General features: G+C 39.2%; 1 protein-coding gene across 1 annotated transcript; it reads left to right on the forward strand.

Moving 5' to 3' along the window:
• The first annotated feature begins 9,556 nt into the window (after positions 1 to 9,556).
• Positions 9,557 to 79,128, forward strand: LOC149181371 (uncharacterized). The gene is made up of 4 exons (XM_089414172.1): positions 9,557 to 9,737; positions 74,480 to 76,090; positions 76,289 to 78,740; positions 78,855 to 79,128. Exons 1-4 carry the CDS (start codon positions 9,557 to 9,559, stop codon positions 79,126 to 79,128), a joined length of 4,518 nt encoding a protein of 1,505 aa, XP_089270298.1.
• Positions 79,129 to 144,179: the final 65,051 nt, after the last annotated feature.

Genomic DNA, 144,179 nt, shown 5'->3' on the forward strand with positions numbered 1-144,179 from the left:
CGTTCAACCTGTTGTGCCAGCGCTCGTCCTCCTCATCTGAATCAGAAGTGCAAGATTCTCCATCACCCTGTGATATTCTTCTATCCTCCGTTGTCTTGATCCATCCTCACTCTTGGGCAGACATTCTGTAGCTACAATCTATGTCGTCGTCGCGTTCTCTACCGCGAGTAGGTTCAATGTAGCATGGTCCTTCAGCCAGATCTAGCGGAATGACTACGCATAGCGACTTTGTTTCAAATATCATTGTCCGCTTCTTTAGATTAATAACCTCGTTCATGTCGGTGGCCCAATCTATTCCTAACAACGCAGGATAGGGCTTACTTTCATCCACGAGCTCAATGACTTCAAAGTCCGTTCAGGTACTTTTGCCGTCAAGGTATACCGTAACTCCTTGCAGCCTTCCCATGGGCAGCACCTTCTATTGATTAGCCGTCCATAATTGGATAGGGTACCATTGTAGTGTAGGCTTACCCATGCGCTCCCAAGTCTATTTCGGCAGTACGTTGACATCTAAGCCTACATCCAAAATGACCTGCTCCATCTCGTAATTTCTGATCTGCGTTGTTAACCGCATTTCCCTTCCGGTTCTTGATGCATGTCTTCCCAACTTTCGAACAACGCGAGGTTCACTCCATCCTGCACATCCATTTATCAACTCCTGTAAGCCTTTAATCGCCCTGTTTTCGCGAAGCAATTTTATACATGTCTCTAAAGAGGTAGTTATCATCGAGGGATCCTTGTCCGACTTAGGCTGATCCCTACTACCTGGGGTAGAGACCTCCGCGAAGCTCTCCCGAGCTTCCAGATATGTCTCCTTACCACCCCCTAAGTTCCTTCCATCCCCTCTTGTGGCTGTGCCACTCCTCATCACCATGTTGACCTTGGGATCTTCCTCGCGGGGTTCGGACCTCGTCATCTACAAATTCTGGGTCGTTGCTGGTTGCGCTGCCTTTTTTTCACAAATTTGCGCTATCATTGTAGGACAATCTATTAGCTCATGATCGAATTTCTCACAATAACTGCACGAAATTCTATTTGGGTTGGTACACTCCTGCGTGTAATGTCCTGGTCCTCTGTAGTTGTAACAGATTAGCTGCCCGTGACCCCTTCCTGGCCTATTCCCCCCGTCCTCGTCCATGGCCCTGGAACCCACTGCGCGCAATCGTCGCGGCTGGATCCTGACCTCGCGCCTTAGTCTGCATTCTGTAAGCAGGTGACTGGTCCATTAATAATTGGTAGCTACGACAGTCTCTTTCCTCGTGGCCCACCGACCTGCAAAAGTTGCAAAATAGTTGTTGGGGGGTCTAGTTGTATTTTGGTAATAGATGACAGTTATCAGTGTTGTTCTTTCCTCCCACCTAACAGATTATGCACCAGAGCGGGGTTGTGGTGCTCGGTCCTGCCTGTGCCTCTAGTCGCAATAGCATTGGTCCCCCCGTTGCCACAAAATTCACTAAGACCGGGCAGTGATCTTTATCGTGCCCCTAGCTTCTGCACTTTATACACCATACTTCCTCCCGAAATTTTGATCGCGGTATCTGTTCTTGTTTTAGCTTCTTCATTTCCAAACACAAATTTTGAATCTGCGCTTGGTTTTGTTGAACTCCCAACCCTAGGTCTTGCAACAGAATTTTGTGTAACCTCATCACTGTCTCTAGCGCTTCGGCCTGGGTTGAGATCTTCTGTTGCGATAGAGCCGCCCTCAGATGTGGCGTTAAGGATGCCATAAACCAAGCGTAGTGTTGCGCATCCGTCAATGTCATGTTAGCCTCGCAAATAACACTTTTCAGTCTCTGGTACAAATCCCACGATGTTTCTCCAGGCATCATCGCGATCTCTTTGAACCCTATAATCAATTGTGTTTCTGACTTCGGCCGGCTAAACTCCTCCTTTAATTCGGTCTGAATTTCTATTGTCCCTGTCGTTGGGTGATTGCTTGAGTACTTTATGTACCATGTCAGCACTCGATCCTGCAGCGCACTGACTAAGGTAGCCTTTCTGATCTTATCATCCGCAATTCGATGCGCGTTCCATACTGATGTTAGCATGAACCCGAATTGTTCCATGTCTTCGCCTCCAGCTCCTTTGAATACCGGTAACTGAATCGTGCTCGTCATTGTTACCCTTGAACTATTACTGTTCCTAATCCCTTCGATCCTTGAACTTTCTTCTCTATAGAGTCCCCGCGTTTCACACCAGACACCCCTTAGGCAGATCCCAGTCCCGGCAATGGAACCATTTGTTGGCTTATATGGGCCTGACCCAGGTTCGGAAGAATTATTTAGCTAAGCAAATCCCGCAGCTACCAGCCTTTCGGCAACAGCCAGCAAAGCGCGAACTGAGGTCTCACCCTAGGTAGCAGGGGAGGGTGCTAGAACTAGGTTTCCACACCCTTGGGATGTCTTGATGTGGTGTGGAAGTTTTGCACCCGTTCTACAGCTTCGCGCTACTCTTTATTCGTGCAGATCCGGAATACCTCTTACTGTTTATTAGCGCGCAGTCTACATATCTAATCTATTAGATGAAGTATTGCAAATCAAATCTACTTAGACGGGCCTTTGAGCTAACATTTATCAGATTTATTCAGTTCACGTATTAAGATTAAACCCAAATTCACAAGTATTCAAGAAGCAAGCATATGCGCATAGATTAAAACAATCTTATTAACCATACAAATGGGAAGATTCACGATAATTCAGATTTAACATAGAATTCTCAGAAGAAACTTATCTTTATTTCCACTGTATCCCCAATACATCCAGATCCACCGTGCACACGCAGCTGCAAGGGTCCGCGCACACAGCTGCGGACTCTTCAGGCCTCTACGCACCCCGCTGCAGAGCCTCTATCCCCTACCCGACTTGGACTTATAGATGCTTTCAGACTCCTCTTCTCAAGAACCCATTACAATTCAGATCCCAGATCATAACCAAGAGAACTCCCCCTTCCCTCGTAGATTCGCGCTCTATTTATACCTTCCTATGGTCCGCGGACCAACTTACTTCCTATTATTTTATATTATTTTTCGGGCGGACAACCCTTTGACTCGATTTTTTACATTTCGCGCTCCGCATATTTCGGAGTTTTACAATATTTTTAGCCTAATTTCTAGGCTATTAGACCCAAAACTGTTACGCGCCACCTCTGCTACCCAATAGGCAGGCAGATCGATGATTTCCTATAATTTGAGAGAATCATTACAAGTTCCATGTTTTGAAATAACAAAACCAAGAAGTCAACCAGAACTAACGCAGAACACACATATGTGTGGATTTAGTCAAACATTATAGTGTCTACACCATAAGAAAATGGCCCTAAGAATCATCAAGTGATCAACCCAATACTTAGAATGACCAGGTATATCATCCAAATAAAGTTGCACGATGTGTTTATTGTCATGAAAAGTGTAATCCATTGCCCATTGAAACATGGACCCAACATTCTTTAAACCAAATGGGAGTTTCAGGTAAGAAAATGTACCCCGGGAACAGATAAATGCAGTTTTAGGTTGATCCAATGGGAGAATGCTGATCTGATTATATCCGAAGAAACCATCAATGAACAAATAGATTTTTTAGTTGACTCAGTCATCAACAATCTAGTTGATGAACGAGGTCGGGTAATGTCCTTTAGACAAGTGCGATTTACATCCTGATAATAAATGCATACACAGATTGTCCCTTCTTTCTTCATGATAAAGACAATATTTGAAACCCAATCGGCCAAAGGAACGGGATAGATGAAACCATCACGAAGGAGTTTTTCAACTTCACTCTTTATCACGACATCCTTCTGTGGATGGACCGGAGGGAGGCGTTGCTAGACTGGTTTAGCATCAAGATACGTTTTAATCTCATACACCACTATATTTGGGTCGATGTATGCAATTTCCTCATAACTCCAAGCAAAGACATCACGAAACTCATGAAATAGGGCTTTATAGGTCTCAATATTAGATGGAGATCAAGACGCGCCAATGTGTAGATTTTCAACAATACCAGGTTTAATAGAGATATCAATGTGTATTGTATTCTTGATATTCAAGAGATTTTTTTTTTTCGGAATCGACTTCGTGAATAAAAACGAAATAAGTAAAAGACACGACGATATTGGGTAAATACACATCACTGAGATTATCCTCAATGGAATATGGTAAGGAGGAATGATGGTGATGATCATCCCACAACGCGTCCTCTGGCATTGTGATCTCCATGATGCTCTCATCGGTAGAGAATATACAAGAGAATGGATCAAAAGATGTGCCATAATCCAGTGATTGATCGAAGAGAAGGTGTGAGCCGCGCAAGCCGAATAGATGGCTTCCTAATCAAGCTCAATGGAGCTAAGCGACATTTGGTCGCCAAAACTATGGATGTTAGTTTCATCTGGTACAATCCATGGATCAGTCGGGATAGTAGAAGATGATATCATATTGATATAAGCAACCAATGATGAGTTGTCGGGAAGTGGAGGAGGAGGAAGTGAAAAGGTTCCCATGAGCGAGGAATCCTTTAACAGTCCATCCTCGACATGCTAATAAGACTGTAGAGTTTCCCCTACAAGCAAGACACTTCCAGTAACATGAGAATCAAAGGCGAAAAAGGTGATTTGGTCAATGGCCACAATCCTTCCCTTGTGAGGAAAGGCGATCATACGGAAATAATTTGAATGACCGCGGCCATGGCGTAAACCCACGTGCGACCCAATAGAAGATTATAATCAATAGGTCCATCAATAACTTCCACTTCTATGGATACAATTTCCCCCCCAATTATACTTGTAAGGAGTTTAGAATACCACAAGGTTTATACGTTCTCCCATAAAAACATTTCAATGTGGTAGGTGACTAACTCAGTTGACAAGAACCAATCGCGTTCCAGTAAGACATAGACATGATATAGGTCGAGGCTCGCTCATCCACAATAGAATGATGAATGTTTTTACCATGGACGATGACCTGAATGATAAAGCCCAATTGAGCTAGAAGGCGAGGGGTATAATTTTCATGACTGAAAACAACTAGGTTGGAATCTGAAGGATCCACACATTCGATAACTAAAAGCAAAGCCTTCTTATGGGTGGGGAAGTTTTTCAACACCTCGAGGGTCAACATAGATGATGGAAACTAAGCCAAGTCTTTAACTACGTTATAATTTTCAGCAGCCCTGGCACGAGGGTTGAAAGCAAATTTATGAATAATGCCCTTCAGAGGCTTAATAGTTAATTCCATATTAATCATGGGCAGAGAAGGATCAGATGGAGTTGATGCCGAACTGGTAGTTTGATCAGTAGCCTGACCATTCAGAGGATTATTGTTACCATAGTCCTTATTCCGACTAGCCACCATAACATTAGATTTATGTTTCGTGGAGGAAAGCATTAAAATAGTGTTAGAGGATGAAGGGTCCCGAGCAACCATGTGGGTCTCCTAATTAGGAAACAGGTCGGTCAACATAGAAATAGAAATGGAGGATTTCATAAACTAGTTCACTTCCGCATAGTGAGGAAAGTCACGAGTAAAGTGCTCCTCATTGCAAATCAAGCATGGGTAGAGAGGCTTTCGTTTCTCATTAGAGGACTAATTTGTTTATTTATCTTGTAGTGAAGAATATTTATCCTTTTTGCATTTTCTTTTCTTCTTGATTCCTGGTTGCTATTGAGATCTACCTTTATCAAATGAAACGACATTTATCTTGGAAAAAGAAGCCACAGGAGGATTGGATAAAGACTTTTGGGCAAATGAAGTGAGAGTAGCACCAGATGGTTTACTCACTGTCTGTGAATAGGTAGAACCAATGATGCCATCAGTAGCATGAGATTCTTTACCAAGAGTTGGAGGAACAACATTAAAAGATCTCGGAGCATCTAGTATATTTTCATAGAGCATGCCAGATTGGGGATAGATGAGGTCCAAATACTGAACACGAGCAATTACTTGCTCTACAGTCATGACCCCACCTTTAGCTACATCCTATGTGATAGATGGCAATAGGATTTAATGAACCATTCTGCTAATAATTGATATGGAGCATAGGTCTTAACCAACTGACGACAATGACGCCACTTATGAATGTGATAAAATATGTGAGTATCTTTAGTTTGTTTAAAGTTTGTCAAAAATTTTGTTCCAGTTTCATATCGGATGTGTAACTGGAAATGTGTGAGGAAGGTGGCAAATAAGGAACTAAAATCGTGAAACGAATCTCTAGGTAACTCAATGTACCATTTAGATGCAGTACATGTAAGAGTACGTTGGAAAAGACGTAATCATATGGAATCATCACTGAGGGAGTTCGAAGAACACCATAGATGATACATCATGACATGGGTCGACTCGTCTTCTCTAGGATTCCCATTGAATTTTGGGATATCATAAGGCAATTTGGTAGGAATTATCAGCCACCAAGGTGAATGAGCAATAGGATCATTGGTGAGCCAAGTCAAGTCTGGAAATTCGAGAGTCACCACAAAAGGTAACTTCCAGTTAAAATCTAGTGGAGGATAACCTGGATAAGAAGGAATAACCTAAGCAATAGGTACTTACGTTCTCAGATAAGGAGGGTTATGATAAAGAGGAAAATGGGCACCAGAATAAGGAGGATTTTGGTAAGAAGCATACGCATAACCTTATTAGTGAGCTCTAGGATAACCTTCTAAAGGTTGTAACAACTTGGTTTGGATATGTTTCCCTTGAAAAAGAACTTAAGGAACACCCTAATAAGGTCTATACTATTTCCTCGCGGGATTTCGCATCACCCCAGCATAAGGTGTGTTCGATTGAGGTTGTGCCATGTTATACACAGTCTGTCCTACTTGAATTTGAGGAGTACCTTTCCCAAGCTGTTGAAATTGTAAGGTAACTTATAAAGGTTGGGTAAGTGGAACATGAGGGGTCCCACATACCACCGGAATAGGTTGATCTGGAATAGAAACCTGTAAAGGTTGACAACATGTATTTGATCTTGTTGGGGTACAGATTGATGGGCAGGAATTTGAGATGAAGACGACACATGTTGAGGATTCAAGAATCGATCCCAAAACGAACTAGGTTGAACAAGAAAAGTAGGTTGCCAATGGTGAGCTCCAGTATTGTAGCAATAATGCTACAACTCCTGGGGCTTCCTGTCTCTCATTTTATCAACCCAGTAGTTCATACAAACTTGGAAGCGACGATGCTATATGCACAAGTACTAGCTCTTGTCGCAGCTGTCACTTGGTCAGCTGGCACAAGTCCGCTAGGGCTCAAGCCAACTTCTATAGGCTCTCAGAAGAAGCTTGCTAATTGATGGACGAAAGCTATTCTCAAAGGAAAACTACTCTACTTGACAAAATGGACTGAAAGCAAATCAAAGCATGTAAACCTAGGAAACCCTAATTTAACTAGTCTAACCTCTATAATGCAAAGAATGTGAATGAAACCTCTACCAATGCTGCTGTTACCTCTAATAAGTGGAAATGCATGGATCTAAGCTACTTGCATCATAAAAGACATGTTTTTGTATTTTTCCCTTAAGTGAATGGAATGATTGTGATTTTGTGCTAACTAGGGTTTGGTTGTGCAGATGGGATGGAGAAGGAAGGAAAGCGTGGGACAGGTTGGGGAGGCTAGGAGAGGTCCCTAGGGATCCTTAGCATCCGGAGGTTCCTCGCATTCAGATGCTCAGCAACTGAGTGAGTGGCCTCCTACAGGATGTCTGCAGGGGATCCTACAGGATACGCAGAGATTTCTACAGGATGTCTACAAATTGCTACAGGATGACCTACCATGAGTGTTTGAAGTGATGGAGGAGTGATGGAATGGTAGGGGGGGATGTGTAAGGTAGGAATAAGGCTGGTGATGGCTCAGAAGCGGAAGAATAGGATAGGGAGTGAGTGTAGGGAGTAGGTTAGAAGATAGAGGACTAGGTCAACGAAAAGGGCTAGAGAATGAAGCTATGTGAGGAGTGAAAGACTTTGGGAGATAACAGAGCGGAGCAGGGGTCAAAGATGTGTTTGCATGCGTGATCAAGATGGAGAATGAGGTAATGGAACGAGGGAGAGCAGTGTAAGTGAAACAAATGCTTATGACTGTCACCAAACCGAAAATGCATCAACCTAAACTACCTGTGCGTATAAATTCAATGAACAGCAATCCAAAACGCGAAGGAGAATGTGCATGAAGCTGTGATGAGGGCGTGTGTGCAGGTGTGAATCATGTGGAAAGATCTATCATAATGAGACTATGTTGCAGCATGTATGAAGTGAAGAACTGCGTGTTTTTGTGGCTGGTATAGGCTGCACTCCAATCTCCAAACGGAGATGGCAGTGGAGACTTCCTCAACCTTTTTTGCTAGAGCTCCAATGTATTATCAACCTGCTAATCTAACTAAACAACCGAAAGCAATTCAACCATAAACTAGTCCTATCTATGCTCATGAAAAAGACTAATTCAACAACCTGTAATTCAAATTGCATGTGAAAATGAAAACTCAGAGTGCTGAAACGAAATGCAAACAACACTACAGCAGAGGGGATCTATGGCTCTCAGGTTGGGCCCTAACCTGAGAGCTATAGTCTCCTTAAGAAAACTTAGAGCTAGATCAAAATCTGCCTTCTTTATTCATAATCTGATGTTATGCCAAAACTGGCTTACAACAAGAACTAACACCGAGCTGTGCTCCAAAATTATAATAGTAATGCGAAAGTTTCAACAACCTATCAAAGGCTACGGCCTCTATACTTATGCAAAACAGTGATCCAACAAGTGTCCTTGATTTTAGGAGCTCGACTGTCCAACTAGAGTTTAACTGCTGATCCTGTAGGACAGTCATAAGTGTTGTTCCTGTAGAACAGTTGTAACTGCTGTTCCTGTAGAACAGCTGGCTGCTTCTAAGCTCGGAGGGGAGATGGATTGGAGCTCGGAGTTCTTGGTGGGAAACACGAGGAAGGTCCCAAGACTGTGGACATCCTCTCCTAAAAACCAGCAGTGCCACCTCCTTGTCTCCTTGTCTCCTTTTCACGTGGTCTTTTCTCCCTTTTAATGCAAAAACCTGAAATCATAATGCATTAGTCACGTAGATAAAGTGTCTACCCTTCTTCCTGCAAACAACACGAATAAACTAAGAAATGCATGCATAAGCAATAAAATATGAATGGTTTGAGCAAGTATAATAGGCCAAAATGAGCCCAAATTGTACCAAAATTGGGGCTCATCAGCCAAACACTGGAAACCATCCGAGGATAAGGAGGATTATAATCAGGTTTATTATCAATTTGAGGTATACCAACAAGAGGTTGCCCCCATGCCATAGGAGGAGAAGATGATGGAGGCAACTACAACCCAGATGGAGGGCACCCAACATAAGGAGATCTAGGTTGTTGAAGATAACCTTGACCACTAACATAAGGGACAACATGTTGTTCAACCATAGGTGTAGGCGAGGGAGAAGGAGTAGGCTCAGTGACGTTCATAAGGGAAGTGCTAGACGGAATTCCAGAAACGAATGACATGGGAGAGGTCCAAGGACTGGAAGTTGCACCAGAGAAGGTACCAGATAAAGACTGATAGTCGGGTGGGATGGACGGGCCACCATACATATGTGCCTCTTGTAATGTTGTAAACATTGATGAGGAAGCAACATTTGATGTCTCAACCATAGTGGTGGACAAGGGTTGGGAAGTCAAATTGGATCTAGTCATGGTTAACAATCCCAATGAAGATTGTTGCGAGAAATCCGGGGGCGAGTCAAAAGAATCAGGTAAAGAAGTTTGTGTTGGAGTCTAAAGAGGAGGAAAAGGATCAGTCTGATAAACATGACGTCCACTTCAATAAACAGGAGTTGAAGGATAGGACTTTTCTTGCAGGATATCTTCAATACTCACAAGGGAAAGGTCCTAAAGTAAGAGGTGAAGATGGTTGAGGTTCCTTAGGTTCAACGACCTCAGGACAGAAAGTTTCTAACTTAGGAAAGTCAAGTTCAATAACCTCAAGCAATAAGGTTTTAGGGATTTTTGTTTCGAGTGTGTTAGATTCACCAGCAAAAGTAGAGGTGATCTCGGGCTTAATACTCAAAGAGAGATGATTCTAGTTGATGATATTTAGGAGGACCAGAAGTAGTTCCTGGATTCCTGATTCGGTAGTTTGGGTCTTCTTGTGCTTCCGACGATGACCAGGAGTAGCCTCTAATGGAAGAGGAGGCTTATTTTTCATTATACGCAAAATATTGAGTGGGGGATTTTGTTCTTCCACGTTGCATAATAAATTTTCAAATTAACGCAAAAATAAATAAAAAAGAGGGTAATCTAGGCATAAAGGATTACCAAGCAACCATGAATTGCAATATATGCCTTGGCGAACCAAGGACTTAACATATGTGCAGACAATCTCCCCGAATTTTGTGTTCGGTGTATCATGGTACACAAGGTGGATGACTCAGTTACCTATGGTGAGGATAACAACCTATAGGGGACTTCCAAAATAGACCTAATGGTATGTGGAAGTGCAATCTATAGTAGTGTTGTCTAAAGTGTAACCGTATGATGAGAGTGTTCCCATATACTTTGTGTGCATGGAGCGTCGTCTAATATACCCAAAGGTACATGGAGAAAGATCCTATACACTTATGTACATGGAAACATATTTCACCCTTGAGATATAACACTGAAAAACAATGACAACTCCTACGTTTAATGACGCCATAACACATCTTTAGCCTAGACCTATAAATGTTTGTGTTAATGTTACAAATGCTTTTTAGGTTGCTTCAATAAATTTTAATGTTTATCTTCAATTAAATTTTAGTTTTTGGGCTCACCATGAATGTCACTTGAATATCCTAAAATGCAAACTAGCGTGAGGAAATGAAATCTTTATCATTCAATGAAAATCTATCTAAGGAAGGGAAGAGACAAAGACTATGCAACAAGCAATGTGAAAAATGCAATTCCCTTTTAAATGCAACTATTCCAATGTTGATGCACACACAAAGACCTAAATTCCAATGCAAATAATTTTCTTTTCAAGTCACTTAATTTTTTAAAATGAAGAAAACTAAGATGCAAAGTATAATCACTGATTCAAACAAACTTTTGAGGACGATGACTAGAACACCAAGTCATCTAAGCACTCAATGATCAAACAAAATTAGTTTTCAAATGACCTATTGATAAGAACAAAGGGAAATTTAAACAAATCCTTACCAAAGGCACTAAAAACGAAAGAAAACCAAAATGGAGGCTTCAGAGAGACCACAAGACACTCAAAGACTCAAGGAAGAGCAGCTAGAACAAGGTTGATCAGAGAGAAAATCAAGACAAAATCAAACTTGTGCATGAACAGGGGCCAATGCAGGTGCAAAGGAGGCACCAATGTTATGCAACGCAGGCACAAAGAAGTCTCGGCTAGGGTGCAACGCTCTGTCACAAGACCATAGGGTGCGTTGGTCTACGGATGCAAAGTTCTGACACAAGGATTGCAATTGAGACTCAATGAAAGGTCTTCCTAGCTTTGTTCTTGATTGAATAAGATAGTAAAGGTTTGAATAAGAGACAAGGAAAGCACAATGGAGAAAGAAACCACCAAGGGAATACAATGCTCCCTAGTATCGTCACCAATTTGTTATGCGGAATCTACGACTACATATATAAGTATCTTCCCTAGGCCTAGTGGACTAACCTAGAAGAATAGAAATATAAGGAGACTAATGTTTTCCTTAAAGTAAATAGTTAACGGGATGAAGCCTACCTGGAATTTGACGTATGCTTCGCTCCTTTCTTCTGATCCCTATAATTAGAACCCGCACAGTCAGATAACATAAGCCAACAATCTATGAAATCTATATAGCATCATCTAATTACTTTATTCAATTGATCAACATGGTATTGAAATATATGAAACCATAACATCATATATAGGAAAACAAAGAACTCTTTGCATTAATATAAATGGAGTGAGTTACAACCAAAAATAGGTGTTGATCTTGTAGAAGAGCTCCTCCAAGTTGACTTGTCCTTTACTTGTCACAAATTGCACCTCTAATAACCCTAATACATGGAATGATATCTATCACATTAGCAGCATAAGGGTAGAATCACTCTCCAAAAGGCAACCCCTTGCCTATGGATGGCAGTAAATATATAGGTGAAGGATGTAGTTCATGAATTCTTATCCTTTTACCAATCTGAGCTTGAGATCCAATCTTGATGGGAGGATGACCTTATGGGATAAGGGATTAAAACTCCAAGGTAGGATAGGATAGGATTCAAGAATTTTATCTGAGGTAAATAGTTACAATAGATCTTGGAAGCTTCGGGCTTCTTTTTTGTTTTCTGGAATTTCTAGAATCAACGCATGCCCAACACTGAGCAACATGTTGGTGATAAGTGCAGGTGGATAGTAGGGAAACCTGGTAGCCGATGATGGCTAGTAAGGGGCCAGAGTGCGTTGGTCCTTAAAATGACTAACACAAGGTGCTTTATGGCATAAATTTAGGGTTTAGACATAGTCATGTTTAGGGATTTGTGTAGGGAAGATGAGAAAGTGTTCAAATGATATGAATGATCATGTTTGAATGCCTATTGACCAGATGTGACAAAATGGTGATCCGAATTTAACTAGGAAGGCAACAAATTACAGATATAACCATAAATATAGAGATGCAACAAAAATAACACTTCCTTTGATTAATATCAAATAATGAAATATGCTTACAAACAGTATGGAAATGAGATTAGCTCGGTGATGGTAGCTTATCTCTGAGAAGAGATGTGGTGGCTACATGCCTTTGAACTGTGTTATAATGAAGCTTGAGGGCCTTTTTATTATTGAACAACAAGATTAAACCCTAAACAACCAAAACCCTGACCTGAGGAGATGTAACACCAAGAGTTTATGGGTCCCGTTGGGGTTAGTTGGGCAGCCAACTTCTCGGGGTCGTGACTTGGTCATATTATCTCTGTTTGATGCACATGATATCCCGTTCGAAATATCTCTTCGAGGAATATGACAAAAAAAATGAATTAACAAGAGTCGTTGGCGGTAGATTGCCAAAAAAACGTCGTTTAGGGCCTCAAAACGGCTCCGGAAGTTTAGGACCCAAAAAACTACTAAAAATAGTAAACCATGCTACAATTAAGGAAACTGAAAAACTGAAAGAAACAATGTTGGGGGTCCAAGTGGAATTGGCGGGTGGCCACCACTATCCACCTAGATCAAATGGCCTATAACACATGCTAAAGTAATAATGTCACCTTCCTTTATCAATGTTATTTTACACATTGACGCTTTTCCCTTCGAGTTATCGAGAAGTGATACACCAGTTTGGGTGGAACCTTGCCTTCTCTTTATTATATAACAACCTCATTGCACAAGAATTTATAGTCCCCTGAGGCACTTGCAAGTTTCTCTTCTATGTTTTGATATTTTACCATTTGCACTACCTACGAGTAGTTATATCACTTTGGGCTTTGAAAAAATGGTACCTTGACTTGTTATACTACTTAACGACTTCATCAATATATATATTGATATTTCCCTCTTGAAATTGCAACAACCAAGCCTCACCAACTTACATGCTTGTAGTGCTTTTATTTCAAAGATTCTAAAAGACTCCAACATATTAATCCAATTGAATATGCACATGTCAGTGATGATGGAAGAAATCATTAACATGCTTTTTAAAGGCATAAGAGGAAGTCTCAAAAAAAAAAATTATTTCTTTTTTTGCAACAAATACTATTCTTACTGATAGTGGGATGAGGCAAGACAGTGAAACAAGTATCTAATTCTCCCTCACAACTTCACATTTTAAGTTGCAAAATGGAATATTCAACTACATATTATCATTTAAGTAACTATTCAATTGCATATGGGCATGCATAGTACACTAGAATTGTGGCAAGTTTATCAATTTCCAATATTGTCCTCTTGATGCTTATCTCTAGCTTCTCCTCCTCCATGCGAGGCACAGTTTTTATGGCAATAACCTCTATTTTTCATGCACATTGAATGTCTTCATCCTCTTTTCACATTATGAATATGCATAACCTTAATTTTGGTCAAATTTGCTCAATTTTTTTTTTGTAATCCATCTACTCGAATATACTTTTTTTGAATAAAAAAATGTACAAGTATTTTTTTATATAAAAGGTTGTAGGTGAGGCTAAACAACAAAGTTACAAAACTTGATGGCCTTAACTTTCAGATAAAAATCCAACTCGTTATCTTCTACATTTATAAACTTCTTTAGGAATTACATCCTAGATATTGTCACTGGTAAATTTTATCAAAAAACTCCTAGTATAAAAACTACTTTGCAATATATAATATTTTCATGAGAAAAATGATAATTTTACGCCTCTTCCAACCTTAAATTAGTTGTTTTTGATTCCTAGTTGCCAATGTAGATGTCATCCAGCATATGGTATATATTGTTATTCTCTTGGTATATAGATGTATAGAATTGGTGAACATCTTCAAATTTGAGGTCGTTGATTGATTACTTTTGCTCAAATTGTGGACCAAGTTGTTGAACATCGTACACTGTACGTCAAGAAGTTGATTTGCAGTTTATGTTGTGCCAAGGTTGTCATAATTATGAATTCTAAGTTGAACACTAATGTTCATTCTCATGAAGCTTTGTTAAGATTGAGAAAATGAAGGTCTTGTTACAATGGATCGACTCTTTGTCCCCGTGAAGTGCTCTCCAAATGTCTTAGGCCTCCCTATAATCAATAATACTAGTAAATGTGTGGGCTTGCTAAATTTTCTTTGAAAAGCAATTAGACTGAGACACATGAAACACCATGTTGCTTGCCCAATCAACTAAGGGAAAACCTATACTAAAGGACCTAAAGAAAAATAGGGGCGCTAGAACATCCAAAAAATAAATATCACTTACAAATAAGAAAATCATCCACATTATTGATGACACATGAATAGAGTGGACCTTTAACCTCAAAGATGCAATAAACTCTCATAATCCAGTAAGAGAATTCAACACACAAGAGCTAATATCCAATAACCAAAACATGTAACCCTGAGTTTGAATCCTCTCAGCGTAAGTTCCAAAGAATATCCATCAAGCTCAAAGGTAGTTGAGAGTTAATATCATGCATGTGAAAGTGTTATACACAAGTCTTATTCAATCCCTTCACCTCAAATTCAACCCATCTATATTGATTGTGCATCGAGTGGTTACTTAATGTGAGGGTACCAATCATGATTTCATAATGAGATGGACTAAGGGATGGGGTGATAATATAACATCCCTCTTTTCTTTAGCGCCCTTTCTCAAAATTGTGAGGCCTGATTAGCTTGATTATCTACTTAACAAATTCTGATCTCAAGGAACTTAAAAGAATGGGATCTCTTTGAGATGATTATCTTCCTCACAAGATCAAGCTATAATGGAGACAATCTTGTTACTATAAGGGACAAATTTCAAAACCATTGTATGATTATTAAACTTGTATCCTAGATAACTATTAAAAAAATTCCCAATTCAGATGCAAGAAGTAGGCCCTAAAGAAGAGTGCAAACTTTAGTTTGTTATTTGAAGATTCCCTAAGACCGCATGCAAAGTTTGTTTCTTGGTTTCCTCTAACATCAAGAATGATCCCTCTTACATCTATGACCCCCTCATCTCTTAGTATGGTTAATGACCTATGTACAAGCATTTTGTCAAGTGTTAAGATCTAATGAATAAGCCATATGTGCCTTGATATTTTGAAATCAAGACTAAAGAGAAAGCATATATTGTAGTAAGTCCATTTGTTGTTTAAGGATTATCAAAGATTTTGTAAAAGTAAGTTAGTCTTATAGGGAAGAGACTATTTCTTACAATAAGTTTGATAGGAATTGTGTTGGATTGGTCACCTTTCACATTTATCGATGTTGTAAATATTTTGAAAGAAAAACATAGACACATGGACAAGGCAAAGTGACAATTGGTTTCAGGCTTGGGAAGATTTTTCTACATGAACATATTTTGTTTTTTGTAGCACAGGTCTTGGAGGCTAACAAATGGAAGGCTAGGGGACAAAAAGTCTAAGTGGAATTAAGTTGATCACCCTACACGGCTGGGTTGGTAGACACAAAAACCAACCAGTGATGACCTAGCCAATCACCACAAAAATCTAGAGACATAGGATAAATGGGACGCGTTTGATCAGTCCATAGGGTCTAGGTCAGATTGGGAACTAACTACCAAGATGCAGAATTCATACATGAGAAATTGGGGGAATCAGGGAATGATCATTAAAGGAGGAGGGTCAAAATATACGGGTTATGGAGTTTGTAGGGTGGGGATTTAATCAAGATATTGACCTTGTACATTAGGAGGAGGAGCACAAATGTGCCTAGAAACAAGAATAAAATCGTGGCAAAGAGAATCTGGCAAGCAAAGCTGAGGTATAGTTGTAGCATCAATGAAGACTTATACAATGAATAAGATTTCCTAGCTGAAAGGGTATGAGCGCAAGGTAATCCAAGAATGCAACAAGAATCGTACATGTAGAGTTGAGGTGTAGTTGTAGCACTAGTGCAACCTTATACAATGATTGGAGACTTCCTTGCTGATAATCACAGAGTAATCCAAGAGGCTAACTTACTAACACAAGAGATGGACTCTATCATCAAAAGCACTCGTTAGTGATTGGTGGATTAGACAGTTGATGCCCAAGAAGTTAGTGTCCAACTCTTAATAACTAGTAGAAATAGGTTATGGAACATCAAGGTTAGTGAAATCATCTACTTATTGTGAACTAATATAAAAACAAATTGGGATGGAGGTTAAATCTTTTTAAGTCCATGGATTGTTTGAAGGTGGAGGACATTACCTTTGGAGTCCCTCATAAGCTAGTGGGTAGAGGTAGCATAACTTTGGAGCCTTAGACTAGTATGTGCTTAATCATTCTTATTCCTAAAGGATGGAGGTATATTAGACCTCTGGATTCCTTCATTGGCTGGCGGGTGGAGGTAGCATACCTTTGGAGCCTTAGACTAGCCTATGCTTGAGCGTTCTTATACCTGAAGGATGGAGGTACATTATACCCCTCGTTCCTTCATTGGTTGGCGGGTGGAGGTAGCATACCTTTGGACCCCTGAATTAGCTTATGCTTGAGCATTCTTATGCCTAAAGGATGGAGGTAGATTAGACCTTTGGACTCCTTCATTGGCTCGTGGGCGAAGGTAACATACCTTTGGAGCCCTGGAATAGCCTGCACTTGAGAATTATTATGCCTACAAGGTGGAGGTAGACTAGACCTCTAGAATCCTTGGTTTATTTGGCAGCTTGGTCCTTGAACAATATTTTCAAGCTTGGAATCAAGTTCAAGGGTGACAACTACATAAGAAACTAAGTTGGAACAAGTTTATAGCTTGGAGGTGAGTTATGTCCCAAACAGAATTACCTAATCTACGTTTGTGACAATGTGTACAGTAAGTTTCCTTGCTAAATGAAATCACCTTGGTCCATTATGAATAATGGGTTTCTCATGTTGTATGTGTGTCATGGTCATATGTAACTATGATATATCATGTTTGTTATGCATACTTGGAATGTGGTTACTGGGTTAAGTGATGTTATCTTGAAATAACATGGTGCATACGTTATAATGTTTTGTATGTAGTTTATGCTACGTCCATGAAACCATGTATGATATGTGTTATGGATTATGGTGAAGAATATGATTCAGAAATAAGCTTGTGGGTCTAGTCCTGCCTTGAGGGAGTAACACATTCCTAAGTTAAGGATATGGAACTTACGACGTTAGGGCACAACTCATAAGGTAGTTGTTTGTACCCTCTTTGTTATAGGGAAAAATTTGTAAAAAACAAAGTCCGGTAAGGCAACTGTACCATCCTATGTACACTTTCAGTTCTTCATTTACTTAATGAAATGAAATTCCTCAGGGAACATGAATAACCTCATAATGGTGTATCCCAGGCCCAACACTCTCTTCTGGTGGACATATATCCCTAGATCCACACTATATAAAATGGTGCAATTTTTTGCAACATAATGTGTTGAAAATAACAATAAGAAATGTTAAAAATAGCATCAAGAAAAATCCTAATTTAACTTGTCCTTGAATTAATTTGGGAATAAAATGTAATTCCACATCTCACGACAACTTGTAGTAGTTAACTAAGTTAATTTGATTTAGTTGGCTCAGTTAATTTGAGTTGAGGGTCCAACTAGAGTCACGTAGAGTGTCTCCTACAATTAGGAGCCCTAGTTGAGTTTATTTTGAGTTGTAATTAATTAATCCAGTCTAACTGAGTTAAAGTCAATTAAACTAGTTCCAATTGTTGGAGGAACTAGTGGGAGGTCTAGTAGTGTGGTGTTGCCTGCAGTCCAGTGTGGTGCTGCTTGCAGTAATCAACCAGTAAATTGAAGATTCCCTCGTAATTAAATCATGCATGTCAGATTTGAGAAAGAACCAGTTGAGATTGGAGTTAAGGGACAATGTAGTATCAGTTGTATACTCATCCAAATTGTACAGATGGTGCATGCAGTTAGAGGAAGATCCTAAAGGAACTGCACAATCCAACGAAGGAAAATTCCTATTAAATATGGGCCTAATTCCTCGTTGAAAAGTGCAAGGAAATAGGGTTGGGCAAGCAAGAGTTTGGCTAAGTATTAGCTTGAGCTTGTCTTGGAAGCAGTGAGATAGTGCAGAGGTTGCTCAGGCTTGAGAAAAGCATTGTAATATTCTCAAATTTTATGATTAATGAAATATAAAAATAGCGGGGGTTTTTATCTGTGACTTTCCCCAAAAAATCATTGTATAATGTGTGATTGAATTCTTTCTCTTATATGCTTTCTGATTTCATCGAGCGTTTATTGTTTTTGCTTATGAGTAGAGTATATTAAAGTCAATTGTTTTAGTATCTTACAATCTGCAGTTTGAATCTACAAGGAATTTCTACATGGTATCAAAGTAGAAATCACTCTAGAAGAGAAGAATTCGGGGTTGTCCTTCCAAATTGATGGAACTATAGTTCAGGGTGATCCAGAAGACCCTGTGTGCATACTTCTTAATGGAGCAAGAAGGTTACTAGTGGGAAGATCAATGAGCCAATGTTTAGTGACAAAAAAATGAGTTTTGATCATTAATATTGGCAGAATGAGAAGTAGAGAGAGTTCCCACAGGGAGATCGAGACTCATAGGGAGTATAATTTTAGAGGGATCAACCCTATGGAAGCTAGTACTTCAGGATCTGGGAAGATCAGACTCATTATTGCAGTAGTTGCAGCAATACTGTGGAAGCAGTAGCAACAACGGTATGAGTAGATCAGATTTAGCTCATGCATGCAAAGCCTTGAGGAGTAAGGAAAATGTTAGAGACTTGGTGGTTGAGAGGGAGCATGAATTACATCTCAACATGCAACCTCAGGAAGTTGTGGAGCAACCACAATTGAAGAAGCAAAGAGGAGGCCCAGTGGAGACATCCACTCAAGAAAGACCTCTAGTACGGGAAAATTTCAAGCCAAGTGGGTAGAGGGGTTACATGCAGCCATACCTCTAGGCGAGAGGTGGGGCGATATGAAACCTTAGTCCAAGAGTTTCAGAAATTAGGCAGGATCCATTAAGGAGTTTTTTGTCTCATGGATCATTAACTTGCTATGGGGGGGCCACATTATTGAGTAGCAAGAGGATTAATGTCAGTCAGATATTGAGAAGTGCAAAGCAATGTTGACAAAAAAGTAGGAGGATCAGTAGCAGAGTCAATAGTAGCACAATTTTCCTAGTAGATAGTTGTAGACATAGTTTATTTTGTTTGTATGCTTTTTGGTTGCAAATGTTGCAATAGCAACAACAACAGTGAAAAGATTTGCATGCAGAACATTCCAAAGGTATTGGATTGGGATCGATGTGAATTCCTTTATTGTTGAGAGGAAGTGTTGAAAATAACAACAAGAAATGTTAAAAATAACATCAAGAAAAATCCTAATTTAATTTGTCCTTGAATTAAATTGGGAATAAAATTGTAATTCCACATCTCATTACAACTTGTAATAGTTAACTAAGTTAATTTGACTTAGTTGGCTCAGTTAAATCGAGTTGAGGTTCTAATTAGAGTCATGTAGAGTTTTTGCTACAATTAGGATCCCTGGTTGAGTTTATTTTGAATTGTAATTAATTATTTCAATCTTGCCGAGTTAAAGTTAGTTAAACTAGTTCCAATTGTTGGACGAACTAGTGGGAGGTCTAGTAGTGTGGTGTTGCCTGCAGTCCAATGTGGTGTTGCCTAAAGTGCAATGTGGTGTTGCTTTAAGTGCAGTGTGGCGCTCCCTGCAGTGCAATGTGGTCTTGTCTAAAGTGATCAACCAATAAACTGAAGATTCACTCATAATTAACTCATGCATGACATATATGAGAAAGACCCAGTTGAGATTAGAGTTTAGGGATAATGTATTATCAGTTGTATAATCATCCAAATTGTACATATGGTGCATGCAGTAAGAACTATGCAATCCAATGGAGGAAAATTCCTATTAAATATGGGCTTAATTCCTCATTGGACATTGCAAGGAAATAGAGACTTGGGGAAGAAAGAATTTGGCTAAGTATTGGCTTGAGCTTTTCTGGGCAGTAGTGAGACAGATAGAGATAGTGTAGAGGTTGCTCGGGCTTAAGCAAAACATTGTAATCTTCTCATATTTTTTTATTAATGTAATATATAGATAGCAGGGGATTTTAGTCGTGGTTTTCCCCAGAAAATCATTGTGTAATATGTGACTAAATTATTTCTCTTATATATTTTGTGATTTCATTGATCATTTATTGTTTCCGCTAATTAGTAGAGTAGATTAGAGTCAATTGTTTTAGCATATTACAATCTTCAGTTTGAATTTCTACAAGGATTATGGTGAAGAATATGAGTCAGAAATAAGCTTGTGGGCGTAGTCCTGTGTAATGTCCCCAATTAATAATTTTGCTAAGGGAGTCCTCATTTTTGCAATTTTTGGCAGTTAATGTATATTTGGCATATAAACTTAGGAAAGGTGGGTGAAAAAGGAAAATTTATAAAGGTACCACCACCAAATATTACAAAAGCCAAGAAATTCGATGAGAAGTGGAGAGTGGGGGCCACTCCAAGGGAATATGCTCTCCTTGGAGGAATTCAAATTGGGTGAGAGAGGGAATTTGGTGGGTGGAGCCCACAAGGAGCATGAGGGATGACTAGCTATAAATTGGAGGTGAGGCTCTCATTTTAGGGACTTTTTGACATTTTATTGTCCATTGTTACTCTAGTTGTTCAATTGAGTTACAAGTGTTGCTTAGCACAATAGCTTCCCAAGGAGTGAAGCTCAACCTTCTCTTTGGTGGACCTTGAGTGCCACTCTAGGAAGGATTTCTATCTTATTTGGATGTTGGGAAAGAGGCATCTGATCAGGTGCTCAAAAAATAGCTCAAAATTCAAATTTGTTGGATCGGTTTTGAACCTGAATGATCGCGTAGTGTTCGTTATACTGAATCTAGCGCAACTCGTTTCATGTGAAACAAACTCCGAATGCTCCGAGAAACATGTTATGTTCACTTTCGCAAATAAGCGAATTTTTGCAAAATGTGCCCAGTTAGCAGTCCATACTGATGACGTGGTGTTGAATTTGAAGGCTGATGTGGTAGGTTTGACTGGTCAATGGGCTCCTTCGGTGAATGGCGTGCTGACACGTGGTGGGTACCTAGGTTTTGATTTGGACGAATTTGGTTGGTTGGAAGGTGGCAAACGACACGCTAACACTTGGCCTAGCCAAATGCTGCCATGTGGCATCCCAGGGGCCACCAAAACTTTGGTTTAAGGTCCAAGCAATAGCAGCAGAGGTCGAACCTTTGACCTCCAAGCACAAGTCCAAAGCTCCTACCAACACACCACATGAATGGTTCTTAACAAACTATGCGTTCGACATTTATTTGAAGACTTCGTTCGTGCCATTTTGAGGAAAGGGCTAGCCACGGGGGCCAGCTCTTGGGCACGCACCACCCACAGGACCACCATCAGAGAACAGTGGGGGCCCGACTAGTGAGGGCAGGCCATTGTCCTTAGCCTTGGGTAGGTGGCCCCCCACATGTCCATAAAATTCGAATTTAAGGCCTTATAGGATGTTTAACGCATCCAACAATTTCGCCCAGATTTCGGCGAAATCGGCACTCCATTAGCACAATTTGGGGCGAATTTGTAGAATGGTGTCGAGTTTGGGGAGTTTGTAAAGCGAATATTAGAAATACTTGGGGAAGCCATAACTTCTTAAGTTTTTTACCAAATCATGAGCAGAAAGAGGCTAGAGAGGCATTTTTGGGCATTCTGGAGCCATTGGATCAAGTTTCAAAGTTATCTAAGCATTGTAAACTAATGTATTCACACTTTTGAGCATAATAGATAAGGCCAAGCCATTGGAAGCTAGACCAAGGAGATGTAGCCTAGGTGGGGTGAACTCCTTCATCATGGGTTGCTCCTGATTGCTTGCGATCTTCATCTCATGTCAGTTCACCCATCGATATACTTTCCATTAAATACAGGGACATGTGTAATCAAAAGTGTCATGTAAATTAAATTCACCAAGTTCCCTTTAAATAGTATTTGAAAAATTTTTGGATGCATCTAACGGGATAACAATGTGAAGCAGATTTAATATTTGCGGACAAAGCACATTATTATATTCTTTTGGAGGAGAATTTGTTCTACGTTGAACGTGATATGACTTCATTCATAATGGTTTGTCTAAAAGCATTTATTTATTACCAAACCGTAGGCAGTAGTAACCCAATCAATTTTGCCTTATTTTTAATTAGTTCTCACTGTTGACCAAAAATTAAACCATATTTTATAAAGTTAACATTAGTGTATTTAATTTTATTTTTGTTTATTACTAATTTAATTTATTTATTTACATTTCTATTGGTCTAGAGTAATAAGGCCTTATTATGTAATTATTGTACTTTGCACTAGTGTCAGTATGTAATTATTGTACTTTGCAATATCCAAGTCAGTGTTAGTAAATTCAATGGAGACGCATTTGGGGTCAGAGGCTCATCGTGATTTGTGAATAATGGTGGGATATAACTTAGCACCAGCACTTTATTTTATTTTATTTTATTTGTCAGAAATTAGAAAACATACAATAAGTAAATTGCAAGATGTTTAGTTAGATTCTTTGATAAATATTATATTCTCAGGAACAGGTGCTAAACCACAAATGCATTGAAACTGAGACAAAGATAAGGGCAATGACTATTATAGAAGGAGGAGAAGATTCAAATACTATTTATCTTGCATCATCTGGGAAATTTATTGATGTGTAGGAAATTTAATTGACAATTGATTGACGGTTCTAAATTCATTTATATAGTTTAAAAACATAAGATTTGTTGGAGTAAGAAATGGCATATAATAAGCTTAACCCTATAATGTAAGAGTTAAAAATACTAACGAGTAACAACTAAATCAATATATACCACATATCTACAGCTAAATCTTGAATACACTGAATGTAAAGACTTTTCATTGTTGTACCTATAAAAACGAGGGACAGGGCAAGGGCATATATGGCTAAAATGTACGCAACAAGAACTAGAGGACATGTATGGCGACAATTCTTTGTAGGCAGCAAGAACCAGAATCAAGTACGCAACAACATGCAGATGACAAAACAAAGTCGAGTTCAAATCTTGCAACACTAAATTCTCCAACCTAAAAATTGTTGAAGCATTCTAGTATATATAAGCAACTCAAATTACAAAACCATCTTGCTCTTGATTGCTTGCGATCTTCATCTCTTGTTAGTTCACCCATCGATATACTTTCCATTAAATACAGGGGCAGGTGTAATCAAAAGTTTCATGTAAATTAAATTCACCGAGTTCCCCTTAAATAGTATTTGAAATTTTTTTGGATGCATCTAGCAGGATAACAATGTGAAGAAAATTTAATATTTGTGGACAAAGCACATTATTATATTTTTTTTGGAGGAAAAGTTGTTCTACATTGAACGTGATATGACTTCATTCATAATGGTTTGTTTGAAGAATTCATTTATTAAGATACAATGACTGATGACTCATGAATATAAATTAAAGTCATCGAGCAACCACAACTAGATTTGATTTAACTCTTCCCAAGTTCAAGATGGGTTGCATATGATGTGACAGATAGAATTTGGAATTCGCTTTAAAGTTTCAACTATCAATTTGAAGTTGTCACCATAAACCTGAAGTGAGTGCCATGATTTGACCTATTTTCTAGACTCATAGTTAATGATTTCAAATCCAATGGCCATTATTGTACTATTTGGAGAATTTTAAATTTGCAACCCAACTTAAATAGAATGAGTTGAAAGAAATTGGAAAGTTTGGAAACCAAAAATATAGATCTAGTGGAGTAGGAGTGCACTTTTAGCGAGGTGGGGTGAGTTCCCTATTGTGCGCTAACTTTCTCGAATATTCATCCCGTCACACAAATATTGGGTGTCATGTACATCCATCCAATAATTCAAACGCAGGTAATCATATGATGTTACATACAATATCTCTGTGATGCTACGACTGCACATGTTTTCTAGCCATTATTCCATCACTAGAACTGACTTTTCAAGAGAAATATGTCATGGAGAACGCTAACCTTTATGCAAAAGGATTGACATTTTATTCAGAGCATGTTCCTTTCTATACAAATTATTTAATATTTCTTTGGAATTTTGTTTTTCTCTCTATGATTGTGATTGTTCATTGAAATGGAAATGAAAAAGATACATTAGGGTGTTAGAGATCATACTGGGAAGTTTATCCAACTGTAGAAATTTGGTGATAGAATTGCAACTGCTCAAGAAATTTAATCTAAATCAAGAGACACAATTCTACTCTATTGCTCTGCGGAAATTAATTCACAATTTAGAACAACATGTGCAAACATGCATCATCAAATACATAGGTACACAGATGTTTCTAGGGGAAAGCAACTACTAAAAATCCCTTAAGCCTTTTTTCATTAATCAGTTGAATAGAGAAACTATAACAATTGCATGCTCCAGCTTTGAGCACCACCTACAAAGGTAAAATTGTTCTCCCTACTGATCGAGGACCTCTAACCAACACTTGGCCAATTTATTCCTCATCCAACCTCATGAGACTTCTCTAAAAAATATTGAGCTTGCACTCACTCCACCTGCACTCACTCTACCTGCACTCGCGTGCCCGCACTTGTATTTCCCACACTCGCCCTATCTGCACTCACACTACCTGCACTCATGTTTCCTTCACTTGCACAATTCTCAAGGATTGATCACTTGACCAATACTCTAAATTGTACACTCAATACTAGTTTATAACTGATGTTACACTACCTTGGAATCTCCACCACAACTGAGCAATTCAAATTCCTTGCATGCATGAGTTATTTTGGTCGATTGATCAGTTAACTGGATGATCTCTGAGTTAGACTGTTGTCCCACTGCATAGCTGACCTCAAACTAGTTCTATTAACTGTTAGAACTAGTTTAACTTCCTTGCGCAATTCTCAAGGATTGATCACTTGACCAATACTCTAAATTGTACACTCAACACTAGTTTATAATTGATGTTACACTCCCTTGGAATCTCCACCACAACTGAGCAATTCAAATTCCTTGTACGCATGAGTTATTTTTGGTTGATTGATCAATTAACTGGATGATCTCTGAGTTAGACTATTGTCCCACTGCACAACTGACCTCCAACTAGTTATATTAACCATTCGAACTAGTTTAATTGAGTACAAATGGAAATAAATGAATTTTATTGTTAGAAATCACACATGCATAATTGAAATCTAAGCCCTCTAACTCAAATTTAGTGTTATAACTGAGTGATAAGAGCCATGTAACCTCAGTTAAATATTTGTCCTACTGATGTGGGAATTCGATTTACTCAATTTGACTAAGGCAAAGTAAAATTGAGCCTTTCTTTCTACACTTCTCAACACTCCCTCTTAGCAAGAAATGGATTATCAACCACCCCTATCCAACACCTATGGAATGTACTATATCACTACCTCTCACTGTTGTTATTACTACTACAACAACCACAACTGAGAAGCATCCAAAAGAAACAATGAATCAACTGTGTTTACAATTGTCTACTGGGAAAATTGTGTTGTTGATGAGTCTACTATTGAGCCTCTTGCTCTCCTATCAACACTGCTCTGCACTCCTTAGTATATGATTGACATTGATCCTCTTACTACTAAATACTATGGGCCCCTGTAGCAAGGTAATGATCCATGAGGAGAATGCCTCAATGGACCTTGCCCAAAGTTCTGCAACTCTGGGACTAAGGATCTACATCGCCCCACCTCATTCCAGGAGGTATAGCTCCATGCATGGAAAAATCAAATCTACTCATATTGCTATTTTTATTTCTCTATTGTTGCTTCTACACTACTACCATAACTACAATAATGACTATGATCTCCGTAGATCCTGAAGTACTAGCTTCCATAAAATTTCTCCCTCTGATTCTCGATCTTCCTCTGTGAAATCTCTTTGCTCCTTAATATGCCAATATAAATGATCAAAACTCATTTTTGTGTCACTAAAAATTGGCTCACTGATTTTCCCACTAGCATTGTTCTAGCTCCATTAAGAAGTTTGCACATAGGGTCTTTTGGATCTGCCCTGAACTAGGGCTCCATAACTCTGCCTCCTAATAGTCCATGCTTCCTTTCATGCATATTGTACTTGATATCTTCAAGTTATTTCATATGAGATATGAAAGTCACTGTTCACAACTGTGTTTGTGAATATTTCTTAACCTTCTAGATATGCCCTATCTCTGTGACATATCATTGCTATTGTCACTCTTCTTAGGGATTTTAGATCTTCCCACATACAATCACTCCTTGAATGATCTACAACTTTTGTATCGATCCCTTTTATCTCTGATTTTTCAAACACAAAACTAGTGAACTAGGGCAGCAAAACCATCCCACTTGACTACTCTTGGCTGCTTCAAAAGTTAATCCTTATGGTATCAAAATACAAACCACTTGTAGTGACAAGTTTTCCAATTTTCCACAACACTAAGGGAAACTAAACAACCACTAACAAACATCCAACATGTATTGCGTAGGCTGAATACTTGTTATGATGTGAATCATGCTCTGATACCATGTAGAAATTTGGTGATAGAATTGCAACTACTCAAGAAATTTAATCTAAATCAAGAGACACAATTCTACTCTACCGCTCTATGGAAATTAATTCATAATTTAGAACAGCATGTGCAAACATGCATCATCAAATACACAAGTACACAAATGTTTATAGGGGAAAGAAACTGCTAAAAACCCTTTAAGCCTTTTTGCATTAATCTGTTGAATAGAGAAACTATTACAATTGCATGCTCTAGTGCTTAGCACCACCTGCAAAGGTAAAAATTTTCTCCCTACTGACCAAGGACCTTTGACCAACACTTGGCCAACTTATGCCTCCTAAGACTACTCTAGAAAATATTGATCATGTACTTTCTCTTCTTACACTCACGTACCCTCACTCACGCTTCCTTCACTCACACTGCCTACGCTTGTGCTGCCTGCACTCGCTCTTATTTCCTTGCATAAATCTCAAGGATTGAAAACCTGACCAATACTCTAAATTGTACACTCAACACTAGTTTACACTAGTACACTATACCCTCATGATGAGTTTAAGATCTTAAAACAGGCTATAGATAGAGCAATCAATGTATGATTAAATCAACTTTAATAAAAATACAAGTGAACAAAATGGTTACCGTGTCGAAGTGGGGCATTTGTAAATATATCCTTGACATAATTTTAATTCGTTTGTGAAGGTAGAAGCTAGTTGTAAATGTTATGCCTTTAATCATCAGGTTTTTAAATTTCAATTTGGTATTATAATTGTCATCACCAATAAATTTATAAAACACAAAGATTGATTTGTGCATTGCTAATATATTAAGATGTCAATTTTGTATATCTTTCAAACTTTACTTTCTCAATATTAAAATTTAGCATAGAATTTACTGTTCCATCTAGTAAGATGGCCAATTGTTATTATTATCTTGAATCAAATTATAGAATATATGGATGTTTTTAATGCTCTAGCTCACCTGCAGGTGCACGCTCTTATTATTTTCAGTGAGTCCTTTTCTATAAAAAAACATAAAAATTAGATATACACCAACTGTTGATGCTAATTTTGAAACTTTAACTTCCTATAACAATGATCACTTACAACTTGGTTATGTGAATGATTTCTTGTCAATGAAAATGCAAGCATTTAGGTTTAAATTTGATGGTGTACTCGTTTAGAAGATCAATGTAAAGATTGAATTTGTTTGGCTATTTTGAATGGGAAGGGCATCATATCATTAAAATTGAGTCAAGTATGTAGTCTCCTCATTTAAAGTTTCAATGGGTTTAGTTCTTGAAATTGTACAAACATGATACAAAATATTTGTTTGATAAAGAATTATAATCAATTTGTTAATTCTGGAAATTTCCATAGATTTAAGAAAATATACAATTACTTAGGAAAATGAAACCAGCTAAAGATCACCCTTGCACTTGCAATTGTTACAAACCTTAGAAGCAACCACAAGAATTTCATTTCTAGTTAAGGAGATGTGTTTCAAGCATCCTATAATTAACTGAATGGGGAGGATAAAGGCTTGAGTTTCGTGGCCATTATGTGGGATAAAGGCAGAGGAGTTTTCTAAGACAAATGGCTCAATGAAATTGGTCTTGGTTTGGTCCACGAGAACTTGGATAGTGATCCAAGATTGTGACACTCAGGATGGGCTATGGATATGGTCAATAGAATATTTGCATTTTCTTTTATATGATATTTCATTCCAGCGTCCTAACCAACAAAAGCTACAGAGTGGACAGATTTGTAACAGTCTTTTTTATACCCTCGGCTAAGGACACATTAAAGCCAATGTGGTAACCAACTGAAGCTACGAGGTGGATAGAGCTGAAACAGTGTTTGTTATACCCTCAACTAAGGATGCATTAAATGAATGCCATAAATTGGCATATTTAAACAGGAGACTGATTAAAATACAAGTGAATTAAATGACAGACAGAGAGCTCTCAATTTATATGGAAAAATGACAGATGGCGAGCTTTGAATGGCTATTAACATACAACAAAACTATGCTGAGAACTGCTCCCTTAAAAAACACCTTTGGCATAATCTTCTGCAACGAATTTCCCCAGTCAAATTCGTGAAGCAACATCTTGGTTTTGTGTACCTGGGGAAGAAAATCATAGCCCAATTGTCTCTTCATATGTCCTATAGCTATTCAAACTACAACCATACATCACATCGATATATTGAGCAAACTAGAAAATTGACAAGGTAGCCTTTCCCTCCTTCAAAGCTCATCCTCACATTTACAATAATTCACTCTGTTGTAGTGATTTATTTCAATTCAGACAAATATATTTCTGGGCAATATCTGCATTGTCACTTGCTTTATTTCTTCACTGTCTCCATCACATCAGCAGGAAGTCATGTTAATGTTGGTAACCTGATTTTGGAGCAAAGAAATGTTGTAATAAAACCTATGCATAGGTGTATATATTACATCCACCTATTTTATTAGTGTAATGGTTAGGAATTTTTGTTCCTTATAATAGGTGGATGTAATAGGTGTATATGCATAGGTGTATATAAGAGAAATGTTTTCTCTTAGATGGCACCTTGCAGCCACCAGATAGCTTGATGTGCCATTATCTCTTCCACCTGAGCCAGCCATGTGGTCCCTCATCCACTTGTTATGATTGTAAGTTTGAAGGTGGGCCTCCCAACCCCGAACGTATGGATTTTCATTGGTATAGTTGAGTAATTTTCCTTACTTTTCATGGGAAATTTTGGGCATGGATTGGTGGGGGTATTCCATGGAAAGAGTGGTCTAGGTCTGTACTATTGTCTACACTGCCCGATTTCATGGTTAGCCTTGTATCCTAATCCCGTGGGATCCCCTTTACTAGCCACTAGCTTAAGGGTTGGCACAACTTGAGAAATCTCAACTTTGGTTGCATGGAATCACTTCCCAACACTACATACATCATCCCCTTCCACGAAATTTATCCCTATTCATCTATTTTCCCATCTAGGTCCACATATGTCCACATATGTCCACTGGATCCTGTTGTAGTACTCAACAACCCCACATTTAATTTTATTTTAGTTATATAATAAATAATGGGGACCCTTCTTTAATTTTAAGAAAACTCTTTAGTTTTTAATAAAGATAAGGAAATTTTGAATTTATAATAAAATACTCTCTCACATGAAAATTTCTATCATCGGAACCCAAACATCAGATGTCCAAACTTACAAATGTTATGATTAATGAAAAACTTGATATGCCTTTTGCTATTTAAATAATGCATTGTCTACTGATTTCTATCAGATCATTATAATATCGTAACTTTCCTTATGGGAAAGTTATGATAAGATCGTTCTCCGATCAAACAATTCCTTTGTGTAAAACACAAAGTTAATCGGGCACTTCCTTTTAAATTAAATACTTAAAAGAACTATCGGCCCCGCAAACTACCACTTGGCATATCAGAATCCCAAAACATCGTAATTTTTTAACTGCACCATCTCAAACTCCTGATATCTCAAACCTTTGATAATCAGTGCTTTCGCTATACCTAACTCTCGATATCACAATATTTTGATGCCTCCCACTTCTAATATCCGACATGTCTGATGCAACTCTCCTCCGATATCTCAAATCTCTGATATTCCTGTCTTTACCCATATCGAGACTTTTCATATCTAATGTTCACTCTTTATATCCCCAATATTCCATTTGTCGATATAAAATGTTTGATATGTCATCCCACCTCCACTTATAGTTGTTATGTCTTTAAACATCAATTATCACAAGTCTCCAATATCGTAACTTTTAGTGTGCGTCCAAGAGATTTCTCTGACAAAATTCTTCCGATATGTTGATGTGTGCAAGACCCATGTGAATTCATGCTTTTCATTTAATATATGAAAGTGGTGAATTTATGGTTTTTGAAATTCTAAACAACCTTACTCATTGCAACTTGATTTTATTATGATTTTCCATTTAAGACAAAAATCGTTATTTGCGCTAAAGTCTTTCTGGTGAATAAATTATCATTTAGTCTTGTGTTTTTCCATTGCAGGCAAGTCCTGATAAGCACAATTAAGAAGAAATGTCGAAGGTAGCTAAAGAAAAGAAGAAACCAGTTACTCAGTAGCAGTCAGTTCCTCCGTCAAGTGAAAATATCAATACGCCAGGGTTGTTTTCAGACACGGTTTATTCTATAGATGTTGGGAGTGCCTCCTGGGAATCTATCTATCGGATATTTGAAGAGGAAGGACCAAGGGTCACTGAAAGACTAGTTATAGTTGAGGATTCTACTCTAGTTTCTAATACTACCCATAGTGATGTCGCAAATTCATTTTTACACAAAATTGTCACTCTACCCAAGATCCTACCCTATACAGATATGATTCAGTGGATTGTGGAAAACTTGAACATTGCAGATAGGAAATTCATGACAAAGAATGATACAGTCATCGACTCTTTCAATGGCAGTGATTTTAGTACAATGTACCATTTTCCACCACCTCAGTGCAAATATGACAAACAGTATGTGGAGAAATTCATGAGCAACATTGATCATGCATTAGAACCCATCAAGGAATGGAGGAGAGACCCCAACAAGCATAAGCATGAGTAAAAGGGAATATATGAAGAAGACTCTCTTGTTGGTCCTTATTTTCAAGTTGTTGCCATGGTATGTAGACTCTTTTCTTATCCTAATACTTAAAAATTCTCGGATCAATGGACTCCACTAATTGATGCTGCCTCAGAAGGATATATATTAGACCAGGGAAATATATTATCTGATAACTTAGCCACTCACATTCTGAATTTTAGGAAGAAGCATACAGTTTCAAAAAATATAATTCATTCTTTATATATGAGTTCTTATGTAATGGACACCCTATGCTTCACTACAGATTTCACCTCCATGGGATGGAAATGGACCTTAGAGGACCTAACTCCTATTCATATATACCATTATATCCTTTGGGACTCCATGTATCATCCTCATTTTCATAAAATCTGCCAAGGTGTCATGCTTCCTATTTATCAAATTATCTTTAATAAGAGAAATCCTAGGGTTTCCACGGAAGCCGAGACAGACTTGATCCAAGTTGGGAACTGGTTTAGTGAGGAGCTATTCACCTACATTTGGGTCTTTGGTAGTACTTCTAATCCCCATTTCTTTCCCCTGTATGTCCCTGACAAACTATTGGCTCGAGAGATAGCATACCAAACCATAGGTAATGGAATTTCTAAAGTGTTGAAAGAATCTAATAAGAAAGTATGGCCTACCTTTCCTTTTCATTGTGGTATGTATACATTAGATTATTTCAAACATGCATCTAGTGAGATTAATTCTATTAGAGTTTAATTTTACTACTATCCCTAACAGGCACTACTATCCTCATGGAACTGTCAAGAAGGTTATTGCACAGTCAAGCATCAAGCAATTCTCTCATGAACCAGATTAGTTTGACAAGTCCTCTGGAAAATATTCCACCTATTCAATGGTTTCCAAATAGATTGCAGAGCATCTAACACCACAGGAAATCACTCAATTTTCCCAATACAGGGAAGCAAGGCAATCATGTTTACCTTTAGACTCATTAAATTTTCCTCAGGAAAGCATAGCTCAAGAAAAGGTTACAGTTGCTCCTTCTACACGAGTTACTGATACCCCTGAACCAAAAGAGGCAAGGTGTTCTTCTTCTACTCAGACTGAAGGTCATTTTCCAATTTCTAATCTTGAATAGATATGGGGACAATGTAGCCAAGTTTTAAAGGGAAAGAAACCCGAGGTTTTGAAGACTCCCTCACAAGATAAGGTCTTAGACACTTATGAAACTTTAGAGAAGACTCTGATTACAATAAAGCCTTGTGATAAGCCTATGGAGACTGAAGACATGGAAATTATACCAGAATTCCCAACCTCTGAGGTCATATTAAGTGTTGAAGAGATTCCTTCCCTTGACATATTATACAGTCCTGAACATAAGGCTATTGTTAAAAGGAAAAGAAAGAAAGAAAGATTGGCTAGTCCCAGGCCTTAGTCCCTGGAAACACCTCTTTTGAAGTAGTATGGAAGGGTTCATTGTCCACTCTTGCAGAGAAACTTGGAAAACTCACTCAGTTCACAGGAGCGTATGCTTCCATGACTATGGACAAAGCCACTTAGATACAACAACTTCTAAAGGAAAAGGAGGACATAATTATACAGTTGGAACAGAGCCTTGAAAGTGAGAAGAAAAATATTGCTAATCAATGGCAAGGACATCTTGTTGAGTTCCAAAACAGTTTCAACGCCCTTAAAGTTCAACATGATTTTTATTTTCAGGTCTGAGATGCTCAAATTCGGGAATTACAGAATAATTTTGAACAACTGAAAGTCAATCTAGAATTAGTAGAGTTCAAAAAGGAAGCAGGAGAATTAAATACTCTCCTTACTCAACAATAAGTCATATTCTATTAGAAGTTAGCCATTATTCATGATTTATGTCACACAACTAGTTCCTTAGTGAACCAATTATCTGACCTGAAAACATACTTCAATTATATTGAAAAAAATATTGCAGGTTTCATAATGTGGCAAGAAAACGCTAAAGGGAGATTAGTTGATCTCCCCATGATAGAGGAATCACACAAAGAAATAGTCTTCAGGGAGTGGGAGATTTGCCTTAAGCATGTAGAGACAACAATATTCAATGCAAGGGGTATCTCCAATGACCTCACTAAAACCATCAACAATAATTTGTTTCTGGCGAATCTTATTTCAAACTACCTTGATGGAACTCTACCAAATATCAAACTGCTAATCATAACGTGGCAGGAATTGTCCAAGAAAAGGGTCGAAATAATTGAGAAGTTATCTAAAATCGACTTAGAATTCCATTGGCTTTTCCTAGTCAAGCCTCACAACCAATGGCTAATGCTCACATTCCTATCAAACACAACCACTCACATGGTGCCAGCATTAAGGGATCCCATATTTACTAGTCAAATGCAGATTCAGCCAAAGTCTCCACCTGAATTGAAGCCCATGAAAGATATTTAAGAATTGTTGTAGTGTATGGGATGGTAGTTCTCTTCACAGACTTAGCCAAGTTGTTACAACAAATTCTAAAATAGTCTTGTTGTTTTATTTTAAACGTTGTTTGTTAAAATTGCTTCATTCTTTTACTCTACTTTTCTATATTTGTATTTTATTTTGAAACTATAAAACCCCTTCATTTGTTATGAGAAGGGGTTCTGAATTTTGGAAAGAATCTTTTCCTTGCACCATTGTGACTCAATTTATCTTAATATAAATACGAACCACTACACTTTTCTCATGAGCACAGTTACGATATATCAGGTACTAATAGTTGTCTATTATTCTTTTCTTAAAGAGTTAAATGGTTATTTGATTACATTTATCATATACGTGTTGTAAGCAATCGTACATTTTTCACTATTGATATGTGTGATTGAAATCATATATTATTTTCCTAAACAATGAAATCTTGTATGTGTAACAAATTTAATTAAATTAGTTATCATTATCTACTTTAACCTCATAATAACTTGATAATCTATATTTTCATGCTACTTATGAGATCTTTTTAAATCACATATATAGATCAACTTTCCCGGGATAGATATTTAAATACTCTTTATTTTCATTTTTAATTACATCATAGCCTTACACCCATATAATCCATCCATTTTCATAATTTATTAATGGAAATTCATCCCATAATTCCTAGTCGGAGCCACCATTCCAAACGGAAAAGGATCTGCTCTAAGGTCCTGATCGAGTGGTCTTCCCTGATGTTGAGGCAGACTTCCCATTGTTCGCACCTTGGTTTAGGCCTAAAATAATGCTAAAAAGAAAGGAAAAAAACATAATTTGGCCACTATTAATAGGAAATGTACCACAAAATGAAAAATATGGTCGAGACATACAAATTTAGCACGTGGGAAAAATTCAAACATGAGATCTACCCCTTATACATGGTTATACCCCTAGTTCCTATGGGCCCTAGATGGGCCCCCTCCATCATTAAGGAACCCATGATTGTCCCAACCCCTAGTGGGAGATGAACCACCCCACCTTAAGGGGGTATCCACTGTTATATACTACACATCATGCTCTCATCTAGAGCCCCGCACAATTATGAAGAAAATTTAATAAAAGGAAAAACGGCATATGAAGAAGGGTGGAAAACAAAGGTCAAGGTAACTCATGTACCACGATTTTCTCCCTCCTACACTGATATACCAAGGTGTGGGCTTCCCCTATTATAGTTACCCTTGTACCATGGCATGTGGTCTGGATGATTCCCCTGATCCCCACTCCATATCATTACTATATCATTTTCCACCTACCACTTGATGGATGTACCATGGACATGTCACCCCCTTTAAAGGTTGAAACCACCTAATATGGTCCTTGATTAATGCCCTATTGAGCTTCGAGACACTTGTACATCCCAAAGCCCACTTTGTAAGGGCATGCCACCATGAAGTGCCTCGTTGATTCCATGACTTGTAAGCTCTTTTACTTGATTATTCTAATGATTTTTTTTGTATTGGATGGCAAGGGAATGCATTGGATCTTATGCAAGATTGCAGGTGAGTCTACATTTGGGGCTTGGTTTCCCTATACCGGGTCCTAGCCCTCCAGAGGGCCACATTTTCACAAGTAGGGTGAGCGTTGAGAGCCATGAGCCTCCACCATAGTAGATAGTACTTCATGGATATCCAACACCACTCATTTATTTCTCGTGTTCCACCTTTTGGATGAGGATGATTCACTTGGTTCAACATGCCCAGACAACTCCACACTTGCATCACACACTTGGAAAATGATTTGGGGTCCATATGAGGTCTTATGTCATCATCCTATCCATTATAGATTGTTTATGAGCACTTTCGATACACTTGGATACCCATGAGGATGTCCTTATGCCCTTCACACCCACTTGGGGGCACCACAGGGATTTTCTTGGAAAACAAGGGGCCAACCCTTCGTCCACTATGTTTGAGGTCCATTCTTTCATCATGGCACACTTAGGACTTCATTAGGCCTCCTCAAATTCCCAATGACTCACTTTATTGATCATTTGACCCTCTTGAGAGGATTCTTATTATGTTATTGAGCTATCTTGGTGGGCTTGTCACCAAGAGATCTTATTATTTCCCATTATTTTATTGTTTGGGGCTCAATTAGGCCAAAGTAGGCAAATCAAACTCATTAGTGATTGTATAAATAGAAGTGAGATTATTCATTTTCATAGTAATCACTTGGATTGGGATTTGGTATCTCTTTAGAATTATGCATTCCCTTTTTGAGGACGACTTTGGATGTTATGGATGAATTTTGATGTTTAGAGCTATCATCCTTGTCTTGGAGCTTCATTATTGGCATAATACGATGATTGGATATACTATTTTGTACATGTAAGTAATATTTTCATGCTTATTCTTGTTATTTACTTTTTCACATGAATGTTGTTGGGATTTTCGCTATACAAGTCTGAAATTTATTGCTTTCCTATGCAAAATTGTGGAAATTTAAATCTTTTATAGCATTGCATCATTGCATGGGCCATGTATGAATAGGTGAATGTTCCTAAATATTATTTTTATTAAAATACATATTGAAAAGTCATCAATTATTGCATATCGAAGTATAAAGATCTCAAATAGTTGCTCTTATTCCCTAATGTCATGCGAAGTTGCTTGAAGACCTCCTTGATTGGGTAAACCTCTTCCAAACCATAAATTATCCTTACTCCATCTCTCCCAAAGGATAAGGCACTGGTACTTCCATAGGTGGTCACTTTAAACATATATTTCTCTCACCTCTCCTTCTCTCTCTTGGCCTAGTCTCGATAGGTCATCTAGGTCATCACTTATATCATGTTATAGCCATCAAAAGACTTTTATTTCTTGTCTGTTACTAAGCTAGGGTAGAGGCCCTCCAAATTTCATGAAATTCTGATGGTGAGATCTCAAGATATCGCAATCCCTAGCCCAAGGATCATTTCTTGCCCTATGTTTCCCTTGGCTAGCAACCTCATTTGGATAATTGTATTTTATTCTAAGAATACGTTTCCATTTATCCTCTTCCCTTCCACAATTAAGTGAAGTGCCTCCTTGATTGATCAATTCCACTTCCTTGACCTAATTCTGGGTCCACTTGATCGCGTGTGGTCCCACAAATTTACAACCCCTTCTCCGCAAAGTTCACATAAATACAAAGACTCCATAAGGATTTCTATGCCTAGGAATCACCTTTAAAAGATATATTCTGAAACCCTAGCCTTTAGAATCCTCTTAACCCTTCCTAGAGAGCATATCGCCTTGCTTCCCAAGCAAGAAAGCCATATAATTAAGTCTCTCTTATGAATTTTCCTTAGCAATCACTCACTATCCTCTTATTGATATATTTATATGATTCCCCTTATACTGGGTCTCCTCCCATTAGTGAAAGTTCGTAAAGAGTAGGGAGCCTTAGCTGAGGTGACAATGGGCTATCACTCCATTGTTTCCCTTGACCTAGTAGTTGCTCTATAGGAACCCCTCCTAGAACCCCTGCTAGTTTGAGCAGTAACATTTTGACGTAGTTTTCGGGGACACGAGACGTGTGTCTTGTTTCCCTTATGACATCATTAACATATCATTCTTGGAAACTCCATTGGAAGAATGAAACCCTAGTTCTTCATAAAAATTCAAAGTTAAATGCTTGTGGGGTGAAGAAAGCATCTATCAAGGCATTTTAATTCACCCTAGCAACTCCATTTTTGAATTTCATGCAAGATTATGAAAAATGACTGAAGAAAGTGTCCATAAAATTAGCTCCAAAGAAGAACAATCCATGTGGGAAATATTAGATTTGTGGGCCCAACTTTGTGATCATCTGAAGCTCCCTTGACCTTACCTTTCTCAAGGATATTACTCCTGGTGACTCCCCTTTTCAGAACCTTGGAGAAAGTGGTCTTATTAGCTTCTTGGAAATTAACATTACAAATTATTTCCATGTTGAAAAGGAAAAATGGGAAATCATTGGTCTTCAATTTGATTGTGCTCCCATTTATGACACTGACAAGGAGGATGAGGTTGAGATTGGTCTTCCCTTTCTCTTGGTCATTATTTATGATGAAATATCCATCGATACCCTTGGGAAGGAGAAGTATTATTTTCCCTTGCACGAAAAGGGGCAGTTGGAGGTATTTAATTCTCCTTTTAAGGAATACCCTATCTTTAATACTGATGATGCTGAAATCAATATGAATCCTATCTATCCTCCTTACGACTCTATATTCAAATCACTTGAGCCTTTAAATTATGATTTTGAGGAGGAAAATCCCATTTGATATAATAATTCGCCCTCCCCTTTGCCTTTTTCTCTTGTTCATCATCTTGAGTCTTCCACAAGTGATCCCCTCACCCCTTTTCATATGATCTCCAGTGACCATGGGCCCTTTTACCTTCCTAGGTATGATGTTGAGGAAGAAACATCTGCTAGATGCATCCCTCCTTCCCCCTCATACCCTCGGGATTGTGAAAACAATCACTCCATTAAGCAACCAATCTGTTGTCCCCTTCCGTGTTCCAAGTCTCCTTTCTCTTATCATCATGACCTTGTGGCATCTACAAGGCATAGTATTATGGACAATGATTGTGATAGGGAGTTCTTGAGAGTGATCATTCATTCCTCCATTGTGTGCTTGGAGGGAAAGCTCTGCACTCCTAGATTGACTTATCTTCCTTCTTTCAAGAGTTCTTTTCACCTCAAATGGAGATTGTATTTTCCCACCTCCCTCCTACTTCATCCACCACATGTTTATGTTTGCATTCGCTTTGGGATTTCCTACATAAGTAATCATGTAGAAAAGCATATTTATGTTGATATGATGATATGTTGGCTACATTGGTTCTATGATTACACTTAGTATTAACGTTATATCATATGCATGTTAGGGTAGGATGCATTGCATATTGACTTCCTCATTAGAAAGAACATCATACGATATTTTTGTTGGGTGATTTAATTGTGAGTTAAATCCTTGTCATTAATTTTCAACCTGGGGTTCATAGAACTAACGAGGTATACATGTTGTATATGTACTAGGTGGCTATTTATTAGAATAGATTAATCTAATTCAATTAAAACAAATTTACAAAACAAATTAAATCAATCTAATCCAAACTAAACCAAACCAAACATAAAGAAATTGAAATCACACTTGCATAAAGGAAATCACACTTGCTTGAAAATGAAATCACACTTGCATAAATTAAATCACACCACACTTGCATAATTTAAATCACACTTGCATAATTTAAATCACACCACACTTGCATAATTGAAATCACACTCACACCTGCTGAAATCAAATCACACTTGTTGAAAGGAAAAGAACACTTGCATAATTGTTGAATTGAAATGAAATAAAATAACTACACTATGTTACCGATATGTACAAATATGTGCAAATTGTGGTTGATGGGGCCCTCCATTCCTCAACAAGCACACCGAACAACTATAACATCTTGGAGATCAAAGTAGCAATATGTATTTCAGAAATATGAAGTTACAAGATATTACAACAATTATCTCTCCTCACTTTACAAACCACATGGATGGAACTTGGAAGCTCCAACTAGCAACTAACACTAACTAGTAATTAATTAACAACCCTTTGTATGAAGGGTGCACTCCTATTTATACAAAAATTAAGGATAACTTATTCAATAAATATAGATCCTTAGATCTCTCCTAAATCTACATTTATCTCTTGTGGTTATAATCAATCTCCTAAAAATGTAAGATACAAATACTCTCAAAATCCTCTCACCCATGATTCTTCTCCTTTGGATGTGCAGAGTTAATGATCCACATCTTCTACAATTATTCCAAAAATCTTCATGATTTGGAATTTGAAATTCCAATTTGTGGTTGGGTGGCCAAGTAGGACCCTTCTAGAATCTCCAAGTAGGCCTACAATATCACAAAACTCATAACAATTTTAGATATCTATGAAAATATGTTAATTTCCTAATATTTAATCACAAATTAACTTATAATACTTAAAATCATTGACTTGGAAAAGAATAATGATAAACCTATATAGTCACGAAAATGGTTACTTATTGTAAGTTTATGGGGCTATAGAGTTATGGAATGAGGGTAAAATGAAGGAAATGTGGGTAAAAGTGGATGACATTTTGGAGGCCCAACAGACACACTTACTTCATCCAACATTTCTTTGGCCATTTCCTAGATTTTTTTGTTCTTCCACTATACTACTCCATTTTGTTATGGAGTTCTAGCCATTGAGTACTGCCTCCTCATGATGTGCTCTTCACAGACTTCCTCAAATTTTTAGAGGTGTTCTCTCCTCCTATGTCTAATCTTAAGCATTTTATCTTTAAGTCTTTCTCATTTTCTACCTGAGCTTTAAACTTCGTGAAATTCTTGAATGCTTTTGATTTTTCTTTTAAGAGAACAATCCAAGTGGCCCTGGTGAAATCATCAATGAGAAGCATGAAATACCTCTCTCCTTTCGATTTTTTTTCTCTATTTGGGCCACAAATGTCTGTGTGAATGAGCTCCAGGGCCTTGATAGACTTGATAATGAAAGGTTAACTCGACCTTTAGACACCTTAATACCATTCTTAAATCCCTTCACTCAGTGAAGGATCCTATCGACCTTGTGGACACGAAGGGTGTCTATATTATTCCGTGTTCCTGTGGAACCCCCTACATTGGTGAGACTGGTCACTCTATTAATCAAAGGATTAATGAGCACATAGAGGACCTAAGACACAGGAGAACCAAATCTTCCGCATTAGCAGAACATGTGGAGAAAACCAAGCATCATGTCTGTATTGAGGAGGCCAATGTTATTGCTAGAGTTGCGCAGTTCCACCATCAGAAATTTAGGGAATCCATTGAGATTGAAAGAAGACCTAGCAATCTCAATAGAGATGACGGTTGGAAGATTAGTAGTTGCTGGATTCCTGCCCTCTCTTCCTAATCATTTATTCCCTTCCCCTCCCCACTCCCTCTATTCATAGTGTGTTCTTAATTTTTTTTCCCTTGTTACCCATAGCCTGCTTTCTTGAGCCTAGTTCCTTTTACGCATTCTTTTCTTTTGTTCTACACATTTTTTTCTTCTGTCTACGAACGAAATAGCTATGGTTTCTGGTAATGGCAGTGTGAGAAGTATAGCATTAGTCAAGAAGACGATTACAGATGGGAGTGCTACGGGAGGCATGAAAATTAACGGTTCAGTCAGCAACAAGAGGCAGCAGAGTGGCGGTTCTGCGAGGGTCAATGAGCTCGGGCAAGAGGTGTCGTGGTTTAAGTAGGACAGACGGGAAAATCTTCAGAGGTCTTTGAATGCAGAGATCTTGTTTCGAATGCAGATATTTCTCGGTAATAAAAGCAGGATTTTTCCTAGTAGGGTTTTTGCAGATTAAAAGGCTTACTGAGACTCTGCGGTTGGGTTCTAGATCTAATCTTCTGTGGCTAGATCTAGATCTAGATCTAATCTTCTGCCTTATTTCTCTGCGGCTGGGTTCTAGATCTAATCTTCTGCTGCTAGATCTAGATCTAATCTTCTGCCTTATTTCTCTGCGGCTGGGTCTCGGCTCCCACATTGTGTTTCGACACTCTCCGTTATCTCACGTTGTGGGGTTATCAAAGGCAACAACCAATTTCATAGACAAACCACCTGTTCAATCTTCTGTGGCTAGATCTAGATCTAATCTTCTGCCTTATTTCTCTGCGGCTAGGTTCTACGAGAAAATATGGCTCCCAGCTTCGCGAAAATAGTTGTTGGCTCAGTTCCGTCCGCTTCTGGAGGGCAAGCTCCTACCCATATCATCAGTGAAGCCCCAGCTCCCACTATCTAGGTGGTCCAAGCCTCACTCGATGAGGCTTTGAAGTTTTTCGAAAGTGCCCTAATCTATCGGTTCAATGGTTTTTGTCCGCGGATGACAGCTTTCCACAATTGGATCTTGGAGGTATGGAAGCCTGCCATTTCTGATGAAATTAATATCTACCCCTATGCTAGGGGTTTCTTTATAGTAGATTTTGAAAATCTTGAAAGTAGGCAATGTATTCTAGATTCTGGCCCTTGGTTTTTGGAAAACTCATGCCTATTCATGAAGCCATGGAACCCATCATTCGATCCCTCAACAACAGTCATAGCCTCAGCACCAGTTTGGGTGAGATTGCGAAGCCTACCCTTGCATCTCTGGAATCTCTCCGCGCTAAAAGCCATTGGAAATGCAATAGGGAAATTTTACTGCAGGTGCCCAAAAACAGAGGAATATGCTAGGACCACCTATGCACGCATCTGTGTGGAAATGGACTTCAAAACCAGATTCCCAGCTGAAATAAACCTAACAAGTAAAGACTATGTGTGGAACCAGAAACTCGATTATGAAAGTGTCCTCTTCAGATGTCGATCCTGCTTTGAGACAGGCCATCTAGCCAAAAATTGCCCAAAAGCCTCCTAGAAAAATTCTACTAGAAAAAACCACCACAGATCTACATGGTGGGAAGGAGCACAAAAAGAACACTACACTGTCATCAAAGAAGAATACTCTAGAGAAAACCCTCAATCACAAGAAATCGGGCAAGAAAGAAACAACTCTCAAGAAAAGTAGGGAGAAAGCCCTGCCCAATATTCGAATACCGCACAAAATAAATCTTCATTTAACAACAAAGCAGATCTCCTAGACCAAACTTCTTCTCCGACTATCTTCAAAAGGACGAACACAATAGATCACGAAGCTAAGATACCAATGTCCCAAGAACCAGAAGAGATGAAGGAGATGCAAGATAAAGGAAGTTGGAAGACCGTAGATAAAAAAGAGAAAGCTACAGCATCAATCTCGCCAAGAACCAGACAATTAAAAACTAAGAAAATTATAGGTCCAATAGACCAGTTTGGTCTCAGTGGACGTTAACCATCATCATCATCATCAAATATCCCCCTTATTGTTCTATTTTTATATAATCGTTTTCACAACTATCTAAGTAGATTAAATTATCCAACATATGATATGTATACAACTTTACCTATAATGTTCATATTAACAAGTTACCCTTCTTGTAATAATAATACTATTATAATATTAATACATAAAATCCTTAATATCACTAATTTTTCCTGAAACTATTGTTACCCTAACCATTAATAATTAGAATAATACTATAGCTAGTTTACAAAAATAACTGGTATCATTATTTTTTGTTAGCATTGCTAATCCAAATGATCTAGTATATATAATATAACAATAATTAATATTATATTAGTTATTACAAAATCCTTACTATCTTCTAACATCCCTAGATCTAGTAATACTTATTCCCATTAATTAACCTCATTACTAAATTTATTCTAATTAGTTACACATACCATTATTAATAAGATTAATAATATAACATTGTTATTAGGATAATATAACATTAATTAGTATTAGTTTGGTTAATCATCTAATCTTTTCAATTAAAGTTATTCTTACATTTACAATTATCCCTAGATCTATTAATATTGGAATACTAATAATATATTAATAATTATTATTCTAGTTAATATTTAATCCTTACACACTATTCTATTAGTGTTTTACTAATTAATTTATATTAAAGATGAGAGTATTTCCATTATGTTAATATAATATTAGATCATTCTAAAATATATATATATATATATATATATATATATATATATATATATATATATATATATATATATATATATATATATATATATATATATATTACTTATATTAAAAATTAATTGAGATACCTTTTAACATAATAATAATAATAATAATAATAAATTATAAAAATTAATTGAGATGCTTTTTAACATAATAATATTATTTTAATTAAATAGTTCAATATAGCCGTTTCTGGGTCAATTATAGCCATTTGCCCGGTCCAGTCCAATATAGTTGTTTCTCAGTCAATCCTAGCCGTTGGAAAGTCTAATCTCCCTATTTAAGATATAGCCATGATCTGATTCTTCAACTTGTCCTGATGATGAACCACACTTGCTGGTTAGAAAAGCGTCGACAAATTTACTATCATGTGATTTACGCTGAAATATTTTCTCATAACTTGATATGGATCATAGAAGCCTCAATTCAACTAATGCAATATAAATCAAAGAAGAATACTATAACCTACTTCTACTATCAATTTGCGGAAGCTTAAAGATCGAGCTGAACAATATAACCATAAGAAGAAGAATCAATGGCACAATACACATGAAAATACTTTTGGGAAAGTCTCAAATAAAAACCCCACACTATTGTATTATCATACATGGTGGAAATACATAGCAATTATACAAAGCCTTAGCTCTCAGTACAATCCTCACAGATGCTCATAGGAAATCTTGGCTTCTCTCCAGCCTTCCTCTCTGCCCTCCAAGCTCCTATTTCCTTGCACTATTCCTTGTGGATGATTTGCCTATTACCAAGTGGAAAAACTAAGCCATCAAAACTGCGCAATCCTCAAGGATGAATCCTTGACTGCATGCATGAGTTTTCTCCATGAGAAAAACACATGCAACTGATAGTACATTCTCCTTGAACATTAATCTCAACTGGGTATTTCTTAGAATAGACATGCATGAGTTTCTGATGAGGGAATCTTCAGTTAACTGGAGTAGCACTAGTTGAGTTCATTAATGCATCAACTCACTATTAACTCACTATTAGTTCCTCAAACAGTTTGGAACTGATTCAACTGGACTTAACTCAGTAAACTGAGTTCACTAATTACAACTCAAATATAACTCAATCTTATCACCTTAATTTAAGGGATAACTCTTGCATGACTTCAAAAAGACTTCTAACTTGAATTTCTCCAACTAATTAATTTAAAATAAATTAATTAATTATTTCCAAGTAGATGTTAAGACTAAATTCGATTTTAATTCACAATTTAATTCAAGGACAAATTAAATTGGAATATTCTTGTTGTCATATTTCAACACTCCCTCTCAACAAGAAAGGGATTATCTGCCACCCCAATCCTATCTCTATGGAACTTGAATTATACTTTGACAATGCCTTTGTCAAAATGTCAGCATCTTGCTCCTCTGTCGAAATATAATGTAGCAACATGATCCTCCTCACTACACAGTCTCTGAGATGATGATACCGGATGTCGATGTGCTTGGACCTATCATGAAATACTGGATTCTCAGAGACTTTGATACAACTCTGATTATCACAATATATCACAGTTGGATCCATCTTCTGATCAAATAAACCAACTAGGATTTTCCGCATCCAGATGGCCTCACATGTTGCCTGACTTGCAGGCATGTATTCTGCCTCTACCGAGTTGAGTGAAACCGACCTCCGTTTCCTGCTGTACCAAGAAACTATCCTGACCCAAGGTTGAAAATCTCTCTTGATGTGCTCTTTCGATCTGATGGACGCCTTGCTCAATCTGCATCAGTGAAGCCCTATAGCTTCACTCCCTCTATCCGTCTGTACCATAATCCATACTGAGAAGTGCCTCCGAGGTATTTCAATACATGCATTGCTGCCTTCCAAAAAAATTTGGTAGGTTGAACCATCGCTTGACTCAGCTGGTTCACCGCATAGCAAAAATATGGTCGTGTGTTCATTAAGTACATCAGTGGACCCACAAGCTGCATGTACACAGTAGCATCTACCACTTCTCTTGAAGTAGCAACCTCCTTCCTCCAATTACCTGCTATAGGATCTGCATGAGCTTGCACTTCTCCATGTGGAATATCTTGAGTATCTCGTTGGTATACTTGCCCTGAGACACAAACAACTTCCCATCCTTCTGCCATACTTCCATTCCAAGGAAGTAATGCATGAGACCCATGTCTTTCATCTCCAATTCTCTTACAAGACATGATCAACTGATCATCACTAGTCAATATGAGATCATCAACATAAAGTACGATTATCAAAAACTTACCTTTCACCACGATGTGGTACAGATTCACATTCGTTTCACTCTTTGTGAAGCCCAACCCTGTGAAGTAGTTGTCTATCCTGGTGTACCAAGCACGAGGTGCTTGCTTCAGCCCATACAACGCTCTCTTGAGTTGGCACACATGCGACTCACGATCGAAGGTCTCAAAACCTTCCGGCTGCTCTATGTACACCTCTTCCTTAATCTGGCCATTGAGGAATGCAATCTTCACATCCATCTGATGGATCTTCCAACCCATCTGTGCTGATAGTGCTAACATAGATCTGATAGATGAGTACCTTGTGACAAGAGCAAAAGTCTCATCATAGTCAATCCCCTCGACCTGTGAAAAGCCACGGGCAAAAAATCTTGCCTTATGCTTCTCCACACTACCATCAATAGCTTGATTTACCTTGTAAAGCCAATAGGAACTCACAAATGACTTGTTCTCCAGTCTCAGAACCACGTCCCAAACACTGTTACAAACTATGGAGTCATACTCCTCCACCATAACATCAACCCAAATTGGTTGCTGCACTGCTTCCTCAAAGAAAGATGGCTCAGTCTCAACACATTCCCTAGCAAGGGCCATGTATCCAGTGTACCTCTCAGGTGACCTCCTATGTTTGCGCTGAGAAGATGGTGCTCCCACATTCGCTCTCACATCCTCCAACAATAAGTCAGCTCCTCTTGTGCACTTCTGTCCATCTCTGGAACACTCTGCTTGAGTGGATGTCTCCACTCTTGGAACCTCTGCATGTGGCTGCTCTGCATCAGTCTGAGGCTCCTCCTCCTTAGGAACCAACAGTTCCTCCACAGCCTGTAGTTGGAGCTCCCTCTTAAGGGAAACTCACATGGCATTCTACTCATCAAACTTGAGATCTCTGTGAACCACTATCCTCCAACTAGTAGGCAAGTACACCCGATAGTAGTGAGGTGTATCATTGTACCCCGCAGATATCCCCCACTCTGTTTTTGGCTCAAGCTTCTTCCGTGCATCCTTTGTCACATGGAAATATACCAATGAGCCAAAGATCCTGAAGTGACCCACATCTAGTCTCTTACGGAGAAAGCTTCCTCTGGTGTCTTCATCCCAAGTATGCGATGCGGGCTTCTATTCTGCAGATAGACTGCTGTGTTGCATGCCTCATCCCACAAGTGATGTGGTAGACCTTCGTCATGCAACATTTCCTATGCTTCCCCTACAATACTTATGTTCTTCCTCTCGGCCACCCCTTTCTACTATGGGTTATGAGGTTTCGTCAACTCTCGTTTAATTCCTTCCGTTGCACAGAAGTCCTTAAACTCTTGAGAGACATATTCTCCACCGTTGTTGCTTCTCAAGGCCTTGATCTTCTTCCCTGACTCTTTCTCGACCAAGGCTTTGAACTCACAAAACTTTGTGAAAGTTTGGTCCTTCTTCTACATGAAATAAATCTAGCATTTACGAGAATAGTCATCAATGAAAATCACATAATACCTGTGCTTCACTGTGGATGCCTTCAAGAGTGGTCCACAAAAATCAGTATGAACTTGCTCTAAGATAGCCTCTACTTGACTGTCTCGATCATGAAAGGAAGAGTTGGTGTACTTTCCCAAGGTACAACCTTTCCATGTGTCAACTTGCTCAAGTTTACCTTTGGGAAGTCTTGTAGATATCTGCTACATTATCTTCAAAGCCCCATGATGCAAATGACCCAACCGCCTGTGCCACAACTCGCCAATGTCTTGGTTGTGCACCAATTCTACTTTCTTACTCAATGTTGCACAATCATCTACCTCTATTTTATAGAGATTCTTCACACAAATCCCTATCCTCTTGGTCTGACCCGTGGCTATGTGTCTTAGGGACACCTTTCCTTTACTGAAGACAACATCGTAGCCTTTGTCCTCCAACATCGCGAACGATATCAAGTTCTTCTTCAGTCCAAGCACATACATCACATCTGTCAAAGTGAGAGGAGCTCCATGCTCCCTATGAAAAGCAACCGTGCCCACTCCTAAAACACTATACCTTCTGTCATCACCCATCTCTATGCACATCTTGAGGTCTTTCTCCTCCAAGGAACTGAATAAATTTTTATCACCGATCATGTGGAATGAGGCTCCAATATCAAGATACCAGACACCACCCATCATTAATGACACCATGCATGCAATGAGGGTAAAGTCTATTTCGAAATGAGAGGCTAATGCCTCACCTTCTGATCCTTCCAAGGATCCCTTCTTGGACTTCTTCGATGGGAAATTAGTCTCACAATGTCCCATCTTGTGACAATTAAAGCATCTTACTTTAGGCATGTCACTCTTCTTCCCTCCATGAGAAGAATTCAATTTGAAATGGGAAGCCTTCCCCTTCCCTTTCCTTGCCTTACTTGCTAAGGTTAGATTTTCTTCATCATCATTCTTGGATGAAGAACCATCTCATGTGCTCCTCCTTATCTCTTCCTGCATAATATCCGACAACAGTCATTCCCAATCCGGCAGTTTCTCCCTTCCATTCACATAGTCCTGGTAGCTATTCCAAATCTTTGGAAGGCCAAGGAGAGTGAGGCTCACCATATCATCATCAGCAGTAGTTATTCCCACACTGCCAAGCTTATCTCTGCAGGTGGTGAGCTTGTTTAGATATGTGGAAATAGTATCGCCCTTTTCCATCTTGATTCTTCGAAGCTTATCCTTGAGTGCCAATTTCCTCTGGTCGCTATTGTTCTGGTAGAGGTCCTTCAATGTCTTCCACATTGAAAATGGAGTATCCTTCCCACGGAGACTTGAGACAATATGGTCTCGAAATCCCTCAAGGATGATCCGTCTCGCCTTCGCCACACACTTCTTCCACTCAGCCAACTCTTGTGCATTAGTTGAAGTTGGCTTTGGGATTTCTTGATCAATGAATTCCTTCAAGCCATTGTCTTCTAATATAGCCTCCATTCTATCTTTCCATGCTATGTAATTCGAGCTACCTTCCAAGGCATACTCAAGTCTCAAGCCATAGAACGCCATTGGCCAACCTTGAAGTATGATATGAATTCGATTTGCACCTGTAACCTCGAACTTCAAACTTCGAATTCTCTTCTCAGTATATTGTTCACAACTCTGATACCATGTAGAAAATCTATGTTAGGTTAAACCGATAATGCAATATAAATCAAATCACAATACTATAACCTTCTTCTACTATCAAATTACGGAAGCTTAAATATCGAGCTGAACAATATAACCAGAAGAAGAAGAATCAATGGCACAATACACATGAAAATACTTTGGGGAAAGTCTTAGATAAAAACCCCACACTATTGTATTATCATACATGGTGGAAATACATAGCAATTATACAAAGCCTTAGCTCTCACAGCTAGCTAGCTCTCAGTACAATCCTCACAGATGCTCACAGGCAATCTTGGATTCTCTCCATCCTTCCTCTCTGCCCTCCAAGCTCCTATTTCCTTGCATTGTTCCTTGTGGATGATTTTCCTATTACCAAGTGGAAAAACCAAGCCATCAAAACTACACAATCCTCAAGGATGAATCCTTGATTGCATGCATGAGTTTTCTCCATGAGAAAAACACATGCAACTGATAATACACTGTTCTTGAAAATTAATCTCAATTGGGTCTTACTCAGAATAGACATGCATGAGTTTCTGATGAGGGAATCTTCAGTTAACTGGAGTAGCACTAGTTGAGTGCATTAATGCATCAACTGACTATTAACTCACTATTAGTTACTCAAACAGTTTGGAACTAATTCAACTAGACTTAACTCAGTAAACTGAGTTAACAAATTACAACTCAAATATAACTAAATCTTATCTCCTTAATTTAAGGGATAACTCTTGCATGACTTCAGAAAGACTTCTAACTTGAATTTCTCCAACTAATTAATTATTTCCAAGTAGTTGTTAAGACTAAATTCGATTTTAATTCACAATTTAATTCAAGGACAAATTAAATTGGAATATTCTTGTTGTCATATTTCAACAGTAATCCTCTTACGGATCCCATCTTGCTAACTTTTATCAAACTATCAAAATTCATATGCCCAAGCCTCTTGTGCCACAGTCGTGCTTCACTTGTTTTGCTTAAATAGCAGCTAACCCTGGAACCATCAAACACATATACATTATTGTGAGTTCTGATTGCTTTTCCCAACAGTTTTCCATTCTTCATGTTGTGAATCTCACATTCTTTAGATCGAAAAGTCACATCGTAGCATTTATCACACATTTGGATAACACTAAGCAGATTTTTCTTGAGACCTTCTACATACAACACATTATGTGCTTATGTTTTTCTATCAAGACTGGCTAAGTCTTTACCCTTGATTCTTGTTGGAGAATTGTTTCCAAAGTGACATTGTTTCCTCTATCCTTTTATTTTAGCAATAGAAATTTGTTTTTGTCCCCATTCATATGTTTGGAACAACCACTATCCACATACCATTTGTTTTCTTGATTACGAGCTGATAAGGCGAGTCCACACTGCATGCTACTTTTATTCTTTAATTTCCAACTCTCCCTATAATTTTGGATAATTGAATGTCTAAAATTTTGGAACTTAGATTGGTAATCAAACCTGCTTCTGCACTCACTTGCCTTGTGCCCAAAATTATTACATTTGAAGAATTCTACTTCACTTAACAAAGGAGAGAAGACATTTTGATCTCTAAGACAAGAGTTTTGAGATCTATAACTCTGATATTTTTTATATCTAGGATTTTCATTTCTTTCAACTTTGATCCTTTTACAATCAACAACTTTATGACCAAAGATATGACATTTGTAACAATGACCATAAAATAAATAGGCATGCCTATTGTTGGAAGTCTTATGGGATTGTGTATGAAAGTACCTTAGTTTTCTGGCTGATTGATTTGTCTTCCATTGATGATCTCATCTTTTCCCTGCTTCTCTTTTATCTTCATTGATTCTTTCTTGAATGTTATTCTCATATCTCTGTGGTTCTTCAAATCCTGCAGACCTAAATTTGGTATTTTTCATAAAGGATTCCTATATCTGTGAGTATCTTAGGTCTATTTTGATTCTTGAGGGCCTTTGGCTAATTAGAATCTGATCTAGTTTCCTTGTTCCTTTTACAATTTTTTTTATTTAACCCCTTCTCAGTATTTATTCCCTCAAGATCATTTCTTAGAGAAACAACCTCAGCTTCAAGGCTCTGACAGTTCTCTTCCCATTCTTGGATCAAATCTTGAAGAACATATTCCTTTCGTTTAGCTTCTTCCATTTTAACTTTCAAAGACATGATATCATCTTTGTATGTTTGTGAGATCGTTTCCCTTTTTAACTTGAGCAACTCTTGTTTTAAATGCTTGTTCTCCTCTTCTAATCTCTCACAAGTTTTTTATTTTTCTTCTAGTAAAAGGACTAAACTATATTTTCTCTTGATAGATTCCTCAAGCTTTTCTTTTTAATAGGAAAACTCCTCATTGTCAGAGTTATACATACCTTCCTCTGCACGTTGTAACTATTCCTTCAATTTCTTGTTCTTCTTTCTCACTTTCTTTAGCTCATCAAGGGCACTGATGAGTTCCCCTTCAAGGTCCATTATTCCTTCTTCTTCTTCTTCCTCTTCAGAGTCCATAATACCTTGTTTCTTGGAGTCTGTTTCAAAATCCATAAGTAGATACTTATCTGAGTCATTCTCTGATGAGTTTTCACTATTTGATTCTGATGTTGAGCTATCCTCTTTGGAGTAGAACCCCTTTTTCTTATAGGGATTTTTCTTTTGATGTTTTTGAAACTTGCTTCCAAATTTATGGTCCTCTTCCTTTTCAACCTTTTCTTTATAAGGGAATTTGGACGAGAAATGTCCAATTCTTCCACAGTCAAAACACTTAAAGGGAAACTTCCCTTTATATTTTCCTAAGCCATGCTTCATTTTTCTGGCTAGTTGAGCTAGCTCCTGATCAGATTCACAGTTGGAGCAGTCTTGATGATCTTTGTGCTCCTTGGCCTTTTTGGATACTTTTAATGTTGCTTCCTTAGGTTCAGACTTTTCTATTCCTACTCTCATCTCATAGGCTGTGAGAGGACCATGTAGTTGGTCCATCTTGAGATCCTTTAAATTAGTCATTCCTTCAATAGTTGAGACTTTGGGATTAAATCTCATGGGAAGAGATCTTAATATTTTCTGAGCAATCATATCTTCCTTGACCTGTTCACCAAGTCCTCTAATCATATTAGTTACTTCATCAACTCTGAGGAAGTATCCTACTCTTCTTTCATTTTTACTCATTCTTAAGCTCTCAAACCTCATTATGAATGTTTGAAGTTTCGCCTACTTGACTTTGTCATCTCCTTCGTGATTCTGATTGAGCTTTACCCATACTTCCTTAGTAGACTTACTGTGCATAAATTTTACAAGTTTTGATTGAATAAAACAAAAGAGAATGGAATTCTTGGCTTTAGCATTCTTTCGATACAATTTTTTACCATTTGCATTAGTGGGAGGAATATCAAGGACATTGTAGTCTACTAGCACTTAAGTCCAAATATCTACTCCCAGGGACATGAGATACGCTTCCATTCTTACTTTACAAAAGGCATAGTTTGTCCCATCAAAGACTGGTATTATACTCGAGTAAACCTCTTGAATCTCTTTCCTAGACATAACTCCTTATAGATCTACCTTCCAGTGATTAGATTTTCGCTAAAGGAACCTTTCTCTGATACCAATTGTTGAAATAAGGAATTGTTGGGGGGGTGAATCATTGATTATGAGATTATTTTTTCTTTTTTTATTATGCTTACAAACTCTTCTTATATTATTTTACTCGTGAGATAATTCATTCACAAAAGAAGTGAACAACAATTTCAAACATACATGTTCATACAACAATCACATGAGTAGCACACACATTTGACACAGTGTTTTTCACATGGAAACCCAGAGGGAAAAAACCACCAAATTTGTTGTTTGTTTATGATGTAAATTAATCACCCACTTAATTACATATATTTGTTTGTGAGCACCCACTCACAAGAGGCATCGACCCCCTTTGGTTAGAAAGCACCAACTTTCCAAGAGGCACCAACCTCTTCTGAGTGCAGACACCAACCTGCTCTAGCCACTGTTCTACCATTTCATGTAATTTTCAAACTATAAACAGAGGCATACAAATTACAAGTAAAATACCAAATGGTTGGTTGTAGATTCAAATTTTGCACTCTGCCTTCTGTGTTCTCATGTAGTTGTTCTTTACGTTGTTTTCACAACAACATCTCCTCAACACTCTACCTCCTTCATCAAGGGCTCGCTGCTCCCTTCTCTTCAGCACTACCCTTATTGTTCTCCACATAGCACACCCGTTGCACTTGTTGATCAATCACTCAATGTGCTCCTCGGTGCTTAAACCTCTTTTTCTCTACACACACCTCTCACACCACAACACTTTAGCAATTTGCTCAACTCCCACTCTCTTAATTGTAAACAATGGTGTTTTTTCTCAGATGCACTCTGCATAAGGCTATCTCTATTGTTTGTACTCTAACTGCTCAAATGTACTTTGACATGGCTCCCTCTACCATTGTTGCATCTCCTGGTAGTTTCCTGTCACAGTATTGAATCAAAGATGGGTCATGGAGCTTCTTATTGAAAAACTGCGTAAATATCATTGTTAAGGAAATAATTCTCTGATGACCTGCACACTCCTCTGTGAGTCCCATTCTTAGTTATTACTCAATAGAGCTTGACAGTCCTCAAGGATGGCTACTCTGACTTCATTTATTTCTCCCAGTCATGCACACGAAGCAGTCAATTGCTTTCTTCAATCCACATAATCATCTCTATAATATGATGTCCTCGATTCCTTGTTAATGAGCCTTTTCCAGGTTTAGCACATTTCAACGATCAACTCCCCTGATATTGCATTCAATTCTAAAGTTTTCAACCCATGCATCCTTTAACTCGTTGTACTGCTTCATAGGAACACGCAATATCGTAACTTAAACTGGCCCAATGTTACGATACTACACTTATCTGACATCCTTGGCCCCCTTTTCCTTTAGCTCCTTTAGTAAGTGTTTTCTCATAGGACTGGACCTGTGACTGATGGCTTAGTAATATATCGGAGCCCCCCAATATCGTAACTTACATAGTTGAAATCTTACGATATTTTGTTGTTTGATATCCTTGGCTCCTTTTGCAATTATCTCCATGTGTGTTTCCTTCTCAAGGGACCAAGAGCTATGACCAATGGCTTAGCACTTAGGTGCTAAGGCCTTTTGGCTCCTACCAAGGGCCAATATTCCTTTGTTAACTGCTCTGCGCCCTTGGTTCTCTGAACTCTCATGACCAAGTGCCAACACAACATCAAAATCCCCTTCCATCGTAACTTTTCCAAAAACCATTTGCATAGGAGTTATGAGGTTCTCATCCTCCAATATGACGACCTCCGAGATGATGTCATTACTCCACATGGCGACTTCTTAGTGGTGACACGTGTCACCTGTATTTTTCCCACTATGCCACCCAATAATGTTGAATTTTCCTACCATGTGTCTTGTCGTACTGCCATGTCTTGTTGACGTTAGTTGCCACTGCAGCTTCTCAGAGCCAATATCATGCTACCATGTGTCCTACCAAAGGAGAGAGAAGGAGTCTCAATTAACCTTTGGTTTTGCACACAATCCTTTGTTAACTCTGCCAATCATCCCTCATATTTTTAACAATATCGGCAGCACTGGATATCGTAACTTCTTAAAATACATATGTTAAGAAGTTCTAATATTTCAATAGGCTCCAACCTTTGATATTATGATATATGATATGATGCCTATTTCGATATTATGATATTCAATATGCTACTTGTTTCGATATCCAAATATCTGATATGTTGTCTGTTCTGATATCCCGATATCCGATATGTTGGTCTCCGGGGTTTCGATATCGAGTCCCAATGGGTTCTGATTTTTGATATTTCATCCTATTTAAAAATTCATATCCCCGGACTTTGGCAGCCGATATATTTCAAGCTCGGAGTCCATTTTTAGACTTCCACATACCGTTGGAAATCTCTTCAAGAGCAGTTTATAGTGGAGAAGGTCCAATGTGAGCTTCAAGTTGATATTCTACCTCTGAGATGGCTGCAAAATCTATGCTACGCTTTGATCCTTGACTCTTCTTCTTGTGCTTGGAATGTTGAACTCCCAACCACCATAGTCATCATTTTATGGCTTCTTCAGTAAGCCTGCTATTATGATGATTTTCTACAAATCATTCCAACAACCATGGGATTCCTTCGGAACAACACAATAGTCACAATTTTATGGATTTTCCAGTAAACTTGCTACTCTGATGATTATCTACATAAGTCTTGTAGCTACCAATGGATTCCTCCTGATCCATGCATATACTGTGACACGCATTCATGCCAGTCTGGTTGGCATCAATGTCAATACTAACACAACCACCACCAATTGTCCAACACTTAAAGCATCTACCACCATGTTTATTTTTCCCTTTATGTAAGTAATATCAAAATCATATTCACTTATTAATTTTGACCACTTTTTTTGTTTGGAATTTAAATGGCCTTGGGTGGATATGTGTTGTATCTCACAATGATCAGTCCTTAGTTAAAACTTCCTTCCTAGTAGGTAGTGTCTTTGAATCTTTAGGGAATAAATAATAGCTGTAATTTCAAGATCTTGTGTGGAATATTTCTCCTCCTAGGTTCTAAGTTTCCTTAACGCATACATTATTATTCTTCCTTCTTGCATCAATACGCATCCCAATCCTTCCTTGGAGGCATTAATTCAAACCAAAAATTCTTTCTCCATATTTGTTACTTTTAGAATTGAAATTGTTGTTAGTAATAATTTTAACCTTTGGGACACCTCTTCGCATTTTCCAATCCAAACAAACTTCTTTTTTTTGGAGTCCAGTAATGGGGTTTGCTATTTTTGAAAACCCTTTGACAAATATATGAGAATACCCGGCCATGCCCATTAAACTACATGTTTCATGAACATTGGTTGGTGTCGGCCATTTGATGATGATCTTGATCTTTTTCATATCTACCACAATACCCTCCCCAAAGATAATGTGCCCAAAATAGTGGATCTTGGATTGGTAAAAGGAACACTTTGACTACTTCCCATAAAGTTTGTTCTCTCTAAGACACTATAAAACTAGGCTCAAGTGTTCTTCATTCTCCTCTGGGGTCCTTGAGTATATCAAAATATCATTGATAAAGACATGTACAAACTTGTATAGGTATTCCCAAAATATTTCGTTCATCAAACTCATGAAAACTCCTAGGGAATTTTTCAAACCAAAGGATAATACTACAAATTCATAATGCCCAAAACTTGTTTTAAAGGTTTTCTTTGGGATATATTCTTCCTTTATTCTCAACCGATGATATCTTGATCTCATATCTATCTTTAAAAAGATAGTTGCTCACCTCATCTAGTCGAACAAGTCATATATTCTTGGTAGAGAATATTGGTTTTTTATTGTTGCTTTGTTCAATTGGCAGTATTGAATACACAATCACCAAGACGCATCCTTTTTATTAATAAGCATTACAAGGGCTCCACATGGGGATATTTCGGGTCATATGAAACCCAAGTCCAATAATTCCTTTAATTGGATATGCAACTCCTTTAATGCTAGAGTTGACATGCAATATGGTGCCTTTGCAATTGGATGTGTACTTGGTTTAAGGTCAATGGTGAAATTAATTTCCATTTTTGGTGGTATCCCAAACAATTCTTCAAGAAATGCATCCTTAAATTCAACAAGAATTGGATGCTTATCAATACTTTTATAGTTTCCTTTATCATTTAGAATTTCCACCATGAACATTTGACATCCCCTTCATCTATATTCCATCAATTTCATTAAGGAAATGAACCTTAGGGATGCCCCTCGGTTCTTTCCCCTCAAGGACTTTCTTTACCCGTCATCATTTGTGAAATGTAGTATCTTTTCCTTGTAGAATAAAATTACCTTATGTTGTTCCAGCCAATCCATTCATATTACTATATCATAGGATCCTAAAATTATATAGTACAAGGATTCCTTGGTTTACATACTCCCAAATTGTAGAGCCTCTATTCTACACCTACTTGTCTACCATTTTCCTCAGTTTTTCCTTATCTTTCCTTCACTTTTGCCTCATTTTCACCATAAAACCACCCAGATCATTACATTAGGTGTCATTAAGCATGATCAAGCAAGTTTTGCTAATGAATGACTATTTGTTTAGATTTTGACTTACTTGCAGGAATCCCGCAGCTATCTGACGATCTTGCAGCTATCTGAAGATCCTGCAGCCTTTTTGTTAAACGCAATGTTCCACGTGTCGGTTTGCTAGATGAGCCACATGGGCACTTAGGTATCAACGTGCTCGAGGTTCCTGTCCCATTTTTCCAGCCATCCACGTCATCTTTACCCATGGTCAAAGCTGGTCAAGTTACGGTCAACTCAAGGCTGTTTAACGGTGATTGTGAGCTGCTTGGTCACGTCATCTTAAACGGTGACTTGTCCACGTTCTACAGGTGGCAGGGGACATGATCCAACATGGGATTCATTACCCATGACGACAGAAGCATTAAACTCATCCACGCAGTCGTATGATGTGTCAAGGGACCATAAATACGCATGACTGTTTGTTGTTTTTCAGTTAATTAGCTGTACGAGTAGGCTATCTTAGAAACCTCTATAAATAGCTGCGTCTGCGTACGCTCATCAGACTTTTATTAGTTGTAATTTCTGAACTTGTGTTAAATTTAAGAGCGTTGTGAACTCTGTTTTTTTAGTGCTATCCTAGCACTCTGTTTTGTACACTTTTTGCAAATGGAGGAATAGACATAGCACTGTTTTGAAGTTTCCAGATCTTTGAGTTTTCTTGTGGCTGAATGAATAGAGGGCCCCTACTCATCTCAGCCTCTGTAAAGTATTTTATGTGCAGTATTTCTTTATTTTCTTATTCATTTCCTTAAGCATGTATAGTTTCATTTACTTGTTTTCCTTTCTTTCAAGATGATCAGTGTTATTTCTTTGCAGGTTTCTTTTAGTCCGGGATTTATTTTTATGTGTGTGTGTTTGCTTTACAAACTAATGGTATTTGAAGTTGACAAATTCAAGTGCTGCTTTTGTTTTTATAGCTGATTTTTAATCTTATTTCTCAAAGAGTTGCTAACACATGAATGATCTTCATCATAAACTGTTATCTTTTAAGATCAGAATATCACTAACCTGCAGTCAGTTTTGAGTGCTTTTTGGACTATTCTTTCACTAATTTCTAACCATACTTTGCATAGTACATATGGCTGAAGTAGAGAGTTAGAAAGAGCAAAATATTACCACTAGTCTTTAAAGTAGAGTTTTGATTTTAAGTGCTTCTTGGACTATTCTTTCACTACTTTCTAATCATACTTTGCATAGTACATATGGCTGAAGTAGAGAATTAGAAAGAGCAAACCATCATCATTAGTCTTTCAAGCAGATTTTTCTCACTTTTCTAATTCAACTTAAGCTACTTTCTATCCGTGCTTTACACAGTACATGTGCTTTGAAGCATCGAGTTAGAGAGAGATAATCTTTATTTTTGGGTTTTAAAAGTGACTTTCTTTTCTTTTATTAGCAGCAGCTTGAACGGTGTCTAGTGCCATTGGAAGTGGTCATTTGCTTTAAATTTTATTTCAAGTCATTTCAGTTCACTTATTCCTTTCAAGCATTTCCTTTCAAGCAAGTAGTTAGAGATCACTAAACACACACTTTCACTCATTTAGGATTCACTCTACACACACCATCACTCACTTGTTTATAAATTATCACTTCATCTTAGGAACATAATTAACCGCAACAACACCCCCAACGATAAGAAAAACTCTAAGAGGTTACTTAAGTACATATAGTACACCTTCGCTTCATCAGCTTACGAGCCCCGGGTTGACAATAAATACTAGCAATTTAGATAACACTAAATTGACTAAACATTTTGGCGCCGTTGCCGGGGAAGTGAAATTAAGTAGCCATATTCTTAGAAAAAAAATATAAAGTTTCAAGGAAAGAAGTTAATAGCCTATCTAAGTATGCTCTCCTCTTGCACTTTGAAGTGATCTGGAGGATCAGAAAGGAGAAAGTTATTGATTTAATAGTTTCTTGAGTATGCTCTCTTCTTGCACCTAGAGTGAACTGGAAGATCAGAAAAAGAACTATTTAACTTGACTTGAAGATAAAATAAAAAAAATGACATGCATAGAGCTAGAGATTCTAGGGGAAGGTTTTTAGCTAGAGCTCGAAGTTCAATTTTTATAAGTCCATCTGCTTCAAGAGATAGACAAGAGACACCTCCCTTATCTCCAACCGAAACTCCTAGTCCTGAAATTCAAGAGCCAAGAGTTGACTCTCCTATACCTTCTATTGAGTTTGAACTAGGAAGAGACTCTTCTCTTTCTCCTACAAGAAAACCAATTGTAATTGAGGAAATAGACTCACCTGAGGAGGAAGGAGAAATCTCTTCTCATTCACCCTTTGTAGAAGAACCAGAAGATTTTGAAATCCCTAGGAGAATCATCATGGCAGAGGAAGAAGGAGGTGGTAGAGGTAGAGGTAGAGGAGGAGGAGGAAATAACAATAACAATGGAGGAGGTAGAGGTCCCATTGGAGGAAATAGAGACGGGGATAATTCATTTGGGTTTCCCATTGTTGATGAGGACTCCCGAGCCACCATGAAAAACATATCACCATCCGTCCTCCCAAATTTTCATGGATTAAGAACTGAGGACCCTGAAACATTCTTGTTTGAATTTGAAGTTGTGTGTCGAACCTATGACTATCTGGATGATACTCAGAAACTCAACTGTTCCCATCAACATTAAAAGATCAAGCTTTGAAATGGTTCATGGGGTTACTTACTCAATCCATTAGGACCTGGGATGAAATGAAACAAACCTTTTTGGATAGGTATTTAGACTATTGTATGCCTACTAATTATAAGGATGAGGTTTTTAAAATGGTGCAAAAAGAAGATGAGAGCTTAGAAGATTTACTTGAGAGATTTCAATATAATTTAAAAAGAGCAAAAATGAGTACCTTGGATGAAGAGACCTTAAAAGCCCTCTTATTAAAAGCCATTAGGGATGAATGGATAGATATCTTAAACATGATGGGAAAGGGGGATATTTCTCAACTTTCTCTCAATGATATAGCAGAACTTTATATCCATCTCTCAAGGGGCAAATCAAAAACTCAAAAAGGGCCTAGAGATCCTTCTCTCCTTAGGGCAAATAAATCTGCAACAGGATCAGTGAGTAGGGCTGAAATCGGTAATATGCTAGATGAATTTAAAACTGACATCTTAGGGAGTTTTAGTGAACAAATTGATACCCTTAAGATTCAAAATAAACAAAAAGCAGAAGCCGAGGCTATGACTATCTTTTGCCCGAAGTGTAGAAAGAAGCATGCTTTAAGGGAATGTCCCTTGGAAGCACAAGTTGTGGAAACCTGTGTAATTTGCTCAAAAACCCATGAGACCAAGGAATGTCCTTCAATCCCTGGCCTCAAAGCAGTCTTTCAAGAAGATCCAAGTACGCTTGAATCCCTTTGTTTTGTTGCAAGAAGACCTTGGCAGGGGCAGCAAAATCAAGGGTTTAATAACTCTATGAATTTCCAACCCCCACCAAATTGGAATCCTTGGCAACAACCTTGGTCACAACCACAAAATCCTTTCCAAGCATGGTTGCAAAGCATGCAAATGCAAAATCCTTATGGGAGATTTGCCCAATTCTATCAATATCCTCAATCCTTTCAAAATCAGCAAGCTCCCCAACTTCCAAATCAAGGTCAACAATTGTCATTACCATTCCCTCAACAACAACAACCTCCTCCACAAAATCAAAATTCTCAACTCTTGTTACAATCTCAATAGAGGCCAAATCAACTTCCCTCTCAACCTCAACCAAACCCCAATAATAGGAATCCTCAAAGTGCTTATGTGATGGAAGGTCAACCACTCATGGAAGGTCAACCATTCCCTACCTATATGGTTGTTCCTCTCAATGAGGTCCAACTCAGATCAGGTAGAATCCTAGACCAACCTTCTACAAGTGCTCAACAACCAAGCATTTCTGAGGAAGAATCTCTCAAAGCCAATAAGGGTTCTGAAGTATCCCTTCAAAACCCAAGCATTAAAGAAAAAGAAAAAGAATCAACTCCCTTAGTAGAGCAACCCACATCTTCAGCTATTCCTCCTTTTCCTGAAAGATTGCAAATTGATAAAGGAGTGGAGAAGCAGATTTGGTTGCCTGACTATAGCTTTCTAGATGAATTGAAAAATGTCTGTATCAAGATTCCCTTGTTAACAGCCATTAAGGAGATTCCCATTCTAGCAAAGACAATAAAGGAGATGAGTTTGAAAAAAACAATAAAAAGAACCAGAGATACCAAAAGGATACATCTAGTTGGAAAAATTGCAGACATTATGATGGGTAAAATTACCATGCAAAAATATGTAGATCCCGGTAGCCCTATTGTTAAAACTCATATTAATGGGGTTGAAATCCCAAATACCTTGATTGACTTAGGAGCCGCTATCAACATTATGAGTAGATAGACCATGGATCAGTTAAAACTTCCTAACCTTCTCTTTACACCTACTTTGTTGCAACTTGCAGATAGATCAATCATTAAACCTGATGGTGTATTGGAAGACATTCCAGTCTCACTAGACTCTTGGGAATATCCAGTTGATTTTATGATTTTAACTCCCAAGAACAATCTAGGAGGACATCCTCTTATTCTAGGAAGACCTTGGCTGGCCACAGCTGATGCTTTCATAAGTTGTAGGTCGGGAGACATGTATATATCAGATGGTAATTCTACCAAGAAATTCAACTTGTATCCTCCCGCAAAGGCAATAACAGAAATAGGAGAAGATGAGTGGATTGATGATGAGGATACTCTTCAACCTGTTCTAACCATCTCTGAGATCAGTGAGGACAGTCAAATTCTAAATACATTAGAAAATTTTGAGGTACCTTTAGAATATGACTCTTCACAGTTTCAGTTAGATGCAGATATTGAATATCTCTCCTCTAGACAGATGTCTCTCTTCTCAATGGAAGAGTTTGGTAGTTCTACAGTTGAAATCTTTCCAGGAAAAACATTAAACATTAACAAGAACTTGGAAAGACTACAACAAGAAGAATTAACTAAACTGTTGCAAAAACATTCCACTGCCTTTGCATGGGAATATACTGACATGAAAGGAATCGACCCTAAGACTTGTATTCATCATATTTATATTGAAGAAAACAACAGACCCATTAGGCAGCCACAAAGACGGATGAATCCAAATCTTAGGGAAATTGTGAAAGAAGAACTTCAGAAATTGCTCAAGGTAAACTTCATTTACCCCATTTCAGATAGCCAATGGGTTTCTCCCATGGTTATAGTGCCCAAAAAGAATGGTAAATGGAGAGTTTGCATTGACTATCGAGAATTGAACAAGGCAACCTTAAAGGATCATTTTCCTCTACCTTTTATTGATCAGGTATTAGACACTTTAGCAGGTAAAAATTATTTCTCATTCTTGGATGGTTTTAGTGGTTACAATCAGATTCAGGTAGCACCTGAAGATCAAGACAAAACCACCTTTACTTGTCCTTGGGGATCTTTTTCCTATCGAGTACTCCCTTTTGGATTGTGCAATGCACCCGCTACATTTCAAAGGGCTGTACTAGGAATCTTCTCAGATCTGATTCATGATTGTGTAGAGGTATACATGGACGATTTCACAGTCTATGGTAATACATTTGAAGAAGCTTTGGCAAATTTGGAAAAAGTACTGGTAAGATGTAAGGAAACAAATCTTTCTTTAAGTCATGAAAAGTGTTTTATGATGTTTACTGAAGGGATTGTTTTAGGACATCATATCTCAGGAGATGGAATCAAAGTTGATAGATCTAAAGTAGAAGTCATCTCTAAGTTACCTGTTCCAAATTGCCAAAGAGATGTTAGAAGTTTTCTTGGGTTTACTGGTTATTACAGAAGATTTATTGAAAACTTCACTAAGATAGCATCCCCTCTTTTCAAACTACTTACTAAAGATTGTGAATTTAAGTGGGATCCTGAATGTCAATCTGCCTTTGAAGCTTTAAAGACTAGAATATCTGAAGCACCCATTTTAAGGGGTCCAAATTGGAAACTCCCTTTCCACATTTCTACTGATGCTTCAGATACAGCTTTAGGAGCTGTTTTGGGGCAAAAGGATTTGATCCCTTATGCCATTTATTACACAAGTAAGAATTTGACTCCTACTGAGTTAAATTATACTGTTACTGAAAAGGAATTTCTAGCCGTTGTTCATGCTATAAACAAGTTTAGACACTATATAACCGGCTATGAAACCTTTGTCCACACTGATCACTCTGCCATTAGATACCTCATGAACAAACCAGTCACTAATGGTAGAGTTACAAGATGGCTTTTGCTTTTACAAGAATTCAACATAACTGTGTTAGATCGACCAGGTAAACAGAACACAGTAGCTGACTTCTTGTCTAGAATCCAAAACACTAATGAGGACTCTCCTGTAGAGGATAAATTTCCAGATGAGTATTTGTTTGCAGTAACTACCAAAACCCCTTGGTATGCTGATATTGCTAATTATTTAGTTACTGGAAAGTTACCTTTACATTTATTTCCTAATGAGAAAAGGAAAATCATTCAGGATAGTTCACATTATTCTTGGATTTCTAATGAATTGTTCAGAACAGGGCCAGATTTGATGATCAGAAGATGTGTACGGGAGGATGAGATGCCTGACATCCTTAAGGCATGTCATGACGAACCTTGTGGCGGACATTTTTCTGATAAGAGGACTGCCTATAAAATCCTTTCATCAGGATATTATTGGCCTTCTCTCTTTAAGGATGCAAAGCAATATGTTAAAAGGTGTGACAGTTGTCAGAGAATTGGGAGACCAACTCTTTCAAATGAAATGCCACTACAGCCACATGTATGCATCGAACCTTTCGAGAAATGGGCTCTAGATTTTGTTGGACCAATTAATCCGCCATCCAAGCAAAATAGATATATACTGGTTTGTACTGATTATGTTACCAAATGGGTAGAAGCTATAGCATTAACTTCTGCTACTGAAAATTCAGTTGTTCAATTTCTTTTCAAGGATATTTTCACTCATTTTGGTGTCCCAAGAGAAATTGTAACAGATCAGGGAAGCCAATTTACATCAAGGATGATAGAGAAGCTGATGGAGGAATATAAGATCAAGCATAGAACATCTACTCCATACCATCCGCAAGCGAATGGTCAAGTAGAATCTACAAATAAAGTTCTTGAAAGCATCATCACAAAGACTGTTCATCTTCATAGAAGAGATTGGGCAGAAAGGCTTCCTGAAGCCTTATGGGCCTATAGAACTACATGGAGGAACACCACAGGACATTCTCCCTATGAACTTGTTTATGGGAAGGAAGTCCTGTTCCCCATTGAGTTCCAAATCAAGACCTTCAAGACAGCAGTTCAATTGGGGATGAGCTTATTAGAAGCCCAGAAGCACAGAATGGACCAGTTAAACGAACTAGATGAAATGAGACAAGATGCAATTCTAAGAACCGATCTAGTTCAGCACCAAAGAAGCAAATGGCATGATCGACATATCAAAGAAAATAAGTTTCAAAAGGGTGATTGGGCACTCTTGTTTGATTCAAAATTTAAGGACTTCAAAGGAAAATTTCAAACTCATTGGCTTGGGCCATATGAGATTGATGAAGTCTTTAATAATGGAGCAGTTAGAGTGAAGACTATTGATGAACTTCAAACTCCCTTTATTGTGAATGGCCACAGGTTGAAAGTCTACCACAAGCCACTCTCAAAAGAGGAGTTTGTTAAGTTATTCCAAGGCGATTCTGAAATGAGGCTGGTTGAGAAGAATTCTTCTCCTCCATCAGCCTAATCTCTGTTTCTTTCAATTTCAATGAAAAGGAAAAATAAATAGATGTATGAGCCTGAAAACCAATCTCTGATTGGCAGTCTCATGCAGAAAACATGAGGTGAAAATCAGGGTCACCTGACACCTCATGTTTTCCAAAAAAAAATCTCTCTCTCTCTTTCATCTCATTTCATTTATTCCATCTCACCATTTCCTTCCATCTCACCATCCTCACTTCACCTCACTGCTTTCCACTCATTCATTCATTCATTCATTCCATTTCATTTCATTAATAAAGTTTTTTTAGGCAACTAAAGTATTTTATGCAGCTGGAAGACTTCATTACAGTTCCTGCAGCTATTTGACAATTCTGCAGCCGTTTAGCCTTTCTGCAGCCTTCTGCACCTGCACAAGAAACACAGTCTGTCTGAAGAAAATATGTACAGTTCAAAATCATCAAAGACAAGGAGGAAAGAATCATGTGCTAGCAATAAAGTTAACAAAAGGTTAGTAGCAAATTATCAGAAGCCAAATCAAATGCGGATCTGAGGTATGTTTAAAATTTTAAAACTATAGTTATTTCATTACGCGGAATTTTCTGGGTTATGTCTTGTTGGCCACTAATCGTAATGATTACCCATTTTCTTTTCCCATGCGACCACAAATCCACGAATCCTCCACGTCTACCAGCTCATAATACCCATGATTTTTGAAATCACATATGGCTGTTTCTGTCATTAAGGTCTCGTACCCTAATGACGTAACCTACAGTATTACGTCTCTCAGTTCTCATCCCGCAGCCATGTGTCAATCCACAGCCGAAATCGGAGAATATAGCCATTCCATTCATCATTTCGAAACCCTCTGCGCTCATAACACTCCATTCCTCGCTATCATCTCCCTTATTCCATTTCACTCACTACGATTACCTCCATAAACCATACTCTGTTTTTCCCTCTGCTGTATAGCCAGTAAACGTGTGATACAGTTGTATTACGACTGCTAGTCACCGTTTCACTGTGTTCACGCTGTTATCCACCACTTAACTCTGATTCAAGCCGTGAATTCTCGGTGTCTGAGGCTGTTGATGCACCCATATATCCTCTGTTCCACAAAGTCTGAACAGGAACCGAGGAATTACTGTGTAAAGTCACGAAATTACTGTGTAAAGTCACCATCAAAGTCGTATTTTAAACAGAGCTGAGGAGTCGATGGGAAAAATTTTAAGGGCTGAACCAGAAGGTTCGAAATTCTTGGAGGCATACCCTCAGGTTGAGGAGGCATTGCAAAAAGCCAATTGGCTACAGTGCATCAAGAAGTTTAAGGGCTACCACAAAGAAGTAACAAAAGCCTTTGCAAGGTCATTCAAGGATAAAGACAGTCAAGTAGAGGTGGGTGATTTAACATTTGCAGTCAGTGAAGGAAGCATAGCAAGGGCTACATCTCTTCCACAAACCGGTGAACGTTGGTTCAAAAACCGAGCAGTCCAGGATCAACAATGGAAGCGGATTTTTAAAAACCCAGGTATGGATACAAGTGTTTTCACCAAAGGAATTCCTATCTCTCATGTTAAAGAAGAATGGAAAATTCTACTGTTGTTAGTGCAAAAATTTTTCACGTGTGAAGGGAGATTTGGAGTATTGTACGTTTATCATGGTAAAATTATGCTGCAATTTCAAGGAGAACATGATATAAATCTTCCCTACTTTCTATTCCAAAGCCTTAGGAAAATGTGTTCCATGGCTCAACGGAATCCACGAAACATAGAAGCTTACCTCTATCACCATAGTCTTGTTAAGTTATTGATAGAAGAACAATTAAAAGAAAAACAAGACACATGGGAGAAATTCCTTGTAAGGAATCATTTTGAAGAACCTGGAGAATCTTCTATACCTAGGAAAAGCAGAAGGAAGAGAAAAGAAAGTATCTCTGAGACTGATATCTTAGAGGAAACTGTTCAAGGACAAACTGTAGAGGAAATAGAAGTACATCATCCTGAACCTGAGATTGAACCCACTGAAGACAGTGCTCAAGAGATTATCTCAGAAACCCTCGCTGAACTTGCCAAAGAAGTTGCCAAAAAGAGAAGAGAAGATAAAAAGAAACAAAAACAAGACAAGGGAAAATCCATAATTCAAGAAACTGATCAGACTCCAGAGCATTCTAGTGATGAAGAAAGAGATAGCCAGCCCTTAGCACAAAGGGTAGCTAAACTCCATGAGAAAATTGCCCTCTCCAAGAAAGTAAAAGTACGAAAACCAAGGAAAAAGGCACAAAAAGAAACACAGAGTGCTGCCACTGTAAGAAGGAGTAGTAGATTGCAGAATAAAGGGAAAGCCACAAGGACACTCTTCGTTGATCTAAGCACACCTGAGAAGGGTGCTATAAAAACAGACCTTGAGGATAGTCCACAACGTGAGGCAGCTACTCCTCCAAGGGAGGACAGTCCGTTTCAGCCGGAGTTTAAAACTGAAACTGAGCATGAATATAGTCCAAGGAAGTCACCAATTGTTGACCCAATTCAACAAGAGGTGTACAACTATTTTGAAACATTGGAGCAGAACACTGCTGGCCCAAGTAATGTCATACCTCATGAGCAGCAAATAGACTTACTCAAACAAGAGATCTATGAACTTGAGGTGCTAAACCGTCACATTAAACAGAGAAATGAAGAAATGAAGCAGCAAGCTGATATTGCCAAAGCAATCCAAGATAACACCTTTCTTCACATGAGCATGTGGCAGAAGAAACACAGCAGACTCAAGAAGAGATGTAGAAGGCTGAACAGAGCCTTAATCAATTTGAAATTCAGATGCATGTTCAAGAGACCAAAGGTTAATGTTTCCACACAAAGGAAGAGGAGGAGATTGGATGTCTTAGCTGAGGCATCCCAGCAGGTGGATTGAATTGTGTTTTCATTGCATGAGGACATGCAATACCCTCGGAGTGGGGGTATGTAGAGCCTCTATTCTACACCTACTTGTCTACCATTTTCCTCAGTTTTTCCTTATCTTTCCTTCACTTTTGCCTCATTTTCACCATAAAACCACCCAGATCATTACATTAGGTGTCATTAAGCATGATCAAGCAAGTTTTTCTAATGAATGACTATTTGTTTAGATTTTGACTTACTTGCAGGAATCCCGCAGCTATCTGACGATCCTGCAGCTATCTGAAGATCCTGCAGCCTTTTTGTTAAACGCAATGTTCCACGTGTCGGTTTGCTAGATGAGCCACATGGGCACTTAGGTATCAACGTGCTCGAGGTTCCTGTCCCATTTTTCCAGCCATCCACGTCATCTTTACCCATGGTCAAAGCTGGTCAAGTTACGGTCAACTCAAGGCTGTTTAACGGTGATTGTGAGCTGCTTGGTCACGTCATCTTAAACGGTGACTTGTCCACGTTCTACAGGTGGCAGGGGACATGATCCAACATGGGATTCATTACCCATGACGACAGAAGCATTAAACTCATCCACGTAGCCGTATGATGTGTCAAGGGACCATAAATACGCATGACTGTTTGTTGTTTTTCAGTTAATTAGCTGTACGAGTAGGCTATCTTAGAAACCTCTATAAATAGCTGCGTCTGCGTACGCTCATCAGACTTTTATTAGTTGTAATTTCTGAACTTGTGTTAAATTTAAGAGCGTTGTGAACTCTGTTTTTTTAGTGCTATCCTAGCACTCTGTTTTGTACACTTTTTGCAAATGGAGGAATAGACATAGCACTGTTTTGAAGTTTCCAGATCTTTGAGTTTTCTTGTGGCTGAATGAATAGAGGGCCCCTACTCATCTCAGCCTCTGTAAAGTATTTTATGTGCAGTATTTCTTTATTTTCTTATTCATTTCCTTAAGCATGTATAGTTTCATTTACTTGTTTTCCTTTCTTTCAGGCTGATCAGTGTTATTTCTTTGCAGGTTTCTTTTAGCCCGGGATTTATTTTTATGTGTGTGTGTTTGCTTTACAAACTAATGGTATTTGAAGTTGACAAATTCAAGTGCTGCTTTTGTTTTTATAGCTGATTTTTAATCTTATTTCTCAAAGAGCTGCTAACACATGAATGATCTTCATCATAAACTGTTATCTTTTAAGATCAGAATATCACTAACCTGCAGTCAGTTTTGAGTGCTTTTTGGACTATTCTTTCACTACTTTCTAACCATACTTTGCATAGTACATATGGCTGAAGTAGAGAGTTAGAAAGAGCAAAATATTACCACTAGTCTTTAAAGTAGAGTTTTGATTTTAAGTGCTTCTTAGACTATTCTTTCACTACTTTCTAATCATACTTTGCATAGTACATATGGCTGAAGTAGAGAATTAGAAAGAGCAAACCATCATCATTAGTCTTTCAAGCAGATTTTTCTCACTTTTCTAATTCAACTTAAGCTACTTTCTATCCGTGCTTTACACAGTACATGTGCTTTGAAGCATCGAGTTAGAGAGAGATAATCTTTATTTTTGGGTTGTAAAAGTGACTTTCTTTTCTTTTATTAGCAGCAGCTTGAACGGTGTCTAGTGCCATTGGAAGTGGTCATTTGCTTTAAATTTTATTTCAAGTCATTTCAGTTCACTTATTCCTTTCAAGCATTTCCTTTCAAGCAAGTAGTTAGAGATCACTAAACACACACTTTCACTCATTTAGGATTCACTCTACACACACCATCACTCACTTGTTTATAAATTATCACTTCATCTTAGGAACATAATTAACCGCAACAACACCCCCAACGATAAGAAAAACTCTAAGAGGTTACTTAAGTACATATAGTACACCTTCGCTTCATCAGCTTACGAGCCCCGGGTTGACAATAAATACTAGCAATTTAGATAACACTAAATTGACTAAACACAAATCCACCTCACAATCCCTTACCATCCTTCCTACATTTATTTTCATACCACATGCCATCTCTACATGCCTAAAATCATGTTGTGCAATTGGTTCATGTTTAATTTTTAATAATGCATTTAGAGAAATAAAAGAATCAATAGTTCCTCGATATAATAAAATTAAAAACTCATACCATCAATATTACCTTAGGTCTCCAACATAGTGGGCTAGTGTTTAACCTAGCAATTGTTCACAGTCGCATGGATGTGATGAACTTTTCCCAGGTCCCCAACTGTGGTTGATGTTTGTGTTACCTTTCTTCTAGGGTCAATCCCTCTTGTAGTGTGGACTTTTACAATTCCAACACCCCCTCTTAGGAGCTTGGCTCCTACTACCAGTTGAACGAGGAGTTGATTTGGATTCCTACTGGGAAGAGCTAAACTATTGTGATCATTGTTGAGGTGGTGTGGCATGGTGTTGTTGCGTAGGGTATTACTACGGTGGTGCTAAGACACCATGTGTGACGGATGATTTGGATGCCCATATGGTTGATCCAGGAGGATCATCGTTAGATCAGTTGCACAGGTTCATCATTAGTGTTCAAATGTTGTCGTCAACATTCAGTTCGGTGTCGTTCAGTTTCGACAGTGTTGTTAAGGTTCAGGTTGTTCAGGCGATGTTAATGGTTTTCATGGTAAGGGGTTTGCATCTGGTTGTCGACAAGTGTTCATCAATAGTTCTACCAGGGTTCATCATTGACGTCGGTTTTGTTGTCCATTTATAAGGTTCGGTTGTCGTCATGAGACAAATGTCACACTGTGACAAATGTGTTGTAAAAGGGTTTTTAATCCAAGGTGTGTAAAAGTATAAAAGACTAAAACACTTAACTTATTTCTAAAACGTAAGACCTAACACATAAACCTAAGCCCTAAACCCTAACCTAATGTATTACCTTTATACATTACAAATGTATTAAAACTACATTTCAATACATTAAAAGCCTAATCCTATACCTAATGAACCATACTACAACTCTATGTATTTAATACATTTCAAACTGTGTATAAAAAAACTGATTTCCTAATTCTAAACCCTTGTATTAAACTCTCGGTCTATTAAACTATGTTAAATATGTTAAGACATTAAAAAACATTGCAAAATAGTCCCTAACCGCTATCGGAAACCGCGTCGAAATAGTTACCATGTGAGCAGCAAGGATGTAACCGTCAGCAGGAAACCATAATGGGAGAAGACCACGTGGGTGGTTGACATGTGAACGGTGTGTTAAACCACAACGAATATGTCAGCAGATATCAGTTACAGATAACCATAACCACAAACCAGAACTGTCGGAACACCGTTAGCCGTGACTGTCGGGGCAAGCGTGGAGGTGGAAGCCTATGGCTAGTCACATGTAACCGTCATCCTCCTCCATCAGGTTAGAAAGCCTCCAACGGGTTTGAGTTTATCATAAGGTTTTAAAATGGGTTTTAGTTGCAGTTCGATTAAAATATTAAGTCAAATACCTAGAACATTATCCTAGGTGGCAACTCTTGATTTGACTAAGACTCAAAACCCACCTAGAATGCAGCCTATTCATTCCTAAACCCAACCTAAGGAGTTCAAATGCACCTGGTGGATGTTAAAAAGGTAGTTTTGGTTCACTGAAGGGATATTGGAGATTTTGGTTTTTCTATGAAGATTCTAGAGGTTAGAGGCTGTTTTTGTTTTTAGTGTAACAAGAGCATCCAGAGTCGGAATTGGGAACCGTGATAGGCATTGGAAATTTGGTTCAGAGAGCTATCCATTAACAGTGACCAGAAGTTCCTGCGTGCACATTGAGTTTGGTAAAATCTCTGTGTAATCAACCTCTATTGTTTCAATCCTAATAAAGCGGACGCCCATCTTGAAAGCGGACCTAGAGACATAGTCCATTAGGGACGAACTCCGTAATCAACTTTGTTCTCTGGTATCACTATGTTTTTACTGTTTTCACTTCTGCTATGCATCTTTCTTATGTTTAAGCAGTTTTCGTAAAGTCTTTCTTCTCAAGCAGTTTCCTCGATTTCCACACTTTCAGTTAACAATCAATTCAACAATGGCTAATTAATTCTACATCAGTTTTAACATATGATCATTTTAGATCATATAATTTGATATCAAAGCTAGTTGCATCTATAGAATTTTCCATTGAATGTTATTGAAGTCAAAGTCGCAATGAGGAGCAGGAATCCTTGAGCAGATCGATCCAGAGATTGGAAGGCGACGAGTTGTTCTTAAGTTGACCATGACAAGATCTGATGCAGGTGAAAACACTGAAACGAAGATGAGTGATGAACAACTTCAGCAATCATTCTTGACTATGCAGCAAATGTTGGGAGAACTCTACGAAGACAAGAAGGCAAGAGATGCATCTTCTTCTTGAAAGACATCGAAGAAGGACAAAGGTAAAGGCAAGGTTGATAAACCACCTTCACCTCCATCATCTCCATCATCATCTTCTTCTTCTTCTTCTTCTTCTTCTTCCAGTGCAGAATCTGAAACAGAAAAGAAACCTAAGAAAACATCTATTTTGAAACTTGATGTGAAATTTGATTTACCTATTTGTGATGGCGAAATGAATCCTGAAAAGTTAGATAACTGGATTAAGTAGTTAAACGTGTATTCTCATATTCAAAACATCTATAACGATAAAAATAAAATTCAGTTAGCTACACTTAGAATGGGGGGAACAGATTTAATCTGGTGGGAAAGTAAAACTCAGATAGATGTAAAGCGTAAAGGAAAAGTCATCTCTTCATGGTCTAAGTTTTTAAAAGCTCTTAGGAAACAATTCTATCCTTTAGGATACATGCAGCAAGTTGTTATTGATTGGCAACATTTGAGGCAAGGTAAAGGGAAGAGTGTTCAAGAGTTTACTCAGGAGTTCAGAAAGAAAGCATTGGCACTTGGTATTTCATTTGATACCCATGAAACTTTATTAAAATGCATCGGTAGTTTACATTCATATTTGCAGCATACATTATTGATGTTTAATCCTGATGATTTTTATGAATTGTGTGTTCAGCCCATACATATTGAATCAAGTGGCAAACCATTCAAGTTTTCATCGCAGTCATCCAAAGAGTTGGAAATCAAAGATTCCAATGACAGTAAGGGGAAGAATAATTCGAAGAGAAAGAAATCAGCGATAGCTCAGAAGGAAAGACCTACTTGTTCTCATTTCCAGAGATTCAATCATGATGAATCTAAGTGTTGGAAACTTCATCCAGAACTTAAGCCCAAAAATATCCTTAAGGAGAAGGATGAAAAGAAGGCAATTGTAGCAGTCCAGCAAGATCTAGGTTCAGATTCAGGTGATGAAAGGAGGATAACTACTATGGTTACAACAGGTAAAACTTCTGACACTAGTTCAAGTTCGAAAACTATTACATCTTCATCAAACATAAATCCTTCAAATGAGGATAAAAGAGTTGAATTGTTTAACATAAGGATAACTTCTAAGCATACAAAGATAGATACAATGTTTGACAATGGATCACAGGCGAATTTAATATTTGAATATTTAGTTAAGAGTTTGGGTTTGGAAACACGGAATCATCCAAGACCTTACCCATTAGGATGGCTAAATAAATCAACTTAGATAAAAGTCACCAAACAATGTCGATTAAGAGTTGCCATTACAGCTAATTACATTGATGAAGTGGATTTATATGTGGTTCTAGTATACATATGTGGAGTTGTCATAAGAAGTCCCGATATTTATGATCATCATGCGGTACTTTACAGGAGAGAGCATAAATATCACCTTAAGAAAGATGGGGTTGAATTTATTGTCAGGGCACATCAAAGTAAAAATCATTTGAATATTAATGCTAATCAGATGAAGCGATTAATAAGTTCAAATAAAAGATTTGTAATCACGTGTGTAAAGCAGAAACATAACAATAAACGTGATGCTTGTTCAGGTTATGAGTCTCAGCTTAAAGATAATTTGATCAAAGAGATAGAAACTTTTCCAGTTCTATGTAAAACCAAACATCTTACTCATAAGCATGGAATACAACATGAATTACAGTTTGTCTAAAGCTCCTCTTCCTAATGTCAAAATGAATCAATTTAGTCCAAGTTTGGAAATTAACATTTACAGGAATAAAGGTCAGTATTGGGGAAAATTAGTGTTAAATTCCTCTTATATTGTGTCACCATTTCATGTTTCGAACAGTTTGGAAACCTCTTTTCAAGTGGAGAGGAAACCTATTTGTTTTCATATCAAATCCTTTTCTAAAGAAGTATCTAAGGGAAACTTATGCATCAGGGGAAAGTGCTAATCAATGGAAATATCATTTCATGAATAAGGAAAAAGTGATTCAAACAAATCAACAACTAATTCAATACTTTCAAAGACAAACTAAGTTGCAACAATTTTCACCCTACAGTTTGATGGGTTTATGGCAGAAATTTCACTTAGTAATCAGGAACCAGGAAAGTATGTCAAGTAAAGTAGCTGGTTTGATGTCAAAAACATATTTGATTGTCTCCATTATTCTGCAAAATATATTGTTAATACATGTCAACGGTATTGAACAATATCCTGTAGAGACTGTTTTCAAAGATGTGCATGAATCGAAAAGTGAAAAAACGGGACGATGAACAGGAGCGCTAGGGTTTGCGCTAGCGGACGAGACTGACAGGAGGTTCCTGAGGGCGTTTTGCCGGGCGGCTGAGGACGCAAACCTGCCAGGGAAGCGTCTCAGGTTGCTGGCACGGGTCCGGTCAGGTTTCCAGGAAAGCAACAGTAAAAGGAATCTTGGTGACAAAGCTCTGAACGGAATGGGAGAGTCACGGGGGGGGGGGGGAGAGACCCCCTCCTTCAGAAATGTGGTCATGGGAGAAACAAGCACGGAAGGAGAGCAACAGACGGAACGGGAAAACCAAATCCCAGTTATGGGCAACTTATGGCAGAAGCGAATGAGAGGAAAATGCCTACCGAGGGCCCAAAAGCAGCCCAGGTATGTTGTTCCCAACAATAAGCTGGAGGAATATAACGCCTACATGAAGGATCATGCCCTAATCTGCCGTTTTGTGGGGTATTGGCCGTCTGAGCGAGAACTACATAGATGGATCGCTCAGCGATGGAGACCCAAAGGGCAGATCGATCTCAAACTCGGGGCCCAAGGTTTCTTCACAGCAATATTTTCGAATCTAGAAGACAAGAACAGAATTTTCGAAGAGGGCCCCTATTTCCTGAACAACGCGGGGTTATTTATGAAGTTTTGGGAGGAGAGATACAATCCTGAAAAAGAGAAAATGCTTGATGCACCAGTCTGGGTCAGATTATTCGGGCTTCCTGATGAATTCTGGGAGCCGGGGATCTTGGAAGGAATAGGCAACACGATCGGCAGTTTCGTCAAAATTGCAGAGGCCACGAAAAGAGGTAAGTATAATGCCTATGCAAGAATCTGCGTCTACATAAACTTGGCTAACCCCCTCCCGGAAAATGTTGAGGTTGAATACCATGACGAAGTCTGGAAGCAGTCAATTGATTACGAACATATTCCTTTCCGATGCCGAATATGCCACGAGTATGGTCATTTATACCGGCAGTGTTCCCTTAATAAAGAGGAAGAAAGTAGAAAAAGTCAGGCAAATCCAGCAAGAAACACTGGGAAAGTGGAGAACTCAGAGAAAGGATTCCAACAAGTGGTCAGGAAAAGAAGATCGAATCAAGAAGGTCCAAAGACCCAGTCTCAAAAACAACCCAGTCAAGCAAAAACTCAGAACAAATATCAAGTATTGCAGAGCGAGGATGAAGAGTACGAAGTAAACCTAGAAGATGATGAGGATCCCGAAAATAGCCCAATGGAAATTTCGGGAGAAGAGAAGGGGAAAGGAACAACTATCAGTAAAAATAACAAAGAGAAAACAGAGGAAGTGGTAACAGAAGCAGATGCAGAGGCCCCGATGGAAGTGGAAGACCAGCCTGAAGCTGAAATCGAGGAAGAAAAAATCATGAAAAGGTTGATTCAGGAGTGGAAGCACTTAGACAGCAGATTCATACCGGAAGATCAAAGGCAGCTATACAAAGAAGTATTCCAGAAATATAAAGAGAAAAAGGGAGAACCCCCGGATGCTCTAGCAAGGGTCGAGAGTGAGCAAGGGACTGAAGATAAAGGAACAGGAATCTTGAGCAAAAACAGCAGAAAGAGAGGCCGGAAACCAATGACCGAAACAATCCGGGCAGTGGGAGAGATCTTGATAAATTCAGGTAAGGTGATACCTCTGTCGGAGGTATTCTTCCCTTCCTATAAAAAATTTTAAATGATAGTTGTCAGTTGGAACATTAGGGGTTTGAATAGCAGAGGAAAACAAAGGTACATGAAGGATAAGTTGCAAAAAGAAAAACCCAGTATTATGATCTTACAAGAAACAAAGATTTTGATTCACCAACTGGAAAAAATCATAGAACAAAGTAGGTTACCTTATCAAGTGATGGGACAAGATGCAATAGGTTTTGCTGGAGGACTCGCTATCTTATGGAACCCAAATGAGATTTCTATAAACAACTGGGTAAGCATGAGAGGAATACTTTCCGGGCTGGGAAGGGTTGTGGGAACCAAACATCAGGTGGTTATCTCTGGAGTCTACGGCCCCCCGACCCCTGGAAATAAGGAGCAGTTTATCAATGGCGTTAAAACAATCCGTCATCTATACCCTGAAGTTGATTGGATTATTGGTGGGGATTTCAATCTGATCAGATCCATGGAAGAGAAAAAAGGAGGGATCAGAAGAAGGGATCAATATATGGACAGATTTAATGAGATGATAGAAGACCTCCGGCTAGTGGATATCCCAACTTTAAACGGGATATACACTTGGAACAATAGAAGGGGGGGGAACAAACAGATTGCATCCAGATTAGACAGATTCCTAGTGTCTGAATCCATTATGAATAAAGATATTTTTGTGGAAACCAAAATCATCCCAGCGCTGGGTTCTGACCATTGGCCAATCCGCCTAGAGATTGACATTAAAAAGATTCAGGGAAAAAGGCCCTTTCGTTTTGAAGCCTTCTGGCTAAGGGACCCGGAGTTTATCAAGAAAATTGAGAATTGGTGGAAACAAAGCAGCAGTCAGGGCAGATGCAGAATGCAAACGTTCCAAATAAAATTGAGGGAGCTGAAAGGCAAAATTAAGAAATGGAACAAAGAGGAATTTGGCAACATTCTGGAGGATAAACAGAAACTAGAAGGGGAAATGACTGAGCTACAACAACAGATAATCCTAGAAGGACGAACAGAAGAAAGCGTTCTCAAGGAAGGGGTAATCCTTGGCAGATTAGAAGAGAGGAGGAAGCAAGAAGAGATACTATGGCGCCAAAAATCTAGGATAAAATGGCTGCGGGAGGGAGAAAGAAACACAAAATTCTTCCATCAGGCCATGGTTAAACACAGGCAGGGAAATAGAATTCTCTCAATCAAGGACAGGAATGGAGAAAGAATGGTTGAACAGAATCAAATAGAACAAGTTCTAACTGATCATCATAAGGAAATTTTAACGGAGCCTCCTGATGATAGATCAAGAGCCATCCAAGAGATCTGCTCGACGATTCCTAGACTGGTATCTGAGGATCAGAACAAAGCGCTCATGAGGGTTGTGACCCTAGAGGAGCTGAGCGAAGTTGTGAAGGCAATGAAGAAAGGGACTGCCCCTGGACCGGACGGCTTCACGGTGGACTTTTACCAGGCTGGCTGGCACTTCTTGGGACAGGAAATTCTGGAGATAGTCGAAGAATCAAGAATAAATCAAAAGGTTTGGCCAGCCCTTAACTCTACCTTTTTTGCTCTTATTCCTAAGGGAGACAACTTAGAGGAAGCTAGTGGATATAGACCTATAGCTCTGTGCAATGTCATTTACAAAATAATCACATCCCTGATTGCAAAACGTTTAAAACCTCTCTTAGGCAACCTAATCTCTCCTGAACAAACGGGCTTTGTTGAGGGCAGACAAATCCTGGATGGTCTAGTTGTAACCCAGGAGGTGATTCATTCCTTGAAAACCACTAAGCAAAAGGGTATGATGGTAAAATTAGATTTATCTAAAGCCTACGACAGACTGAACTGGAACTATCTTGACACTGTCTTGGAAAGATTCGGCTTTCATCAAAGATGGATTGCATGGATTCGCAATCTGATCTCCACTCCTAATTTCTCTATCCTGGTTAATGGAAGCCCTTCCAAAACCTTCAATGCCTCCAGAGGGATTCGGCAAGGTGATCCGTTGTCTCCTTTTTTATTTATATTAGCTGCTGAAGGACTAGGGAGATTCATTAATCATGAAAGAGCAGCTAATAGAATTAAAGGACTGCAAATTTGGGGAAATAATCTGCCCCTTACCCATCAACAATTTGTTGATGACATTATGCTTTTCGGGGAACCAACAGTTAGAGAAATTAAAAATCTTAAGCGGATCCTTGATTTGTTTTCAGCTGCCTCGGGTCTAGAAATCAATAAAGAGAAATCCTGTGTTTTCCTCTTTAACATAGTAGACCAAGTCAGATCTCACCTTATTAGAATTCTGGGATTCAAGAGGGGGGAATTACCCACCAAGTACTTGGGTAATATTCTAGACCTCACATCTAAAAAGTTGAAAAACTGGCAAGGAATGCTGGACAAACTTAACAACAAAATTGCCAATTGGTCGTTTAGAGTTTTGAATATTGCAGGAAGAGTCATCCTTGCTAAGTCGGTTCTTCAGGCTATCCCTATCTACCCGCTCTCGATTATGGCTGCCCCTTCTGGGATCTGTGCGAAAATCAGAGAAATTATCCGGAAGTTCATTTGGAGTGGAGCTGATAAGAAGAAAAAGTGGGCTTTAGTCTCATGGAGTCAACTCATCGAAAGAAAAGAAAAAGGAGGGTTAGGATTAAGAGACCCTGAAATTCTCAACAAGGTCCTGGGAGCCAAGCTCTGGTGGAGATGGCTTAGCGGAGGAAGTGATCTTTGGAAAACTATTTGGAGGACTAAATATAGGATGCCCAACTCTCTGGCTGATATCTTAAAATTACAAGAAATGCCCCGTGGCTCTAATATATGGGAACTTGCATCTCAAAACAGGGAGTTGATCAGCAAACACACCTTCTGGGAAATTAGAGGAGGGTCAGAGGCAAACTTCTGGGAGGATAGCTGGCAACAACGAGAAAGGCTAAACAACATTCAAGTCCTTACACAAATCCGGGACAAAACTGCAAGGAATAGACAGAAAGTTAAGGATTACTGGATTGAGAATGATACCCTGGAAGACTAGAGAGTCTGGGAGGAACCGACAAGATGGGATCAAGGTTTGCCCCCTGATACTCAAGATGCCTACCGAAAAGAAATGGGTTCAAGAAAACTCAGAGTTCGACAGGGGCAAGATATTCTCCGGTGGGGAAACTCAATGCAGGGGACCTTCTCTACCAAGGAGGCCTATTTTCTAATAGGGTCTCAGAACAGAGAAGACGAAAATATGGATTGGAAGACCATATGGGAGTCCAAATGGTGGCCTAAGGTGTCTATTTTTGTCTGGCTGGCCATAAAGAATAAAATCTTGACATGGGATCGCATTCGCAAGAAGGGGTTCTTTGGACCTTCACAATGCTATCTATGCAACAAGGACGAGGAGGACAGAGATCATCTGCTGATCCGGTGTCCATATACTGAACGACTATGGATATCGACCAAACAATTGTTCAACAAACCTGGATTTAACATAAGAGAATTTAAGGACACAATCCTTCAATGGAATAAGGAATCGTTTCAGTGCCGGGTTGTCCAGAGGGCCTGGAACCTGATATCTACTTTCATTCTCTGGACGGTGTGGAAAGAACGGAACCGGAGGATATTCCAAAATGGGGCTAAACCTCCAGAAGTTGTTTGGACTCAGGTGGTGGAGTATACAAGAGAAACCATCCTTGTTGAAAAATGGGAAACGGATGACTGGAAGACGACTCCAGCAGACCAAGACATTCTGAACAAACTCAATTTAAAACTGGAGATGGTCCATTACAAAGACACGGTCAGCAATGATATGAGAATCCAGAGCCCAGAGAAATTCTCATACCCGAGGGATCAATTTATGAAGCTTAATTTTGACGGGGCCTCGAAGGGCAACCCGGGAGATGCTGGATTTGGAGGGATCTTTAGAGACAGTAACCACCAAGTTAGATGGATCTACGCGGAATGGGGGGGACAAATGACTAATAATGAAGCTGAGTTTTGGGCCCTGCACCAAGGCCTGCAAATCGCCATTCGGAATGGCTACTCCAAACTTGAAATTACAGGGGATTCACAGTTGGCAGTGGAAATAATAAGGAGGCTCAACGACGGACAGGGATGGGAGAAGGTAACCAAGAGTTGGAGGACCGCAGGCATCGTCTAGGAAATAGCCAGCTTGATTAAACGCATTGATTACAGCATCATTAATCATGTGAGGCGCAAAGGGAATCAGGTTGCAGACTGGTTGGCGAATCGAGGCTGCAATGGTCGCGGTAGTTCAATTGATTGTCAGTGGAGGCCCATTGAAAATAATCAGGAGTGGAAGGAGCTGGCCGAACTCATCAAGAAGGATCATGACCATGCCACGGAGGATAATGCACGGAACAGCGGATCGGATTAATAAGGATTCGTGGAGAGTCAGAGGAGTGATGATGACAAAATCAGGTTTCATCGAAATCCTCATGCCAGATAGCAGGACGACGGATCTAGCCCAAGGTGACAGGACTACGGTGGCAGGTGAAACGGTTGGGCATCAGTTCACCCAACGCGAGGTTATTACAGCGTGCTCGATGACTGGAGGTGGAAACGGTTGTTCAGATTTCACACCAGGTGAAACAAATAATGATGAGACGGCAAGGAGTAGTGGCTTACCGGGAAGTGACTGGCGGTATTTGTTAACCGGTAGCCTGTGCGTCCCCGCGTCAAATGAACCTCTTTATAATCAAAATGGGGTGATGGTGAAAGAATTACGAGAGGTCTCCACTTTGGCAAGAGGGGCGGAATACATTGAGAATCATCAGACTGCTGAGAACAGTCAGGGAGATCTGAGACGAAAGAGGGACGATTTTCTGGGAATCATGGAGACCAGGCAGAGACAACGTCAGGCGAGGGGGAATCAGGGCAGTGGGGTGGAAACCAAAGACAGAAAGGGCAAGAGTCTAAGGCCGGCAGAGCCTTCCTTCTCTGTCGGGGAGGTTCAGGACGATTCGGATGAAGGCCTTATCCCGGATAGGATGATGGAAAATGGTCGCCAGCATGAAAACCTGGCTGAGGAAGAAACGGAACCGGAGATTGAAACCCCTGCGGGCGCCGAGGAAATGACGTTTAGACGGTATGGGCTGAGGAAACGCGGTCAGGATGACGGCAAAGAGGAGGACAGAGCCAGCAAGAGAACCCGTGGCCGTAAGAGTCAGGGAAAGGAAGCTGGGGAAACCTCCAAGCAGGGTTCGGAAAGAAGCAGAAAGATGAAAGAGACGGCGACGGACAGGGTGCGCAAAGCCGAACAGGCCTTCCGTCGTTACTCAAGCCAAGCGGTTCGTAAGGTTATGCAGAAGTTTGAGGATGAAGCCACTCAAGACCAGTCGGATGAGGAAATTGAAGACTGGACTTTTCTGTTGCACGACCCGGGTCATACCAGAGGCCGCATGTCTCTCTACAAACAGTCCCTTCATCTATACTGGGTGATGAAGGGAATCATGGCCAAAGCGCTGCTTCAAGTGGCGAAGGAGATGGTGAACTTATCTAAAGGAAGCCCGGACATCCGCCTGGAACTAAGTTTTCTGAGAGTGGCTATGCTTCATCAAGAAGAAACTATGATGAGGATGGAGGAGAAACTGCACACCATCCAGAATATGCTAAACAGGGACCAGCCGGTTCAAGCGGAGGAGGCGCTGCAGCAACCTGCAAGGGACCATGACTAATGCAAGATATGTTTAAAACTAGTTACAATTTTTGTAGTTTTGGCTCTGTTTCTGTTAAAAATAGGAGAATGTATATTCATTATGACAGTAGCTTTTGTAATAGTTGGGGCAAGATGCAGGATTGCATCGTGTATTTAGCAAACTCCATTAGACTTTGGACTTACTTTTTTTGGGCTGCCATTAAGTATTACAGATGGCATTATGTCCTGGTTTCCCCTTGAGGGCAGGCATTTACTGTTTCTTGAACTACTGTAATATCTTTTTGTTCGAAGTAATAGAATGAGCACCACCTTAGCCTACAAAAAAAAAAAAAGATGTGCATGAATCACTAACTCATGGTAATTCGTGGAAATAAATCAATTGCCATGTTCATAACAAGTTGTTTGACCATCGTCGCAAGTTTTTCATACTACAGATGAATGGAACAGGTCACCGAATCAAAATTTTCCATGGTCAACATCATCAGGGTCATCACTTTCAGGTGATTGATTGAATGTATTGGTACATCATCAGGTCAAGGTGGAAAGTGAGGGAGCTCTACCCTCATCGACTATTTGTTTAGTCAAAATTTTGTGGTCCAAAATCTTTCAAGTGGAGAGGATTGATCCGAGAGGATCATCGTCAGATCAGTTGCACAGGTTCATCATCAGTGTTCAAGTTTCACCATCAACATTCACTCCGATGTCGTTCAGTTTCGACAGTGTTGTTAAGGTTCAAGTTGTTCAGGTAATGTTAATGGTTTTCATGGTAAGAGGTTTGCATATGGTTGTTGACAAGTTTTCATCGACATTTCCTCCAGGGTTGATCATCGACGTGGCTTTTTTCATCCATTTACAAGGTTTGGTTGTCGTCATGAGACAAATGTCACATTGTGACAAATGTGTTGTAAAAGGGTTTTTAATCCAAGGTGTGTAAAAGTCTAAAAGACTAAAACACTTAACCTATGTCTAAAACCTAGGACCTAATACATAAACTTAAGCCCTAAACCCTAACCTAATGTATTACCTTTATACATTACAAATGTATTAAAACTACATTTCAATACATTAAAAGCCTAATCCTATACCTAATGAACCATACTACAACTCTATGTATTTAATACATTGCAAACTATGCATTAAAAAACCGATTTCCTAAGTCTAAACCCTTGTATTAAACTCTCGAGCTATGAAACTATGTTAAACATGTTAAAACATTAAAAAACATTGCAAAACAGTCCCTAACTACTATTGGAAACCGCATCAGGATAGTTACCATGTGAGTAGCAAGGATGTAACTGTCAGCAGGAAATCGTAGCGGGATAACACCGCACGGGTGGTTGACATGTGAACGGTGTGTTAAACCACGATGAAGATGTCAGCGGATATCAGTTGCAGATAACCGTAACCACAAACTAGAACCGTCGGAGCACCGTCAGCCATGACCACCGGGGCAAGCATGGAGGTAGCAGCCTGTGGCTAGTCACATGTAGCCGTCAGCCTCCTCTGCCCGATTAGCAAGCCGCCAACGGGTTCGAGTTTATCATAAGGTTTTAAAATGGGTTTTAGTTGCAGTTCGGTTAAAATATTACATCAAAGATCTACAACCTTATCCTAGGTGGCAACTCTTGACTAGACCAACACTCAAAACCCACCTAGAATGTAGCCTATCCATTCCTAAACTCAGCCTAAGGAGTTCGAATGCACCTGGTGGATGTTAAAAAGGAAGATTTGGTTCATTCAAGGGATATTGGAGATTTTGGTTTTTATATGCATATTCTAGAGGTTAGAGGTTGTTTTTGTTTTCAGTGTAACATGAGCATCTGGAGTCGGAATTAGGAATCGTGACAGGCGTTGGAAATATGGTTTAGAGAGTTATCCATTGACAATGACCAGAAGTGCCTGCATGCACATTTAGACTGGTCAAATCTATGTGTAATTGACCTCTATTGTTTCAATCCTAATAAAGTGGTCGCCCATCTTGAAAGCGGACCTAGAGACGTATTCCATCAGGGACGAACTCCGTAATCAAATTTGTTGTCTGGTATCGCTGTGTTTTTACTGTTTTCACTTCTGTTATGCATCTTTCTTATGTTTAATCAGTTGTCGTAAAGTATTTCTTCTCAAGTAGTTTCCTCGATTTCTGCACTTTCAGTTAACAATCAATTCAATAATGGATAATCAATTCTACATCAGTTTTAACATATGATCATTTTCGATCAATGGTGTTGTTCAATTCTCTACTAATTGGTTTTGATGATTGTGCATTGGTCCCCTCTAGAATTTTTTGTGACTCACATTGTTTCCATTTGACACTCCTAACCTTGTTGGTTTTGGTGGCCTACTTGGTACACTGTTTAATATCTCCTCCTTGATGATGATTTCTCATTGGAATACCTCATACAAGGTGCGAGGCATCCAGATCCTAACCTTACCCTGAATGTTAAAATTTAGCCCATACACAAATTTTTCCACTCTAACTCTTTTGTGTTTAAGTGATGGGCATAATGGAGTAGCCCCATGAAGCAAGTCTCATACTCAGCCATTGAGTGATTGCTCTACTTCAGTACATTGAATTGAATCATTCAATTTTATTTTGGTGAACTCTTCTGCTAGGTAGAATTCTCTAAACTTTTCTTCAAATAACTCCCAATTTACCTCAAAGATATCCATCCCAACTGGGGTAATAATGTCTTCAACCAAAGTAATCCACTTCCCTTCATTTGGAATATGCCCATCTTGGCCTTCATATTTGAGGTATAATCCCTCAAGGTAAAGCACATAGCCATGTTTTCTAGCCATGCCTCTATAATTTGATCATTTCTGGACCCCCAAAATTATGGAAATTTTACCTTTTCCATATCTTGATGCACAACATTTTTGGCAAGGTTTCAGGGTGCTTCATTCTACATGACAGGTCCTCCCTGCTCCCATTCCATATGGTTTATTAATGGCTCTAACATATGTTGGAATGACCTCATTATGTTCAACACTTCTCTGGCGGATATTTGTTCATGTGTTGTGATGTTTTCCCCATCATTTGGTGGGGTGGCTGGAGTTAGTTGTTGTGGTGGCATCATGTTGTGCCCTCTAGTAGCCCTACCCTTTCCAGCGGCTATTCTAATGATGCTACATATTCCGACAACACCAATTCCAACTTGAGAAATAAACAATGATGGAAATATTATATCATTAATGCATAATTTGTACTAAAATTGGGTGCACTAAACTAGTGAACCAGTAAGTTGAACCTCATGGTTAACAAAATTACTTTTGTTAGATATCAACAATTAGAATAAGATTCAATAGAGAATGTCCTAAATAATAAAATTTATGAGTGGAGGCCATAAAATCTATATAAAGTAAGGTTCGAGATATAGTCCTCATAGAAATAAAGCACAATGCTATAATTTTTCCTAGAGAAAATTATTTTGGGCTAGTGACTATTTAGTTGATAATGAGATCATAAGTAGCATATCTAACCCAGTAATGCTCATAGTTATTGTGTAAAAGAGATTTACCCATGAGAAAGTTGCTAGAAGTAAATACACTTAACATTTTGAACACAATAGAATAATAACATTCATGGGATAATCATCTAAAATTAAGATCAATTAAAAATATTCACAGTGAGAAAGAAAGAAAGAAATCACACCCTCGTCTAATGGGCACTGTCTTAAATGTTATCACAAAAAGCTACATAATTTATTTATTTATTTGTTATTTTAGTTATACATAAGTGTGGAATCACATGAGTATGTTTTCTTTGGTAAGATCACAAGTAAGTCATAATAAATTACCAATGATCCTTCCTAGGGTTCATTATTCATTTTGTCATATACTTACCATGGCCATTAAAAAACTTAAACACGATAACCTAATTATAATCTTTCAATTAACAACATTATTTACTTACACCTTTTTGCAACACACCTAACTTAGATTCAATGTACCTTAATCTCAAATCATTCCTTAAATAATCCATACAGCTTGAGTGGGCCTAATGGTTAAGAGCATATGTTGCCGCCTAAGAGGTCACAGGTTCAGAACCAGAGGGGGTAGAGTATGTATGCCCTCGTAAACTTAGCAGTCAAATCGTTGCGCGGAGGTGGGTCCCTTGTCCAACAAATAATGAGGTCTCATACACCAATTTGGTGTGTGGCTTTTTGATCTAAATGTTGGGAAAACCTGTTAATGCTATGTAAGCTCCCTCATAAGTATAAAAAGAAATGTGTTTAAGATTGTCTCATATTAACCAAAATGTGAAGGATTATGTTTCAAGTATTGAGTGTCTTTTATGAGCAATTTATAAGATTAATTAGTTGTTTAAAAGATATATACAACAAGTAAAATGCAGAGAAGTAAAACACAGAAAAATCATAACACAAAGTTGATAAAGGAGTTCACCCCTCCTGGGCTATATCTCCTTGGACCTACTTCAATGGCTAGGACCTCTTTGAATTAATGGTCAATTCTCTGATTACATGCACCTACAGTGCTCCAATGGCTTTCCAACCTACTCCATTGGATTCAAAAGGCCCAAAAATGACTCTCCAAGCTCTGCAATTGGACTTTAGCTGATCTAGGCTTGACTTCCTCTCCTGGTGGCCTTAGGCTTCCTTAAATTTCAACGTAGCAAAATCATGTACAGAATTACCTTACTGCCTTTGCAACTTATTCCATTGTGTTCAAAGCATCCAAATCATCTAGGAATGACTCTTTCTACCAAAATTGGTCAAAAAATGCCAAAGTTATGGCCTCTTCCGTTTTCCCTAGGAAAACTCCATCAAATCTATAGAAACTCCAGTGAACCCCACCAAATTTAGCACAATTATGGATTTAGTGGGCCTGCCAAACTGCCGCCAACTTAAACTCGCACTTAATTAAGTGATAATCATGGTTTAATTAGAATTAACCTCCACTTAGCACATTAATTTATGCAGTTAGCGTTAGCACTGGCCTTCAGTTTTTTTGAATTTGGTCACATGCAGAGGGGGCTAGCCCACGGGGCTGGCCCTCTCCTCCCCCAAATCACCACTTTTTAAACTTTAAATACAAATTGAGACCGTTGTATGGTAAAAACTATTGTTGCGTCATAGTGGTAACGCATTAGGCTTATGTGGGCAAGGTCACGAGTTCGACTCCACCAACCTGCAAATAATTTTACCTAACCTTTGAGAGGACACGTAGCGGCCTCCAGGCTTGCCACGTGTCAGCCTCTCATTGGTCCACCAAAACTTTCTTTGAACAATCTAATGCTAACACTTGTCACGACCCAATTGAGCCACCTATGGGAATATTTTGAGAGTATTCTAAGGAATATTCCTTGGAATATTATTTTTGTTGGATGGGATGTATGGATGCCTAGTCAACATACCAGTCAGCCTTGTACCCAAAATTTGCTTGTTTGACAAAACGGACAACGGGCTCTATCTTTCTCATACGAACTTCTTTTTGAGTGAAACAAGTTGCGTTGGGATTGTATCACCAAGATAGACGCAGTCGTTCAGGTTTTGAGTGATTCCGAGCACTTTGATATTTGAGAAAAATTTTGCCCCTAATCCATATTTTGATCACTCCTTCCCATTGATAGGCTTTTAGACCCACAAAAGTTGGTTATTTGATGAGAGACAAATACTCTTCTCCTTCCCAAGTTCTATCAATTGATTCTGCTTACAAAAATCTCCATGACAACCACTTGGGTTCACTGACATGCCTTGCCTTGCAAATGGCTTGGCACTTCAACCAATGTTCTCCTTTTGTTGCTGACTCAATCCAACACTTATTGGTTGCTTGTTGATTAAACACCATGTTGTACCAAAGTGATCGCTCTGTGCTTGGAAAGTTGGTTGATGGCCTTCCCACTGATAATCATGTTCTTCCTTTGCAACACATGCATCCGATGCAAGCTTCTCCTTGGAAACCACTTTTCCAAGTTAAGCCCATCTAAGTGAACTACAGTAATGAGTTCCAATATCAGAAATAACAAGAAACGAAATGACCATTCTTTTACCTCCATGGTTCCAAATTACACATCTGTAAGAATGCATTTGCCATCTATTTTTCTTCTTGGCGTCAACACATAAAATGGTCTACAATGGCTGCAAAAAAATTTCGGCATTTTTGTCCACTTTCGCTTCTTGATTCCATCATCCTCCAGTATTAACATGTTGCTCATGTCATGATTTGAGAATGAAGACTAATCATGAGCCTCTTGCTCAAGCATGGACCTTCCAAAATCTTGCGACATCTTGTCACAAGAAACACCATTAACCTTGAAAAACACTCATGCAAGAATATAACTTGACGACCTCTTCATTTTGCTCCTTCAAAGCAACAAATGTCACACCATGTGAACATCACCATGTACTCTTACATATTGGTGTATAAACCATCGACTAAACACAAATCGAAAAAACATGCTTCTTCAAACAACTAACTTTCAAGTCAAGCAAAAGCATGTACAACAACTTGACGATTTACAACAAGAATTCCACATTCTCATGAAACAATTTTTCACATATCCCTTTCATATTTGGAGATAAAATCAAATCTTCCAAGTTGATATAACATACATGTAACAATCAATTGACCACACTAGCCGACACTCATGCATGTGCAAATGATCAACATTCTCAAGTTGACAACATACATGTTAACAAAGCAATCAACCAACACAATTCAATCACTCATGCATGTTCAAGCACAATGAAACTATTAAAAATTCCATTGTTCACACACACAAACTCTCATGCATGTGTAACAATTCTCAACTCTCTCACAAGTACAAGAATCCCATTGGTATGTACAAGTACTTAAAGAGTTGAAATGACCAAATTTTCCGCAATAAAGTGAGTCAACATACTCCACTTTTGAACACCTTCCTGGTGTAAGCATGCAAGTTCAAGAATGCAACACGCATGCAAATTTTTAGTTGAAAACTGCCATCTTTGTTGCATCTAAGTGATTCAACATAACTCTACTTTTTCAACATATTGCTTCATGCAATATGCAACATACTTTCAGGAGAAAATAAATGCATCTAAATAACAACGAAATGCATCAATAAGGCAAAATTTCATCAATTATCAAAAGAAATGCAAGGCCTTAATTGGTTAAGAAATCTAACCATCTCTTTCCAAACCATTTCAATGGCACTTCTTTCAGTTGTGCTTCATCGTGTGTATCATCGTGTGTATCATCCTGACCCACATCAATTATGGAATCCTCTTTTCCATTCTTTCCAAAATCTCTCTCCACCGTCTTCAAATTTCGTGGATGACTTGTTGGATGCATAGTCCAACACTTGTATACAAGATGACCCTGCTTATGGCAATGAATGCAAAATAATTGCATCTTATTTTCAACATGGTTTCCATTATCCAATGGACCTTTGCCTTTCTGCCACTTTTGTTTTGAAAGTTTCCTATGTATGGCTATCGTCTTCCAACACCTCGAAACAATTTGGTTATTCAAACCACAAAAGGAACATGTAAATTTTCTCCAAATCTTATGTGAAGATTTACCATGTTTAACATAATCAAAAGAAAATGATTAAAGGAAGATTTATACCTTGCATATTCACCTTTTTCGCCTTCTTGAGGTGGTGAATTTGATGAGGTAGTGGTTCTCCTTGGAATACCAACAATGGTTTCAATGACCTTAGAGCTTTCAACATCCTCTTGTTTTCCATTTCCACTAGTTGCATGCTTATGAACATATTCTTGCAAAGTGGGTATAAAACTTTTGCATTCCTCATGAACAAAAACTTCACAAGCTTGAGGTAATGAACATGTAATTAAAGTCCTTCTTGGAACACCTTCATGTTCCTCCTTGGCTTTGGAGCATTGTCCATCTTGTTTTCCATAACCAAGACCCAAATACCTAGGCCTTTCATCAACAACAATTGACTCAATTATGCCTTGTGCATGTTTTCCCAACCCTTTACCTTCATTACCCTTATTCATCAATAACTTTGACCCTATTCCTCTAGTGTGTATTTCAAAAGCACCAAAAGATTCATTCTGATAGGAAATTGAAAATAAACTTGAATTTCATACCTCATTTTCATGCACATACTTGGTTAGGGTTTCCTTGGCATCATGGAGTTGAATCTCGATATCATGCATCTTTTCAAGAAGCTCTTGCTTCTCCTCCTTCATGGCCATTAACTCCTCTTGAAGTATAGTGTTCTCCTTCATATCTTCATTCATCTCTTGCACCATATCTCTCATGATGATAAGCTCTTGCAACATCTCTAAATCAAATAGTCATGCTAAGGAAGATGAATTAGGAACATAAGTTGTTGAAGTTTCCATCACACTTGTAATGCATCAAAAATCTTCACAAAGCTTCAAAAAGTTTCTCAACAAATAAGCATCTCAGACCATCTCCCTTCTTCAACTTACACACATAAATTTGCACACAGTCAGATTCTCCTTGCACAAATACAAAACCAATAGCTAATTTTCTAGCTAACCGCAGAGTGGGTTTCTTTGGGTATATTGTGGGGAGTTGCAGGGTGTTAGATCAATTTAGAAAGAAAGTCATAAAACCCCAACCATAATTGATGAATTAGTTTTTGAGGGGGCCTAATGGTTAAGAGAATGTGTTTCCTCATAAGAGGTCATACATTCAAATCTAGAGGGGGTAGAGTATGTACACCTCTGTAGACTTTAGCATTCAAATTGTTGTGCAGAGGCTAGTCCCTTGTCCCACAAACAAGAGGGGTCTCATACACCAATTTGGTGTTTTGTTTTCACTGTGACCTTAAAAATAAATTATTATTATTATTATTATTAACCATCGATATATCTTTTTCTTGATGTGATAAGTCTCAAGGAATAGGTTCTCCCACCCTTGTGGAATCTAGACTCTTTGCCAAGTCATAAATTCTTAGCATATCTGGCTCATAGGTTGTCGTATATACTCTTGGTTTTATAGTGGTAGCTGCTGTTGAAATGTGTATCTTGGGAGGTACTCCCATAACCCTTGGCGTACTAGGTTTGTGAGGAGTTGACCCACAAAAAAGGAGTTTTGTGGGAAATGTAACCAAGTGATGGGTTTTGTACCCAAAGTTGTGGGTGCAAGACTAATGAGAAAATCGATTGTTTAATCATTGAAAGCATGTGGGGCTGTTGATTTTTCCATGGCACTTAAGAATCAGGTTTGAGTCTAAGATCACGTTCACAAACACATTCAAATGCCACAACACAAGCACTTTGCATAACAAAAAACATATAATAGTGAATCAACTCAGTGCATAAGACAACCCAAAATTTGTTATATTAAAAATCCTAATACAATAAACATAGGGCTTCTGTACTAGGGATTATGGCCCTTACAACTTTGATACAAGAATGACTGGGACTTGGAGTCAACAACCTATGACTACTAAACTTTCCCTGAACAAAGTACACTTGATTTACTTGCTAATGTAGCTCTCCATAGCCCTTTCATGTACCTTGAACATATTTGGCAGGTCCTTTGCTACTCCTTCTACTGCTCACAAGACTTTTGCAACTTCAAGATGATTGCATCTTTCACTGTCAATACTGCCACTATCAATCCTCCTGCTTGCTCCAACAGTGACTGAACATAGGCTCATCAAACTTCCCTCTATCTACTCCCCTACTCCTCCAAGATAGACAACTCATTGAGTCTTTAACAAACTACCCTCTAGCAATGAAAAGACCACTTCATCATCACCGCTCTTAGGGTCTTCATACTCAACCCTCTTATCAATGATTTGTTAAACATCAAATCATTGAACTAGGGCTTCAAGGATCTGCCCACTAACCATCTCCTTGTTTCTCATAGGATGACAAAACTTAGGGCTTTACAATTTTTCCTCCAACAATACTTCTGTTGCTCCACAAGATATTGTTCATAGGGTCTTCTAGGGCTACCCTTACATAATGACAAGGCTGCTCCTTTGTCACACAAATTAGGGCTTCTTTAGCAACCCACACACAGTTCTATTGCTTCATCAAGATAACTGATCTAGGGCGTCATAAATCTACCTTCTATCCATTACTTTGATGCATCAAACATGACAAAACTTAAGGCTTATGACCAACCCACACATCTCCAAATTCCATCGAACTTAGGGCTCGAATATACAATCCACTAACTAACCTTGGATGCTCCAAACATATTAGTTCTTAGGGCTTTCGTATACAACCACTAATAATCCACAAAACAGTGCATAAACCTCCCTTCCAGACCAGCTATCACCTACGCTGTTCCTTGAGGGGACTTGGCTCTCACTAGGCCTTGTCTTCTTCCACAAATATGACTATTCTTAGGCTACCAAAACTTTTGTTCAAAAATACTTATGAACAAACCTTCCAACCAACAAATCTTTAATGAATCTTCCTTCTTCAACCCCTCTTCCTCCATGCCAACAACAACCCTCACTTGTGTCCAACCTTCTCACACTTCTATTGACAACTTAGAGCATATGCAACCCTCTTTAGGTTATGTCAACACTTGGATTCCCCTGCACATTTACACTTAGGTCTGTGACCTTCATTTCAAGGATACACTAGACTTTTCAACACCATCTTAAGGTCTCGAACCATGACCGAATCTTGAGCGAGTTGTTTCAAACTGTTGGAAAGACCAAAATAGGGGAAATATTTACTTAGGAGGAAGCCATAACTAGGGCACAAATGTACATAAGAACATCATCCAAAACCCTCAATCAATAACCTACACAAGGACAAAAATCACATGAGGAATCTGTCCTCAAACCTGAGCAGAACTTGGCCTTCCCACAGACTAGAGAAGACCCCACTTGCTCCGAATTCGGCCTTCATTAGGTGCAACGAAATCCTGAGGTAATTAGACCTCCTTCTAGGGAAGATTCACATAATATATGCTAGCTTGTATGCCCTTCGAGGAATCAATCTTCACCTATTTTTATAGCCTTCTATGGTGGTGTCATTTCTCGCTAAGGATGGTGACCTTTAGCCCAATCCGACATGAGTTAACTTGCCAAAACCCAACTAACATAAGAGATAAAATTATTTCACTGGTTATTTCACCACATCATCGAATCCCTTGGTGCCCCTTAACCCTTCAAGGGTGCCCCACATGCTCTCAATGATCAAACCATCAAATTATCCACTTGGTTTTGCTCCCACAACTTTGGGTGCAAAACCCACAGCTTGGGTACACTACCCACAAAGCCTTGGTGGGTCAATTTATCCCAAATCCACTACCCTAGGGTGTGGGAGTACTTCCCAAGATACACAAATCAACACTCCCTCTTAGCAATGGAGGTAATTCCACCACTTAGAAGTATTTCGTCATCGTCATCAACAACATTATCCCAATCTTTGGCGTTCACCACTGCAACATACCTTGTAGAATGAACCACACTCATCTTGGTAGTGACTCTGCCTCATCTCTTCAAAGCCTAAAGATTTGAACTTCCATAGGGCATATCCCTTTGAAGCTAAACTCCCTCAGAGTCTATACAACTTCCAATGACTCACACTGCTATTGAACTTGTGTCCTTCCAAGGTTAGTTCGAGTTGCGGTCAAACAATGGGCCTCATCACACACATAACCCAACTCAATAAGAAATCTGATCCTCCTGGGTAAAACACCATACGTGCACATGACCCCGATCTTAGAAGCGCAACATCACGACCTAATGAAGATACTAGCTTGCTCTCTTCTCATCCTTCACACTGAGCCAACTCGTCCATGCTAAAGCAACCGTTAATCGGTCCCAATGATCCATGTCAAGTCATCAAAATTCCATGATTTTCAACATGCCCTACAAAAAAATGATTTTCACCAAGTTCTCCACCGATCCACCAGAACTCCCAGCCCATCTTGCCACCTAGCCAATCGAGACCACACTTCCATGTCCTCAGCTAAATCCTTTGCTCCATGATCTAGACAATTTCTTAGCTCCCTTTGAGCTTCTTTGATGTACACACTTTGATCCAATGCCGCTTCAAAGTAGCTCTGATACCATGTTGATTTTTCCACAACGCTTGAGAATTAGGTTTGAGCCTAAGATGAAGATCACAAACACACTCAAATGCCACAATGCAAGCACTTTGTACAACGAAAAACATATAACAATGAATAAAATCAGTGCACAAGACAATTTTTAACCCAAAATTTGTTATATTACAAATATTAATACAACAAATGTAGGGCTCCCGTACCAGGGGTCATGGCCCTCACGTACAAACCTTATACAAAAATGACTAGGGCTTGGAGTCAACAACCTATGACTATCAATATTTCTCTGAACAAAGTACACTTGACTTACTTGCTAATGTAGCACTCCACAACCCTTTTAGTCCACGTACTTTGAACACATCTGAAAGGTCCTTTTCCACCTCTTCGGGTGCTCACAAGACTCTTGAAACTTTCAAAATGATTTCATCTTCAGCTATGAATACTACCATTATCAATCCTCCTGCTCGCTCCAAGAGTGACTGAACATAAGCTCGTCAAACTGCCCTCTCGCTGCTCTCTTGCTCCTTCAAGATAACCAACTCATTGAGTCTTCAACAAACCACCCTCTAGCAATGACAAGGCTTCTCCATCATTGATGCTCTTAGAGTCTTCATACTCAACCCTTTTATCAATGATTTTTCACACATCAAATCAATGAACTATGGCTTCGAGGATCTGCCCACTAACCATCTCCTTGCTGCTCATACGATGACGTAACTTAGGGATTTACAATAGTCCCTGTAATAATACTTCTATTGCTCCAGAAGATATTGTTCATAGGGTATTCTATGGCTGCCCTTACACAGTGACAAGGCTCATTCCTTGTCACACAACTTTGGGTGTCTGTAGCAGTGCACACACAATTCTCTTGCTTCACCAAAATAACTGATCTAGGGTATCATAAATTTGCCTTCTATCCATCACTTTGATGCATCAAACGTGACAAAACTTAAGGCTTATTACCAACCCACACATATGTAAATTCCATAGAACTTAGGGCTTGAAAATAAAACCCACTAACTGACCTTGGCTTCTTGAAACATATTAGTTCTTAGGGATTTCATACACAACAACTAACAATCGACAAAAAAATGTGTAAACCTCCCTTCCAAACTAGGTAAAACTTACGTTGTTCCTTGAGAGCACTCGTCTCTCACTAGGCCTTGCCTTCTTCCACAAATAGACCTATTCTTATGCTTCCAAAACTTCTGTTCACGAATACTTATGAACAAACCTTCCAACCATCCAATCTTCAATGAATCTGCCTTCTTCAATCCCTCTTCCTCCATTCCAACAACATCCCTCACTTCTGTCGAACTTGCTCACACTTCTGTTCACAACTTAGAGCATATATGATCCTGTTTAGGTTCTTTTGAAACTTGGATACCCCAGCACATTTACACTTAGGTTTTCAGTCCTCATTTCGAGGATACACCAGAATTGTCAACACCATCTTAGGTCTCAACCTTCCAAACCATGACCATATATTGAGTGAGTTGTTTCAAACTCTTGGATAGACCAAAACAAGGGTAGCATATACTTAGGAGGAAGCCCTAACTAGGGCACAAATGCACATAAGAATATCCTCCAAAACCATCCCTCAACACACCTACACAAGGAGAAAAATCACATGAGGAATCCATCCTCAAACTTGAGTAGAACTTGGCCTTACTGCAGACTAGAGAAGACCTCACTTGTCCCAAATTCGTCCTTCATTAGGTGTTAGGGCTTCTAGATGTACTCAAACCTCCTTCTAGGGAAGATTCACATAAGATATGCTATGTTATAAATCTGTTCTGATAGTATAAGATAAAGAAATAAACCCATAAACAACAAGATCTGAATATAGAAACACTTCACTTTATTAATCAAACCCTTAAGGTAGGGCAACATCATATATTCACTCTTTCAGGAAGGAGAACACTCCACAAGCCATATCCATGTTCATACAATATTCCTTGACATCTCTCAATGGGGAGTCTCTAGCCTCTATATAGGCCTCATACATACAATACCATGGGTCATTACCATGGTTCCCTCAACACCATCTATCTGATACCATGGGATTATTACATTATTGCTAACTACTTGTGGTCCCTTACATGATACGGGTTAACCACCTTATTTATTACTATGGCCCATCCCATTATTACATTATTCCCTTGGGTACCTCCATCTGTACCCCATACTATCCCCCGTAGGTATACTACATGCTAGCTTGGATGCCCTCCAATGAATCCATCTTCACCTCTTTTAATAACCTTCTATGGTGGTGTCATTTCTCACCAAGTGTGTTGACCTTTAATCCAAGTAGACGTGAGTTAAATTTCCAAAACCCAGCTAACATAAGAGATACACATTTTTCTTTGATTCTTTCACCATATCATTGAAGCCTTTGGTGCCCCTTAGCCCTTCAAGGGTGCTTCACATGATCTCAATGATCAAACCATCAAATTCTCCACTTTGTTTTTCACCCACAACTTTGGGTGAAAGACCCACAACTTGGGTACACTGCACACAAAGCCTTTGTGGGTCAACTTCTCCCAAACATAATACCCTTAGGTGTGGGAGTACCTCCCAAGATAAAAAAACCAACATGGGAACCCTTGAAGGGCTAAGGAGCACCTAGGGCTTCAATGATGTGTCGAAAGATGAACAACATAAATCTCATTTCTTAAGTTAGTTGGGTTTTGACAAGTTAAACTCTAGCCAGCTTGGGCTAAAGGTCATTCCCCTTGGTGAAATGTGAGACCAGTAAAGAAACTATAAGTAGAGGAGAGATTGAGCTCATTCAAACCATCCAAGTAAGCACAATTCTCATGTGATTTCTGTCCAAGGAAGAGGTCGAATACCTGAGGGAGACATAAAGCCTTAAGGAGGACAAGTTGGAGCATATGTTGTCTAGTTCAAGTCTATGATAGTGCTCGAGTTTGCTCAGGTTCATGGAGGTGTATCATTGTGATAATTGACCCTCAAGTAGGTTTGTTTTGTGCATGTTTTAGAGGTATATTTATGTCTTGTTTGTTAATTTGGTAGCTCAGGGACAATTTCCCTAATTTAGACAGTCTTCCTCATCAAGAAAGAGCCATCCTAGTCCTTGGAAGAATTTAATTTGGTTAAGGAAAAATTTATTTTAAGGAGGAAATCCACATCTGCACAAAAGGACATGTCATATTTAAAGAGAAATTAGACACCCTTAAAAGTATACAAATACAAGTTGACCTCATTTGTACATCTTCATCAAGCATCTTCTTCTCTCTTTTATCTAGATTGGCTCGCACAGGTTTGAGATTGGTTCGCAAAATAGATTCATACAAGTCCCAAATTGCGGGGTCTCATCTCACACGTGTGAAAAGAAGAAATTGATTTGTAGTTGCAGGGTTGGAATAGGGAATTCTCGGCTATAGCCGCTCGCTTGATAGGGTGCTCCCTATAGATGGAATGCTACAACTGCACTGATGGTTACTAGGTCCATGTGGCTATGACCTAAGATACTTTTGACAATTGACCACAGACTTTGATCGTTGACTGCAGGCTTGGAAACTCTGATTTCAATTAGATCTGTGTATTGGGCTCATCTCTTGGATATTGTTTGGTTGGTTTTTCTAGATAGTATTTTGATTGGTGAATTGGGACATTGTACTCTTTCTTTGCTGAACATTTTATCACAATATAATAAGAAGAATAATTTGAAAGTGCTTTCCTCATTGTGGGTTTTCCCCTAGTCTTTGACTAAATCCTTGTTACTTTGATTGCTCTTGGTTGTCTTCTACTGTGTATTGCATTGACTGTTCCATCTACAATTGCTATTAATCATTGGAATATTAGATTGTGTTGAGAGACTGCTAATTAAAAGAGAATAATTGGGATAACGTGATTGTAACAACACAAAACAATGGAAAATTAACATGGCATTAGAGCTAAGGTGAGGACAAGCCCAAGGAGACAAGAGACAAGAGTAATAATTTTTGAAAGAAGCTGAAGGAGCCTATTTGATTTGGTCAAGATGTCTACCTCTTAATTCAATGATAATGAAAAGCTGGGTGACTCATCTAACTTTGCTGCTTAGAAGATCAGGTTGGAAGTTATACTAGATGACAATGATGTTTTGGAATATATGCAAGGAAATGTATCCGAGTCTCAGTCAAATGCTTATGTTGCTGTCAAATCCAAATACAAGAAAGGTGATCACAAATCCAAGAAAATTATTATTGATGGTTTTCAATACCATTTACTTGTTTATATTTGTAGCTTGAAGAAGTCTAAGGATATTTATGACAAGATGGTTAGGATGTATGAAGTAAATAACTTAAATAGCATCCTATCTTTGAAAAATCAACTCAAAAAAATGAAGATGAACAAAGGAGAATCTGTGCAATCTTATATCATGACTATCCTACCTAAGGGATCAATTGCAATTTGCCGGTGAAAATATATTTGACAGAGAGTTGGCAGTGGTGACTCTTCAAGGTGTTCCTCCTATTTTGGAAACCTTCATTACTAATTTAAGCAACAATAGTGTTCTTCCATCATTTGATGAGATCGTTAGTAAATGCACTCAAGAAGAGGCCAGGATGATTTCCAGAGTAAGAATTCAAAAGCATGAAGAAGGATAGGCCTCTACTATATAATTTTTATTGATGACTTATCCAGGAAGACATGGATATACTATTTGAAGCATAAGGATGAGTATTTTGACATGTTAAAAGACTTCAAGTTGCTGATAGAAAATAAATCAGATTAGAAAATCAAAATGTTCAGGTCTGACAATGGTGGTGAGTAAATTTTAAATGAGTTCATTGACTTCTGTAAGAAGGAGGGTATCAAGAAGGAAACCATTTTACCTTACAATCCCAAGCAAAATGGAGTGGCTGAAATAAATAATAGGTCTATCGTAGAAGCTGGCTGAGCCATGCTCCATGATCAAAAGTTGCCGAAGTTCCTCTAGGGAGAAGTTACAAATACAATGATCTATGTACAAAACTAGGTTCCTCATCAAGCATTGGACAACAAGACTCTTGAAGAAGTATTCATAGGTGTGAAGCTCGACATTGGACATCTCAGGATATTTGGTTGCCCCATATATTTCCATGTGCTGAAGGACAAGAGGAACAAGCTGGAAGCCACCAGAAATAAAGGTACATTTGTTGGTTATTGTGAAAATTCTAAAACATTTATAATATACATATCTGGTCAAAGGAAGATCGATTTTATAAGGGATGTAACTTTTGATGAAGATGCCGCCTCTGGAAAAGCAAGGGACCTTCCTCCGCCTCCTCCTACTGAGAAGAAAGCTAATGATGACATACTAGAAGGTCCTTTTGTGCCAGAATCTGAGAAGGACATAGTTGATGATCTCATGGATCCTATGGACCCCTTGGATCCTCCTCTAAGTGACCCCCCTACTAGGAAGAGACCATTATGGCTTCGTGATACTTTACAGGGTGCTAAGAGATATTTCCCTACCAAAAGGACTTTAGAGAAAGCAAGAATCCATGTCACTACCATGGATACATTGTAGCTGTTAGCGCTTGAGATTTCACCCTAGGCTGAGGAAGGTAAACCTTCAAGGCAACATCAAACCATTTCACCTCGTAGCTAGCCCTACGAGGTATGAGAAGGCTCTCTCGGTCAAACTCGGTAGATCTTTCAATAGGATGAGCTTGACCCAATTAGGAACACTGATATTAGGCTAGTAAACTGATAAGGAGGGTTGATTTAAAGTTTTTTGGGGTTTTTGGTGGCAATTGGAGGGAGTGCAATTCAGGGTGCGGGGATTGGGCTCAGTTTTTGCAGGGGGTTCTTTGGGGCAAGGTAGGAACTTGTGCTGATGCCTTTGGCTTGGATGCGTGATCAGGGAAGAAAGAGAGGAGGTTAAAGAGGGCAAACAAGGACTTTGAATCCTCTTTAAACAGTGGAAAACATAGATATTGAACAGAATTAAAAGCTGAGCATGGCATGCATGAATTCAAACTTTATCACTTCATCTTGTTCAAATAGCAGCAAAGAAAGAGAGATGTAACACATAAACAAACTTACAGTAACAATTAGAAGACACACCATCAACACAATGATCCACAAGAATCCACAATGAAATCTGCAAAACCCTGGCTTTCCTTTCCTTAAATTGCAGAAATAGATGTACAATAACAATAATGTTTCTCCCACAAGAGTCCAACCATGAAAATGAGAAGGAGAGAGCATAATATAGACCATCTAGACCATCTAACTCCTTTCCCCACCTCTAAAGGTCGAGCTCAGCTTCCTAGGAGCAGTTTGAACTAATTCTAAACTAAGAACTAGAAAATAGGCAGCCAAACAACTTGCCTCTATTACTTAGCTAACTGATTCATGCATTAATTATTCACTTTTTACATCAAGGAAGCTTCTAGAAGGGTAAAGAGAGATAAAATCTATCAAAGTGCCATGAAAATATTACATTTATCCATCATCTACAAGTAAAAATGGTCAACTATAGTCAAAACAGTGTTTTTTGACAAAAAAGGGTCAATTCTGGCAAAGCTGGCTCGAATGGTCGCGCCCCCTGTTCAAATGGTCGCGCCCCTGTGCAGCAACTTTTGAGTGGGTTCCACTGGTCCAAATCAGGTGCAAGATGGCTCATTGGAAAGCTTGGTCTGTCTACTTTCCATCCCAAGTGGCATTTCTGGATTTGGAGTTGATTTGACCCCTCAAACGTCATTTCTCCCAAGGTCACTTTCTGCAACTCAAAAAGTGGGCAGAAAGTCATTTTTTTGATGTATTTTGAGCTTTTGGAGGCTCAAATCTCAAAATCAGGCTTCTCCCAAGTATTGGTAATTTTTATCTTTGCATGCCCTTTCCAAAAATGCCAAGTTTTCAAAATTCCGAGCAGTCCTCCAAAATGGTCTCACCCGGGGTGAGACCATTCCACGGGAAAAACCTGTAAATTGCACAAAAAATTCACAAATGACAAAATTTTCTCCAAATTTCTTGAAATTTGGGCTAGGAGTCCCCAATCAAGTACCATGCTCAATCAAAGAGGCTTTGGCCAAAATTTGGAGTGGATCGGGCGTTTTCCTTCATTTTTGTACTTTGGCCAACCGTCCTTGGAGCACCTTCGTTCTCGCCGGTATTTTTGACATTTCTCTCAAACCATGACACCTGTGTAAAAAGTGAAAGAGGTTTTTCTTCCTTGGCATGTTGTGGACAAAAACCTCTCTCAGTTTTGCAAAATTCATCTTTGATTGCTCAGAAACAGCTTTTGAGTGAAACTTGTCCCGATGTGTGAAACAAGGGATTTTGTCGAAATGGAGTGAAATGAAGGGGATAGAGGGCTTATAGATTCTTGGGGAAATTTTTGGGAGTGGGGAGGGATGTTAGGAAGTAGGGGAAAGTGGAATCTCAGAGATTGAGTGAGGGGAAGGGGTCGAAAAGGACAAAACACAAGCCAAACCTAGAAAATTGCCAGGTTGTAGCTAGAAACTAGGGTTTGTGCAAAAATGAGGAATTTGGCGGATCTAAGGGATGGGAAGTGTTTGATAAGGTACTTTAAGGATAGGGGAAGGTGTATGAACATCAGGAAACAAGTTTTGCCGGTGATTTGACCATCCAAGAGAAATTGCCTTCAAAACCCTAGGAGAGGGAAATGAGCTTGCCTAGGCACAACTGAAGCATGAACAAGATGTAAAATGACTCATTAGACACTGACATGACAATGAAAACCCTCTGAATGATGATAGGCTCAGCTGAATGATGACATGGACTGACATTTGGGCAAACCCTAGACCTAATGCCTAGTGACCAAATTTTGCTTGAAGATTCACTGAAATGACAAAATTTGACCTTGACACTCTGAGACCACTTTGTAAGAGCATATTTGATCACTGTAGGAAGGCTGAAAAGACTGACACTAACAGTAGCTATGAGCATTATGATCTAGGATGAGCCTTCTACCTTTGAAAAAGCTATGAAATAACAAGTTTGGAAGGATGCCATGGCTGAAGAATATGAATCGATCATGAAAAATTATGTATGGGATGTTGTGCTGAAATGTAAGGGAAAGTTTGTTGTAACTTGAAAATGGCTATATAAGATAAATCATAGAGATGATGGAAGCATTGAGAAGTACAAAGCAAGGTTTGTGGCCGAGGTTTCTCCCAGAGAGAGGGAGAACACTATGATGATATATTTTCTCCCATTTCCCGCTACACTACCATTTTATTGATTATTTCCCTTACTGCTAGTTAAGGATGTACACTTCACCAAATGGATGTAAAGATGACATTTCTTCATGACATACTACATGAAGAAGTATATGTTGAGCAACCTCAGGCTTTAAAGTGAAGGACTAGAAGACTCACATTTGTTGGTTGAAGAAAGAAATATAAGGTTTGAAGAAAGTTCCTTAAGCTTGGTATTCCCATATTGATAGTTACTTGGTGAAGCTTGGATTCACAAGAAGTAGTGTCGATCCAAACCTCTACTTCAAAGTGGTCCAAGGTATGCCTTTGATTTTAGTTTTATATGTTGACGATATATTCTTGACAGGTAGTGAGCCCCTGATGCTCGATTGTAAGAGGGAGTTGGCCTTCGAATTTGAAATGAAGGATCTTGGTATGAAAAATTACTTTATGGAACTAGAGGTGTGGTAGAGACCTGAAGATATTTTCCTTTCTCAAGGAAAATACGTTGTGAAGCTATTAGAAATATTTAGAATGACTCAATGCAAATATTTGGCCACATTGATGGAGATGAATTTTAAGAAGTTATGTGGAGACACTACTGGACTTGACTTGATAGACCCCTCTAAGTATCGATAGTTGATTGGGAATTGATGTTCCTGGAGAACACACATCCGAATATATGCTTTGTAGCGAGCAATTTGAGTCAATTCATGACTGAGCCCCTTCATGTACATTGGGTTGCTCCCAAACACGTATTGAGATATTTGCATGGGACGATTAACCTTGGTTTGAGATATTCTTCCAGTGATGCACAAATTCATGGTTACACTGATGTTGACTGGATTGGAAATGTTATTAACAAGAAAATCACATCTGGGTGCTACTTTAGTTTGGGGTCTATAATGATATCTTGGATGAGCAGGAAAGAAAAATTTGTGGCTTTAAGCACGGCTGAGGCAAAATACATTGCTGCTAGCATGGCTAACTCTGAGGTAGTTTGGTTGAGGAATCTCTTTGGAGAGAAATTTGAGTAGGTTCTAGATATGACAAACATATATTGTGCCAACAAGAGTGGGATCTGATTAGTATAGAATCCCATATTTCATGACAAGTCTAAGAATATTGAGATTATATATCACTACTTTCGAGACATGGTGCAGAGAGGAGCTGTGAGACACCATCACATTTGGATCGATGAGTAGATAGAAGATACACTCACCAATCATTTTCCAAAAGGGAAGTTCTTGGTCTTCAGATAGTGGCTTGGATTGACGGATTTAACCCTCCCAGGTAGGGTCTTGACTGGTATAGGACATTGAGCTATGATCTTCCCCCCCTGTTTGAGCTCACAGGGTGATGAATTGAGTCGAAGAGCTCCTAGGTTTGAGGGAACTCATGGACAATAGGTGTTTCTGATCCTTAACTAATAGTAAGTGTGTATCTCCCCTATTTTCATCTAACGGTTGTGATTGATCCTTACCTCACGGTAAGTGTGTATTTCCCCTTGCCGAGTATATCCCAGTTGGCATCTGGTTTCCCACCCATCTGGCCAATGGGTGTTGGTTGCTTGAGTTAGGCATGATCTTTACCATTTATGGTAAGTGGCATCCCGATCAAGATAGATATGTAAGCATTCTACCACTAGCTCTTGAGGGTCAAGTTGGGAAGAACAATAGACAATATGATATGTGTGATATTTACCATTTATGGTAAGTGGTATCCTTCCTACTATCACCAGACAATGGAATAGGCATCATCCTTACCTCATTAGGTAAGTGTAATCACTCTTATTCTCTATGGATTCCAGGTGGTAGCATAGGATCCTTGATGATGATGATTCCGGGTGGTAGCATAAGCTCCTCGATGATGACGATTCTGGGTGGTAGCATAGGCTCCCTCATGATGTTTCCGGGTGGTAGAAAAGGATCCCAGATGGATAAAGGGTGGTAGCTTGAGATCCCCTATGATTTCAAATTCTTATTCTTTTAGATTCACGAGTGTTAAGTAGAGATGAGCAGAGATGAGAAAAGATGAGAAATGATGACACTTGATTTCATGATAACGAGATATTTGAGATGGGACATATATTGTAGTCAGTCATTTCTCTCTAACTAAAAGGGAGTGTTAATTTGGTAGCTCAAGGACAAATTACCTCTGGAAAATCTTCCTCATCAAGAAAGACCCCTCCTAGCCCTTGGAATAATTTAATTTGGTTAAGGAAAATTGTATTTTTAAGGAGGAAACCCACATGTGCACAAAAGAACATGTCAACTTCAAAGAGAAATTGGATACCCTTAGAAGCATATAAATACAATAAAATTTGACCTAATTTGGACATCATCATCAAGCATATTCTTCTCCCTTTATTTGGATTGGTTTTCATATGTTTGAGATTGGTTTGTACATGTCTGAAATTGCATAGTTCGAGCTCACACGGGCGAAAAGAAGAAATTGATTTGGAGCCGCAGGGTTGGAATAGAGAATTCTTGATTGTAGCTTCTCTCTCGATAGGGTGCTCCCTATAGCTAGAAAGATACAACACACCGATGGTTAATAGCTCCGTGCAACTGTGACCTAAGATACTTTTAACAGTTGACCGCAGGCTTGGAAATATTGATTTGAATCAGATCTATCTATTTGGCTCATATCTTGGATATTGTTTGGTTGGATTTGCTGTATAGTCATTTGATTGGTGAATTGAAACATTGTACTCTCTCTTTGATGAACATTTTAGGACAATCTAATAAGGAAACGATTTTGAAAGGGTTTTCACTATTGTGGGTTTTTCCCTGGTCTTTAACCAAATCCTCGTGTCTCTTATTGGTCTTGATTTCGTTCTACTGTCTATTGCATTTAATATTATATCTACAATTGCTATTGATCATTCAAATATTAAATTGTGTTGAGAGATTGCTAATTAAAAGAGAATAATTTGGCTAAAGTGATTGTAACAACATAGAATAGTGGAAAATTAACATTGTTTGTGCCCTATTTTAGGCATTCTTCTTCACATGATCATCCACCAAACATCTATCCCTAAGCAACCTAATTTTTGTGCATAATAATGAAGTTTCATACCCTTAAAATATGACTTTCTTTTATGGTTTGTGTTGAAACTTGTCAACGTTAGTTAAATTCCACAAACCATTGCGATTATCCTTGACAAATACTCCACTAATGACTCAAAATTTTAATGAAATTGACCTAGTAGGTGGGACCCCTCATAAAGAGAAAATCCTTTGTCAAACATAAAGTCAATTTGCATCCTGGTGAACTTGATTTTTTTTTAATGAGAACATAGTGAATTAATTGTGAAAATACTTCATGCACCAATATGATTTGGGAGACTTCTTTCATTTCATAATTATCTAGGTCATGAGGAAATATATATACATGTATATACAAGAAGTGACAATAGGGAAATTTTATAAATTGATGATGAAGTACTCCATGTATACTCACATAATTGAAGAATTATATACATAAGATGAGTATCAGTGGTTTCATATGGTACACGAGACCTATATGTAAAAGAGAAAACATATTAACGCCCTTGGAAATATCAAGGGTATAACTTAGTGACAAACATTATCGAAATGATTCACAAACATATGGGCCAAATAAAAGATATCTATATATCTATATGAACGATCCGATATATTAGTGCTATTGGGAAATATGGGAATCATGGTCATAAACAATACTCTCTAAAATATATGGTTCAAAGTATGGGGGTTTTCAGTTCGATATGTTATATTTACAAAGTTCATTTTAAACATATATATTGATAACGCCACTGCTACGTGTCAAAGTGATTGAATGAAAAACTTTGATAATAGTTACGTGATATGATTACCGATGATACGTTCCCGGGTTGACATTAATACCAAGATTCAACACACTATTTAATTTAAAATCGATTTCGATTGATAATGGGATTAATCTGAGCCGTCGAATGACTTGGGGATACACATAGCTCTGTTGAATAAGGAAACTCCTATTTCCACCACTATAACAAAGTTAATGCACCCTGCTGCCTTGCTGCTAACATGCCAAAGTCAACTTTGAGGGAAATATAAATGCAAGGCAGCCACTATTCCCCTTGCATGTCAGGGTGCATTACCTTTGTTATAGTGGTGGAAATAGGAGTTTCCGTTGAATAACATGATTGGTTTGATTGCAATTCATTACATGTCATTTTGCAATGATTCATCATCCACATCGATTGTACTATTCATAACATAAATTCCTCTTAAATATGCTCGTCCTCCTTGATGGTGCTATGCATTGTTCGCCCTTCGCAATGCCAACTCATCCTCCCTCCACACTAATTTTTATAACCTTATAACCTTTGCATATTGTTATTGGATCATACTTAATTGGTTTAATGACATGGCATGCAAAACCTGACGTTCTATATGTTGACTCATTATATGTTGTACCACCTTCCATTTCAAATTTTATTGCTGCATTTATTTTCCGCTACTATTCCTACCTCGACTTTCGCCTCCATTTACGCTCTTCTATGAAACTTTCAGAGAGTCTATCATTTCTCATTTATGCAATTTTATTACTTTGTAAAGAAAAAGTGAACAAAACCTAACTCTGAACTGGGAGACAACATGTACAAAATCCTTGAAAGTTTGTAACTTTTAATGAAAGCATCTGCAAAAGATACAAGATCTCTCTACCAAAATTCAGCGGAAAGAAAACAATGAATAGAAACAAAATCACATATAGAACACAAAATTTATCAGGGACTACGGGGAAAAACCCCTCTTTCTTGTATTAAATCAACTTAGCAATATGATCTATTACATAGAATTTGCTTCAAGCCTGAAGCTCCTTGCAACACTGATCAACTCTACACAAGACTTGCCCAGGAAAATATGGCTTGTTAGGAGCTCCTGTTTTTTAGTGCAATTCTGCCCATAAAAAACAAGAATTTATCCTATTTCCTTATGCAATTCCCAAGGTAAATTTCTCTTCTTGATCCTCAATCTCTTAGCACAAAAACTTGTTTTAAATGAATAAATAGATCCGTGTCTTCATTCAATCTCAATAGGCAATTCGAATTGCATGACCTACTAGGTCTAAATTTAGTAGCTACAACTAGTTAACTGAGAGTAAGTTGAGTTAACAAAAGTCAAACTACTCAACTAAGCTCAAGAACTCAAGTCTATCTCTATTATAGAACTAGAGATCAGTTATCTGACAAACTCTACATTTAACTCCACTAGATAGCTAAATTTTAGCTATCGACTAGTACATAACTCAATGAAATCCATCTAACTCGAATTAAATGACAATGACTCAGTGATAGGCCACATCGCATACGTTAACTTACAACTAACTCAAATATCTACGAGATTGAATTCGAATTAGCATATTTGACTGAGGCACAAGTCAAAGAAGCCATTCCTTGCTATATTTTCAGCAGAACAAAGGTGATCGTAGTGGGCAGTAACTAGAGATTTTGGTTTCAAGCTCCCCAGATTGATAGGTATTTTGATTCCACTGGTTTTCTTGTTTTATCAGATTAGGAATCATCCCGAGTCTTCTGTTTTCTAACCTATTCCCCATTTCTTGGTTATAATAGTCCAACACAATTACTTTTCAACCTTGAATGCTCATTTGTTTTAAAACTCTTGGATGGTTTACGTAAAGAAAGAAAATTTTATGTTATTGATTACAAGTTTGTTTCTCTTTGATTGCTCTGCATGAGTCATTTTTTGATTGGATTTGGCTTCAAGCCTTGCACACTCTAGGTGCATCTCCTTTGAGAATTTCCTTGGGCACATTGCACCTAGAATCTATGCTTTTTCGTCCAAGTGAATATGCCTTACATATGAGTCTTTTAAGCTTGCATTACAAGTCCCAAACTTTGTACATTCTAAGGTCGACATTACTCATGTTCAAAACCATGGCTCGTAATGTGCATGGTTGCCAACAACAAATTCATTGAGAGTTAATTAAATCTGTAAGGATATTGTTTTAGTTCATTAGTTCCTTTTAATATTGAACGATTTCCAGTATTGTGAACTTTTATGATCAAAAACATAATTCATTAACTAAAACCCTAATCTATTGTTTACTTATCGTAACCTTTCCCACCCATTGGAGCCTTCGAGACAACTAAGTCTTGGGAAAAAAACTTTGGGTGTTTTTGTGTGCAAGGCATTTCATTCACTTGCTTGGTCTAACCAAGAAATTTGTCTTTGTTTTAAATAAAATATAAACCTTCATCAAACTCTCCTATGAAAGCACATAAATCTGTTCCATTGGTTCACAATTTAACAATCAGGCCTCTAGTTATATATTATGATTTTGGCATTGCGGTCCCTATTATACATCGTCCACATTCTTATATTCGATATATTGGAAGATTATATCAAATGTTTTCATTTCTTTGTTAGTGTATGCTTCTAGAAAAGAACTGTTTGTCTATAACACGAATAAATCGACACTTCCTCTGTAAATTTTAAAGCGAAATCAATCTTCATGGACTTACCTTACCTCTAAATTATTCATGTATGTCCTTTATCGAATTATGAAAGGTCAAATAGTCTTTAATTTTCCTTTGGGTGTTTGCACATGCTTAGCAACCTGCATATACAATACCCTTCCCCTCTTACATGTATTCTCTTTTGTTGTATTCTCAGACGATTTACTAATTTGGTTAGCAATAATTCCATGCTTTCATTTATTTGTTAATAACTTATGTGAATTTATTTCCAGTATGAGTTTTTTCAGTAGAAATAGGGGTAGGGGCAGAGGTAGAGTAGGAGGAAATAGAGATATGAAATTGGGTGTGAGAAGGTACAGAAGAACAAGAGTCTTAGTACATTTTGACGCCGATTCACAGGATTTGAGACAATTGGTTTGCATTGGTGCAGTGAACATTTTAGGTCAACGAAAGCCTCAGCCTATGGTGCAACCTCAACCATAGCTCCCCCCGTTCCACATCCACCTAGAATTGGTATTCCTGTCATACCACATGCATCTGCTCCTCTCGTTGTCCCAAATAATGATGATTGGAAATTTTCCATCCCTGCACAACCACTTCGTTCAGCCCAAGGTTGGCCCACTGTATCAATGCCTTCTCGTACCGCGAAACATGTTTCTCATTTACATTCTGTTGCTTCACGTATAGTCCACTCCCCTCCTCCAACACCACAACCTTCTACACATGCTAGTCAACATCCTCATTCTATTCAACAAGTTTCTATACAACCCACTATGATTCCTGGTTCCATTGGTTAGTCTTCCAAACAAGCAATCATTCCCCAACCCGCTGTGAGTAACAAAAGGTAGAAAGCATAGGTAACTCTTTTCGATTCTTCGCATGGCTCATAACGTTCTGTCACGTCTCATCCTCGCCAAGAAGAACATTAGGCAGAATCTACTCCGTCTCACAGGTAGGGACATCAGTTATGGTATTTAACACATATTTTGGTATGTTTTTGGGTATTTCTAAGTCATGAATGCTAACATACTTATTCATGATGATGATGATTTCTTCCGTTTTGGTTATATACTTTACATTGCATATATTTATAAATATTTATGATGATCTATTTTGGTGTTGGTTTTGTTTGGAGGGAATGACTCATGGCTATACATAGAAAAGTCTATTTATACACTACACTTTATTTATTATGATGGCAATTGTGATTATGGATGAACAAGGGGTAACGGGAGGCACAAGGTTTTAATTTTTTATGTGCTGATTTGTTTTTAATATTATATGTGGAGAAAATCTTGGTGATGTGGCACATGTTTTGATTGATTAAACATAGATATGTTCTTTTATATGATGTGTTTTACTACTATGGTTTCGATTGGGAATTGTATGAAGTAAAATGCTTGGTCACTTAGCTTCTTTATTTATGTATTTGAAGAAAAATAAATTATAAAATCAAATCATAGAATACCAAGGGTCCCACCTACTAGAGTCAAAATTAAAACTATTTTATAAACTAATTTATTAATTAGAGCCTTTGGAACGTCCCTCCTCCTTCTTTCTAATAACAAAGATTAGAAATGATGTTAAATACAATATTTTCAGCAAAGAAGCTTCCCAAACTGTTTTGGATTCCTTTAAAAGGAGGAAGGATCTGTGAAGGTAGACAAAGAGAACTGTGAAGAGAGGTATGCTACAGAATTTTTGGTTGTCATTTTTCCTTTGATTTTAATTTCTTATAAGTTAGAGGCTAATCCTAATGGTGAGCACAATCCTATTTCTCCAAGGGGAGACAGATAAGAGTCAGCCCATTAATATTTCCAAATTGTGTCTTTCTGATTTATTCATTGTTGTTTGAAGATATGGTAACCCTTTACCAGTGCTAACAACTATCTTTTTGCAGAAAACAAGCTATCCATATTTACACTTGTATCAAGGATTTCGATCTGCTGCCATTCTTGTTTATTTCCTAAGCTATTGTATATGATTCAATTTACATTTTAGTAGTTTGCGATAAGAATGATCAAAAGCTTTCACAAAAGCTTGACTTTTCAGTATTTGGATTTACCTTTCATCATTAATAGAATAAAGCATTTTCTACAACTTTGTTATCTCGCGTATATTTGTTTATTATACATTCTATAATATTAATCTCTCTTTGTTTCCTGTTAGCTTTCACAACTTATGCTCTACAGAATTCAGGGCCTCCAAGCCAAAATTTTGACTAGCTCGTTGCTCCAATAAAATCTTATTTATATTTTTTGTTTCCTTTTCTCCTTGTTTATCATGCACCTACTATAAATGGTGAATTTATGATGTATACATTTTTATTTATTTTCCAATGTAATTTCTTTATCTATATTTCTAGATTATAAAGCACAAAATAAAAAAATAAAAACCATCAACCTGTAGTTATAAATTCTGAACACCTTGTCTCATTATCTCGTTGTGATAATGAGATTGAAGGAGTTGAATTGTTAGAGTTTAACAAACTTAAACAATCATCAACATATTTTGGTGATCATACTGGGGAAATATTCATTCCTTTAGCCTCTTTCAAATCTTGATTAATCTATGACTATTCAATCTCTGGAACAACCCAATCTTGGATTTTGGATTCGTGATCAAACAAACGTCGCTCATTCCTTACTTGATTTCATTCTCAAAATTCAACCTCTAATGAGGATTGTGCAAGGAAGTGGGCCATTATCTCCCTAGACATTGAGTTGGAGAACGAAGGGAAGCTTTTCATAGACAAATCCATCAACGTGAGCGCTCAGACCGCTTGTAGTCTACCATCCTGATTTGTTTTAATTCATGACAATTCGATCTAATATGTAGTATGGTATTATCCCTGAATTGAATGATTAAAGGAACATTTCCAGTTCCATGCTTGATTTTATCTTAAATAACACATCTAATATCCAACAATTGAATCATGATTGGTCTGTTATAGCTCATACATTTGACGAAGCTAATGAACGTGAGGCCTTGATTAACCAAAAATGTGAACATGAATCCCAATGCGTACACAATCCTCGTCACTGATTTTGCATGAGAAGTGAGCCTTGGTCTCCCCGACGCCTTAGAGGTGATAGTCCTGAATATACTCCCATCAATGAAATTTGATGTCACATGATTGTTTTGGAAGTTGAAGCTTGCCATCGTTTCCTTCAAAGCCTCACAAGTTCATCTCACACCACCTCACCAGCCATGCGAGTCATGTTTGTAACACAAAGTCAAACTTAAATAGGGACTTAAGGTTCCACTTCCTTTGAGTCCTCTTCATCTAGTTCAATTTATATTACTACCCCAACTATTTCGATTAGATCTATTTACTCATGTTTCAATACTCAATGATCCAACACTAATCCGACCAAGGTTATCCAAAATTTTGGACTCTTTCAATTTGAGGGCAATGCTAATGCAACTCCCTTACATATCTAATCCCCATTGAATCTAGATCCCATGAAGGATCCTCTTATTAAGTTTAAGGGACATCTACCTAATTTTTCTATTGATGGTACTATCACCACTGATGAACACTTGATTTCCTTTTCAAATAGTCGCCAAAATATTGGGGCAAATGATAATGATGCATGTATACGTCTGTTCGCGAATTCCCTCTTCGATAAGTTTGTCGGTGATTTCTTTGAGTTACCTTCGAAAGCCTTCAGTACTTGGGATGAATTTTTCTATTAGTTCAAATCCACCTACGGTGAAACTCGGAGTTTTATTGATCTGTTGCGTGATTATAATAACGTTTCTTTCCCGAAAGGAGAGAAAATTAAGAAATTCAATCTTCATTGTACCAAATTTTATAATCATATTCCCAATATTATATTCCCAAATAACCAAGCCACATTGATGCACTATTATAGTGCATTAACTCCTTATTGTCAATGAATAGAATAAAAGAACACCACTAATCTCGAATTTGCCTAGAATACGAAGAACAATTTTGAAGAATAGGTATAACTCTCAAAAGTTAAGCAAATCAAACAGATATGATCTTTATCTTATAGCTCAGGAAAGACATGAGTAACAAGTTGATTTCATATGAAATAATAATTAACTCCCAACCTGAAGCTTCTACTTCTAGGCATTCTCATGCTACCCAACAGATCTATCAACCTGTTCCTCTCCTGTCTTGCCTATGGTGTGATTTTTGTAAGGAATACCATGACAGAAATATGTGTCAGATTTGCAAGAGTCCTAGGGATAGAATCTTTGGGCAAAGTCCTGAACCTATTGTGGATAACCTTGATTAGGAATATGAATAAGATGTTCTAGCCGTAGAAAATAGAAGTGCCCATAAATCTCTCACCGCTAAAGAAAAATGTTCTGAACAACACTAAAATAAAAATCCCTTAGATCCCATTTATAGCTATTCATATTTACATACTTCCATTTCTACTCAAACTATACATTCCTTTCCTTCTTCTTCTTCAACTTTGTTTCTCAGATTCAACATCTTGACTCAAGTGGCCAACATTAAGGCTAATGTTTCACTACTTGATATAGCCACAATTCCTGAGAAACAAAAGAAACTAAAAGTATTCCTTGAAGGGAAATTCCATGCTCCAATAAATTACTTAGAAATTCCAGATAAATAATCTCATCAAGAGACAAACTTTGTCACTAATAATCCTTCTAGTCCCTTTAAGACCTCTCCATTCTACGTATCCATGAAAATACATGATAAAATTGCACATTGTTGTGTTATTGATGGAGGGTCTGGACTAAAATTGGATCCATATATGTTCTGAAAGTCTCCAAAAGTGCTTAAGATCATCCATTGATCGAAGCAAACGAGGGAGGAGAGCCCTTGGAAGGGCAGAAATGCACTATCAGGAGGCAAAAAATGCATTTAAATAGTCAAAAACCTTTATCGTAGGCTTGAAACTTAAGAACGCACAACTGCCGTTAGATCAGGCCGATCAACGGCCCAGATCTAAGTGGCTAAATTGAAAATCGGTGGTCGTAGGCAGTGGCAATCGGCGCTGGACACAACCGATCAACGATCGCTGATGATCGGATCGACGGGTTGCAATCGGCGAAGGCGAGTCGGCGTTATCGGCACAGACCAGGAGGTAGTTGTGATTGCAATTGGTGATTAAACTTGGACTGTCGATCGCGCGCGCAGATTGATGGCCCACGTTGCATCGCCGGATCGCTATCGGCGGAAACCAAAGGGGCAAGGCTTTTACATATACATGCATGCGACCCGATGGCATTATAAATGATTTATTATAAAATTTTAGGTCCGCGCCAAAGCCTTGTTTAGTGCATTTTTCGTGTATTTTGTTATACAACGAAATACAAAGGAACCTTGGGCCAGCACTGATAGCGATGAAGCCCGGACTCGAAAGGGTCCGGGAAGTGAAATATATATATTTTGAAGTCCGCCAAAGGCATTTTTTCATGTTTTCCAACGTTTTTCACGAATTTCCAAACACAAAGGGAAGTGAGGGAACTGGTCAACTGCGATATGCGACAGCGACCCAAAGGGCGGACCTGATAAAGGAATTAATCATGTTTATGGACCTTTTGAAGTCTGAAAAGGATAGAGAAGGGCGGACCCGATAAAGGAATTAATCATGTTTATGGACTTTTTGAAGTCTGAAAAGGATAGAGAGGGGCGGGAATTCTCAGAATTGCTGTGCTTTCTGTTCATAACAGAAAGCAGTCACTATCCATGTTTTAAAGGGATTTCATAGGCCCGAAGAGCCATTCCACCACAGAGCAGAGGCTGAATCAACGACAAAGTAGTCATGGAGCCACAACACGCGCAGCTAGCCTGCAACATAAGTGATTAAGGAGCATAGACAACGCAACACTGCCAAATCAACCCGAAATGATCATGGAACCACAGCACGACACAACCAGAACAAATAGAATGATCGTGGAGCATCTCTGACATGAGAGAGCTCCCAGACAGTGCAACAATTACCCAAAATATCTGAATGCAGTTATTCCTCTATCAGAAGAGGAAAACCTCCGAGCCATGCTTGCTGATTGAGGGAATCAAACAGTTAACGAGACAGAGGGACAATTCAAGACCTTCGAAGCTTTAGAAGGCTCAACATCATTGTAAAGAGCTACAAATTCCTCCTCTGTTAATTCAAGATTCTCATCTTCATTCTAAGAAATATAAGCTTTTTTTGCCATTATATGTTCAATGTCCATTCTCTTTGCTGTTCTATGCTTGCACTTGAACAATTTGTTCATGTTTTCTTTATGTCTAAGGCCAGATAACTGTCATCTTATCTCTGCTTTGATATATTAGATTGCAAGCTTCTTTGCTGCCTGTAGCTAGCCATCCATGTGTGGTCATATATGCATCTGCCAGTACAGTCAGTATTCTCTTTTGCTGCCTGTAGCTAGCCATTCATTTATGTTTATGTATGTAATCTGCTGGTACAGTCATTGTTCTCCATCTATCTAATGAATATATAAATTATTGAGCATTAGTGGTCTAAAGCCCTGTATTGGTGAGAGTGTTCATGCATGTTTTGAGTGAGAATAGAGCTGAAATGTTTATCTAACTTGATCCAAGCCATCATTTATTCCAATAGTTCAGAGAACAATATTGAAGATTATATGTTACCAGGCATCTCTAATCTGCAACCTAGGAGAGTTTCCTGGAGTGTTGGTGGGCTCCAGTATTGTAGCAATAATGCTACAACTCCTGGAGCTTCCTTCTTTAGTTTTATCAACCCGGTAGTTCGTAAAAAACTTGGAAGCGACGGTGCTGTATGCACAAGTACTAGCTCTTGTCGCAGCTGTCACTTGGTCAGCTGGCACAAGTCCGCTAGGGGCTCAAGCCAACTTCTATGAGCTCTTAGAAGAAGCTTTTGAACTGATGGGTGAAAGCTAATATCAAAAGAAGCTAATCTATTTGCAAAAAGGAACTGAAAGCCAATAAGAAACGCAAACCCTAACAAACCCTAATTCTACCAGCTAGTCTTACTGATGCAGAGATGGGGGTGCAAACTACTGAAAGCGACGCCATTACTTCTATGAAAGTGAAATGCAGGTGTTTAGACTACCTCTATCTGAAGAAAACACATTTTGTACTTTTGTTTCAATTATTAGAATTATCATGCATGTGCTTTTAACTATTTTTTTACTATGCAGAGGTGGCTCAAGGAAGAGGAAGGCTTGCAAAAGGTTGGGAAAGTTTAGAGAGGGTCTAAGGGGTCCCTAACACCCCTCCAGAGAGTCTCACAAAGTTTGGCTCCCAAGAACCGTGTTTATGAGCTTCTACATGAAGTCTGCAGGGGTTCTACAGGATGTTTCAGAATTTCTATAGGATGTTCAGTAATTCCTACAAGATGTTCTACAATCGGACCTTGGGTGATGGGTGAGTGGAAGAGGCTGCATGGGTGGATAGGGAGGTAGGAGAGGGGTTTGTAATGCCTTAGTGACAGAGAGATGAGATGATGAGGGGGTGTGCTTAAGCTGGTTTGTCTAAAGGAGGGTAGAGGGAATGGAAGGCCGAAAAGGTGGGATAACATGGGTGGTAGAGTAGCTGAGGGACAAGGGGTCTAATTGGAAGATGAGTAGTTGGCCTGGGCACGGCTTAGAAGGATGAGAGAGTGAGGGAGTAGCACTGCACAGTGCAAACTGAATCAAATTCTTCCACGTCCAGCATATAATCAAATAATTCCTAACTATTTAATGGAACCAATGAACAACAACGTTATTCTTAAGGAAAACCATGTATAGTACTGAAGCAAGGAAATATTCCAAGAGGTCTGAACGCATGGACAACTTCTACAAACAAAAATACTGCACCACAAATTGCATGTACTCGTAAACCAATGTTTTTGGTGGGTAGCACTATCTGCAATTCCAGCCCCTAGAAAGAGGTGAAAATGAGTGTGCAGGCAACCCTTTTCTGGAACTTTTATCAACTCCAATCTCTTCAATTTATTCTAAACAGCTAAAGCAACTCTATCTTCTACCAATGACCTACTTAACCACACCAAGAAATCTGATTCAACAAACTGTGTTTCAAATGCATGTAAATAAAAACCATAATGCTGAAAGAAAAGATAACAATACAAAGGAAGGAGGCCTTAGGCTCTCAGGTTGGGCCCAACCCCGAGAGCTATGGCTCCTTTAAAAGCTCAGAACTGAGATCAAATCCGACTGCTTTCCATTAAAAAATAATAATCATAAGTCAAATAGCATGCCAATAATGGTTACAAAATAGCAAAACTAAGCTAGCAGCTCGTAGTGCAGGATGTGCAACAATGTTTCAAAAGTCCTTTTCGAAGGCTAAAGCCCTATCATTTATACATCTCAAGGCCCCAAGCTGGCCTCCTAAATCAGTGGGGCTTGGCTGACCAAACTAGGAGTGAACTGATGCTTTCTCAAAATCCGTTTGGCTATCTTTAAATCCGGTTGTGGTGGCTGCTAGAGCTCGGAGTTGGGGGTGAAGATCCCGAGGAAGGCCATTTAATGCTGTGGACAACCCTCCTACGAATCCTTAACCCAATCTTGGTTGTCTCCTGTCCTTATCTGCTCAGTTTTGTTCCAATCATGTGTCAAAAAACCTGAAATGAACACGTGTTAGCCACCTAGGAATAGTGACTGCCCTTATTCGTACAAATGACATAAACATACTAAAAAATGATGCATAAGTTATGAAAAATGAAGGATTGAGCAAAGGTAGTTAGGCCAAATGAGCCCAAAATGTTACCAAATTTGGGGCTCATCATCACCCCCCAGCTAAAATGATTGCTCATCCCTGAGCAACTAATCCAGCTCCTCGTCCTTCATTGCTTTCACTGCCACCCTCACATCCCAGGCTTTTGAAGTGGTCTCTTCCTCACTGGCATGGAACCCAGCCTTCCTTTCCACCTCTTCCCACTGCTTATGCTCTTCTTTCTCTGTGATGCCTTCCATCAATCCTAACAGCAGAGGTGGGCTTAGTTTGAGTCCAATCCAGCTGGCTTGCAGGTTCTGTATGGAATTTTTGTAGAGGGGCACCCGTGCTAGAGCTTCCCTCATTCGAGTTGGAGTATGGTATTCTCTTATTTTAAGGCTGTGGGACAATGTGTTCCATCGGCGGGTGCAAGCATGAACACAGTTGGCCCCTAACAGTCGCTCCATATCCTCGAAACGTGCTATGGCCTGTGCCTGCTGATCCATGTATTTCAATAAAGTTTGAGGGTTGGTGGCTAAGTTTTGGTGGGACGATATCAATGCAATGGGATCCCGTGGCTCTGCTCTGATCAGCAGTGGCTCATGTAATTCTCAGTCCCCGACCTCCTTGACTTCTGCTGCCCTCTTTTCTTCATGGTTCAACCATGAGGCAAATGCCATTAATTGCATATCCCCTACAACTGTGTCGGGGTCCCATGTAGTCACGTTAGGAAGGGCCAAATTATGGAGATAGAACTCCGAGAGTTTGGCCTTATCCTCTGACGAACTGCTATTACATAACGCTGTGAACTGCTGGGGGTCTTGAAGTTGGGAGATACCCCTCTGTGCCAATGCATTTATCTGAAATTGAAGCCACTGGTCTCGTAGGTACAGGCCATAGGATTTGGCCGGCTGTCTGCATTGTAGAGCATCCATGGCCCAACTGGCCATGCAAGCCAGTTCTGCCTCTTTTTGCTGCAACTGTTGTTTGAGAGCTTGTATCTCGATTTGTGCTTGCAGTTCCCCTTCCTGTAGATGTGAGGTTGGCTCCCCAAGACCAACTTGCAGTCCTTCTCTGCCTTGATGTTCTACTGTAGTGTCCCCTAAGGATGTGCCCTTTTCCTTCTTCAGCTCCTGTAGCTGCAGTCTAAGTTTCTTGTTTTCTTCCTGTAGGAACACCCGCTGGCAGTTTGCCACGTGTTTAGCCATAACTAATTCCTTCTTGAGCTGTTCCTCCAAGGGGCCTATATCTGCCACACCTTTTGATTTGGCTATTTTCATCCACGTGTGGGTTCTCACCCTTTCTTCCTCCAATGCAAAGAAAAGCGGCACTGTGAATTTTTGTGGGATAATTTTCCCAGCCTCCAAAAAGTTATAGTACGAGCTCAAGCTTGGCTGGGGACTTGGTTCCAGAATATGCTCTTTCTCTTCTTCCCTTGGTAGCTCTACTTCGTCTTCCCTAAGTGGTGATGAGGGTGCCTCTCCCTCCATCCTCTCTGTCTCCTTAAGCCGGGCCAAGGTTTTGTGTAGAGCGGCCTCAGCATCCTGTAGCCGGTCTTTCGAAGCCAACCTGTCCATTCTTTCCTTCCAAGTAGTTGTCTTCGGGCTCCCACGCTCATAAGTGACTGATATTTTTGAGGGGGACCTCTCCCTTGGCGAGGTAGGAGTATCTTCTATAGTAATTGGGCTGCTGGATGGAGGTTGTGGCCTGCCTGTTTTGATCCTCACACTTCTCCTGGCTTTGAAGTACAGAGGGATCTCCCTCTTTCGTTTTTCCTTCGGCTTAGGAGGTGTACTAAGGGCGGCCAGAACGGCTGCTGCCTCCCTTGCAAGAATTTCGGCTCTCTTTTCCTTTGGTTTCCCTTTCTCAGGGCTTCCTGTAGAAGGCCCTGTATCAGCTGATTTCTGGCTTCCTGTAGAAGCCGTTTTTGGTTTTCCTGTAGAAACAGGTGGCACCGTTTTAGCTTGTTTGATTGCGGGTGCTTTTCCTTTTGACTTGTTTGAGGCTGCTTTCGAGGTGCCTTTACTGACGTGGACGGGTTCAGTTCTTTCCATCCTACTCTGTAGCCTTTTCTCTCTGGGTGTCAATGTGGATTTGTCATCCTCCTTTTCGGCAACCTGGGGTTTCTCTTGCCTCCCCTTTTGTTCTTTCTTCGGTGCCTTGGTCGCGGGTTCTTGGCCTTTCCCTTTCTTCTCTGTGTGTACTGGCTCCTTCTCCTCGCTGCTGGAGGTAGTGAGCTCCTCAGTCAACATCTTGATATCGCCATCCTTAGTCAGATTTCGGAAGGCTTTCCACGAGAGCGTGACTGTGTAGGTGTGGAGTGCATCCTCCACGAGGAGCTTAATGAGCCCATGATGGGCTACCTGGTCTGGCGTGCCTTCTTTTAACTTGGTGGCACATTCAGTCATAGATTGCAGGAGAAAGTAAGGAATACTGAGCTTTTTTTCTGAGGGTAGGTCCATTTGTTGCCTCAATTCTGTGAGTAGCCGGAAATGGTACCCATATACAATGTTGAACCGTCCTTCGCATGTGATGTATTTCATAATTTGGAGGCTGACCTCACTCCAAAGTGGCTGTAAGCTATCTCTGCAAACCTCGTTCTTATCCTCTGAGAATTGCTCCTCCGGAGGGAAGAACTCCTTTTTAGCCTTCTGGCCAAATTTCCTTTCCTCCTTGTCCCAGGTACCCCCATTGGGAGGTCAGTGACCCTGCTGATGAATTGTGGGGTGAGTCTGAGATTCAAACCCCTGAAATTAAGAATGGCTAGCATTTTTTATTTTGGTTTCAACGCTCGCAGGAACTCCTCTGCCACCTCATCATCATAGCCTTGAAGTTTGTCGCAGAACGACATCCATCGCGCCCGAGTGAACAATTCTACCACCTTCGGGTTCTCCCGTAGTTTCTTTGAGTATGTCGGTTCTTTTCTGATGAATCCACCTGGCATGGTGAAGGCCTGCTATGTTAGCCGGAGGTGGCGGGTGCGTATCAAAAGATTGTCTTTTGGATTTCTTTGGGACAGAGCATAGAACTACACCTCTGCCACGCACACAATTCGAATTCTGGGCTAGCTACAAATGAGCCTTGACAGGGGCTCGATTACACACATCTTGTAGAAAACCCCGCATATACTTCGACGACAATTTTTCATGCAAAAGGAAGACTGCAACTTTACATTCTTGAGGACATTGACTTCGCCACCCTTCAAACCAATTGCATGGGAGGAACAGGTTCAGGCTTACCTTTTTCAATTTGCCACCTTTGACGTGAATAGACCAATTTTCTTTGTAGCGGCGAGCTTCCTGTAGAAGTTGTGCACAGGTTCCGGAGAGCACGTCAGTGGTTCTGCTCCTTCTGTGCCACCACCAGACGTCTGAACGAGCCGAGGACTTGGAGTAACGAGCTTCAGAGAAATTCGGACGCTACTCGACTGCAAAACGGCTGGTGATAAATGAGTGGAGTGACGATCTAGGCGGTGGATTTGAATCCCGGCCGAACTCGTGGCGCGGGGGTGAGCTATCCCTACCGGACCGTTGGACGACGTCACCTACTCATTTCACTGCAAATCTCCCTGACTGCCGCATCATTCCCCGCAGATCTGCCGCCGCCATTTCCATTAAATCGCCGCTTCTCCCCGACTGGACGCTTCTCACATGTCCATTACCCGTTTTGCTTGCCACGACCACCACTTTCCAAATCTGACTAGACCATCTGACTGGTCTTGGTGGCCAGTTGAATGGCTACCCGACTGCTCAACCCATTCGTTTCCACACTTGCAAACATTCTAGAGTATTATTCATGTAATTTGACGAAAGAAAGGGCGAGGCACTTACCTGTGCGGCCGCGACGTTGTTTCCAGGTTTCGGGATGAGGGTGATTGGATTTGCTTTTTGCTGCTATTTCCACAGGCCCGGGGGTCCTTCCTTGCAGACTGCTGCTGATGATGAAGCTTGTAACTCGGCTGCGGGTGGTGCCTGTGCCCGCTCTATGTGTTGCAGGCGCTTTGATGGTGTACACTCTAACTGGATGAACTACTACGGGATTCCTGTAGGATGTCCTGTAGCAATTTTTCCTCCTCGGGTGCACGCTGAGACAGTGGAGACGGTGGCATCACAGTCACGATCGCAGGGCCCTCGGATGGCTTTTATAAGTAGTGCATGGTGTCTCTGCAACTTTTTTCATTTGAGAATTGCTTCCTCTGATAATTCAATGTGTTGTTTTGACTGTGCAGGTATTTCCATTGCATGGCAACTGGGGTGGTAGAAGGAGGTGATAGCAGTGCGTGATGGAGAAAATATTAGCTTGCATGCCTCCGTGTCGGACCTCGGGCATTAGATCTCCCCACACAGTTAGTTCTGGGCCGTCCAAAACTTATACAGGAAGTTTCCTGTAGAAATACAAAACTTCCTGTAGAAAGTCCTGTAGCTTCCTGTAGGAGGCTAAACTGTGATCAAATCGTGCCCAGGCCTTGGAGAAGATGAGTGTTTCAGGAGGGGATGCTGGTGAGGTCACCTGGTAGCATAGTAAGGACCCTTGTCTTTGGGTTGAGGGGCCTCTTTTCCTTCATAGAATACCTGCAACCTGCATGCATTGCCACATTGTGAACTTGCTTTCCCTATTTTTTTTTTGTTTTTTTTTTTTTTTTTTTTGAAAGACAGCCGGGGCGCCTCCATGAGGTTTTCACCCTTACCATTTGCCTTGAGCACCTCAAAGAGGTTTTCACTCAAGGGTCTTTTTTCAAACATTTTCAGAAAGATAGTAGGGACGCCTCAATGAGGTTTTCACCCCTACCATCTGCCTTGGGAGCCTGCAAAAGGTTTTCACCCAAGGATCTTTATTCCTTTTTTTTTTTTTTTTTTAAATCTTCAAGGTATGCCCAAAACAGAGGCAGAACCCTGATCTATGACCAGCACTGATTTTTCCACAGTTTTGATGAATTCTTGTCTTGAGAGAGGTTTCCTGCAGATCTTTAGTCGATGCCCATTGACAAGCATAGGGATGGCCTCCTCATCAATGGTCCGAATGAGAACAGATCCACTGTCATTACATTTTTCCACTGCATATGGTCCCAGCCATCTGGTTCTCAGCTTCCCCTTGAAATCCTTATGCCTGGAATCATACAACAGCGCCCAATCTCCCAGCTGAAATTTCTTGTCATTGAGGTGTTGGTCATGCCACACCTTCCTCTGAAGTTGAACCACTTCTGAGTGGAGAAGGGCCTGCATTCGGTGCTCGTCCAATCCATTCAGCTGCAATAATCTTTCTTGTTGGGCATGGCTGAGATCCAGGTCCATCTGAGCTGCCATCCTCAAGGTGTTGTATTCAAACTCAATTGACAACAAAGCTTTCTTCCCATAGACCATCTCATAAGGTGTGAAGCCGGTTGTGGTCTTCCAAGTGGTGTTGTAAACCCATGTGGCCTCAACCAGGCGATCTGCCCAATCTTTCCTGCTGCTGCTCACCACCTTAGTCAAGATCCCTTCTAATGCTCTATTGATGACTTCCACTTGCCCATTTGCTTGAGGATGATAGGGGGTGGAAGTCCTATGCTTGATTTTGTGATGAGCGAGTAGGTCTTCAATTAAGTTGGAGGTGAACTGGCTTCCTTGATCGGTGACTAACTCTCTTGGGTAGCCAAATTTGTAGAAGATGTTCTCTCTTAGGAAATCGGCCACCTTTTCTTCTGTCGCTGCTTTGATTGCCTTGGTGTCTTCCCACTTTGTCAGGTAGTCTGTGCACATAATGATGTAAGACCTTTGCCTTGAAGGAGGATTGATCGGACCCACAAAATCCATACCCCACTTCTCAAATGGCTCAAGAGTCACTTGAGGTTGGAGAGGCATTTCATCCCTTGGAGTCGGTTTCCCCATCCTTTGGCATCGGTCACATTGGCTGATATATCTTCTGACATCTTGATGAAGCGTGGGCCAATAGTAGCCTGCCTGCAGGATTTTGAAGGCAGTCCTTTTGGCTGCAAAATGTCCTCCACAAGGCCCGTCATGACAGGTTAGGAGGATATCAAAGACTTCCTCCTCCCTTACACAACGCCTTAAGATCTAATCAGGGCCAAGCTTGAACAGGTTGCCCCCGATCCAAGTAAATGAGGCACTCTTTCGTATGATCCTGCTCTTCTCTCTTGAGGATAGGTGCGGAGGAAACTGTGCTGAGACAAGGTAGTTTTCTATATCAACAAACCATGGAGAGAGTATTGAGATAGCAAACAGATGTTCATCTGGCATCTGGTCATCCACTGTTCCATCCTCTCCTACAGGTAAATCCAATCTAGACAAAAAGTCAGCAACAACATTTTCTTTACCTGGCTTGTCAACAATAGTCAAATCAAACTGCTGCAACAAAAGTAACCATCTAATAATACGAGCATTCACATCCGGTTTATTCATTAAATATCTAATTGCAGCATGATCAGTATGTACAAATGTTTGATATCCAGTGATATAATGTCGAAATTTGTTCAGTGCATGGACCACGACCAAGAATTCTTTCTCATTTACAGTGTAATTCAGTTCTGCCTTGGATAAGTTTTTTCTAAAAAAGTAGATGGCATATGGAAATTTTTGTTCAACTTGTCCTAAGGCTGCCCCTATGGCTTTGTTCGAGGCATCAGTGTGGATGTGGAAAGGTAGGGCCCAGTTTGGACCTCTCAAGATTGGGGCAGACACCAACTTGTCCTTTAATTCATTCAGCGCCTTCTGACAATCGTCAGTCCATTTAAACTCAACATATTTTGCCAAGAGGCTAAACAATGGTGAGGCTAGCTTGCTGAAGTCTTTAATGAATCTTCGATAATATCCTGCTAATCCTAAGAAACTTCGAACATCTCTTACCTTCTGAGGGGGTGGAACCTTCTTGATGAGAGCAATTTTGTTGGGATCCACCTGTAATCCTTGGCGAGAAATGGTATGGCCTAGCACGGTCCCTTCAGTCATCAAGAATTCACACTTTTCAGGACTAAGGGACAGGTTCATCTCAATGCACTTGGTTAGGACTTTTCCCAGATTGGACAATGCTTCCTGGAAGTTGGACCCATAAGGAGTGAAGTCATCCATATAGATTTCCACCGAATCATGGACCAGCTCAGAAAAGATGCTCAAGACGGCTCTCTGGAAGGTGGCCGGAGCATTGCATAGTCCAAAGGGAAGAACTCGGTAAGCAAAGGTACCCCAAGGACAAGTGAAGGTGGTCTTATCTTGGTCTTCCGGGCTGATTTGGATCTGGTTATACCCGCTAAACCCATCCAGGAAAGAGAAAAACTTCTTTCCTACCAGTCCATCCAACACTTGGTCTATGAAGGGTAGAGGAAAATGGTCTTTCTTGGTGGCCTTGTTCAGTTCTCGGTAGTCCACACAGATTCTCCACTTCCCGTTTTTCTTGGGAACCAACACCAAAGGGGACACCCATTCGCTATCCGAGATGGGGTAAATGAACCCAACATCCAACAGTTTTTGTAATTCCTCCTTGACGATGTCCTTAAGGGCTGGATTCATTCTCCTTTGGGGTTGCCTAACCGGTTTACAGTCTTCTTTGATGTAGATGTGATGGGTACAGACCGAAGGATGAACTCCTTTCATCTCCTTATAGTTCCAAGCAAAAGCATCTAGATGACTGGCCAACAGACTACACAGCTCCTTTTCCTGGGAAGGAGATAGGGAGGAGTTGATCTTTAACGTTCTCTCAGGACCGAACTCCACATTTTCTACTCTGGGAGTGACAGGGTCGGTCACACAAAGGTCCACTAAGGTGCTGTCTTGGGCATCCTCCACCAATTCCTCTAAGGAAAATGCACTGGGAGGTGGAGTCTGGATCAAGGTCTCAATCAAATCATCCTCTATTGGGAGGCCTCCCCTAGTGGTGTCTAGGGTGCACAAAGGTGCTGAGTACACATCATCCTCTTCTCCTTCCTCCAACCAAAGTGGTAAGTCATGCTCTAATAAGGGTTGGGCAGGAGGGTACAAAACTAGCTGTTTGGACATAGGACCATTTTTGATGGTCATGTTTCCTGTACGGCAGCTTATGTAAGCATCTGCAGTGGCTAACCAAGGCCTTCCCAAAATTAGAGGGTATCCAGTAAGCTTTTCCTTTGGTTGCAGAACCAAGAAGTCTGCAGGGTACTCCCAAGAGTCAACAGTGACCAAGACATCCTCTACAATCCCTTCGGGAGTCACAGTGGAGCGATCTGCTAGTTGTAGTATTGTCGAGGTCTTTCTCAGGGAACCCTGAAGGTTGAGTTTGAGCATGGTATCTCTGGTCATCACATTAATGGCAGCCCCCACATCAATCAATGTGTGAGGTATGATGGTGCCATTGATGTGGACATCCACTACAAGACTCCCAGGATCCAAATACTTTGGGCAGATGGCCTGCCCCAACATAAGATCAGACAGTTGTCCCATGACATTGATGGTTGAAGCATCTCTTTTTCGCCTGCCTGGGTGTCTGAAACACTTTTCCTTAACCAGTTTGTTGTATATCGGTACATCTTTGATGGCTTGGAGAAGTGGTATCCTCACACACAACTGTTTGAGTTCTCCCAGAATCTCATCCTCCTCTGGGTTGGGTTGTGTGGTGGCCGTTAGTCTCTCAGGAAAGGGTGGAATGGCCTTTGGTTCACTTTCCTGTTTATCTTCCTCATCCTCTGGGGGAGGAGGTTGACGATCCGGAAGAGTCTTTCCAGATCGCAGATTGATCTCCTGGATCTCCACAGCATAGGTAGGGCATGATGTTTCCCTAGTATATACCTGCTGGGCCTGTATGTTGTTGGGGTTCGGGTTCGGTTGAGCAGGCATTTGGGGTTGCCTTGGAGGAGCAGGAGGTAATGGTTGTGGTTGAGCTGGTGGTGGAGGCAAAATGGCAGGAGTATTGTACTGGGGCTTCCACCCCGGTTGAGGTGCATTCCACTGAGGTTGTGGCTGGGCATGTGAGTGAAACGAAGGAGTAGTGGGCTGAGTATGGTACTGAGGTGGGTAAGACCATGGAGGAGGTATAGACCAAGAAGGATGAACAGGGGGTCCCCAGGAAGGCATAGGAGCAGATTGGTTGGGGCTGTAATAGGTTTGGGGTGTCCCTTGCATCCCCTGTTGGTAAGGTCTAGGTCCATGTGGCCTTCTTTGGTTGAGGAAATAGAGAGGTTTAATGGGCGCTTCTGTCCCTTGATACATGGTTTTAAGCCCAGGTAAAGTTGGACATTGGTTTGTGGGGTGGCCCTCCTCACAGACAAAACATACCTCCACTGAATGTAATGGGCACTCATTCTTAGGGTGTTTCCTTGTACACCTAGGGCAGAAGATAGCCAAAGCCCTCTCAGCTTCCTCCTTCTTCTGCTGGATTCAGAATGTATCAAGTTGCATGGCGATGGTCTGTCTCACCTCACTCTTGAGGTCCTCTAATTGATTTGAAAACTCATGTTTGGAGAAAGGAATACCAGCTGAGAGGAGGTTTCCTCTACCTCTTTTCCGGGCTGCCCTAGAGTGGTTTCTAAACATAGTCTTTATTTCCTCATAAGGTAGTTGGTAAATATCCCCTCCAGCTAGCATGTGAATGGTATCTAAGAGGTCTTCAGGGACTCCTCGGAGCAGGACTAACTTGAGGGATTCAGGGTCAAGTGTGCACCTGGCCCGTTTATAGCTGAGTTGGAACCTTTCCTCGTAATCTTCTAAAGACTCATCATTCCCCATGGTCATCCGAAAGATTTCTCCCTTGGTTTCCTTGGACCTACAGTAGTCCCGGTATTTGGTATTGAAAGCTTGCTGCATCTGGGCCCAAGTGGTGATATTGTTCCCAGGTAAGCCCATGAACCAGCGTAGTGCTGCATCCTTAAGGGTAGAGGGGAAGAGTTTCAGTTTTTGCTCATCCTCGGTATAGTCATAGGTTCGAAAAAGGACGACAAACTCAAACAGGAAGGTATCAGGGTCTTCAATAGTCAGTCCATGGAAGTGAGGTAAAGCGGAGGGGCTGATGTTCTTCATTTTCATGTCTCCATTGGTCTCTCGGATGGGGAAGGCACCTTCAATTCTCTCATCTTCTCCCCTATTGTCAGCCATAGCTTCAGATGGAGTGGTCTCTAACTCTTCTTCTGCTATAGGATCTTCGTATATCTCAGGAGGTTCACCTATAGGTTCTTCTGGATCACTGTCACCAAAGAAGAGAGAAGGGTGACTCAGTGATGTGGTGGGGGTGTTGGGTAAGAATTTGCCTGTTTTATCTCGATTTCTACGAGGCATGAAATGAAAAGACTTCTGATTTCTTTTGTTTTTTCTGGTACCTGCAAAACTAAAACAGATTGAACTGCAACTAACTATCTTGCTGAAATGGAAATGCGGAATTGAAATGAAAGCATGAAAGAACTAATCTATTTTGCTCAAATGAAATTGCAGAAATGAAATGCTAAGCTACGCTTGCGGAATTGAAATGCTAATCTACGCTTGCAGAAATGAAATTGCGGAATTGAAATGTTAATCTATGAAAGCAGGAAATGTCTATACTACTTTTGCAGAAAGGAAATTGCAGAATGGAAATGAAATACTACTTAGCAGAAGGCGAGAGTAGGAAAGTAGAAGAAAAGCAACAATCACTAATACTCTGACGCTTCCCCGGCAACGGCGCCAAAAAGATGGTGGGCTCCAGTATTGTAGCAATAATGCTACAACTCCTGGAGCTTCCTTCTTTAGTTTTATCAACCCGGTAGTTCGTAACAAACTTGGAAGCGACGGTGCTGCATGCACAAGTACTAGCTCTTGTCGCAGCTGTCACTTGGTCAGTTGGCACAAGTCTGCTAGGGGCTCAAGCCAACTTCTATGAGCTCTTAGAAGAAGCTTTTGAACTGATGGGCGAAAGCTAATATCAAAAGAAGCTAATCTATTTGCAAAAAGGAACTGAAAGCCAACAAGAAACGCAAACCCTAGCAAACCCTAATTCTACCAGCTAGTCTTACTGATGCAAAGATGGGGGTGCAAACTACTGAAAGCAACGCCATTACTTCTATGAAGGTGAAATGCACGTGTTTAGACTACCTCTATCTGAAGAAAACACTTTTTGTACTTTTGTTTCAATTATTAGAATTATCATGCATGTGCTTTTAACTAGTTTTTTTACTGTGCAAAGGTGGCTCAAGGAAGAGGAAGGCTTGAAAAAGGTTGGGAAAGTTCAGAGAGGGTCTAAGGGGTCCCTAACACCCCTCCAGAGAGTCTCACAAATTTTGGCTCCCAAGAACCGTGTTTATGAGCTTCTACAGGAAGTCTGCAGGGGTTCTACAGGATGTTTCAGAATTTCTACAGGATGTTCAGTAATTCCTACAGGATGTTCTACAATCGGACCTTGGGTGATGGGTGAGTGGAAGAGGCTGCATGGGTGGATAGGGAGGTAGGAGAGGGGTTTGTAATGCCTTAGTGACAGAGAGATGAGATGATGAGGGGGTGTGCTTAAGTTGGTTTGTCTAAAGGAGGGTAGAGGGAATGGAAGGCCGAAAGGGTGGGATAACGTGGGTGGTAGAGTAGCTGAGGGACAAGGGGTCTAATTGGAAGATGAGTAGTTGTCTTGGGCACGGCTTAGAAGGATGAGAGAGTGAGGGAGTAGCACTACACAGTGCAAACTGAATCAAATTCTTCCACGTCCAGCATATAATCAAAACATTCCTAACTGTTTAATGGAACCAATGAACAGCAACATTATTCTTAAGGAAAACCATGTATAGTACTGAAGCAAGGAAATATTCCAAGAGGTCTGAACGCATGGACAACTTCTACAAACAAAAATATTGCACCACAAATTGCATGTACTCGTAAACCAATGTTTTTGGTGGGTAGCACTATCTGCAATTCCAGCCCCTAGAAATAGGTGAAAATGAGTGTGCAGGCAACCCTTTTCTGGAACTTTTATCAACTCCAATCTCTTCAATTTATTCTAAATAGCTAAAGCAACTCTATCTTCTACCAATGACCTACTTAACCACACCAAGAAATCCGATTCAACAAACTGTGTTTCAAATGCATGTAAATAAAAACCATAATGCTGAAAGAAAAGATAACAATACAAAGGAAGGAGGCCTTAGGCTCTTAGGTTGGGCCCAACCCCGAGAGATATGGCTCCTTTAAAAGCTCAGAACTGAGATCAAATCCGACTGCTTTCCATTAAAAAATAATAATCATAAGTCAAATAGCATGCCAATAATGGCTACAAAAGAGCAAAACTAAGCTAGCAGCTCGTAGTGCAAGATGTGCAACAATGTTTCAAAAGTCCTTTTCGAAGGCTAAAGCCCTATCATTTATACATCTCGAGGCCCCAAGCTGGCCTCCTAAATCAGTGGGGCTTGGCTGACCAAACTAGGAGTGAACTGCTGCTTTCTCAAAATCTGTTTGGCTGTCTTTAAATCCGGTTGTGGTGGCTTCTGGAGCTCGGAGTTGGGGGTGAAGATCCCGAGGAAGGCCATTTAATGTTGTGGACAACCCTCCTACGAATCCTCAACCCCATCTTGGCTGTCTCCTGTCCTTATCTGCTCAGTTTTGTTCCAATCATGTGTCAAAAAACTTGAAATAAACACGTGTTAGCCACCTAGGAATAGTGACTGCCCTTATTCGTACAAATGACATAAACATATATGAAAATTGAAGGATTGAGCAAAGGTAGTTAGGCCAAATGAGCCCAAAATGTTACCAAATTTGGGGCTCATCAAGTGCTAACATAATTGGTGTCGTTTCCAGGGAGAGGAAACTGAAGCTCAGCTTCCCTGGGAAATGACATAGATCCAGCTTTGATGATAGACAAAGTCTAGGCATTTTTTTGGTTGTAATAATCTATCTGGCGACTCTACTGGAGGCCAGACCTCTTGGTGACTCCACTTCATAGTTCTGGTTCAGTTTGTGATGGATACTCAGAGAAATCCTCAAAAGCTACAAGCTGACCCAGTACCTGACCCTGAAAAAATCATCAAAGAGAGAAAGGTATTGCAGAAAGGAGCATCAGGTTCAGGTAAATCTAAACAATCTCCCATATCTCTTCAAGAAAGGCTTGTAATAGAACAAATACATATTGAAAGTATAACACCTAATACTAGCAGTGAAGAAAAACTCTCAGAGATTCATAAATCTCCTTATTCTTTAGGTTTTCCTTTTGCTTTAAGCCCAAAGGAAACCTCACCTCCTATCCATCATACTCCTTTAGTCCTGTCAGTCACTCCTCAACCCTCTATCATTCAGACTGCCAGTACTCTTTTAGCCACCACAGCTATGGCAGGTCCACAAGCACCTACCAAAATGGAAAGAATCATAGCTGCTAGGTATGGACCTCTAATACTGCCCACTCCTTTGAATGCCATGCCTACTGGAGAATATCAGAAGTATATGCCTAAGTTCACTGGGACTAAAGGTGTTTCAACTGAAGAACATCTTGAGTCATTCTATAGCTATGCTGATAACTTAGACATTAGTGAAGATGACGTCTGGATGAGAGTCTTTGTCCAAAGCCTAAATGGAGAGGCTAGAAAATGGTTTAGGGAACTGACCCCAACATCTATAGCAGATATTGAGGCCTTAGATGATGCATTCCTAAAGAATTGGGGGGATAAGAAGGATCTCCTTTACTACCACACTGAGTTTGGGAACTTACAGAGGGAAAATGGTGAGCTGCTGTCTGATTTTAATAAGAGATTTAACTGCATGTACAACAAGATACCAACTGAAGTGAAACCCACCACTACCTCTGCTAGACTCATCTATGCCAATGCCTTTGATTCTGACTTTTGTTTACTATTGAGGGAGAGGCGATGTGCTTCTTTGACTGATATGCAAGATGAAGCCTTGGAAGTAGAATCAAACATCATGGCTACAGAAAAGCTCAAAGGTAATGCTGATAAAAGAAGACAGAGGGGCACATAACTCTGGGATAAGAATGGTTCCTAATACCTTTGTTCCTAGAGATCCAAATCCATATAGAAGAGCTAATGAGCAGTTGCAGATTTTTCAAAGAAATAAAGATGCAAATGAATACCAAAGGATGAAGACCCCTTTTCAAAATGCAATCATGGAAGAAGAGCAGTTTGAGGAAGATGATGAGATCCATTGTATGGAAGACAAAGGCAATGACATTTTTTTAACCAAATCTGCATATGAGAAGTCATTATTCAATGGCCAGATCAGACAAGAATGGGATGGTGAAGCTATTCTACAAATTGAAGATCAACACTAATATAATCTGAGGTCGATGATGAATAATGTCAAGGAAATTCCTGTTCATAAAGCTGTTGTCCCTGCAGAACAACAAGATAATAAGAAGAAGCAACCAGCAGTTGATCCTATCATCCTCAAAGCTCCAGCCATAGAGGTAAGAGGCCTTGACAAGTCCCCTTCTTCTGTCAGTTTTCAATCAAAAATTCAGAAGCTAAGAATACCTATGCCTTTGATTGAACCAGTGAAGAATGAGTCCTTCAAGAAATCTATCCTTGAGGCTCTTGAGCCTAATGCCATCCAAGCTTCCACTGACTATGTAAATTTGCAAGATGACCAACCAGCTGTTATTCTCAACCCAATGATTGAAAATTGTGAAGACAACTCCCCATCATTCTATGTTTCTCTGTCTATTCATGATGAAATCCTTCACAATTTCCCTCTAGACACTGGAGCCAGCCATAATTCAATGCCCAAGGCTGTCATGGATAAGCTCGGTCTTGACATTACCAAGCCTTATCAGTTGGCCTCTACTCAACTTAAAAAATCAGTTTTCCAGATCACAGAGGAAGAAGGCCCACAAATTTGGGACATGTTCTTTGATGGGGCTTACTCTGAGGAAGCTGCAGGAACAGGTGAAGTCCTTATGTCCCCCACACAAGAATGCATTGATTCATCCTTTATATTAACTTTTCAGGTCACAAATAACACATCAAAGTATGACGCAGGCCTTATTATGTGTACAAAACCTCCCAATCAAAACATCCAAGGCTGAAAGCATACAGAGAGGAGGTGAAATATAGACCATCTCTGCCTGATAATATCAAATGCTATTTTTTGAAGTAGAGGATCAAATAAATAGGATTTTGCAAGTGTTTGATGAATTCACTGATATACACATTGACCAAGAGAAAGAAACCTTTCATAGAAAGGTAAAAAGGGTCAATTTTCAGTTTGGTGACTGTTTTCTCAAAAGGAATGCATCAAAGGAAGGATATTCTTTTGATGGCCCAGTGAATGGGTTGTTCTTCGAACTTTATTTCAGTTAAGGCTTTCAAGCCTTGGTATTGTAAATATGTTGTTTTCAAAGTTTTTATTTCATGCTAAATAGACTCCATGCCTAATGCAACAGTAAGAGGAAGATTTGATCTTGTTGTTTACAGGAAAGGCATTGATCTGTAGTTCTTGAAACCTCACAGGAAGGATTTCATCCCTAGAAGGAGCCAATGTTAGCCTCACTGACAAAAGGCCCAAAATTGGATCCATATATGTTCTAAAAGTCTCCAAAAGTGCTTAATATCATCCATCGATCGAAACAAACGAGGGAGGAGAGCCCTTGGAAGGGCAGAAATGCACTATCGGGAGGCAAAACACATTTAAACAGTAAAAAACCCTTATCACAGGCTTAAAACTTAAGAACGCACAACTGCCGTTAGATTTGGCTGATCAACGACCTAGATCTAAGCGGCTAAATCGCAAATCAGTGGTCGTAGGCAGTGGCATTTAGCGCTGGACATAGCCGATCAACGATCGTTGATGATTGGATCAGTGAGTCACAATCGACGAAGGCGAGTTGGCATTATTGGCACAGACCAGGGGGGAGTTGCGACTGCGATCGGCGATTAAACATGTATCGTCGATCGCACGCGCAGATCGACGACCCACATCGCATCACCAGATCGCTATCGACAGAAACCAAAGGGGAGAGGCTTTTACATATACATGCATGCGACCCGATGGGCCGGAACCGATGGCGTTATGAATGATTTCTTATAAAATTTCAGGTTCGCACCAAAGCCTTGTTTAATGCATTTTTCGTGTATTTAGTTATACAATGAAATACAAAGGAACCTTCGACCAACGCCAATAACAATGAAACCTGGACCCGAAAGGGTCTGGGAAGTGAAAAATATATATTTTGAAGTCTACCAAAGGAAATTTTTCATGTTGCCAGCATTTTTCACGAATTTCCAAATACAAAGGGAAGCGAGGGAACCAGCTGGCTGCGATATGCGACAGCGACCTGAAGGGCGGACCCGATAAAGGAATTAATCATGTTTATGGACTTTTTGAAGTCCGAAAAGGGTAGATAAGGGTAGACCCGATAAAGGAATTAATCATGTTTATGGACATTTTGAAGTCTAAAAAGGACAGAGAGGGGCGGGAATTCCCAGAATTGTTGTGCTTTTTGTTCATAACAGAAAGCAGTCACTATCCGTGTTTTAAAGGGATTTCATAGGTCCGAAGAGCCATTTCACCACAGAGAAGAGGCTGAATCAACGACAAAGCAGTCATGGAGCCACAGCACGCGTAGCTTGTAGGTTTTAACCCCGTACAGAAATTACTTGCATACGAATTCTAAATCACAGAAAAATAAACAATGCGAGAGCATAACACATAAAACACATATACACAGAGATTTTCCCCTGGATCCCAAAATCGGGACTACCAGCTTGATTTTTCATTATATTCCTTTCAATGTTACAATACATATTTATACATGCCGAAGCATCCAATACCATGGACCGAAAACCATCGCATCCAAAACCATGGACCGAAAACCATAGGTAGGTTCGCCCAACCTAATATAGGGTCCAAAAAAAAATTTCCCGGGGCGCTGCCCCAGACCCCGTAGAGGGGGGCTACCCGCCCCCCTCTAACCCCCCAGTTCACTACGTGGGTTAGTCATGGAAAGAATATAACACAACCCAACAATCTCCCACTTGTTGTTTTCTTTCCACAGGGGGCCACAAGAGAGCTTAGTCATTTTTCCAGCCCTGAAATGCCCATTGTTTCTCTACACCAAGAGAACTTCTCAGAGCTCACAGATTTTGTCAATGCATCTATAGTATTCTTCAAAGTGTCCACCTTTACCAGCAACACCTTTTTGTCTTCTATCATATCCCTAAAAAAGTGATACTGAACATCAATGTGCTTTGTCTTTGAATGATAAGCAGGGTTCTTTGCCAAGAAAATTGCACTTTGGCTGTCACAGTCTATTCTTAAAGCTCCCTATACTAACCCCATACTTGAACACAATCTCTGCAACCAAACTGCTTCCTTGCTTGCATGAGTGGCTGCCATGTATTCTGCCTCTGTAGTTGATAGTGCCACTACATATTGTTTCTTACTCATCCAACTGACTACACCTCCAAATAGGTTAAACACATACCCACTTGTAGATCTTCTCTGATCCAGATCTCCAGCCCAGTCTGCATCAACAAAGCCACGAATATCCAACACTCTGTCCAATCCTGGTCTTCCTTGGTAGCACAAACCATAATCACTAGTGCCACGCAAATACCTGAAAACCCGCTTCACTGCTGTCCAGTGCTCCTTCCCTGGTTTTAACATAAACCTGCTCAATACTCCCACTGCATGTGCAATGTCTGGTCTAGTACAGACCATTGCATACATCAGGCTACCGACTGCACTTGCATATGGAACACGGGACATGTCCTCTTCCTCTTCTTGTGTCTTGGGACACTGTTCAACAGATAAACTCACACCTACAGGAATAAGAACCTTCACCGGTTTACTATCCTGCATATTAAACCTCTGCAGTATTGTCTTGACATACTTCCTCTAGTTTAACCAAAGCTTCCTCTTTGCCTGATCTCTTTTAATTTCCATGCCCAAAATATAGTTTGTAGCACCAAGATATTTCATGTCGAATTTGGAGGACAATTGGGTCTTTAAATCCTGGATAATTTCTTTGTTATTTCCAACTAGCAACATATCATCCACATACAAGACCAAATAAATAACATGGTCACCAATTAATTAAAAACACACACAATGACCTGCTTTGCTTCTGGTGAAGCCAAGTCCCCGTATAAATGTATCAAATTTCTGATACCACATCCTTGGTGACTGTTTTAACCCATATAGAGACTTCTTTAACTTGCATACCAGCTCTTTCTTACCCTTCACCGCAAAGCCTTCAGGTTGCTTCATGTAGATTTCCTCTTCCAAATCCCCGTGAAGAAATGATGTCTTCACATCCATCTGTTCTACCTCAAAATCAAAAGCAGCAGCAATAGATAAAAGTAATCTAATAGAAGTTACCTTGGCAACATGAGAAAAAATATCACCAAAATCAATTCCCGACACCTGGGAATAACCTTTTGCTACCAACCGAGCTTTGTATTTCTCCACCTTCCCTTCTGCATTTGTCTTCTTTTTGAACACCCATTTACTGCCAATGGGTTTCCTTCCAGCTGGCAACTCCACCAGATCCCAAGCCTCATTTTTGTGCAAAGATGCCATTTCATCAACCATGGCCTCTTTCCAGAGTTTTCCATCCTCTGAATCTACTGCTTCCTTCACAGTTCTGGGATCATCATCAGTAACAGACAAAGCTAAATTTGAACAAAAAGCAGAAGGACTATACCTTTCTGGCTGCCTTCTTTCTCGAACTGATCTTCTCACAACCGGAGTTTGTGGCTCTTCATCTTCTAATTCCTCCTTTGTTGTAGACTCTGATTCTTCCTCCTTTGGTTCAAACTCTATCTTCTCAGGTTCCTTTGGTTGGACTTCATGTTTAATAACATCTTTCACCTCTCTGAACACCACATCTCGACTATACACAACCTTCCTTGTTATTGGGTTCCAAAGCTTATAACCCTTTAAACCATCCTTATACCCAATAAAGATGCACTTTTCAGATTTACTATCCAACTTGGTTCGTTTCTCCTTTGGAACATGTACATATGCATCACATCCAAATACCCTCAGATGTGAAAGAGAGGGTTTCTTACCAGTCCATACTTCTTGTGGAGTCTTATCCTCCAATGCTGATGAAGGTGACCTGTTGACCAAGTAACATGCAGTATCCATCGCCTCTGCCCAGAATTCCTGTCCTAACCCGGCACCACTGAGCATGCTTCTTTCCCTTTCCATCAACGTCTTGTTCATTCTTTCTGCGACTCAATTTTGCTGAGGTGTATATGGAGTAGTCTTCTGCCATGCTATACCACACTTCTTACAGAATTCTTCAAATTCCTTGCTGCAAAACTCTCCACCATTATCTATCCTCAACACCTTTATCTTCTTCTCTGTCTGATTTTCCACCAGAGCCTTAAATTCTTTAAACCTGTCAAAGACTTTAGATTTCTTCTTAAGGAAATATATCCATGTATTCCTTGAGAAGTCATCTATAAATGATACATAGTACACAGACTTACCCAGTGATGGAACTTTCACAGGTCCAAACACATCACTGTGCACAAGCTCTAATATCTGTTTCACCCTCTTAGCACTAGAGGGGAAACTCACCCGATTCTGCTTCCCATATACACAATTTTCACAGAAATCAAAATCTAGAGAGCTATTACTCATACCTTCTACCACACCTTTACCATGAAGTATTCGAAGGCCCTTCTCTCCAATATGTCCAAGCCTTTGATGCCATAGCATGGTCTTCTCTCAAGATACCACTAGATTTTCAGCTCCACTTTCAGGAGCCACAGAACTTTTGCACCCATCAACAAGAGTGCTACCTTGCAGCTTGTACAAAGTTCCAGTCCGAACTCCCTGCATCAATACCAGTGCTCCCCGAACCATCTTGCAGGTATCCTTCTCTAACACTGTTTTTACACCTGCATCATCCAACTTGCTTACAGAAATCAGATTTCTGGCCAATGCAGGAATATGCAGAAGACCCAGGAGTGTTCTAACCCTTCCACCTTGCAACTTCAACTTTACTTTTCCGCGACCAATGATTCTAGCCTTCCTATCATCTCCTAAGAAGACATCACCACCATCGTATTTCTCATACTCACAGAACCACTTTCTATGGGAAGTGAAGTGAAAGGATGCACCTGAGTCAATCAGCCATGCCTCATGATCTACATGTGTACTTGAAGAAGCCAAGTACACATCCCCACCTTCATCTGAGGTGGTTTTCGCCTCTGCAGAAGGAGCATCATCAGATCCATTTCCTTTATCAGGAGCTTTAGATTTACAATCCCTTTTGAAGTGCCCTTCCTTTCTGCATTTCCAGCACACCACCTTTACAGGTTTTCCTGGAGATTTAAATCTCCCTCTAGATTTAGATATCCCACTCGATGACTTATTTTTGTTTCTATTATGGGACCGTCCTCGTACAGACAAGGCATCACCATTCTGGCTCTCCATATTTTTCCATCTCATCTCCTCCGTCAGCAAGGCTGAGACTATTTCATCAAATTGCAAAGCAGTTGCATTGCTACCTATTGCAATAACCAGACTATCCCACGAATCTGGTAGAGAACACAACAAACTGATGCACTTATCTTCATCTAAAATTTTAATATCAACAGACGCTAACTGACTTACCACAGTATTAAATGCGTTCAGATGCTCTGTCATCGAGTATCCATCTTTCATCCTCAGGTTATACAGCTTTTTCCGCAGGAACAGTTTATTCACCAAAGACTTAGATTGGTACAAAGTCCCTAACTTGTCCCACAAAGCCTTTGTCGTAGCTTTGCCTGATACATTCAACAATACTGAATCTGAGACACACAATCGTATTGTGCTCTTTGCCTTCCGATCCAACTTCTTCCATTCTTCATCGGTCACTCCCGTTGGTTTAGTACCTAGATCTACCGCAATCCACTGATCTTTATCCACCAACAAATCCTCCATCTTGAGTTTCCACAACTCAAAACTTTGACCATTGAACTTCTTGATCTCTATCTTTCCGCTGCTCGCCATCTTCTTTCACCACCAGAATCGATCTCACAGATCTCCCACTGAGCAGGGTCTACCACAGGCCCGAGCGAAACCCCTCAGCAACAAAGGCGTCCCCTTGAAGCCAAAACAACTCCGATACCAAATGTGGTTTTAACCCCGTACAGAAATTACCTGCATACGAATTCTAAATCACAGAAAAATAAACAATGCGAGAGCATAACACATAAAACACATATACACAGAGATTTTCCCCTGGATCCCAAAACCGGGACTACCAGCTTGATTTTTCATTATATCCCTTTCAATGTTACAATACATATTTATACATGCCGAAGCATCCAATACCATGGACCCTAAACCATCGCATCCAAGACCATGGACCGAAAACCATAGGTAGGTTCGCCCAACCTAATATAGGGTCCAAAAAAAATTTCCCGAGGCGCTGCCCCAGACCCCGTAGAGGGGGGGCTGCTGCCCCCCTGTGACCCCCCCGCTATGCAATTGGCGCAACGGAGGGGGGGCTCCGCCCCCCCTCTAACCCCCCGGTTCACTACGTGGGTTAGTCATGGAAAGAATATAACACAACCCAACATAGCTAGCCTGCAACATAAGTGATTAAGGAGCATAGATAGTGCAACACTGTCAAATCAACCCAAAACGATCATGGAACCACAACACGACACAACCAGAACAAACAAAATGATCGTGGAGCATCTCTGACATGAGAGAGATCCCAGACAATGCAACAATTACCCAAAAAATCTGAATGCAATTATTCCTCTGTTAGAAGAGGAAAACCTCTGAGCCATGCTTGTAGATTGAGGGAATCAAACAGTGAATGAGACAGAGGGACAGATCAAGACCTCTGAAGCTTCAGAAGGCTCAACATCATTGTAAAGAGCTATAAATAGATAAAAAATAAATGTAATACAGGTTCAACTTTTGGAGATTATTCCTCCTCTGTTAATTCAAGCTTCTCATCTTCATTCTAAGCAATATAAGCTTCTTTTTCCATTATATGTTCAATGTCCAATCTCTTTGTTGTTCTATGCTTGCACTTGAATAGTTTGTTCATGTTTTCTTTGTGTCTAAGGCCAAATAATTGTCATCTTATCTCTGCTTTGATATATTAGATTTGCAAGCTTCTTTGCTGTCTGTAGCTAGCCATCCATGTGTGGTCATATATGCATCTGTCAGTACAGTCAATATTCTCTTTTGCTGCCTGTAGCTAGCCATTCATTTATGTTTATGTATGTAATCCACTGGTACAGTCAGTGTTCTCCATCTATCTACTAAATATATAAATTATTGAGCATTAGTGGTCTAAAGCTTTGTATTGATGAGAGTGTTCATGCATGTCTTGAGTGAGAATAGAGTTGAAATGGTTATCTAACTTGATCCAAACCATCATTTATTCCAATAGTTCAGAGAACAATATTGAATATTATATGTTACCAGGCATCTCCGATCTGCAACCTAGGAGAGTTTCCTGGAGTGCTAACAGGACCAAACATTATGCCTAAAATAATCATGGAGGAACTTGGTCTCTAGCGTTCTGATGATACCCCCCAGAAGATAGTAGGTTTCAACAACTTGTTACAAGAATCCATTGGTATAATCAAAGATGTTTCCCTAGTTGTTTATGCTAACCCCAAGATTAGGACTACATGTAACATAAAGGCGATGGATATGCCAATTTCAAATTATTCTATCATATTAGGAAGAGACTAGAAAGTTCATATAGATGGGTACTTATCTTTTGATGGAACATGTCATAAGAACATTCCCAAAAATGATAAAAAATTATTGTCTATAGGGAAGGTTGGATCACTCCTTTAATCAAAGGTTTACCTCAATCAAATGTTAACTTTGGTGAGGAATAAAGGGGCAATTAATCCCTCTTTATAGGGAATGATGCCACCCCACCTAGTGAGCCTCAATTCAATGATCAACTTTGGTATCTAGACTTTGATGGTGCCTCATCTCGCGAAGGCAATGGTGCCAATATTCTCTTATATTCACCTCAAGGTAAATTGCACCAATATGCCTTTAGAGTAGAATTTATTGTACCAATAATGATGCTAAGTTTGAAGCCCTTCTTCTTGGAATTGAATAAGATCTTGCATTAGGATGCAAATCTCTAACTGCTTATGGCGATTATGAACTTGTTTTCAACCTGGTTAAGAAAGTATTTTCTCCCAATAACAAGTTAATTAAGCTTTACACTCAATTGCCTTGGAAGAAAATCTCTCCCTTGAATGATTTTAATATTACCCACGTTCATAGAGAGATTAATGCTTTAGCTGATCGATTGACTAACTATGCTTCGATTCTCTCTCATCAAACTCTACCCAACAAGCTTGGTTGTATCTTTTAATATTTGTACATGCCTGATCTTCCTAATAATGAAGAAAATTGTTAAGTCTTTCAAGACAACGAAAGCATTTGTGTTTTTATTCAAAATAAACCAGTCAATGACAATCAAATTATATCACTAAAAGACAATAAGTATCCTTCAAGAGTTTCTCCATTGGAAATTTCCTTTTCTCTTAGTGACGTTCCTTCATCAAAGAATAATCATGTAGAGAAGTCTAAGAGGAAAATTGGCGAAACCATTTAGATTGACATTGGAACCCTTGATGATCCTGAGCTTTTACAAGTTAGGGCTCAATGCATTGATCAAGAAAAACAGAAGTTCATTTCCCTTTTCAAGGAATTCTCTTATGTCTTTTCCTGGTCATATGAGGATATTTGTGATTTTGATCCTGGTATTATAGAACATGATATTCTGATTAAACAAGGTGGCATACAAAGGCCTGCTAATCCTACACTTGAAGGAACCATTAAGAAAGAAATAGATAAAATTATTAATGCTCATTTATCTATCCTGGTAAATATTCTGATTGGGTAATAAACCTGGTCCCAGTTAGGAAGAAAAATGGGGATATTTGTTTGTGTGTTGATTATCGATCTTTGAACAAATCTAGTGTTAAATACAATTACCCCTACCCAATATGGATCAAATTCTACAATATGTTGTAGGGTCTTAGATGATGTTGCTTTTGGATGGCTTCTCTAGTTACAACTAGATACACTTGTAGAAATATGATAAATTTAAAACCACTTTCACCACATGTTCGGGCATCTTTTCCTATGAACGCATGCCTTTAAAATTAATTAATGTAGGTTCTACCTTTCAAAGAACCATGCATTTGGCCTTTGACGATCTCATTGGGAGGATCATCTAGATCTATCTCAATGATATGGATGTTTATTCTAAGTGTCGTGATGTCTTCTTTTATCATCTCAAACATGTTATGCTTCGGTGTAGACGATTCATTATCTCACTCAATCCCAAGAAATCTATTTTTGGTGTTACAATTGGTAAATTATTGGGACATATCATTTTAGAAGTAGGTATCGATATTGATACTAACCAAGTCATTGCAATCAAGAATATTCCACCCTCAAATTCTAAGAAAGAAATTCAATTTCTTATGGGTAAAATCAATTTTGTTTGAAATTTCATAAATGATTTTGTTAAAATCATGAAACCTATCCATAATATAACAAAGAAAGATCATGAATTTAAATGGAATGATTCTTCTCAACTGGTTTTTATCACCATCAAACAAGAAATCACTTATGCGCCTATCTTAGCTAATCCTAACTTTACTAAATATTTTATCATATATAATAACACAACCGAAGAGGATATTTCTATCATCCTCATGCAAAAGGATGATCAAGAAAGAGCACTCGATCACTTTCATGAGTCAGAGGTTATTAAATGAGGAGTTTAAATACTCTTTGATTGAGAAACATGCATTTTCCCTAGTCAAAGTGATCGATAAATTTAGACACTATATTATTGGCAAGCACACAGAGGTAAAAGTCCCTTTACATGTTGTCAAGTTTTTGCTATCCCATACTTTGCTTTAAGGGAAACTTGCACATTGACTTGCAAAGATCCAAGAGCATGTTGTGACGACTGTGACTTCAAAAACTATAAAGGGAGGCGACTTGGCATTACATATATATCAACATCCCGAGCCAAGTAATTCAAATGATGATGATGGATCCCTATCTGCCTTGTTCTTAATCAATGAATAATGAATTGATGTTGCAAACTAACCATGGTACAAAGATTTAATCTTTTATCTTCAAAATTAGAAATTCCCTGAATACTTGAAAATATTTCAATGTAGAGGTTTACATTTGGAGTCTTCCAAGTATTTGATATTGAATACTATGCTGCACCATAGGTCTTATGTTGGATTAATGTTGAGATGTGTCGATGACCAATCTGTTGCTAATATTTTGTTAGCTTCTCATTGTTATGCACTAGGGGGTTTCCACATCGGTGGACACTTTGCAACAAAATCAATCACACACAAAATTTTAAGTTATGGTTTCTACTGGCCTACAATTTTTGCAGATTGCTATAAATATGTACAAAGCTGTAAATAATGTAAGTAGGCATTTGGAAGAGAGAAATTCCATGCTATGCCTCTCTGCCTTGTGATCCATGAATTTCCATTTTCTAAATGGGGTTTATATTTTAGAGGACATATCAATCCGCCTTCATCAGCTGGTCATATTTTTATGCTTACCGCTATTGATTCTTTTACTAGGTGAGCTGAAGTTGTTCCTATAAATAATTCTTGCGATGACAAGGTTATAGAGTTTCTAGAAAATAATATTTTTCTCATGCTTTGGACTACCCTCGGAATTGATTTTAGATAATGTTCCTGCTTTCATATCTGCAACATTTTACTCAATTCTATAATCAATACCATATCAAGCATTCGACTTCTTCAACTTATTACCGACAAGGTAATGGACTAGCTGAGTCTACTAATAGAAACCTCATTCGAATATTGAAAAATATTATCAAGGACAAGCCTCATATATGGCATACCTTATTGGAATTTTCATTATGGGAAGACCTTACTACTATCAAATCTAGTATAGGTGCTTCATCCTTCTAGTGTGTATATAGACAAGATGTTATATTAGCTACTGAATTAGAATTCTTGTCGCTTCGTCTAATTGTACAGGTTGAAGAAATTACTTCAAAAGATGTCCCACAGAGAGTTTTAGCACTACCGACTCTTGAAGAACAATGAAACCACTCTCTGGAAAATCTTCAGCGCATAATGAAAACAATGAAAAATTATTTTGATAAAAAAAATCTAAGAATGTCAGTTTCATTGTTGACCGAAAAGTCCTTTGGGACTCAACTCATGTTTAAAAAGGTAAACATCATAAATTTTAGAGGTTGTGGATTGGTCCTTTTCAAATTTCTTCTATTTTCGGGACAAATAATTATTTTCTTAAAGATTAGGTGGAAGTAGGAACTCGTTGAATCATCATCATCTCCTTGAAACTATTGTACATAACATTTTGTTTTCTTTTATTGTTTCGATTGTTGTTTTCTTTCAAGTTCCCTTTGCTAATATTTTCAAATGTTTATGTTTTTATTTTATATATTATTGTTTATTATTGCTTCATTTTATACAAAAGAAGGGAACATTGGTAGTAAGTCCTTCTACAATTTTAATTTTTTAAGGCTATTATTTTTCTGAATATATAAGCTGATATTATAAGTTTTTATAGAAATAATCTTTTACAGGAAGTGAGGAATATTTTCTCGTGATATTCAAATGGGTCACTTTGATTCTGTTCAAACCCTATTATTAACTACATAATAAACCTCAAGATATGCTCTCTACACACTACTCCTTGGAGTCCTTGATTCTTATTGTCATGAAAATTTGCACCGTATTTTTCTATAGTAAAATGATGTTGGTTTCAACCAGAGATGTTGTCTTATGACTTGCTTCCAGCAAGTCTCCCTGTTGAGTCTCCAATGTTGATGCCTGTCAACATTAGTTAGCTTCTGCAAACCATTGCGGTTATTATGGACTAATACTCCCCTAATGACTAAATTTTTTGGTGAAAAGGACCTAGTAGGTTGGGCCCCCAATAAAGAGAAAACCCTTTGTCAATCTTAAAGTCGATTTGCATCATGGTGAACTTGAACATAGTTTTTATGAGGACATATTGAATCAATTATGTAAATACTTCACATGCCAATCTAAGTTGGGAGGCTTCTTTCATTTCATAATTGTTTGGCTCATGATAAAATATATATACATGTATGGGGACATGTTATAAATTGACGATGAAGCACTCCATTTGCACTCACATAATTGAAGAATTATATACATAAAATGAGTATCGATGGTTTCATATAACACATGAGACATAAATGTAAAAGAACGAGCATATTAACACTATTGGAA

Source organism: Pinus tabuliformis, chromosome 3_2 (genome assembly GCF_031772625.1).
Source record: "Pinus tabuliformis cultivar Carrire ecotype Pingquan chromosome 3_2, CPIR1, whole genome shotgun sequence".
NCBI lineage: Eukaryota > Viridiplantae > Streptophyta > Pinopsida > Pinales > Pinaceae > Pinus > Pinus tabuliformis.

What these genes read in the sequence shown, in the direction of transcription:
- LOC149181371 (XM_089414172.1), top strand. Translation starts at nt 9,557, where the DNA reads ATGGACGGGCCACCATACATATGTGCCTCTTGTAATGTTGTAAACATT. An exon ending in GGGCGAGTCAAAAGAATCAG is followed by an intron (nt 9,738 to 74,479) that starts GTAAAGAAGTTT and finishes GACGATGAACAG; the next exon opens with GAGCGCTAGGGTTTGCGCTA. An exon ending in GAAAGAAAAGAAAAAGGAGG is followed by an intron (nt 78,741 to 78,854) that starts GTTAGGATTAAG and finishes GACTAAATATAG; the next exon opens with GATGCCCAACTCTCTGGCTG.